Raw genomic sequence first — 121,896 nt, forward strand, 5'->3', positions numbered from 1 at the left:
TTTATTTATTTATCTTATATTTTGGAAATGTACATCCAGTTTTTTTTCCCTTTAAATTTTTTTGGGGGGCCCCAAGAGAGTGCGCTGAATGCTGCTGCTGTTGCAATCAGTTTAGATAATACTGAGCTAGATGGCTCATTGGTCTGACTCAGTATAAGGCAGTCTCTTTTGTTCCTAGATTTCAAGCTGAAGAGACTGGGCACTTGTATCTCTGCAGGCTTTGCTGGCAGGAAGCTCAGCTGCATAGCTTTTATCCGAAAGACTACTCTTTCTAAAGATCTGTGGTTGGTTGCTATGCTGACTTTCAATCTTGGGTGAACTTCTGCTTCATACCACCTCTTTCCCTGTTTCTTTTTTCTTTATTTATATTGCTTTCTACCTAATAACAGAATAATTGAGAAACAATGTGGTTGCCGTGAAATATATATTTACATGTTACATCTACCAGGGTTAGGAGTGCACACAACCCCCTTGAGAAATTTTGATATACTTATCAAAATGCATTCTTTTCTTTCTCCCCCCCCTCTTTTGCTTCAGAATTCCTTGAATCATGTGCTCTGGCAGGAGCTTCTGGTTAGTTTTGAAATTTCACATGGGGTGAAACTTGGTATCCATTTTAGGATACTTATTTATGTTATCCAATTCACCAGGACATCATTCTTTTTGTTGTCAAGTGTGCTGCTACAATTCCTCCAAACTTTTTACCAATCTTCCAATTTTCCAATGGGGCTGCCTCATACACAATGTTGTCCTCACCAAAATGCCACCCCATATCCCCCCTCCCCATTTAATCTGGATTTACCATTTCTGCAGAAAGTCTAATCAGTAAAACACAAAACAAAACAGGAAATCAGGATTAAATTGGGGTGGGGGAGATATGGGATGGCATTTTGATGAGGATGGCATTGTGTAGATGCTGTGAAAAACTTGCATATGTGAACCCACAATCAACTGTGGAAGTACCCTAACTCTGAAAAAAGGTAAGGACAGGGTATGTGTGTATATCAGCATAGTTCTTAAAGGTGAGATTCATGTTCTCAGGATGTACTAAGGACCTATGGAACTAGGCCCGGTCCACATTGCTTTTCTTAAATAAAATAAAATAAAAGGTTCACATGATACTCTGCATTCCATGCCCTTATTTCTGGCACTGTGATTGCTGCCCAATCCTAAGCATGTGTACTTGAAAGTAAGGTGTATGATTTCAATGGGAGTTCCTCCGAGTAAGTATACATTGGGTTATAGCAATGAAAATGTCATCCCCTCCAAATGAAATCATGAGGCTTTGCAATCAGAAATGCAGTAATCAAAGAAATAAACAAGTGATTCGAATAATGCTGCCAGATGCAAGCACATCACATACTGTAGGAAACATGCTATGATATGCTAATATGCAAGCAGACCTAAGTGACTTACTGCAGATATACAACAGCTAGGAAAGGGTAATACCTAATGTGTATTTAAAAATATTTATCACGTAATGAGAAGGCATAGACAGTGGCACAAAGAAAAGGAGGTCTTGTCCAGGGCTATCAAGCTGCTCAGTACCAGGGGCAAACCTAGCACTGATCTTCTGAATGCCAACTAGATGGTGCTCTAGCTGATGTGCACCATGCTATCTGTAACCTATATTTCATTGCCAGAGAATCTGGTTTGGTCACCGTCATTGGATGTTTTAGCTCAGTAAGAAGCCCAGTGGGGGCTGAGCAATCCCTAAGCAGCAGCAGCAACCGCTGGCGCTTTCTCTCTCTCCCTCCCTCCCTCCCTCCCTGTTTCCCTGTGCTTTGCTGTTGGTTAAGCACACTCCCCCTCTCTTTCAGCATCACAGAGCATCCAGCTTTGAGGGGTAGGGATTGTCAGTCATGTTCAGAAGTCAAAGCCTCCCTCATCACCTTTCTCTTTGTCAAGAATGAAGCAGGTTCTTGGGAAAAGGGCACCTTTGTAAATGGGTAGGGGTGGAGGGCTGCTCTCTGAAAGTACAGGTAATTACTTTGAGAAAGTGCTTTTGTCTTGGCCACCACGAGATTTCACAAAGTGGAAGAAGAGTGCAAAGACAGAAACAAGGAGCTTGGTTTGTCGCAGCAATGAAACAGTAATTTCAGGTAAGTGGCTTTCCTTTTATTCATTATCCAGGAAGGACAATTAGAACTGGGGTGGGGGGTGGGGGCATGCTTTTTCATTTTCTGTGAGTCTTATTTTGTTGGTGGGAGAGAAGAGTTTGTATCTTACTGTGCAGCTGAGAATTAGCATGTTTTATCATCCCCTGCCATCACTTATAAAACAGCATTCCTGTATAGCTAATTTTAGTCTGAAGACAGACAATAGTTTTAAAAAGAGTTGAAGCTGGGAACATGGAAGCATAGCTTCACTGTGGAGCCATATACCCTTATTTCTTTAGTCTCTGGTTAAACATGTTTTGCAGGTTTTTAAAAGCACTGCTACACAAATTTGCAAAACCCATGAACTGAGACAATAGGGATCATTCATGTAGTGTCACTTTTTCACCTTTTTTTTCTCTGAAAGAAATATTGTCTGTTGCTAAGCCTCAGGTGGTGGTACAGAGGCATGTGCTACAAGCAATAGTGCTAGGAGTTTCAAAATGTTTGTGAGATGAGATGGAGAAAGATGTGCAAAAGGTGGGTCACTCACTGGTCAGCATATCTGGGTTCTTTCTGTCTCCAGAGCACAGCACAGCAATGTTGGAGGGTTCTGGTCTCATTCACCTTCCCAGGCAGCTTTTGTAAAACAGTGCAAAGTCTGATTCTTCTGGTTACCGACTAGTTATAAGTACTCTCCTTTATCTGCAGATGCTGGATTTACAGAATGAGGGGAAAGGTTCTTGCTGGTGCACCTTGGCATGCTCTTTTGCCAGCTACATTCAGCCTGCTTCTGGGCTGCATCCTACACATAGCATTAAAAGAATGGGCCAGTTCTTGAGCATTCTGCAGCCTGTAACAGCTTATGTGTAGCAGTTAAATGCAACAGAGATGGAGTGACTTTTCAAGAGACTCCAGGTGCTTCCAGATATTGCAAATAGGCCGTTGAGATATCACAAGCAAGTCATTGGCAACAGGTAGTTTAAAAAAAACCAACTTACTGGATTTCCCTCAGAAAGGGAAAACTCAGGTTCAATGGTAGAAAAACTTGGTTTGGCATTTTGATGCCAACGATGTCATGTGAGCACAGCAAAAAAACCAAACTTGCATGCACGAGGAGCATTGATTCCACAACACCACCCACCTCTCTGTTGGGATATACAGCACAGACTTCCTGCTGTGCTTTCTGCTCTCTATTTCCTTCCTCCATCACCATGCTTGTCCTCCCTTTGCAAAGTGCATGGCAGATCACTTCCACAGGCATAACTCTTGACTTATTCCTGGCAAAGAAAGTATTTAACTAGTCCAACTGCATGGGAAACTCATGCTTGAGGAGCAGTGTGGGCATAGGTTTTAAAAGTGAACCCCTACAAGTGTTCCTTATAATGGAAATACCAGATGCATAACCTACCCTACGCACAATTCATTTGCTGCCCACCCTGTCCCGTCCCCCCCCCGCTAGACAGCTTTGCACTTTAAGTGCCACCAGAAAACAGCTGTTTTTCTTGCACTTGTCCTAAGGAGTGAATCCTATTGAGCTGAATTTCCATGAAATGGCATGCTTAAGAATATCTGGTGTTATCTTCAAATGCATTTCACAAGCATTTGATGCCCATGAGAAAGAAAGAAAAAGCTTGCTCAGATGGAAATATCTGGGTTGAGTTGGTTCAACAGAATAAGGCTATGACAGATGCCATGAATATAGTGTCGGACACACAGCTCTTTGTTTTGCTGGATTTATAGTCCAGAAGTGTGAAGATTTGTTTCGGTTTTAAGCACAGGGCCTTTGGCTTACTGAAGATTGTGTTCTGTGGTGTTCCATTTTAACTTGCAGTTTATGAATCCTCCATACTTTCCCTTTGCCCCTCACTTTCCGCTGTCTCAAAGAAGCATCACACACCTAGCAAGGAACAGCTGTTTCTGTTGATCCCTTGAGCCAAATGCTTGACATGACGAAACAGCACCGATTTGAAAAAAGCAGAGTGCTGTCTCACACTAAATGTAAAACATTGTTGTTGCAATCATCAACAAAACAACATAGCTGAACAGAGAGTGTCGGTGGCTGCCCCCTCCTGGCTGTGTTGTCTGGATCTTTTCACAGAGTATCCTGTCTTCAGAGCACAGCCCTATCTCCCACCTTTCCTTTGGGTGGAGCTTTTGCCGCCTGCCCGAATTAAAAAAAAAATGACAAAGAACTATCTAAAAGGTGTCAGGCAGCGATCAGATGATACCTTTGCGGTGAGTGATTTAGTACAAAGCAATGTACACAAAGCCATACCAGGCAGACATGAGGTTCAAAGTTGTGCAAGTTGTTATAGGACTGCTATCTAAAGCCCTCATTTGATCTCACAAATCCCTTGATCTGCTATTTGGACAAGTAGGGATCATTCAGTGCTGGTACTAGCGTAGTTCCAGATTCCCATGTGGCTCGCAGGTGTCAGATACATCAAAACAATACAAAACAATACAAAACAAAACAAGGAAGCTCCCTTAAAAGCTGTATTCTGCCACTGGATTTCTGAGCCATCTGGGACAAATCACTTAATTAGGCTTCATCATTTTACCTCCCTGGCTGTTTTCTCTTGAGGTCCTGGCAGACACAGACATTCCGCTAAGTTCCTAAGTGCTTTTGAGGAATTGCAGACACCGTAAGACTGTACAGAGAGAGCAGCTGTGCTTTGAATATCGCTGAAGAGCGACCCAGTGATACTATGTGAGAGGCACTTTCACAATGCACCCTCAGCTTTTTTGGTCAGAAGTAAATCTCAATCAGTTTGATGGAACTTGCTCCCTGGTAATTTTTCAGAAAGGTGAATGATGATGATGATGATCAACAACAACAACAACAACAACAACAACAACAACACACACACACACACACACACTAACATACATACATACATACATACATACATACATACATACATACATACAGGTAAAGGGACCCCTGACAATTAAGTCCAGTTGTGAAACGACTCTGGGGTTGCGGCGCTCATCTCGCTTTAAAGGCTGAGGGAGCCGGCGTTTGTCCGCTTCCACAGACAGTTTCTCCAGGTCATGTGGCCAGCATGACTAAGCCACTTCTGGTGAAACCAGAGCATCACATGGAAACATACATACATAGAAATGAATAAAAATGCAGTATCGCAGCCTTACAGTGCAATGCTACCCAGAAGCAAATGCTCTTGAATCCAATGAGACTTTCTGGCAAGTAAGTGTACATGGGAGTGCAGCCATGTGTTATCAGAGTACATGCTAAGCAGCCCCTCCAACCACCTGGAAAGTCTGAGGGACAAAGGAAATGAAGACTAGGAACTAACTGAATCCTAAGTCCTTGCTCAGCACTTCTGGAGAGAGTGAGGTGGCTGCATCTCTCCTCCAGTGGGTGGGGGTCAACTGTAGTGGAGAGCCTCCCTACCGAAAGCAAGGGCAGCTGGGAAGATACCACCAGCAGAGTTCTTGACTGTATTAGCTGGGGGTGAGACAGAGCAAAACAGGGCTGGTGATGGATCTGCAGGATCCAAAGCCAGTTCATTTCTGTTTTACCAGCATGTCAAGCTTCCACCCTGGTGAGCAGGAGCTGGAGGGCTAGAATTGGTCTGCTTGGAAACAATCTTATGAAATGTTACCTGTGAGTAAGCTTGATGGGGCTTACTGCTGATCTGAGTAGACTTGCAATGCTAATCACATTTTCTTCTTCTTGCTGGGACCTAACGGTCATTGGTATGCTTCCATTTCTGCCTGCCACATCCACCAGTACACAGTATTTCTACAGATTTCTTCCAGGATCTGAGGTAGATAGCATTGCACTCCTCCCTGGTGCAAAAAGTTAGCTAGTTGTCCTTAAGAAATATATATTATTCTCCGCATTCCCTCATCCTCTACAAGGCATGTTTGCTATTTTAAAGGTATCCCTTACCAGCACCCCGAGGGAAGGGTGAAACAACTGGTGTATAATTACTGCAAGAGTAATAATGAAAGTTGTGATAAGAGAAGGAAATTAATTGCCAGAGGAAAAGAAGCCAAAGTGATGACTGGGAGGGCATGATGGAGGTAAAGGGAAGCTGTGAATGTTTAATTTGACACACAAAGATGGGGAGTTAGCAGCAATTTAAGGCTCCTCTTTTATTACTATAAAAAGGCAAAGGTAGATAAACAATATTACATGGAGAGCAGCACAACAGTTGGAGAAATTACCCTGAGTTGGAAGGAAATGTTATGCCTCTTTGTACATTTTCATCCCCAAAGCTGGTGATGGAAATGGCTTCCATCTCTTGATAATCACATATGAAACAGAGAAAGGAGGTTGGAACAATTCAAACACCCTTATTTCTAGCTTTTCACTGTTGATAACTTGTGATTGTAAGGGGTCCTCTCCTCTTGATGTTATTTTATTCCAGTCTATATGCTCCTCCCATTCCATTCGCAGGAGGCAATCAAAACTTACTGCTCTTGGGAGGAATTTTTAAATTAAAGTGCTGTGTTTCTACAGAGTGTGTTTTTTGTTATCTCTGCCCCTTTCCCTTGTTTATACAAGCCTTCTGTCACTAAGCTACTGCTACCTTCCAAGTATCATTCCAAGTAACACATTCGGGTAAAGCCCACAATTTGTAATCTACAGAGTAGGGCAACTATAACAAATTACAGTTCCCTTAGTGGGGAAGATGCTTTAAATAGTGCAGGGATCCAGAAAGCTCTGAGATGTAGAATTAATGTCCAAATTAATAAATTTTTATATTTGGATCAAAAGAAAATAAAAAAATCATTCCAGTAGCACATTAGAGACTAACTAAGTTTGTCATAGGTATGAGCTTTCATGCGTATGCACACTGCTTCAGATACACTGAAACAGAAGTCACCAGACCCTTATGTATAGTCAGAGGGTGGGGAGGGGTATTACTCAGAAGGGTGGTGGGAATGGGTGATTGGCTGATAGGAGTGGTGAACCTGTAGATGACTGTTCTTGCAGTCGTTAACAGTCGACTATAAGGTCCGTATAGTTAAAGCTATGGTTTTCCCAGTAGTGATGTATGGAAGTGAGAGCTGGACCATAAAGAAGGCTGATCGCTGAAGAATTGATGCTTTTGAATTTTGGTGCTGGAGGAGACTCTTGAGAGTCCCATGGACTGCAAGAAGATCAAACCTATCAATTCTGAAGGAAATCAGCCCCGAGTGCTCACTGGAAGGACAGATCCTGAAGCTGAGGCTCCAATACTTTCGCCACCTCATGAGAAGAGAAGACTCCCTGGAAAAGACCGTGATGTTGGGAAAGATGGAGGGCACAAGGAGAAGGGGACGACAGAGGACGAGATGGCTGGACAGTGTTCTTGAAGCTACAAACATGAGTCTGACCAAACTGCGGGAGGCAGTGGAAGACAGGAGTGCCTGGCGTGCTATGGTCCATGGGGTCACGAAGAGTCGGACACGACTAAACAACAACAAGGTGCTACTGGAAGGATTTTTTATTTTGTTTGGACTGCTTCAGACCAACACGGCTACCTACCTGTAACTGGATCAAAGGAGAATGACAAAAGCCTGAAGAGGTTGACAAATATGGCCCCCCTTTAATAGTAGTTACCAAACATTGACCACACAGAAATAACTTTATTTACATTCTTGTGGTGGGCTTGCCAATCAGAAAGTTGGTGCTTCAAATGCCCACCATGACAGGGTGAGCTCCTGTTGTTTGGTCCCAGCTCCTGCCCACCTAGCAGTTCTAAAGCATGTCAAAGTGCAAGTACTGTAGTTAAAAGGTACTGGCGGGAAGGAAAACGGTGTTTCCATGCGCTGCTCTGGTTCGCCAGAAGCGGCTTAGTCATGCTGGCCATATGACCCGGAAAAACTGTCTGCGGACAAACGCCAGCTTCCTCGGCCTATAGAGGGAGATGAGCTCTGCAACCCCAGAGTTGTCCATGACTGGACCTAATGGTCAGGGGACCCTTTACCTTTTAATTAATATTCAGCTGTATCACTTGTTATGCCCATTTAACGATATCAAAGGTGGAGAGTATACCAACCATGTTTTCATACATATATGAATCTGTTGTCTGTTGACAAAACACTAACTTCTTAATTGCTTACACACACACACACACACACACACACACTACAGTTCTGGTTAAAGGATGGTTCCAGTGCTACTGTAGAAATAAATCCAGAGTCAAAGCAAGCAGAAATGGAGAAATTCAAGCACAACCCAGAAACCCCGTGGTAAGCAATTAAAGCTACAGTGTGTTGTGGCAAAAAAAAAAAAAAAAAAACCCAACCCAGCAGAGCCCTGTGGCACCACTAACACCGAGAATTGTATTGTGACATAGATTCCACATCTTCAGTAGGGCAGGATAATTGAGGCAGTGACAGATCAAATCTGGAGCATTAGCAGGAGGCTTTCAGTTATTGCACAGCATGCCATGCCATGAGGTTAGAGGCTCAGGAAATTATCAGGAGAAAGCCTTGCTAAGAAGGGACTGCAATCCTCTCCTGAAGTTATCAGTACCCTACCCTGTTGCCTTTAGAACAGCAGCAATCATTAAAAAAAAAACTGCTCTGAAGGCCTGAATCAAGAGTCAACCTATGATCTAGGCAAATATTTACTTATAGTAGTAAATATTTACTTATTTATACTTATTCACATCAAGAGAAAATTACCAGAAAGTCTGCTACCTCTGATGGCAGAGGAAGTGTTGATCCAGCACTAGGGTAATTTCTGATCCCATGCAGATATCAGTAGATCATTATGCCACCAATCACACCCCTAAGGGAGATCGAGAACTTTTAGGATCATATTACTAGGGCAGATCAATTCTACATTAGGGTGCTGTTAGTATTCAATAAACCTTGTAGTTTTGCAACTGTTCAGATAATCCAAGCTCCACCTTCCATAGATGGCATCTACCCTAGAAGTGCATATGCCCACTAATGTTATCACATTTCAGTTGTACAGTAGTCACAATATCAGCAATTCAAGTCCTTTGACTTTGTTGTCTGAACTTAGATTATTAGCATAATGGCTTCTAAGCTGTTTCCCTCTAACCTTACGGAGTACCTTAGCCTGATTCTCCAGCCTATATCAAATATCATCAAAACATATTATGAGATCTTACTCAACTTTAGTTGACCTCTAAAGTACTTTCTTGGCTTTAATTAAACCCATTGCTTCTTTAAAGTCTATCATGTTGGAATCTTATTCCGTCCCATTAAATGCTCCACTTATTTGTGTAACGATCAACTTATTTCTAGTACAGTATAACGTTTCTGAATCATGGGGGCTCACGTTCCTCTATTTCTTTTTAAATCCTTCTAGAGATGGTGGCTAGACATTCTAGTATTCTTTGTAATGGTACTTTGTTGCATGGAGGAACATTATCATGCTTGCCCACAACTTGGGAGTCTGAACTAATCCAGTCCAAATACAGCCTGTGTACACATAACCAGATTAAAACTGGGCTTGGGACTGATACTGCCTAGATGGATGGCCCCTATTGGGGGACTGCAACCCTGTTGCTCTTACTAGATTTTTCATGGGCTTTTGATACTATTGACTATGGTATCCTATATTGGATCCTCTACAGGAGATGGGTTTAAGGGGCACTGTTCTGCAGTGGCTCTGGTCTTATCGCCAGAACAGATTCCAAAAGGTAGCGTTGGGTGAGTGCTCCTTGGCCCCCTGGTTATGTGGTGCCACAGGGCACTATCTTGTTTCTGAAGGTATTTAACATCTACACGAAGCAATTGGGAGCAGCCATTAGGAGTTTTGGAGCAAGGTGTTTACTCACAATTGTTGTTGTTGTTTAGTCATGTCCGACTCTTCGTGACCCCATGGACCATAGCACGCCAGGCACTCCTGTCTTCCACTGCCTCCCGCAGTTTGGTCAGACTCATGTTGGTAGCTTCAAGAACACTGTCCAACCATCTCGTCCTCTGCCGTCCCCTTCTCCTTGTGCCCTCCATCTTTCCCAACATCAGGGTCTTTTCCAGGGAGTCTTCTCTTCTCACGAGGTGGCCAAAGTATTGGAGCCTCAGCTTCAGGATCTGTCCTTCCAGTGAGCACTCAGGGCTGATTTCCTTCAGAATGGATAGGTTTGATCTTCTTGCAGTCCATGGGACTCTCAGGAGTCTCCTCCAGCACCATAATTCAAAAGCATCATTACTCACGATACCCAACTTTAATTCTCTGTAATTTCTAAATCAGGAATGGCTGAAAAGGCCCTGGACTGGTGTCTGCATACAGCATTGGGCTGGATGAGGGATAATAAACTGTGCTGGGTGTTGAACCAAGGGACAGAGCTGCAGGGCATCGCAACTGTGACACAGTGTGCACACACAGAACAGAAGGCAAGAAGTGCTGGGGCAACAGATTTTTGCCTCACACAGGGCACCACTACAATTTGAAAGACCAAAGTGGGTGGGTGAGGGGTTTCTGGGTCCAGGAAATCAGTAAATTGCCTGCCATGGTAAATGTATAGTTTGAGAGTTCTCCTGGATCCAGCTCTGTCACAAAATGATGGCAGAAGAGTGTGGAGTTTGGCATAATCTGCTGGCAATTGCTGACATAGCTTTTAATTGATATCTAATTCCCAGTGCTTTTTTCTGGGGGGATGCATACCCCTAAACATTTTGTGTGTGAAGCTAAGTTTGGCCTCATTGAGAGACAGTATTTCAATATGAGTAGGAAAATGAGAGTACCCCTAAACATTTTTAAAATAAAAAAAGCACTGCTAATTCCTCTTCAAAATGTGCCACAGTGATTTCCTTGTGACAGGGAGTTCCATAGTTTACCTTTCCTCCAGTTGGTTCTGGAGGTATCATGACTCAGCAGAATTTGCTGACCCAGAGGCTCCCATGTGGAGAAAGCTTGTTATTTTATATTTTAACCCCCATACTCATGCCTTTCAAAGTATTTTATTCATCTCTGTCATTTACCCTTCTCTTCCCCTTCAGTTTGTGGGGAGAAGGAATAAGGTCTACATTCCCTGATCTCTCTTCTCTGCTCCTGTTATGCACACTTATTCCTCCCATAACAGCTTCTCTCTTGGTATGAGCTTTCATGTGCATGCACACTTCTTCAGATACACTAGAAACAGAAGTGTCAGACCATATATATATATATATATATATATATATATATATATATATATATATATATATATATATAGGGTATATATATAGGGTATATATATAGGGTGTATATATATAGGGTATATATATAGGGTATATATATAGGGTATATATATAAGGTCTGACACTTCTGTTTCTAGTGTATCTGAAGAAGTGTGCATGCACACGAAAGCTCATACCAAAATATAAACTTATTTGGTCTTTAAGGTGCTACTGAAGGAATTTTTTTATTTTGCTTCGACTCAGACCAACACGGCTACCTACCTGTAACTAAAGCTTCTCTCTGTTATCTCTTCCTGAGGACCCTTTCACCTCAGAGAAGGAAGACTATCTCTTCCCACCAAACTCAAACCCCTCCCTCTCCTGGTCATATTCATTCAGTCTCACCTTCTTTTCCTCTGTCCTAGCACATGACACATGCAAGCACATGTGCACACACCAGTTGCCTATTTCCTAGCACCACTGCCTAGTGGCTGTTTGTTTTTCTGAGGCGGCTGCCATTTTGAAGGCAGTGAGGGGAGGCATCCTAGCTGAGAAGGAAGACTGGGCTGTGGGAAAGCGAGTAAGCGAACAAGTGTACATGTGTGTGTGAGAGAGACGGAAGGGGGCAGAAGATGCAGCAGCAGCAGCAGCAGCAGCAGCAGCAGCAGCACACCACTAAACACTTGCTGCTTCTTTTCCTCTTCCTCTGCCTCACCATCCCTTCTGCCTCCTTCCTGTTTTTCTCCTCCTTCCCTCACACTTGACCAGCAACTCTGCCCATTCCTAATCTCTTTTCTTTTCTTCTCTTTCTTTCCTCCCTCCAACTTCATGCGCTTCAGTCTCACTCTCTAGTCAGCTCCCACTCATGAGTGCCTCCATACTCCACATGTGGGAAGCTGCTGATCCCACCCCATGGGTGGGATGAAGAAGCAAGGAAGCACTGGGCAGGCTGAAGGCTGCAGCACTGAGGCCAGCTTGAAAGTGGGTTGAGGCTCACTGTTGATCCCTAGCTCACAGTTTGCGAAACCCTGCTTTGTATATCCACTGCATTAGCTTAACTGTCCTAGTATCACCTTAACTGTTTGGCCATGACCCCCGCTAGTTATTGCTTCCATGGGAAAGAAGACACATGAAAGTACCCAAAATGTTTACCACCAAAAGTTTAATAGTCTCTTAGAGCTTTTACAACTATATCATGTCACAAATGAATTCTTCCTCCTGTGCCGGTCAGCAAGACTGCTTAGCTGTTGCTTGATTCTTACAAAACACCAGCAATTTCTCCATCTACTCGAGGAGCCTGTCTGGCTACAGCTTAAAATTTCAGCATGTTTTCAGAAAACGTGGTTTCTGTTTGGGTGAAATCCGCCGCATGATATTAACTAGTCTAGAAGCACTGCAAATTATTTTTGATCACACTTATTACTTTGCCTCATTTCTGAAATGCATTAATTAATTCTGAAATGTTAGCCTATTTTTTAAAAAATCCATTAAGACACTTAAAACAATTAATCCGAAATGGTCCGAACAATAATTGTACCTCTGACTGTTCTCTAATTGTTAACTTTTAGAAATTGCAGGAATTGTTACTTTGCAGCTAATTGTTTGAAGTGGGGGGAAATATGAAGAAGACAGCGGAGCAAGCATAGTTTGCTGTGCAGCCTTTGTCCATTTCAGCCTACTTGCAAAGGAGATGAGGAAATCAAGCACAATATCAGATTCATAGTATCATAGAATTGTAGAGTTGGAAAGGATCTTGCAGATCATCTAACACAACCCCCTGCAATGCAGGAATATGCAGCTGTCCCATATGGGGATCGAACCTGCAACCTTGGCATTATCAGCACCATGCTCTAGCCAAGTGAGCTATCCATGGCTATCAGCATGTGGAAGTCAATGGGACAGTCAAGCCAAATACAGCGGTAAAGGGAATGGTATCATGGAAACACATGGAGAAAACCCGCAGTTTACTGATTTATTTTTGCATGGTCTCAATATATTTTACTGGATAAAAGGGTCTTATAGACAAACTATCAAATGCTCACACATGTTAAGACATCCTGTGTTGCATCAGCTTGTCTGTATACCTCAGTGTTTATCCTTGGAACCATCAAGAGCGATCTGTGAGCCAATAATATGGTGAGGAAGAAGCTCAGACCAATCTAAATCAGGGTGGCGGATGTGGATGAATATCTGCAGCTACATTGCTCATCTGAATCCAACTGAACTAGCCAGAAAGAGAAGGATAATTTTAGTCATTTAATTTGTCGTTGTTGCATTTTTATTGCCAGGGTGGGGGAAATGTGCTTGTTGGGTTTGTTGTTGTTGTTGTTTTTTGCCTCAGGTGTCGAAATGACTTGGCTGGCTTTGGACATTATGCACATTGACCTTGGGGGTGGGGAAAATGGGGTTCCATTTGCCACTTCATATCAGGCAACAGAATGTCTTGGGTCAGCCCTTGGTCAGATGCTCCTTTTGATGTGGAGCAGTGATGTGCTACCCAGCCCACGCCACTAATGAATGCATGACTAGAGCTGGATTGGGGCTGGATTACTAAATTTATATACCACCCTTCATCCCAAGATCACTTTATCAATAAAATATAAATGTGCTTAACTTGGGCTAGACCTGCAACCATGGTACTGAACATAGCTTGGTGTCTGTAGGCAATACTTTTAATGGTCAGTGTGGTGGTGAGTCTATTTCACGATAACTTTTAGATGTACCAGTAATCCTAGACAACTGGGCACCACAGTTCAAGAAGGATACTGACAAGCTGGAACGTGTCCAGAGGAGGGCAACCAAAATGGTCAAAGGCCTGGAAACAATGCCTTATGAGGAACGGCTTAGGGAACTGGGTATGTTTAGCCTGGAGGTTAAGGGGTGATATGATAGCCATGTTCCAATATATAAAAGGATGTCATATAGAGGAGGGTGAAAGGTTGTTTTCTGCTGCTCCAGAGAAGCGGACACGGAGCAATGGATTCAAACTACTGTACAAGAAAGAAGATTCCACCTAAACATTAGGAAGAACTTCCTTATAGTAAGAGCTGTTCGACAGTGGAATTTGCTGCCAAGAAGTGTGGTGGAGTCTCCTTCTTTGGAGGTCTTTAAGCAGAGGCTTGACAGACATATGTCAAGAATGCCATGATGGTGTTTCCTGCTTGGCAGGGGGTTGGACTGGATGGCCCTTGTGGTCTCTTCCAACTCTATGATTCTATGATTCTATGAACTCTGGCTAAATATGGCCACCACGCTATTCTGCAATGCCTAAAGGGAGTTGCTACAAAAGTAATTTGGTAAAATCAGAAGTGAACTCAGCTATCATATTATATATCTCACCATGCAATTACCGTAATACCCATTTCCCTCAAGCTTGCAAATGTCCAGTATGGCAAGTAGTGGGGGTGGAGGGTGGGAAATGACAAGAAAAACAAGCCATACCAACAGTGAAACTTAGCACATGTTAACACGCAAATTTGTGGCCATGAGGGTTAAATACACAGGACAGTGTGGGAGCCTTTGAAACACAATACCCAACCTTAATCCCATATGTCACCAACTTTTGAGTTCTGTCGTGAGTTATTGTTCATTCTTTCTGAAAAGTTTGGGTCAATATGACCCCTACAGCACAAGGGAGGCTTGAGCCAGAAGAGTGTTTCTGGGCAGCAATGAAGTTGAACTGACAGTCTTTATCCCCACAACTGTACAGAAGGATATTAATTTGTGTTTCATAGAGAATCTACTACAAAAGTCACCATCCCAGATCAACCCATTGGTGTTCGTCTCTGTGAGCCAGTAATATTTAAGTGAGGAAGGAGCTCAGACCAATCTAAACCAGGCCCCTTCCTCCCTTTCTCTCTTCGCATACAGCAGAGTTTAGCAGCCAAGCAACATGAATTTCTGCAGCTGCTCTCAAGAGGGATTATGAACTTTGTTCTACCAAGTGATGAATGGACAAAGGGACATTTATTATGAATTGTGACATAACTTCAGCCTTTGTCACCATCTGGTCAGCCATTTTCTCCCCCCACCCCTGTTTGTTTAAGGAACCACTGCATGCATTTCACGGAAAAACACAAGAGAACTGCCACATGGTGAAAATAGATGATCCAGCAACAACCAGGTCAATGATATTTGTGGACCAAATTACTCAGTTCCACTATCTTTAAACTAGTTGTTTGCAAGTTGCCCAGTGATTTCACTAAGTCTTCATGATCCAACTGTTGAGGAGTGTAGCATGTGAAATGCATAAACGTTTCTATTGAGAGAATGAATGCAGGTTGCTTAGGAACAAATGCAAAAACACAATAATCACATTTTCAGGTTCACATAACCTTTCTTCAGGCTAAAATGGAATGGTCAGAGCAAATGTTTGGAACGTTCCAAAGGGGAGTGATAAGCAGCTGGGTGTGCTGGATGATGAGATAATTATCATCTGGAAACTCAAGGCGCATTGGGGATATATTCATTTGAGATGAAGCTTAATGGAAGTTGTAAATCAGAAGCTGTGTCTAGCTCTAGGAAAGAAACATTATCTTGTTTAAATCTGCATCTTGGAGCTTGCTCACTCGTGCATGTAACTCACTTGATTTCTTATCACAACCTACCGTCAAGTTATGCTAGCTTCATGAGTCCAATTGTTTCCCAGAGTATAGCAGTCTTTCTTCCTATCCATGGCTACTTTAGCAGCATCATAGGATGATTTAAATCAGGGAAATTGGGTACATTGTCCCTCTTCATTTTATCTTAAAAAAAAACCAAACCAAATGCTGTGAGATCCACTCATATCTTGTTTGGCAATGACTGATAAAGTTACTAACCCTAGCATACCAATAATTCACTGATTCAGATTAGGGGGGGGGGGAATTGAATTCTGTATACTACAATGGGAAAAGTTTACGGTTCCAGAAAGTCCTCTAGGCCTTCCATTTGACAGCCCAATCCTAAGTATGTGTATTCAAAACACAGCCAGCTCCACCTTTGAGGGGGCCCTCAGCTACATGACCTGGTGGCTGCAGCACTCTGATGAAACAACTTTTAAATCTCCCCAGCCCAGTTCCCCCAACAAAGCATCTCTACAAGGTGTTGTGGTAAATTTAAATGGCAGCTCCCAGATCCCTACTGGGAGCAGCCATTTAAATTTCCCACAGTGCCCCAAAGAAATGCTACTTCAAGGGCACTGTGGAAAATTGAACACACAGCTCCAGGATGTAGCTGATGAGCAACCAGTGGATCGGACTGTCAGCCAAAGGGCCAGGCTAAGTGGTGGTGCTCAGCCCTGCCAGGGTTCTGGGCCCAGTGGGTACCTAAGGATGCTATGTGACTCAACTTTGCTTCCCACTGTGTTATTTCACCCAGGTAAGTGTGTGTGGTGGAACTGCAACTTTATGTCACCCCCATGGGCAAACTGCCACAGATTCTATTACCTTCCCAGCCCTTTATTGATTTATATATTTATTTGTATTCCTTCCCCATCCTTCTCTCAGATTGAATTATTCTGACAAGCAGAGCCCATGTCACCAGAGACCACGGAGGCAGATTGCAGGCCAAGGGCTGCCTGTTGTTAGCAGCTAAATAGAAGATTTGGTTTATCTGATTTGATCAGCATGACATTTGAAAGGGTCTTTCCAACCCATTCAATTTCAGACAAATAAAGTTTGTGAAGTAAATACATTTTTAATGCAAATAATTCAATTGAGACGAGCCTCTTAGATCTTTGGTCAGTATTAATTTTATCATGTGGATAAAAATGGGGGGGGGCATCTAACTGAGTCAAAGAACAGCCATGGAAACTTTGTATGGAAACTATGGACAATGAATTTTAATTGAAAGAGTGTTGGTAGGACTTTAGGGATGGAGCCTAATTTGAAATGCTCTCTTGGATATGCCGTTGAAACCTGAAATATCTAGGGTTTCCCCTCCCTCCTATCTAAAATATCCTTTTTGTGTGTTCTTGTTTCCATGTTCACAGGTGGAGTTGCAAAATCATTAGCCCAGAAGTGAAAATAAGCCAATAAATAGGAATGGGGCTGCTTGATCAAGCCAACAGCACTATCATCCTGGAAGAGCATAACTTGGATAAACAACTGCCGTTCAGCTGGCATGCAAAGGGCTTTGCCACCCCTAGCCAGGGGCTTGAAGGATCCAGTAATGTTATGATGGACAGTACCAAGATCCCGGGAGTCCAGATCATATTGATAGCTGCCTACTCCCTAATCATTCTTCTGGGATTCTTTGGCAACTCCTTAGTAGTCTACATGATTGTGAGATACAGAACAATGAGGACTGTAACCAACTTCTTCATAGCTAACCTGGCTCTGGCAGACTTGATGGTGGACACGCTCTGCTTGCCCTTCACTTTGGCTTACACTCTGTTGGATGAGTGGAAGTTCGGGGCTGTGCTTTGTCACCTGGTCTCCTACGCTCAAGCTTTAAGTGTCCATGTGTCTACTCTCACCTTAACTGTGATTGCTCTGGACAGGTACAGATGCATTGTTTTCCATTTGGATAGCAGGATATCCAAGAAGGTCAGCTTCACCATCATCGCTTTCACGTGGCTGGTTGCCGCCGTCCTAGCCAGTCCACTGGCCATCTTCCGAGAGTACAGGTACGAAGAAATCCCATCCATCAATCTCAGAATCGCCGTCTGCTCTGAGAAATGGCCTTCTGAAAGCAGGGACGCCACCATATACAGCTTATCCATGCTCCTCTTGCAATATGTCCTCCCTCTTTCCATCATCTGCTATGCCTACATCAGAATATGGTTCAAGCTGAAAAGCCACATCAGTCCCACTGCTAGGAGTGACAGTCACTGCCGGAGGAGAAAGACCACAAAGATGCTGGTCATGGTGGTGGTGGTGTTTGCAGTCTGTTGGCTCCCCTTCCATGTTTTCCAACTTGCCGTTGACCTTGACCTGGTGCTCATCTTCCATGACTATAAACTTCTTTACACCGTTTTCCACGTGGTGGCCATGTGCTCCACTTTTGCTAATCCTCTGCTCTATGGCTGGATGAATAAGAACTACCGCAATGGATTCCTCATGTTCTTCCGTTGCCAGAACAAGCCGGAGAGGCTCTATACAGAGGGCTCGGTCAGAGGGCGGTCTTACACTTTCCGAGCCACCACCTTGAATGAGAGCATCAAGCACTCGATAGTCAACGGGCAGCTGCCCACGCCAGTTTAGGACCACAAGTAGCTGCACCTCCACAAAGGGGCAGGAACCTAGGACTAAAACTCATAATGTGTCATATTGCCAAAATAGTGTTACTTGTCATAGCCCACATGGGAGCACATTGTCTATCTGTCCAAACAAAGAACCTCATGCACTGTCTATTTTGTCTCATGAAGCAAGTTAACTAAACCTTGCTTTGAGTTCTGTGTTGCTTGTTGCATAAGCAGCACAAACATGTTGTTCACAGAATGCTTTCCATTCAGTTCTACCATAATCTGAGAGAGGAGAGAAATGGTGAATAGGACTGGTTGTTTTTGGCAGCCTTCCCCAACCTAATGCCCTCCTGGCATTTTGTACTACAACTCCCATAACCTCCAGCATGGCCAATTGACATGCTGTCTGGGTCAGATGGGAGCTGTGGTCCTAAACATCTGGAGGGCACCAGGTTGGGAAAGGCTGGTTTTAGGCATCCAGCGGGAACGAAAGTATTTGCCTCCAGTACTGCTAGCTACAGGACAGTATGCTATATATATTAAATGCACTGTATATTCTTTTAAATGACATGTCCTCCTGTTCTTTTGAATTTCTCATGCCAAAGGCATATTATTATTTCCAGTTTTAAAGACTAAACAATTCATGACTCATTGTGTGCAATTTTAAAAATACGGTAGGTATTATAAAACAACTGAGAAGCAAAGGCTGAGTGTTCAACACATGGATTCAGCTGACATACTAACTAGGTTCTTCTAGGTTTCCAGACTACAGTGGTAGCTTGGGTTAAGAACTTAATTTGTTCCGGAGGTCCGTTCTTAACCTGAAACAGTTCTTAACCTGAGACACCACTTTAGCTAATGGGGGCTCCTGCTGCCACCGCACGATTTCTGTTCTCATCCTGAGGTAAAGTTCTTAACCCGAGGTACTATTTCTGGGTTAGCGGAGTCTGTAACCTGAAGCGTTTGTAACCTGAAGCGTTTGTAACCCGAGGTACCACTGTATCACAAATGATACAAACTGGAATGGTTGCTGTCCAGAATGGCAGCTTTTCATCTAACCGGAAGTACCGATAATGGTGTCTTGAGGAAGTGATGTTCATACTGCATCCTACGATCAGCCTCTGCTTGCACTCCACTTCCAGCTCAAAGGGCAGTACAGTATTTAAAAGCTCATTTCTTTTTAATAAGGCACATGCTAATTTTCTTTCTGGGCAGAAATTACAGGCTGTCCTCCCTGGCTCCTCCTTCTTCTATGGAGTCTTCCTTTCTTTCTAGATCTGGTGAATATGTGTTTGTGTGTGTTTGCACTGTGTTTGTGCATGGATTCCAGGGCCGTCTTTACCCAGGGGCAGAAGGGGTGCAGTGCTCCCAGGCGCTGAATTCTGGGGGGGGGGGCAAATGTATACCTACTGTATACCAGTCCCTCTTGATCAGCGGCAGTGAAAAGCAATGGAGTGAAAGTCCCCGCCCTCATCCTCTGTCACTCTGTTACTCCGTGGTGTCAAATATTCCCGCCGAGTCAGAAAACAAAAGCAGTAATTTCCGCTGCATCGTTGTTACAGGTGAGCAAATTTCCTCCCCCCAAAAAGCTCAACAACTTTGAGTTTGCTCCCGTCTCTAAAAATCTGGGGATGGCTAAACTAAATTTGGGGGTGCTGGGCAGATGGCTCTGATGGAGTCACCTAAACGCATTCATAATTTTGCCTTTTAACATAACTTCCCTTTTCGCCAAATGTTTTTGAGTGGTCCAAAACATTTTTTTAAACTGTGCTCTCTGGGTGGAGAAGGTATGTATGCACAGGAAATAGGCAAAACATTGTTCCAAGACAGTGAAGGCCAAACTGAAGTGCCATGTGCCAGGTAGGCATGTTTGGAATTGAAATATGGGGCACAATCTACTGGAATTTCTGCTTTCAAGTGAATGGAACTTTCCTGTCCTTAAAAGGTCACTAATAGGACCAAACTGCACTTTACATTAAACACATAGTTTGGTGATGTGTGCTTATTTTTAAATCTTTAAATAGCACAGCCACAGAATGTGTGTGAGATAAGCATTGGAAATACAAGTGTGTATGGTTGAGCCAATCCCCCTGCACTCCTGAACATTCCCCAGCCCTATTAAAATTGGGGGGGGGGGAACAAGCACCCTTTGCTATAGTACAGACCATTTTATTCTATTTTTGATGTCATTTGCTCACTCATTCATTCCTGAGAATCTAGATGATGGGCACTTCTAGACTGTTGCTATTTTGATAGTTGATTTGGTGCTTTTGCATGACAAATCCATTCCCCCTTCCAAACTGGAACTTTCTGCTATAAGGAACATTATGAGAAAAATGCTCTGGAAAGTGTAGGATAAGACTTAATGCAATAGCATATAACAAATCAGAATGAATGTTCAGGAAATAACTGACATCGTCCAACCTTCCTGCAAACTTCCCGTGCTGTGCCCATTATCACCCTAGATTTTTCAGTTCCTGTTCTTGAAGCGATTATTTTATCTCTCAACATGGTTTTAACACAATTCCTTCAGCCTGGTGTCAACTGACTGCTGTGCTACTGTCTCACAATTTAAATAGTTTGTGGGGCTGGGAGGCACAAATCCTCCTTCCCTTGATTTCTCCCTTTTATGTTTTTGTCAGAAAGGTAGCCAAACTAACTTGAAAGGAATAGGTAAGGAAAGAGTTGGTACCCGACTAGTCCATCAGGGGCATACCTCCCATGACTGAGCAAATACACTAGGGGGATCGCCTATGGGTGCATTTTAGCTGCCCTATTATCCACTCTTGAAGAAATGGAGGCTCAGAACAAGAAGCAAAGTGGGAGGACAAACAACAGTGCCAACAGAGACAGCCATCACCTCAGGAGAAAGATCTGGGGAAACTCCAGTTGGCAGGAGAACCGGAGAGGGTAGCTGCAGTAATAAAAGTGTTCCAATGCTGACACACACAAAAATGTTCATTTGAAGGGGAGAAGGGATATCGAAGTTGGGGAATATCTTCTCAGAGTATCTGGAATGGTAGTGGCAGGGAGAAGGGATGGGTAGCAAATTTCCAGAACATAGCTATTTCTTTGCATGAGGACTATGCCACATGCAGCACAATACTGCTATTCCTGCAACACACACACACACACACACACACACACACACACACACACACACAGAATATCCCATGCACCTGCCTGTATTGAATGTCTGTTTAGCAATTCTGTTGCACCATCATGCACCACACACCAGGTTACTGCTGCTGCAAGCTAACATATGGTGTCACACATATTCTGCATGCATATTTCCATGACAGCAAGGACATGCCAAGAGGAAAATCACATGGGTTTGGCGAAGCAGGCAGCACGAGACTACTAGAAGTGACCTGTCACCAGACATTGCTTCTAAGGGTTTCTTCTTTCTTCACAAGGATAGTAGGATTTGTAAAAGTAAGTGGAACGAGGACCTAATGACAAGGTCAGAATTTAACACCTCAATGCTATTTTGTCTTAGTCTTGTATATATTCCACTTGAACATACTAGTTCAAACATGGAGGCTCACTAATTTCTGAGAACTTCCAAGTTCTGAGTTCTACTAAATCCCTCATATGCCATTAGTTCTAATTCCATTAGTTCTGTGTGCTAGATTTCCAGTGTGCTACAGAATCAGTAAGTAGATGAGGGGAGCATCTTCACTTTGGAATTCAGTACACTAATCCATTGAACGGAGGAGAGGAAAGCAATAAAATAAAATAAAAATAGTAATTTATTCAACGTATATCCCACCTTTGCTTCTGAAAGGATCCAGGATAAATCATGAAAAACAAAACAAATAAAAATAAATTAAAACATTTGGGGGGATTAAAAACATTTTCTACCAATGATCTTGGGGTTGCCAGAAATAGTGTTTGGGTAAACAGGAATGTTTTTAAAAGGATTCCCTGAAAGTCACTAAGGAGGGAGTCATTCAACAAATGGGGAACCACCACTGACCAGGCAGGGCATTTGTTGTGACATCTTTAATAGCTCATAAAAAGGAGATATAGGTTCTTCAGGGGTGGAGGTGGGAATGCATGTGGTATCATGAATATGAAACATGGTCTGGACTCATGGGGTGGAGGAAAAATATAGGAATCCACCATATATTGAGCCTATCCATTAGTCCCTCCATCTCAGCATTGCCATGCTGACTGGCAATGACTCTCCAGCGTTTCAAGCAGGGCTGTCTCCCAGGCCCCACCCTGGAGATGTGGGGGAACGGAACCTGGGACCTTCATTATGCAAAGCAGTTGCTCTGCCACTGAGTTACACCCTCCCCTCTCAGGAGAGAGAAATAACCTATATGCCCCGCCTCATCCCATGACACAATATTTCCACTGGATTCATAACATGCATTAAAAAACCCAGCCTATACCACTTCTTTTTTTAAAAAAAAATTTTTTTTTGAGACTATGACAGGCAGAGAAGCATATTTTTAACTTTGCCATCAAGAGAGGCTTGATTGCCACCGCACTCTTTTTTTTTTTAAAAAAATATTTTTATTAATTTTCCAATTAAAACCAATTATATCACATTCAATATTTCAAATTATACACATATATATATCAATCAAACCGAATGTTATGCCAAATCATCTAAATAATTTATTTTTGGGTTCCCATGCTTCAAGAAATTGGGAATTCCTCGCAACTGTCCACTGCCGTCTTATTTCTAAAGTTCAAATCGTCCTCCAAGCTCATAATATTCCAAATCTTCCCCTTACAGTCACCTAGATGTTTTCCACTTTCATCCGATTGTTCCAGCTGCTGAGATAAATGTCAAACGAAGTTTCACAGATGTTCTTTCTCCTGTGTGAGTTAATCAGTCCAGCCTCCCCATAAATCTTCTTAGTGGAGCTCCCTGTTGCGACGGAGTAGCCGCGCCATCTTAAAAGGCTCAAATCACTTTCATTTTCTCTCATAGCCATGAAGATTTACGATTTATTTATCTTTATAGAATTTACAGCTTTTTCAGGCAGGAGACCCAAACATCCAACCATGAACTCTTGGTAAATTAATGGATCTCCTTGCCCTATAGCTGAACTTAGCTTCAGGTCGCTGCTCCAATTTAAAGTGCGTCACAGCTCATAAATCCTCCGAACGCGTCCAGAACTCCTTCCGTCTGACTAGGGGGGGGCTTTTCTCCTCGGCAACTTCACATCTTTAAGAAATATGCTCAGTAACAACAGCTATAAAGTTCAACTCACACAGTCTTTTGCTTCTCTTTCACTCCAAACAAGCCAGGACATCGCGTCCGGGAAGATACGAGGCAACAATATGAAGAAAAAATAAAAACTTGCTTCCCTTATCGCTCCGTCCCCATCAATCCTTCTTCCAGATGCCGTACATTCTTTGACTCCTCTCGCTCAGCAGCATAAAATTCTCAGCAGTAAACAGCGCTTCTTCCCCTCCTTCTGAAGTATGTCCATAGATTTAAGCCTAATTATCTTCTTTAACCATGGAAATCCCCGCCATGCAGATTAGCGTCCGGGAGTCCTGGCCGTCGTAAGTGCTCAGCCCAAGCTCCCCCCACTCCAAAAACAGTCGGAGTGGGTCTGGGGGCATCGCGGGCCAGCGGCCCCTCTCCGTAACCCCCGGAGAGGGTAGGGGGTTGCCATTTACTATTGCCACCGCACTCTTAACGGCCTGTCACTTGCGTCATTTGAAGCCTGTGCTCAACCAGGTAGAAAATGAATTTCTCCCAAATGGAAAAATAAGACTTCTCATACCTTCTTAACATAGAGGAAGAAAGAGAGAGAGGAAAAGAGAACTATATTTGCAACTCCTGACTATATAAAACAATAAGACAGGACTTACTTTGCCCCAGAATCAATTTCTGGTGCCAAGGCTCAATTATTGAACCTATCAAGCAAAATTATATGGAAGTTTCCTTCATGAGGCTCAGAGTGCATTTTCTTTCAGACCTGAGTAATTGCAAGGCAGATTTCATTAATCAGTTATTGGAGGAAGGATTTTCAAATCTGAGGGATTAGGGGAAAGGTGCTATCTTTTCCCCTAAGCACTGAGTATAGAATTTGCCATACTGTGTCAGACTATTAGTTCTGCAAGGGTAAAGTTCTGGAAAGCAAAAGGAAAGAAACTTATTAAGAGAGACTTGCTCCAGTGAGACCTATTGCAAAACTCTGATCCCGAGCCCTCCTGGCTCCTGCTGTGAGCTAGCTCTCCAACTCTGTTGTATGCTGCCAGGCCAAATTAATTTCTCCAGTCTCTTCATTCTTTCTGTTGTTTGCATTCATTTGTTCCCATCTTGTAAAGGCCACAAAACAAAACACAGCTTTCCCATACACAAATCAATGGGAGGCAGGCCATTCTTTAGAAAGGCTATCATATTAATGGTGGCTGCCAATTGCCAGGAATCCTTGGCAGTACTTGGCACAAGCAGATACTGTAAGAGAAACCCATACATACTCTGTGTAAGGCCCTACAGATGTGGAAGAATTCCCTATCAGCCACAGCCAGCATCATCGCCACAGTCAGAGATGGAGGAAAGTGAAATCCAGCCACAAGCTCCTTTTCCCTGGGTTAGGGAATACCCGGTGATACAAATTGCATATTTACATCAACATCTAGGCATTCTCATAGGCGTTTCTAGAATTCTCATTGTTTCACTTCTCACAAAGCTAGATCTTCCAGGGAAGCAAATCTCTGCCTTATACATTTTAATCTCCCCCCTACCCCCTACCCTCTCCCCAACTTCCCTCGTTTTCCTACTAGTTTGGGTGCCTGGTGCATGACCTGTGGATTCAGCTATGTTTCTCAGAGAAGAATCATAAAATCATAGACTTGTAGAGCTGGAAGTGACCTCAAGGACCATCTAGTCCAAACCCCTGCAATGCAGGAATCTCAGCTAAAGAATCCTTGACAGATAGCCATCTAACCTCTGCTTAAAAACCTTCAAGGAAGGAGAGTCCATCATCTTCTGGGGTATTCCATTCCACTCTCAAACAGCTCTTACTGTCAGAAAGTTCTTCCTTACTTTTAGTCGGGATCTCCTTTATTGTAATTTGAATCCATTGATTCAGGTTCTACCCTCTTGAGCAGCAGAAAAGACATTTGCTCCATAAAAATATCAGCCTGTGCAATTTCTTTAAATTTCTATATGCAGTTAGCTGGCTTCCTTCATGTTAAGACCTTGAAGGAAGCAGTATGCTGACAAGTTCCGTGGATGTTAGATGTTTTTTTATCCGTCTTTTGAAAATCAATAAAAACACATTGAAAGAAAAAAAGGGATGTTCTTTTATCAGGCACAAGATGAGGGTCATACTTTCCCCCCACTCATATTATACTCTAGCATTTGGCTCAGCTGCTAGTTGTGGCTGCTGCCGTTGAACCACCATCTCAATAACCTTCATGCACCTGCCTCCTATTAAACCTCCGCTGAATCATTTCCACAATGTGGGGTGTCACAGGAACACCCTGACCCTGTGTATACAGGTTTGTCGTACGTACAGTTTGTACATGCACAGGCTCTATGCAGGTAAATCCCAAGTGATTAATCTGCATTAAGATTGTACATAGTATAATTTCTTGGCTGTAAACACATAAATAACACACACACATATATACATAAAAGCACACACATAAAAAACCACCACCCCCATATAATAATTCCTGTCCCCCTTGGCCAAGGACTATGTTTCACTTCCACCAAAATGACTGGGGATGTTCTATTTGTTTCTGAGGGGGTCAGGTTGATGTCAGAAGCAATGCACGCAAGGGCTCTGTACTCCACATTCCATTTGCATGGCCATGCATCTTCCTCAGACTCACAGAGTACTATTGTGTTTCTTTTTTAAAAGAGGCTTAAAGGAGTGGAAACTATTTTGATTCATGCATAAACATTTCACAGAGCTATTTCATACTCACTAGTGCTTGTCAAAGTAGTGTGTTCAGCCACATCTATAATGGATCAGAGCTTTCTCTCAGCTGTGACGGACAGGGAAGCAAATGAGTTTCCTATGAGCTAGCCAAAGGTTTTGTTATTTGACATTATAGTGGTACCTCGGGTTAAGAACTTAATTCGCTCCGGAGGTCCGTTCTTAACCTGAAACTGTTCTTAAACTGAGGTACCACTTTAGCTAATGGGGCCTCCCGCTGCCGCCGCGCGATTTCTGTTCTCATCCTGAAGTTCTTAACCCGAGGTACTATTTCTGGGTTAGCGGAATCTGTAACCTGTAACCCGAGGTACCACTGTATATACAAAGCAGCTGGATGTACAACAATAAGGAGATGGTGCTATGAATGAATATGTTGCTGGAGTAATTCCTCCCACCTTCCTCTGCTACTGTATCTCCCTTGTGTCTGGGCAGAGAGAGAGAGAGAGAGAGATTTTCATTTTTTAAAAAACAAAACAAAAACAAAGCTTCATTACTGTATCCAAAATTGGAAGGGTGTTTACTTCTATGCCAAAACACTCTTAGAAATGGGAAATTTTCTACTGTTATAGCAATGAATGGGTATTTTTAAATTTATACCTGCACCCTCAACCTCTTTCAAAAAGCTAACAGATAGTAAGTTCCATAGCCAAGCAGGGATTTGAGTCTACACCCAACACCAGCCCCCTTGCCATTACACCAAAATTCATGCCCCCAATGACACCATCTTTGCTCACATCTCACTATAAATAAGCAAAATGTTTGCTCTCTTTGTCTCTACCTTCTAAGTAGGTTGTACTGTCCCTCTATTATTCACTGGCTTCCACATCTTTTACCAGAGACTTTCCATATACCGTATATCATTTTATTAGATTGAAATGAAGAACTATATGTCCATAATCAATGTACAGCTGCTTGAAGATTGCAGGCTTTCCAACTACAGGAATGCTAACAGAAATGTGTTGTAGAGGATTTGGGAAATTAACTGGAAGTCAGAATATTCCAAGACGAGAAAGAATTCTATATACATTTAATAATGCTAACAATAGACTTTTCTCTTTGTTGAGTACATCTGCCCAAAACAACCTCAAATCTGGAAATGGAATCCTCTTTAAGTTTTTCATTTTGGATTTGTTATTCTCCAAACCTGCTACTAACAAATTGATAGTCTCCCTCAACTCCAGAACTGCAGTAGATATTCTTGATCTGCAATTCGTGAAATGTGCTAGGAAAAGATACATATAAAATATGCAAACAAGAGCTAAAAACTATTTTATTATGATTATAATTATTATTTTGTTAAATGTATGTGGTCCACCATGCTTTAAGTCTTGAACTGAATCAATCGCTAAGTGTTTGCACTGCAAATTGGATATTTCTTCCATTTCCTTCCAAGCAAACAATGTAAGAGAGCATATGTCTCACAGCCCATGAGAGGCTGGATAAAGCTAGAACACAAAGAAATAAATAAGTCTTGTGTTTTTCATAAAGGACCTGCAGTAATACGAATACCATATCAGGAGACAAGATCAGTTCTTTTAATATATGTTAATGAAAGAAATAATTCTGCCAAACAGAGGTCACAGATGGCCAGCAACTTCTACTGAGATTAGGCATGTATCTTTTGATTATTATTACTAATTTAAGCCAAGGCAAATACATTTTTGCCTGGGCATGATTTGTAATTATTTCAGTGCTTTATCTACAAGGGATTATCTTGTCTGTGATTCAGTGATGAACAATGTAGACTTTGGGACTAGCTGATGCCCTGCTTTGTAAAAAAATAAAACCCAAGGAAAAAACCCTCTTGCCAAATTTGGTATCGCATACTAACTTCTGTAATCTGGCTTTCAACGGAGGAAAAGGATCATTAGGTTTGAACCAGCATCGCTTGTATTATCTCCTTCCACTATCTTGCATCTATTTTGAGGTTCTTTAAGTGCCAGAAACAATATTAGATACACTTGTCAGACTATTAATCTTTCCCTTGGGCCTAATATTGATGAAAATAGATTTGGCGGAGGACAGGAGAAAGAGTTCAGCTGTTTCTAGTCCTAATTTTGAGTTTAAGTTATATGATAAATGATAGAGCTTGCTAACTATGAGATGCTTCAGAGTATTACCGAAACAAGCCTACATATCACAATCCAGCACACACAGTTGGGTGAACTGAAGGCCATTGAAATCTACAGGACAGAGGATGCTTACTTTATGCTTGATTGCAGCCACTAACATTCACTGAGTCGTTTCCAAACTACCTGAGAGACACGGAAAATCTGTGATTGAACTTCTGTTCCTGAAATGTTTATTTTTAGAAAGGGATCCCATTTTTGCAAAGCGCTCCCATTTTGATTGGAGCAGTTGTGCTGGGGGAAGTGTTGGTTTTTTTAAAAGCCCTCTCCATTCATATAGCTTTCCTGATCTAAATCATCTTCCCAAAACTGCTCTTTGACCCACTGGGTTAAACATACGTATGAATTTACAACTACAGTACTGTCATTTGCATCAAGAGCCAGTGTGGTGTAGTGGTTAAGAGCGGTAGACTTGTAATCTGGGGAACCGGGTTCGCGTCTCCGCTCCTCCACATGCAGCTGCTGGGTGACCTTGGGCTAGTCACACTTCTTTGAAGTCTCTCAGCCCCACCTACCTCACAGGGTGTCTGTTGTGGGGGAGGAAGGGAAAGGAGAATGTTAGCCGCTTTGAGACTCCTTTGGGTAGTGATAAAGTGGGATATCAAATCCAAACTCTTCTTCTTCTTCTTCTTCTTCTTCTTCTTCTTCTTCTTCTTCTTCTTCTTCTTCTTCTTCTTCTTCTTCTTCTTCTGTCATTTGCGTCATGCATTCAGCAGCACAAAAGGAAGCACCAATTTTACTTCAGACATATACACATTGAAACTCTTGACCTATCGGAATAAAGGTGGCTTTAATTTTGTGGGAGAGTAGCATTTTCCTTTCATAAGCTGTCACACCTTTGTGGTTCTTATCAGCCCAACATGCTTTTCTTCACCTGTTCTCAACAGAACTTCATTCATATGTTATGGGCAGAAAAATAATAGCACAGCTGTCACGTTCTGTTCAGAGGAGCAGGAAGTATTACTGGTGGAATCTACACACATATAAACAATGTTGTTAAAATGCTTTTTTAAAAAACCGTTTTGAAAAATACATTAAATTTAGCATAGCTCACTATTGCCATTTAGTGTCACATTTGTATATTGCACTTTAGGTAAAGGGGCCCCTGACCATCAGGTCCAGTCGTGTCCGACTCTGGGGTTGCGGCGCTCATCTCGCTCTATAGGCCAAGGGAGCCAGCGTTTGTCCACAGACAGCTTCCGGGTCATGTGGCCAGCATGACAAAGCTGCTTCTGGCGAACCAGAGCAGCGCACGGAAACGCCGTTTACCTTCCCGCCGGAGCGGTCCCTATTTATCTACTTGCACTTTGATGTGCTTTCGAACTGCTAGGTTGGCAGGAGCTGGGACCGAACAACGGGTGCTCACCCTGTTGCAGGGATTCGAACCGCCGACCTTCTGATCAGCAAGCCCTAGACTCTGTGCTTTAACCCACAGTGCCACCTGGGTCCCTATATTGCACTTTACAACTCATTTAAAATGTTTTATTTGCAGCTGTATAGCTGAGTCCACTAGCTCCTGTGTTCCCTTGTTTTTATTTTTTCCAGTAATGGTTGAGGACATTGTGTTTGAGGAAAAGGAACTGTGTTCCTAAAGAATTTAATCAAATGAAATGGACCTGAATTCCAAGCAGACTTCCCTCTTCAGAGCACAAGAAGCTCTTCAGCACCACCAGACAACGCAGACTTAAAGCTGCATGCACATCTATAGTAGCTTCAGAAATCTCCTGACTGTTCCCCTACTGCCATGTCTCAGCTGGAAGATTCCTCCTCTGAGGACGACCTGGTAATCACTAGACCTTGGATTAGGCTCAATCTGGGGTTGAAGAGTCAGGATCCTTATATGAGGCCTTGGAGTTAGGCCTCTGACACTGAGGCAGAACAAGCCCCAAACCTGAGGGAGAGATGACACCTCAACTGCCAGAAAGAAACCCACCCCATTCGGAAAAGTGCTCAACTGCAGGCAATGAAACCTCCAGAGTAAAAGTCTTCTAGGGAGTAAAAACATCTGGATGACGACAGCTGAGGTCAGCATATGGTTTCCAGTAGCTCCAGCTAAAAAAAACCAGTGCAAGGCTGGGAGTGCTGTCTTATTACTAGTGCTATGCTTTGCCTGCTGTCCTGATCCCCTCCCAGTTTTGAACCTGACCACAGGTTGCCTTTGACTTGTTGCTTGCCTATACCTTTATTTGCCCATGGACCAATTGTAACATGACCCTGGGCTGCCCTCACCTTGCCTGGCCCATTGTTCCAGGCTCTGCATTGGAGCCCAACCTTGGACCAATCCTTCTGCATTTGTCCCCATTGTCCCCATTGGTATTGCCACTGACCTTGAGAACTTACCCTATTCCATGCAAAAAATGCTCCAATAAAAAGAAAATGCAGGATACGGAAAATCGGGCTTCAGTAATGTTATAGGGATGGCGGTGTTATTCTTTTGCTTAGAGTGGTTAATCAGTATTGATATGCTATAATATTGGCCTCTTTGAGCTGTCTGGTCTTGCTGAAAGGCTCAGAGGCTGAGAGCCTGTTCAGGAGAGGGCTGATCTCCTGAATATCTCATCAGTGAAATTAATGTTTGATTGAGAAGGGCAGAGACGTCCCGCTGGGTTTTCAGTTCAAGGCATCTTTGAGTGCAAATTGAATGCAGTGTCTTCTCACCTTAATGCAGTCACCAGAACAGCTTTGATTTGGCTATGCTTATTTAACAGTTTAAAAACAAGGGCTTGTTCTGCATATGAAATCACATGCAAAGCGTTACCCTTTCCAGAGTAGCTTGGGTGGTAAATGCCAACAGCAGAAAACAGATGGTAGTCTCTGTGGAAGTTCAGAGAGTTGACAGTAGTCTGTTGAGTCATGAAGTCTGGAAGTTCCTGGTAATCTGTCTAGTGTTAGAAGTTGTTCAAAGGGACAGCCACAAGTACTTCAGTAGTACAATATCTGAGCAGCGAGAGGTTTCAAGTGTTCCAGCTCATACCTTGAGTTTGGTTTCCTTGGAAGTTTATGGCAATTCTATGATTTACACATATAGCTAGGCTGAGCATAAAATGGAAGATTCAATGTATAAACACTCCGACATTTCTTGCTCCCCACATTAGGTTTCTAGGGGCACCACCAAAGCCATAAACTTGGATTCCCTCATGGGAAGTGAGCCAGGCCTCTATCTCTTTCCCTTCCAGTTTCCAGACTGTTTCTTTTGTTCTCTTTCATGCAGAGACCTGAATAACATCACTTCCAGCCAGGGGACGTGACGGAGCAGGGAGAAAGACATGTCTCCAGAAGTTTCTACAGCTGCTTAGTTTCTATGGTAAAACTGTGCCCCAAGATTACATAACAAACCAGATACTTACATTAACAAAGAAACGGATTTGTCCATTTATTTATTTATTTATTTGCAATTTATTTATTTATTTTGCAATTCCTGTCTTTGGAAAACTCTGTACAAATAATTTAAGTAGATAAATATTCTGCTTCCTGCCCTAAGGCCTAATCCCTGGCATTTTAAAACAGGCTAGCTGAGTCCTGGCTCACATTATTCCAAACACTAGGGATTTGATACCCAGCATTTGGCACTTACAGTCATTTAGATCTATGGTGGCCCTGTGGCTTCATTTACAGAGGATGGTATTATGAAGGTGTCCTCTACTTGAGGTTTGACCAGTCCAAGTTTGGCTAAAAGATAAGGAAGCATCAAAAGGGAGATGAGAAGCCTTGAAGGTGACCATCAGCATTTAGCAACACATGGTCAGAAGTCTGAGCCTGGCGTCTTCCTTACTATGGTGAGATATATTTTTGTTGTTGTTGTTTAGTCGTTTAGTCATGTCCGACTCTTCGTGACCCCATGGACCATAGCACGCCAGGCACTCCTGTCTTGCACTGCCTCCCGCAGTTTGGTCAAACTCATGTTCGTAGCTTCGAGAACACTGTCCAACCATCTTGTCCTCTGTCGTCCCCTTCTCCTAGTGCCCTCAATCTTTCCCAACATCAGGGTCTTTTCCAAGGATTCTTCTCTTCTCATGAGGTAGCCAAAGTATTGGAGCCTCAGCTTCACGATCTGTCCTTCCAGGGAGCACTCAGGGCTGATTTCCTTAAGAATGGATAGGTTTGATCTTCTAGCAGTCCATGGGACTCTCAAGAGTCTCCTCCAGCACCATAATTCAAAAAAGATATATTTTATTTCCATTTAAATTATAGCAATGATTTTAAATTTGCATCTGCAGATGTAAATCACCACATGCACATTTTATACAAATCGCTGTTCTCTTGTGTGATGCAAACTCTCTTTTTCTTTTTCGGGCAATGCATATCTGACCATGCAATATAGATCTGCTAGACCCCCTTCAGAGAAGAAGTCTTCCTTTCAGTGCTAGTTAGTCGCTGCCTCTTCCAGTGTCTGCAGACTCAGGGCTCATGCACACTTCGTCTCATTATTTCTTCCATTTGGCACCTGACTGACATTTGTTCCGATTCAGCAGTGAACAGAGGGTTTTCCTGGGGGCAGCAGCAGGACAAGAAGTCGTGGACCAAACAGACGTGTGGATGAGCCCTTAAATAGCTAGGATTGTTTCAGATATTGGGGGAGACAGCATATCTCCCATGACTCACATGCTCGGAAATACATGTGGCGGTCTGAATAACTCTCATTTTATCTTTTCTGTCATGGCTGACAGGCTAGGCCTCGACACCACCTGCCTCATAAAATAATCCCTACTGTCTCACCATCATCGTTTCATCCGGCAGAGGCGTTTCATAGCAATGTCTCCCGTTGTGTTCCCCTCCGCTCGTCATCAGCAATCAGCAGTCACTGAAGCAGAAGGGGAGCGTTTCTAAAAGCCAAACTCTGAGCTTCAGAAATAAAATGTGGCATGGATATGAAAGTGTTCACATTTTGACTTCCTCCCAGAGCCAGTGAGTTCTGGTTGGCTGCTGTTGGAGACAGTCTGACTAGTGGCCTACTCAGATGAATGTTGACCTGATAGAACATGGTTTTTATCTTTTTATCTCCTACAATCATAGAGTTGGAAGGGCCCATGAGGATCATCTAGTCCAATCCCTGCAATACAGGAATATGTAGTTGTTCTTTACAGGGATCGAACCTGCAATCTTGGCTTGGCTCCACACTCTAACCAACTAAGCTATCCAGCTATCCATCTAAAGGACAGAACAAAGTGTCGGTGGGGTTGGGGACCCATATGTGAAAGTGTTACATATCACTTGGGAAGACAGGCAAACTAATGCCCGTGTACTGGAAGAAGCAAAGATCACCAGTGTTGAAGCAATGATTCAACTTTGTTGGACTGGTCATGTTGTTCGGATGCCTGATTATCATCTTCCAAAGCAACTACTTTATTCCGAACTTAAAAATGGAAAGCGTAATGCTGGTGGTCAACAAGCTGGTGGTTTAAAGACTCTCTTAAGGCAAATCTTTAAAAATGTAGTATAAACACCGACAACCATAGCTGCCAAGTTTTCCCTTTTCTCGTGAGGAAGCCTATTCAGCATAAGGGAAAATCCCTTAAAAAAAGGGATAACTTGGCAGCTATGCCGACAACCGGGAAATACTAGTCTCAAATTGGAGAATAGCCTTTACCAAAGGTGTCATGGATTTTGAAGATGCTCAAACTCGGGACAAAAGGGAGAAACACGCTAAGAGAACACGTTTGGCAAACCCTCACCATGATAACTCCCTCCCAGAAACCTATGTCCCCACTGTGGAAGGACGTGTGGATCCATAATTGGCCTACATAGTCACTTATGGGCTTACTGTTAAGACTGTGTTCATGGAAGATAATCTTACTTGGCTATGAGTGATCACCAAAGATGTGAAAGAGCTGCATGTCAAATGGCCTGCAAAGGATATGGGTGCTACAGAGAGGAAAATTAAAGTCAGTGAGCAGATGAATGGGGTACTAGGGACATAGCTCACTGGTGGAGAGTCTTCATAGCATGCAGAATGTCCCATGTTCGATTCCTGACATTTCCAGGTAGAGCTTTCTCAAATCCTGTCTGAAATCTTAGAGAGCTGCCTCCAGTCTGTGTAGAGAATACTGAGCGGGATGGACTCAGAATAAGACAGCTTTCTATGTTCACGTAGGTGGAATTTACACACATTCTGAAAATGTTCTAAAAATGGTTTTTTAAAAGCATTTTTAAAAGTCATTGAATTTTCCATAAGGCTCACTATCGCCATCTTGTATATTGAACTTTAAACACACTTAAAACATTTTATCTGCAGATACATAGCTGAGTCCATACATATATCTGACAAAAAGACTCAAAGTAAAATTATTTTGGGTTCATCCCCTTCTTTAAAAGTGTGAGAACTGCTATTTAAAATAAGATTTGCATGTGTGCAGGCAACTTTTGACAGGTAAACCAGCAGAAGTATAGATTCCCATAGCAACGTCCCACGTCTGAACATTTTTCTTTGTTTGGTTTGTTGATTGTTGTGTTTTTGTTTTGCCTTACTTTTTCTTCTTTGGAAATCAAGCAGCTTCCTTTCCTCTCCCCCACACAGAAGTAAAATGTAGACAGATTTCTTTGTTAAAGAAACCAGTGGCCTCCCTTTAAATTCAAAGTGTGTGGGGAGAGTGCTGCAGTTTCTCATCGCCGAAGGGAAGCACTGTATATTCTCACTCATTTATTGCTTTGCTTATTTCTGCTTTGAAATTCTCTGCTATAAATTCACTAGATGGTTATTGCTGTGCCTCATTGTTTCCTCATCTGTAAAATGGGAGCAATGTCCTCTAGATGGTATTGTGTGTGTATTTCACTTGCTGTGCGGTCTGTTACTTCCTATGCTGCTTTTGCCATTTGGTGCTATTTGCTCCCAAATGAGAGCTCCCACTTTCTCAACTATTGGTACCTTTGAATGCAGATTGTGTTGGCTTCTCCATTCTTTATCCAGCCATGCTGTTGGCTTTCCATGCTGTATCTTAACCTCACCCATCCATGTACCAGAATGTGCTTATTCTTATCTGTGAATTGCGGAGAGTGTGGCTGACTACACACATTTTATTATAGAATTAATGAAGACTGAGAGTGGTATTCAACTATATTATTGTGCTAGCAAATAATTAGCCCTAGCAATATGGGATTTCCCAGAGATGCATTTTAATTAAAAGGACACATTCTATTCATGTTCCCCGACCACTGGTCCTGTTAGCTAGGGATCATGGGACTTGTAGGCCAAAAAAATCTGGAGGGCCACAGTTTGGGGATGCCTGGCGTAGACACTAACCCAGGCGGCCTTGTTTAGGGAAGTTTTTAAATGTTTGATGCTGTATTGTTTTTAATATTTGGTTGGAAGCCGCCCAGAGTGGCTGGGGAAACCCAGCCAGATGGGCGGGGTATAAACAATAAATTATTATTATTATATTACAGGTAGGTAGTCGTGTTGGTCTGCTGTAGTCAAAACAAAATAAAAAAATTCCTTCCGGTAGCACCTTAGAGACCAACTAAGTTTTTCATTGGTATGAGCTTACGTGTGCATGCACACTTCTTCAGATACAGTGAAACCGAAGTTTATTATAAATATTATTATTATATATAATAATATAATAAATATTATAAATAATAATATTATTATTTATTGTGCAAAAAAGTAGCTTTTCTCAATACGGCATCATTCATGCTCACCCTCACCCTTATACTTTCAATCTAGATTGATTCTGGATCCTGCCCTCCACAAGGGTGAGTGTGGTTACTTCTTATGCATTTGTAACCCCTTGATTAGGTTAGCCAAACCTTTTCTTTCCTGCACATGCCCCTGAGAAGGAAGTAGTGATTGTGATATTGGTGTACACTCACCCATAACATCATTGGGCAGGTGTGGATACAGCCCCCATAGCTGGGGTGGCCCGCTTCTTGTGCTTACAGCTGACATGAGATGGAATCAAGGAGTTCCTGGGTCAGAGGTCACAGCCCTAGCCAGTGCACCTTACCAGCTTTTAACAGTATGCTATTGGCATTGAAGGGGGATTACAGGAGTATCACAATAGGTATAATCCTATAATGAAGTTGCAGGCCGCTTTGGCTAACTGAACAGCACTGCATGTGTGTGCATTTGTACAGTTGCCAGTTGCTGCATCTACTTATTACAGGATTTATATTCAGAGCATTTAAGGATTAGATCAGGAGAAGGTAGGAGTAGCATCATCCCTCTCTGCTCATGTTCCATTTCTATCTCCTTTGAATTTGAAAGTAAAAAGAATTAGAAATGGGTTCAGTCGTTTTACCTCATAGCTGCCAAGTTTTCCCTTTTCTCGCAAGGAAGCCTATTCAGCATAAGGGAAAATCCCTTTAAAAAAGGGATAACTTGGCAGCTATGTTTTACCTGTTTACTCCTTTCTCTCAGAAAGGAGAGAGAAAAATGCATAGCCAAAAGAGAGGACACAGCTTTGCGTAAAATCTGCATAAAAGGTAAAGGTAAAGGACCCCCGACCATTAGGTCCAGTCGTGACCAACTCTGGGGTTGCAGCGCTCATCTCGCTCTATAGGCTGAGGGAGCCAGCATACAGCTTCCAGGTCATGTGGCCAGCATGACAAAGCCGCTTCTGGCGAACCAGAGCAGCGCACGGAAACGCCGTTTACCTTCCCGCCGGAGCGGTCCCTATTTATCTACTTGCACTTTGATGTGCTTTCGATCTGCTAGGTTGGCAGGAGCTGGGACCAAGCAACAGGAGCTCACCCCATCGCAGGGATTTGAACCGCTGACCTTCTGATGGGCAAACCCTAGGCTCTGTGGTTTAACCCACAGCGCCACCTGCGTCCCTTTTAAAATCTGCATATATCAATGTAAATGTAATATATTGCTATACCGTAATTTTAATAGAAATACAATGCAATCTCTTGTGCGCCTGCTTAGTCTGCTGTACTAATGGGCAACTTCAAGGCCCCTGCTCACTCTCCGTTCTTAGAGTCCTCAGTTCTTAAAAGCAGACCTGGATTGGACAGTCCTTCATACAAAGCACTCTTTCGAATAAAGCACTAGCCTTTGTAAAGTGGGACAATGGCTATCCTGGTTTTGTATGTAATTCATAACTAATCATATGTACCAACAGATATATGATTGTGTAATAATGGATTTTTCTGATATATTATTTTAATTGTAGAGTGATATTTCAAGACCACATAACACCGGTCTTGAAAGATCTACATTGGCTGCCAGTACGTTTCTGAGCACAGTTCAAAGTATTGGTGCTGACCTTTAAAGCTCTAAACGGCCTCGGTCCAGTATACCTAAAGGAGCGTCTCCACCCCCATCGTTCTGTCCGAACACTGAGGTCCAGCTCCGAGGGCCTTCTGGCGGTTCCCTCATTGCGAGAAGCCAAGTTGCAGGGAACCAGGCAGAGGGCCTTCTCGGTGGTGGCGCCTGCCCTGTGGAACGCCCTCCCATCAGATGTCAAAAAGGAAAACAGCTACCAGATTTTTAGAAGACATCTGAAGGCAGCCCTGTTTAGGGAGGCTTTTAATGTTTAAGAAATTAGTATATTTTAATGTTTCTGTTGGAAGCCACCCAGAGTGGCTGGGGAAACCCAGCCAGATGGGCGGGGTATAAATAATAAATTATTGTTATTATTATTATTATTAGCATTATTAGCATTATTAGCTGTTTTTTCTGAAGGGTGACAACTAATCTCTGCAGTGCATTAAGAGAGTAGGGTCTTTGTTAGGCTGTCAGCTAAGCTATTTCTATGCTCTGACTCACAAAAGGGTAAAAGAAGCAGCACTTCACTAACAACCCCTACAAAGTAGGGAGGAAACGTAACCAATCATATTTCCAGAAATGTGGTAAAATTGAGAAACTTTGTTTTTAGGGTTGCTTCCAGCTGATCTGTTCATTGAGCGCTAATCCTGATTTGTTTGCAAACGTGTTTGGAGAGGTTAGACAATGTTGGCGATATATTGAGTTTTTATTCTTATTTGTTTGCTGGGATTTCTGTTCAGTGCTGTGAACCCCTCCGTTGTAGGCTCAGGTTGTATATGTGTGTAAATAAACCATATATCATAAAGACACCACAGTCTCTGCTGTGCCCCATTTCCAAAAGGAAACATGAACCCTGGGTAAGTGCCTGGAACCCCTGAAATATCATACCGCTCAACCTGGAACCCCTGAAATATCATACTGCTCAAAAATTGGGGTGGCGTGCAGCACACTGTTTTACACCTGTATTATGACACATTTACTTGCCTTCTTTCTAAGCTAAAAAGCCCAAAATGTTGTTACTTTTCCCCATGGGAGAATTGCTCCAATTCCTTCATGGTTTTAGTTGCCCTTTTCTGAATGTTTTCCGGCTCTACGATATTCTTTTTTAAGTGAGGTGACCAAATATACTGCTCAAATAGAATACAGAGGTAGATGACTCTGGATAGCACAGATTTATAATTTCAAAGCGTGGACCCAGGTGGCGCTGTGGGTTAAACCCCAGAGTCTAGGGCTTGCCGATCAGAAAGTCGGCGGTTCGAATCCCTGCAACGGGGTGAGCTCCCGTTGCTCGGTCCCAGCTCCTGCCCACCTAGCAGTTCGAAATCACATCAAAGTGCAAGTAGATAAATAGGGACCGCTCCGGCGGGAAGGTAAACGGCGTTTCCGTGCACTGCTCTGGTTCGCCAGAAGCGGCTTTGTCATGCTGGCCACATGACCCGGAAGCTGTCTGCAGACAAACGCCGGCTCCCTCAGCCTATAGAGCGAGATGAGCGCCGCAACCCCAGAGTCGGACACAACTGGACCTGATGGCCAGGGGGCCCTTTACCTTTATAATTTCAAAAGAAACAGTAAAGTAACAGTGTAATTAGACCCCTCTTGAGTTACACTATTGCTGTTGTTTTTCTAAGTGATCAATATGGCTATCTACTATTTTGCCTAGAAAGATTAACATGTCTCATTTTGCTACCAAGTGCCTACTTTAAGCTTTCCATAATGTGGAAAAAAGTAATAGTGGTATTTGTGTTGCTTTCTTAAATAGATTAGATGGCTCTAGTTAAACTCTAAAATACTGTTTCCATTAATTCCTTAATTGTAACGTCCTGCCCTATCAGTATGATAGCCAAATGTCATTCTCTTTTTCATTTCTTTCACTGCCGATTCTACAGAGTAAGTGCCTGAAATCAAAGGCTTTTCACAGAAAAATGATTGTGAGAATGCTAAACAAGTACTAAATCACGGCCTTCTCAAGGGAGGGGTTGGAGAAGAAAAATGGTTCAGGCTTGCTATAAAGGCAGCTTATAATGTCACACACATATCTTGGCAATCAGCAATGACAGAAAATGTAATTTAGAGATAGCAGATAGGTGACCTTATGACAAATAACATTTATCACATCCAGATTAGGTTGCTGGAAGGCAGACATCTGTGCTTCTGCTTTCATGGGGAAGGTGATTGGTTCATGCCCTCTTGATCTGTCTCCATAATCACTGCCTGTTGAAATGGGATGGAGCAGGGAATTCCGACTAGAGCAGTGGTTCCCAACAGGTGGTCCGCGGACCCCCAGGGGTCCGCGAGCTATGCCAGAGGGGTCCGCAAGATGCTAAAAAAATATTAAATATATTTCGTATGATAACAGATTTTTTGTTTTGGCCGCTTCCTGCATGAGCAGAGTCTAGCACAAAACTAGAATTAGATAGAGGCAGTAGTTCTGCTGTATGCCGTTAGGTGGCGCTTTACAAACACTACTGTTTTGCAAAGAGGCAGCGCGCGCATTCTACTAACGCTCACCTCCCCAAGATGCTTTGCGCGCGTCAGCTTCATTTGTGCGCTACTGCACAGGTACCCTGTCTTCTCCATTCCCCTCCCTCCTCCCTGGCGCGTGCTGCCTCTTTACAAAACAGTAGTGTTTGTAAACAAAGCGTTGTTTTTCGCGGAAGCTACAGTTCGCGTAGTTAAAAATGGACTGTTGGTTAAAAAGTGGTCCATCTCATTAAGAACTGAAAATTAAAACTAACTGTATACTGATGGAGTACTCTGTTGTAACTGTAAAAAACGTATAAATATAAAATATAAAAAGACTCTTAATTTGGCTCTCACTTTTTAATTTTAGGATTAGGAATTAATGGGGGTCCTTGTCACAGTAGCGGCTCGATGAGGGGTCCTCGAGAAAATTTTGTTGGGAACCCCTGGACTAGAGTGTAGAAGATGTTGGGGGAAAGGCAGGTGGAACGGGGGTTGATGGTTGGTTAGGGGGCAGAGATGAGTGCACTGGAGGAGACCGTGTGGGAAGAGAAAAGAAGGGTGTTCAGGCTTATTTTAGTTCTCAGACTTGCAGAGAAAGAGATGATGTGGAGCAGTGGTTAGTGTTGTTGGTCGAGGACCCGGGAGACCAGGGTTCAAATCCCTACTCAGCCATGAAGCTCACTGGGTGACTTTGCACCAGTTATCAACTCTCAGCCTAACCTTCCTCACAGGGTTGTTGTGAGGTTACCTTGAGCTCCTTGGATGAAAGGTGTGGTGTAAATGCAGCAATACGTAAGTAAAATAAAATGGAAGCAGTGGATTCCTTTAAAAAAAAAAATCAGAAGGTGAAAGGGAAATTCAAGTGCACATTTTAAAACAATGGCTTTGTCCTTTTGTAGTTTAGAGCTGTTTCTCCAGCATACTGTCTCAGACACTATGCTGCACTGATAGGGTGTTTCATTCCCTGTCAAACAACAGATCCAGAATAAATGACCAGCATGGGCTATTCCTGCCACTTCCACTTGCGCACATTTATTGTCCCAAATATGGGTGAAGAAAGGGAGGGGTTAATGGTGTAGTAGCTGCTAGGCATTCCCAGGCTTAACACATATCTCCCTCATTTTTGTGATTTCTCAAAAATGTTTGGGGGAAATAGCATCATTTATAGGTGGAAAATCGGAATAGAATATTTGCTAATATAACTTCCCTTAAGTTGTCTTACAAAGATGTGCCTTCCAATAAGCTTGGCATTAATGTTTTCCTGTCAGTTAATGTAGAGTAATGGTTAGACAAGGTTAGTGTCGTATAAACAAATGACAACTTGCCTTAAATGGTGTCCTATAAAAAGCTGAGCATGCACATCATCTCAACCGGTTGAGATGGAATGCTTGTAATTAAAGTTTCAGATTTACAATTGGTCCTGAGTGACTCCAGATTGCACGAACCATAAATTCTCTATAAAATAATGCACGGTTGGAGCCTACATTTAAAAAGAAGTTAGCTCTTCACATACATGCTATACAGTGAGAATTCAAAGGAAAGGGGAAAGCATTAAAAGATCCCCCAACATTTTTCACAGAACGGCTTCTTTCTCAGATGTAAAAACAGTTTAGAAATGGTGATGAATGGATGTTCAAGCATACAAATATAAATTTTACATAAGTTTTTTTAAAAAATGGAGTAGGTGAGATGAGATATGGGAGGAAGGGCACAAGATGCATGACACAGCCCACAAACAAAATACTGCTATAAATGCTGTGGCCCTGCCCCCAAACCCACAAGCAGTTCTTGTTACTTGTAAGAAAGAAAAAGAGCTTAATTCAGGCAGGTAACAGAGCAGAGGCTCAGCCTCAGACACAAGGCTCGGGAGTCATTAGGGCAAGAAGCTCAAAACTTGACAGAAGTGACAAAGATGTCCCCAGCAAGTTTTTATGCAGTTGGAAAGTTGAGGTGTGGCGCACTCACTCACAAGAGTTGCTTGTCTTCTAGGAATTGCATACATTTGCTCCATCAAGGGGGATGAGTCCCCACCATCTGTGAAAATGGCACATGGTTCTAGGCAACAAGACTGCCCCTTCCTGTTCATTTGCTGATGCCTCCTAACCTGCCTTCTTCTTGGCTGCTCAAAGCCCACCCCAGCCTGCCTCGAGGCTTTCAGCCAGGTTTCCCTAAACTGCGGCCCTCCAGATGTTTTGGCCTACAACTCCCATGATCCCTAGCTAACAGGACCAGTGGTTGGGGAAGATAGGAATTGTAGTCCAAAACATCTGGAGGGCCGAAGTTTGGGGATGCCTGCTTTCAGCTTTGCAATAACAATGCCGGAGAGTTGGAATCCCTGCTCTGTCTTCCGAAATGGCTGACGTCAGGGTGCAAAGGGCCAGGGGCTCTCCTGCTCTGACACAGATTCCCACTGTTCAGCTCCCCCTCTTTGTTTCTTCTCCTGGAATCCAAACCCAATCTTAACAGTGCTGCTGGGCTCATGACAAGACCAGATGGAAGGGAGATTCACACTATAGCAGAGCCATGCACCCCCACTGTGAATTCGCTTTTTATATGATATTTGTCTCTACCTGTAGGATGATTCTAGAGAATGTGTTTTGGTAATCACAGATACACTTGTTCATTTAAGTTGCATGGCATCTGTGGACAACTACAATAGCTCCGATTCCCTCCCTATTCTATCATGAATTAGAACAGGGGTGGTCAATGTGGTCTCTTTCAGATTTTGTTTGACTCCAACTCCCATCAGCCCCAGCTAGCACAGCCAATGGAGAGGGATGATGGGAGTCATGCAGCACCTGTTGTTGTTGTGGTTGTTTAGTCATTTAGTCGTGTCCGACTCTTCGTCACCCCATGGACCAGAGCACGCCAGGCACTCCTGTCTTCCACTGCCTCCCACAGCTTGGTCAAACTCATGTTCGTAGCTTCACACTGTCCAACCATCTCATCCTCTGTCATCCCCGTCTCCTAGTGCCCTCCATCTTTCCCAACACCAGGGTATTTTCCAGGGAGTCTTCTCTTCTCATGAGGTGGCCAAAGTATTGGAGCCTCAGCTTCAGGATCTGTCCTTCCAGTGAGCACTCAGGGCTGATTTCCTTAAGAACAAAGGCTGTTGTCTTTGTCCATGGAGTTTTCTTGGCAGGGATACTGGAGTGGCTTGCCAGTTCCTTCTCCAGGTGGATCACGTTTAGTCAAAACTCTCCACTATGACCTGTCCATCTTGGGTGGCCCTGCACCTCATAGCTTCTCTGAGTTATTCAAGCCCCTTCGTCATGACAAGGCAGTGATCCATGAAGGAGTGCAGCACCTGTAAGGCACCACATTGACTGACTCTCAGTTAGCAGGATATACAGGCACCCTTAAAAAAAACATGGGATCTTTACAGTTTCACCATCCATTCCTTTAATAAGGTGGCAAGATGCAAAAGTGTTCCTCTGCTCTTGACAGTTGTGTAGAAGAGAGAATTTCATCAGCTGTATCTTGTCACCGTCTCATTCCATCCCATCTAAAGGGATGTTAAATTGCTATTAAGCCTATACACTCTGGTCTTAACAATCGGTTTTCCTCAATGAACTCTGCTACCGGTATGTTTGGGAGCCTTTTGCTGTACAAGCAAAGCAGAGGGGGCCTGAAGGCACTTTAATGATTATTTTAATCAATTCCCAGCTGCAGAAGGTGATAAGGTAACTCAGTTTTGATGTTGGCAGCATGGTAAGGAGTGAATAAAAGAGAGGGCAGGTAGAGGCAAATGATGCAAAATGGCCAGGCCATTTGGGCTTGTCACTTCCTTTTCCAAAATGAAAAAGAGAAGATGAACATTTCAGCATTAGCTGGCTCTGAATAAGACCCCATGAAAGGAATGAACTTTTCAGAATGGAATTGATAAAAAAATGAAAGGCCAATGATTTATTTCTGCCTACTGGATCCTGCCTTCATTTACTGCAGTTGAGAGGTGGTGGCGTGTGACACACTGCATAGGAGAGAGATTTAAGGTCAGACATCACCCTTTCATTTGCCAAGTGAGGCAGCACCAAAAAGAAGATTTTATGTGCAAAGCAAAGCCTCGCCTCCTGGAGACCTGTATAGTGATTTGCTGGAAGTCAGATAAACAACCAAAGGGGGTGGGGGTGGAATTTATTTGCTGTACCTGGAAACTAGTTTTTTGTGTAATAGACTATATTCCAAATTAATTTCATAAGCAGTCAGGAGAAGTAAAAATCATAGAACTGTAGAGTTGGAAGGGACCATGAGGGTCATCTAGCCCAACTCCCTGTAATGCAATAATATTTTGCCCAACATGGGGTTCATGCTCTACTGACTGAGCTAGAATACTCCACAGATGTGCTTAAATGTTGAGCCCATCTTAAACAAAGTAGTATACAGTATAAGGATATCAGCCAGTAAAACCAGACTAAAAGTGCAATCCTATATAATGGATATTATACACGGTTACTCAACTGAGTTCAGTGGGACTTTTATCTAAGGCTTGCATGAGACCCACACAACCCTGCCTTAGGACTGAAGGTCCCTACACCAGTTGCCTGGGTTCCTGGCCAGCACCTCCTCCCCCCTCTCTCTTTCCCCCCTCTCTCTCACCCCCCCTCCCTGGGCCACAGGAGGAGGAGTTAGTGAGCCAGGCAATAACTTCAGAGTCATTGCCAAAGGTGTGCAACTAGCTGCATTTGAGGCTACTCAGGATAGCCTGCATGGTGCAGTGGTTAGATTGTTAGCCTAGGGCAGTGATGGGCAGCCTTTTGAGCTTGGTGTGTCAAAATTCGCCAAAAAACCGAGCATAACTCGGGTGGTGTGTCACTTCGAGGAAAAAACCACAATTTCGCGATATTTATAGTTTAAATAACAAAAATGTATAATTGTAATACTGTATCTAACTGTATTTAATAAACAAAAAACTAATTATTTAACCTAACCTAACCAAAAACCCCTTATTTATCACAAAGGGCTTTTTGGGGGGAGCTGCTGACCAAAGTTTGGGAGGTTTTTTTGGGGGGTGCAAAAGTTGCTTTGCTTTTGGGGGGTGCCCCAAAGCTGCTGCACTTTTGGGGGGGGGGAGAGAACAGAAATAAATGACGAATAATACCTTCACTGGAACTAACACGCAGCACCGACATAGTTTGCCAAAGCGCCAAAAACCCCAGCACAGAACAGGTTAAAAAACGAACGCTGTTACACCCAATCATAGTCTGCCAAAGCGCCAGAAAAAAACAGCACAGGAAGGGTTAAAAAACCAACCTCTGGCTACCAGCAACAACAACAAAAAAGGATCCGGGTTTTAACAGCGGAGACAAGCTCCAGCGGAGACAAGCTGTAGGAGGAGCGGGAGAACAAATTGGGGAAAAACAACAACAGCAGCAGCACGAATGGGCCGATGGGGCACGTGCCAGCAGTGATGGCTGTGCGTGTCATGTCTGTCACGCGTGTCATAGGTTCGCCACCACTGGCCTAGGGCCTGGGAGTTGAAGGTTCAAATCTCCTTTCTGCCATGAAGCTCACTGGGCGACTTTGGGTCAATCAATGCCTTTCAGCCTCACCTACATCACATGGTTGTTGTGGGGGTTAAATGAGGAGGGCATGAGGAGAACCACGTACGCCACCTTGATGGGTGGGGAGGTGGAATATAAAGGCAATTAATAAATAGGGGGGAGGGGAGTACATATCAGAGCACCTGCTTAGATCATGATTTGGCCAAAAACCAGGAAGGGCACCACCATTGCTTAAGCAACAGTTTTCTCCCCAGCTCTAACCTGGGAAAATGTACAATCCCTGACTTATTTTCCAGGACGCTGAAGCGTGGATGCTAAACCATGCTGCACATTTCCTCATTTCCTCACTCTGTTGCTTGATTGCTCTTTGTAAGCGCCATTAAGCCCCTTCATTTCCCCAAAAGCACATAATTGCTTTCGCCTCAGAATGGATTAAACCTCAAGCCTGTTTATTTTCTTTAATCAGGCCATTCAAAATAAGACATACATTTCAGCTCTGCAGCCTTTCATTAAGATTAGTATTTGTACTCTAATAGCCAAGGCTAGGAGAGCCCAAGGCATGTCTTAGTCTTCCCTTCGTGTTCTGGAAAACTCAAAATGTGTTATATGTGACAGGGCAACCAGTGTCATTCCTCAATTCCAGGAGGCCAATATCTAGAGTCAAAGTTGAACACACATACCCAAAGTGGTTGTTAGGTAGCTGCTGGAGAGGGAGGGAGGGAGGGAGGATCTCCCCTCATTTATTTAGCACAAAAGTCTAAAAGTTAATAAAAAAAAACCAAACAGCAGTCAGGAACTGCAGGATCTGTATGCAGCTGCCCCTTGTGGCGAATCACTGAACTTCAAGAGGCACCCATTTCAGTGTGTCTGCACTGTGTTGACTTCACCCATCTGTTTTATCCACTGAGCCTTCCTTGAGCTCTTGTATCCTTGGCTATTTTGGTCCTGCCTCCCTATTTATCATTTCGTTCTGACTTGCTCTTTACTTCTGACTTGCTTCTTGATGCTCTCTTTACAAGAGCTATGAGCTACAATTGGGATTCCTACAATTCCTCACAGATACAGTACCTGCGAGCACTCCAAAAGGGAATAGAGCAGGGGATACCCAGTGTGAAACATCCCCAGATATTGCCCCTCACATGAGGCTTGTTTTAGTTTCAACATTTATGACAACCTGGGTAGGCATGAAGCTATAGCTTCAACTTGACGTGTTTATAATCCCCAAATGTTATAAGGAAAATCAGTGCAAGCTTTAAGGATGGACAAAACTGAGAATTTCAGATTCTCTCTGTATCTCATTTTTCCTCATTTATTTGCATTTTAAAAGCCAGCATTTTAGAGTGAATTTCTCCTAAACATTTTGATCTGGATTTTTCCACACACAAAGCAAAGCAATTTGCACTAATATAATTTTTTGTGTGTATGCTGTTGTCAAAAATAAATGTCTTTTTATGCACACTTAATAGATTCCGGCATTTCTATACAGGGGAAACTAAGCTGATATTTTGATATTTCAAAAGGCATTGCAGTGAATGGGACTAACACACTGATCCAATTCCTGTTTACTTGGAAGTAAGATCATGGAAATGAGTAGGATTTCTACATAAATAACTGGAATGCTACACTGCTGCTCACAGGATGTGAATGTATAAAAATCTGAATGAATAATATAAATAACTAGATGGGATGCTCATACGGTAGTTTCACTGTTCATTTTGAATGGAAGAGACTCCTTAATCCTGCTGATTTAGGACTAAAAACATTTAGTTTTCTTGATCCTTTGTTACTGTTTAAAGGAGACAAGTAGGCTTCTGGAAAAACACAAGGAAAGTAACATGCTTTCCATGTTAATGCTTTTTATGAAACTTTGTACTACAATAACACAAATACTGTACTTGTAGCTACTTTTCTTCCCCCAGATTTATAGTATGCATTTAGCTAAAATATTAGCATTCTTGGGTATTATGTTTATCCTCACTAATGCTTTCTAAAGACAACAGAATGTGACAGGTGAAAAACAAGCACCTCATTTTTACCTGTCAAGCTGATTCCATTTTAGAAATAGCAAAGCCTGTTATCAGTGCTATTCCATTTATCAGACGTTTATCTTCTGCATCATTACCGTGAAACTTTGATTACACTTTCATGGTGCTACAAAGAAAAGACCGAGATATATTCCTTAAAAAACAACCACAACAACCCTTTATTATAAGTAAGAATGAGATAATTTCTGAAGACATTAGAAAAGGAAATTGCTAAAGTTTATTCAAGGAAATTAGGATTTTGGGACTGATTATATTGTTGCATGCCACCCGGATCTCCAAGTGGTGTGAAATCCCAGGGGTTCCAGGTGGTTAACCAGGGTTTGTGTTTCCCTTTGGGAATGAGGCAGGAGAGACTTGTGTTGCCCTTAGGATATACGGTTTATTTACACAAATATACATCTTGAGCCAATGATGGAGGGGTTCACAGCATCAACACTCCAATAGAGCTTTGCTTTTGCCATAGCCACAGCCTTGGATTCAAACAGAAATCAGACATGGCTTTCTCTCTGCCTTTTCAGCCTGCAGCTTTCCCGTCTAGGTCATAAAGCAGCAAACTCTTGCTCTCAAACTCCTGCTTTGTGTATCTAACAGAGGGAGGAGGCCCCCCCCCACCCATTTTCTATCTCGCACAGAGCCCCTTTTCCTCCGTTCTTTTAATAGCCCATCACCTCTTCTTTGTTCTTTTAATGGCTCATTTCCTAGGCGATTACCTCAAGACAGCTAGCCTGTGTCTTGATTAGCTTTTAACACTTGCTGCAGTTATAGGACCTTGCTGACAAAGGTCCATATAGTTAAAGCTATGGTTTTCCCAGTAGTGATGTATGGAAGTGAGAGTTGGACCATAAAGAAGGCTGATCGCCGAAGAATTGATGCTTTTGAATTATGGTGCTGGAGGAGACTCTTGAGAGTCCCATGGACTGCAAGAAGATCAAACTCATAATGATATTACGTAATGGCAGTGAGCTTCGTAATTCCTTGATTTACCACAAATACAAGGTGGGAGTCTTGCAGATGGGAGAGAAGGCACACTGTTTTCTGTGGTTTGGATTAGAATCCAAAGGGATGAAGGACAAAGAAATGGGGGCGGGGGACGGAGAGGCTGGGGAAATGGTTGATCTATGCCACACTTGAAACTGGGATGTGAAATAATCCAATTTCACTTTAACAGCTCAGAATAAGCCAAGTTATTTCCAGGTTTTGTGGAGTGGGTGGGAATACCATTGAGCTGAATTGTTAAATTCTAAAATATCTCAGTCACTTTGATAGATCATTGAATTTAAGACTAGCAAACAATGCTCATATTAACTTTCGGAACTGGGATTATAACATCATTGCTGCTCCACTATATGCCTATATACAGAGAAACCCCACATGAGTTCATCTGGATCAAAGTGCGCAAATATGTGTGGACAGAAGGAATGCAATGTACCCTCCCTCGTTCAAAGGGAACTACGTAATATAGTGCTGTCCCTAGACTGCTCACTGCTCAGTGAAGATATGCATGTGTAGCAACATCTTAATCTGCTGGAACTATATTATTTCACATTGGAAATTTCTCAAAGACAAGTCAACGTACTGGTTCACCATCTGTTCCTTGACATAGATTGCTATTACTTGATTTGATAGTGAACTGAGATAGTGAGAGATTGTGCCAAAAAGGTGTCATTGAGAAATGAGAGGGGGGGTTCAGCTTGGGTAGGGAAAGTTCAAGGTTTGCACCAGCACCAGCACAGTAGCATCATTTTAAAAAAAGGAAAACTAAGAGGGCATCCCACCATATATACCAATTAGGATGGGACATTTCCATAATCACAAAATGTCAAGTACCAGTTAAAAGAGAGAAACAGAAAAGTAAGGAAAGGGAATGAAATGGGGTAATGTGGAGAAGGGGATGGCTGGCAAGTTGGCACTCTGAACAGGTCTAAAGTCTATCCCACCAAACACTGGGAATTCTCATTCAGGTAGAAAATACAACCCCAATAACATTTGTGTGATTTCTCCCTTCCCTCAGAGATTGGATGAAAGTTAAATGATGGTTTAGCAAATATATTATTTCAATAAAGGTGCTGCTATATTTGCTTTTACCTGTGAGGCAGTAAATGAGGATCTTTAAATAATAACACACACTAAAAAAAAAAAAAAACCATTACGGTACTGTAGTACGAAAAGGTATGTACGGCTGTGGTTGTTATTCCATTAATACTGTTGTATGCCTGCAGGAGATACAGAAATGGCACACAATTTAGCCAAAACACCATGTCATGTTCCATCGACACGTTGTGCTTTCAAGCAAATTATCAAAGTGACATTTGTGTCCCTGGTTTCTTTCCACATGCACAGGTCAACTTGATGAATGCAATTACAGTAGTTTGGTCTGTGAGTCAAAGGAACACCGACTACTCTCAATTAGAAAACAGAACGCCCCCAGATGCCATTAGGAATTGCATGGCTGAAAAGTTCACTGTATCATATTTGACACAGAACAGACAGATTGTCACCATTTACTGTACATACAGACCACCTGCTATGGGATTTGGGCAAGCTAAATATCTGACCGTATATCCCACACCGCCTGTTGTTTAATTCTGGCTGTTTTTATTCAAAGACTTCTATTAGAGGAAATTATTTTTCCTATTATAGTTCTTTTAGATTTCAAGGTCAAAATGTGTCATGGGGTAGGGAGTTCAGATAAGCAACACTGCAAGAAAATCCTTCCATCAATTGGGATTTGCTATTGATTTCAATAGGAGGTTGTTACACTCACCCCAACTTCCCTGACTGGTGAAGCAGGGGTATGTGCAACACTCTCCTGGGTACAGGCAGTGGCTTTTGGGAGGAGGCCGCTGGACACATTATATTGTGTGATGTTTCATTTACAAATATACAGGTTAAGCAAAGGTGGAGGCACAGCCCAAGTGACAGCCAAATCCATTACATTTTAGAATCCCAGTGAGAAGCAGACCCACAAAATGTAAGCCCCCCCTGCTTCTCACTGTCTCCTGGTTAACACATAATGCTAAACCATAGTGGGGGTTTTTTTTAATTAAACTATAGTTTAGTGTTATTTGTGAACCCTGTCCAGAAGCCTAACTATATACTGTCCGGTCCCAGTGAGTGGGGTAATCCTGAAGTAGAACTGGGGTCTGTTGAAACTCCTGGGTCAGGCAGGAAACAGCAAGGGAAGCTGAAGAAATACAGTGGAACCTCGGTTTATGAACACCTCGGTTTATGAATTTTCGGTTTATGAACGCCGCGGACCCATCTGGAACGGATTAATTCATTTTCCATTACTTTCAATGGGAAAGTTTGCTTCAGTTTATGAACGCTTCAGTTTATGAACAGACTTCCGGAACCAATTACACCCATGCTTCAGTTTATGAACGCTTCAGTTTAAGTACTCCGCGGACCCGTCTGGAACGGATTAATCCACTTTCCATTACTTTCAATGGGAAAGTTTGCTTCAGTTTATGAACGCTTACTCCGCGGACCGTCTGGAACGGATTAATTCACTTTCCATTACTTTCAATGGGAAAGTTCGCTTCAGTTTATGAACGCTTCAGTTTATGAACAGACTTCCGGAACCAATTGTGTTCATAAACCGAGGTACCACTGTAGAGTAAAAGACCTTCCAAAGGAATGTCTGAAGCAGCTGCAGCAAAGACCTCTGCTTCAGGAAGCAGGGAGCCAGGAGACTGGAGGCAGAAGAGGAAAAGCAAGGAGAGATAACTGAATCAGTCTCTGTCAGGTTATGCTTAAAGAGGGGACAGGGGGAGTTACCAATTTCAGTGAGTGATTTAAGGCAGCAAGTAGAACCATGGCAAATGGGAACAATCTTTGCTTCAAAAACCTGGAGTTTATATATTCTCAAAAACAAAAAGCTATAAATTCCAAAAATAATTAGACATAGTCTTGCTTCCCTGCCGCCTCCCACCCCAAAAAGTAGTATGGTTCTGCACTTCAAGATGGGACACATCCCCACCCTGACAGGATTTTATTTTGTAGAGACCAATGGTGATACTCACTATTTAGCAAGTCTCATTATATGTTGTCTCTTGATTTGCGGTCGCATCTCCTAAGTGGCACCCTATTGCAAGGTGGCTGATTACCCAAGATATATCCCGCACATGGGACTTGCGACATTTTTGTTGAGGTGATTTATGTAAGTATGATGCTACTCGTCTCCCTGCCTTGCAAAGGAAAGCACAGTGAAGCCATGGTTTAAAATCATAAAGGTAATACAGTTGTACCTCGGGTTACAAACACCTCGGGTTATAAACACTTTGGGTTACAGACTCCGCTAACCTGGAAGTAGTAACTCGGGTTAAGAACTTTACCTCAGGATGAGAACAGAAATCGCACGGTGGTGGCGCGGCGGCAGCGGGAGGCCCCATTAGCTAAAGTGGCACCTCAAGTTAAGAATGGTTTCAGGTTAAGAACAGACCTCCGGAACGAATTAAGTTCGTAACCAGATGTACCACTGTATCGGAGTGGCATGTCTCAGGCCTGTCCACATCTCAGAAACCACTTTTATTGTTATCTCCTCACAGCTAGGGGGCTCTTTATCTCTGGCTGAAGGGGGGGGGATGATGAGTCATCTTTTCCAACCACCTCCGAGATTGTGTGGGCCATTTACCTGTATTTTCCCTAGGAACATCCCCAACAGCACTATGAACTGGCTCAAGAAATAGCACAGCTGTCTACAGTTTGTATCCAATTCTCTTCTCAAGCAAAATATTCCCATATGTGTGAAGAGGTGGGCAGCTGGTGTGGAGTGGACTGACTCCCTATTTTAGGAAATGCCTCCCTAACATATTATATCCACATCAATAGCGCAATAACTGAGTGAACTTTGGAACACGCTATCAGTTGTACTCATTGATTGGGTGGGTGGGTGGTGTAGGAACAGCGAGGCAAGGTCTTCATATCACTATAATCCCTTTTAAAAAAAACACCCATTAGAATCTGGAACTTCTTTCCTAACTCACCTAAATATTTTGGTTTAAGTGTCTGGACCAGGTCCATACCACCTGTGGTCAGTGTATATTGTTTAATAAAGGATATGTAACTTAATTAGAAGCACTTAATCAATATCATTTCTTCTTAATGCATTATTTTCTAAGAACCGGTTGTAGAGTTGGCTTTCTTCACAGTTCCCATTTTGTAGATGTTCTGCTTGATTCCACTACAGGTGCAACATAATGATAGCTGGCTGGGGGACACTAAAGGAAACATGAGTAATATAAAAGTCCTTAAAAGGCAAGTAAACTAAGGGAGGAAGCCCCAAGTTTTCAAAAGCCTTCGGGTTAATGATAAATCAGTCGGAAGATGTGGGGAGCCAATTTCCGCAATGCTTTCTGTTCCAAGAACCGGTTGCGAAGCAGGTTTTGTCCACCATTCCTGCTTTTGACAGGCACTACTTGATCTGTGCAGTGTTATGCTACTTGGCGGGAAGACAGCAAAAACAAAAAACAGAGTAGCCCCATGCACTAATGTCATTTGAGGAGAAGTAAAGCATGTGGGAAAATACCCACATTTTGAGATTCATGTTCACGTATAATGCTTTGGACCAATGATGTGGACATTGCTTTGGAACAATTTGAAACTTTAGGAAATGTTCAATAGGGTTGCAAAAGCAAATGAGATGTGATTTGACAATGTGCAGTGGGGATACAACACTTCACCCATGGGCTGTTCTCTCCTTAGCAATACCATCAGGCAATACCATGTAGGTACCATACAGCAGTACCTACATGGGTGGCAACATGAGCTTTCTCTGCAGTGGCTCTCTGTCTATGAAATGCCTTCCCCTGGGATGTTTGCCTGGCACCTTCATTATGCACTTTTAGGTGCCATGCAAAAATGTTCCTTTTTAACCTGGATATAAGACGGTATACTAAATAAATAAATAAATAAATAAATAAATAAGTGTGGTCAGGATTTTTGTTGGAGGGGCAGATCTTTTGTTAGGGGGGCGGAACCTCACTTTGCTATGTATTTTTATTGAATTTTATTGAATAGGAGGGGGACAGCTGCCCCTCCCTGGCATAGGCGTAAAACTTCGGGATAGGAGAAGGAATCAGCAGCGGCGCGGCACTGGAAGTCGCTTCTGCACATGTCCAGTCATGCGCAGAAGTGACTTCCGGTGCCGGCTCTGCCCGATTTCTGGTGGCCAGACATGGGCAGAGAGGCACCGGAAATCGGGCATGCGCAGAGGCGATTTCCGAAGCCAAGTGAGCGAGCAGCCAGCCGGGAGCCAGGACATGGGTGCCGGCGCCGGTAGGAGCTGCAAATCCTGGGGATTTATGGGATATTTTTCAGTTCGGGAGACCAGCGGGAAACGGATTTAAATCTGGGGGTTTCCCGCGACAAACGGGAGGCTTGACAGCTATGCTCCCTGGCCCCCTTGGTTACGCCCATGAGTATCTAGATGACATTTGAGCTCCCTTCTAACTCTATTATTCTAGTGTTTTGAACCACTCAAATAGTGTAAGGATGAAGGGAGGCTGCAAATGAAGTCTAATAACCACATTCTAACCCCTGGCCTTCTAGTGAACATCACTACTGTTGTTCCTAAACTGAAAACCACTCTATTTTTCCACTGGAAACTGATGATGGTTCCAGATGGACCTTTGTGTCATAGCTGCCAAGTTTTCCCTTTTCTCGCGAGGAAGCCTATTCAGCATAAGGGAAAATCCCTGTAAAAAAGGGATAACTTGGCAGCTATGCTTTGTGTAGCATTTCCACACATCTGTTTCTCATGGATACAGTATTTCATGGGGAATCCACACATCATCATCTTTTTTGCAATCACCCCATGCCTTCCTCTGCTTCTATCCATTATTTTCTGCTGAGGACGTGTACAATCAGACTTTTCTAAAAGATTTGGAATAGCAGCATGCCTATTCACGGACAAAACTGAAAGAAGGTGTAACAAGCAAGGAATCTTTTTTTTTAAAAAAAGAGATGTTACCGTTTTCTGTTTTATTTCTGCTGCCTGACTCTAGCTGTGCCACAAGCATAAAACACTAAGAATAGCTAATAGTGGGTTTATTCCTTTTGTGATCTTGTTGCATCACATGTAAGATGGAGCAAGCTTGTTTTCTCCAGCTCCGGAGGCCAGGACCCAAACCAATGGATTCAAGCTACAAGAAAGGAGATTCCGACTAAACACCCGGAAGAACTTTCTGGCTGTACAGAGCTGTTCGACAGTGGAACAGACTCCCACAAGAGATGGTGAACTCCTTGGAGGTTTTTTGAAGTTGGATGTATGATCTATTTGATATTCCTGCACCGCCGGGGGTTGGACTGGATCACCTTCGGGGTCCCTCCCAACTCCACAATTCTAACACCCTGCCCTTGAGTACCACGACTTCTGCCCCTTTACAGCCGCACCAAGATTCTTGTTCTATAGACCCTGAGCATCCCAACAAACCTCCCTCCCGCAAGGGGCGCCGTTCAACTCTATAACCTTCTCCACTCTCCTAGATAGTCCCTCGGCTCCCTCCTCCCTCCCGCTGTTACCTTAACTCTATGGTTTTCACCCGCGGCAATCGGCCTGCCTGCCTATTCGCCCGAACGTTCGCCGGCCCGGTGACCTATAGACACAGGAAGAACTCTCAGGAGAAGAACTTCCGGCACGGCGCTGGTGCTTAAAGCTGTGCTCTGGAGCTGCTCTTAGCAAGGCGTTGAACAGCTACGGAGGCGCCGGACTCCGCTGGCAGGCTTCCTTGCGAGGCGTGAGCGAAGCGGCCTGGCCGTGGCTGCCCGGTATGCGCGGACAGCGGGGCTCTTCTCCGCTGGGGTATGACCGGCTGGTCCCGCCTCACCAAGTGAGTCCCGGCCGGACTTGCCCTGGCCGGCAATAGCAGAAGCGCCGGCAGAGCAGGGCGTGCAGTGTGGAGTCCCCACCCGCAAGGCTGTGGGCGGCAGCGCTGGGGGCTGACAGGAGGATATCGAGTGGGTCTGGGGGGAGTGGGAGGCTGACTTTGGGGGCCCTGCAGCTCGCATTCCCAAATGCCCACCCAGCCCTTCATTCTGTTTTCGCACGGCCAGCCAGATGACTTGGCAGGAAGCCCACAAGCGGCAGCTGAGCGCAGCGGCACCTGTTTGCATCTTCTTACAGTTTGCTGCTGCTTGGGGATATACAACGCAGAACAGGTTCTGTTAAATAAGTGTTGCCCCTGATGCTGGAGAGCGTTGTATACCCCTCGACAGCCTTATCTTCCGTGGATTTTGTCTGATCACATGTTAAGGCGTGCCAAGTTGGTGGCCGGTGCTACATCTTGTGGTAGTGAATTCCATAGTTCATGTTTTGCCCAGTGCTATTTTTCTAGAAAAAGAGGTGCTGGTACTCACCATGAATGCCTCCCCTGTTCTCTTATAATGACAATGACACCCACCTGAGAGATGCCGGAACTGAGTTCCAGTGAGTTCCTGCTGAAAAAGCCCTGGTTTTGCCTGTTTTGAATCTCCCACTGTTTGACTGCATTGGATGGCTCTGGGTTCTAATATTTTGAGACAGGCTCTGGTGTCTGTTTCAACTGGGGGGGGGGGCAATTGAAACATTCCTAAGTAGATAGGCTTCTATACAAACAAAGTGGGGACACAATTCTGATTGAGACAAGTATGGTACTTCCTTTTGCATATGGCTACTACAGAGAAAGGCCCTCTTGACTTTAGTGTAAATAAACTTCCTTTATGTAACTTATCTATAAGTATACTGAGACTATTTTTTTAAAATTTTGAATATAATTACATGTATATAGGATGGCATTGTCCAGTGTTTTTTCTCTGGGTGCACTCAAGGGTACACAGTACTGGAACCTCCCCCCGCCCCCAAATGTTAAAGGTGTACTGTAACAACTTCATGGTGAGTACCAGCACCTTTTTTTTCTTTAAGAAAAAAAGCACTACCATTATCGTTTAGTTAATTTTTTTCAAGGGAGCCACTGTAAACATGCTTTAAACATTTTACTGAGCAGAAAAAACCCCATAAACTATTGGGGCAGATTTCCAAGTTTTAGTGCACTACAAATCACCATGTTTAGTCCTCATGTTAAGTCTCTCTTGTTTTGCTGCTGTATTCATGAATGAACAGCTGCACTTTTTAAAATGAAACATTCAACCATAATAATCCAGTTCAGATACTAAGGGCTGCTTCAAACAGAGCAATTTTATTTTCTACACCAGCATTACTTCTATGTAGGGTAATTGGATGTATGTTGTCATCTAATTTACGCCCATAAGGCAATTGCAACTGTGCACGTGTTGCACATCTGCTGTTTGATGTACCTTTGCTACATGTGCATGCAACAGAATAATGTGTAATAACTAATATCCATGTATGAAGCAATTTTGTGTGAAATGGCTTTAGGCTTATTTTATAAATGCTCTCAATACATTGAGTGGCAGCTGCTTAGGGCTCAATTTGAGTGTCCAGTTTCAAGAGACATTTAGATCCCACAATGCCTGGAGGATGTCAGAAGTACATTCAATTTCTGTACTATGTTTTGAAAGAAATAGTTCAAACTCAGCATGGATCTTTCAGCTTTGATTATTATTGTTATGGCTTTATGACCAGTAATGATTTGAAGAGTGTATAACTTTTTAGAATTTTTCCATAGCAATGGAAGCTCCATATGATGGCAGTGAAGTTACTGTAGTAATGGAAGAAATAGAAAGCACATACACCTTTGCTTCTCCAGTGCCATCTAAAAAGAAGAAGAAATATAGAAGTCCTGGAGATCAAGGGGAAAAGACTAAGAAGCCCAGGTGGGTGATATCTCCCTCCTAAATGGATGTATATCGTGTGAAGAGCTTTCTATCTAAGAGAACTCTTTTTTTAAAGTGTGCATTCCTTTTTCCAAAAATGTCAGCTTTGTAGAAGTCCACAAAAGTAACTAGCTTGCAAAATATTTTGCTAGTCTGCTGGGCGAGAAGGACCAGAAGAGGTGGGCCAGAAAGCTCCATCCCTCCTCTAGCAGCTTTCTGCCTTGGGAAGAGGGAGATTTCCTCCTTTGCAGTGATTTGGTTTCTTTGCTGGGCACAGGCTACTCCACCCCTTTTCTGCTAGACCACTCACTAGTCTGTCCTGAATTCTGTGCATTTGTCTACACTTATCCGCTGTCAGCTAGTTAAATATTTAAGTAAAGTAGGTCTTCTTTGTAAAGAGGTAAGAAAAATCAACAGGGCCTTAGGGCTGAGAATAGAAATCACTCTCCCATGGATCTTAATTGAAAAACATAACATTATCACTGGAGATAAGACAGTGCCAGTGTATCTGAAAATTTGAGTATCTTTTGCTATAAGATCAGTAGGAAAGGTTAAAGTGTTGGATTTGTTCCAGAAGTTAAAGTGACACCCAATAATGTCCACGTGCTTGTGTAAAGCAAATCTACTTGCACAATGAGACACACAAAAATCTACCTCCTCTAGCACCTTGTTCCAACCCTTCAGAGCAGATCTTGTGGGGGCTTGAGACCTACCAGTGGGGTGAAAGGAAGGAGAATCCTCCTTGCATGAGCAAATGCCCTTTTGCTCTATGTTAGATCTCTCCCTGAACGTACAAGGGCAGCAGGAATGTAGTGTGCCTTGTAAATTTGTGGTGGGAAAACTAAGTTTGTTTCAGAAATAATCCAAACTCTTTGAGTGCTTGAGAGGACTCTTGTCTTGTTTACAGTAAAAGAACAGTTTACAGCAGGGTAGAGAGTATATTAGCTGGTCTGTAAATAAATGCTTGGATGCCCCTTGTACTCTTCCAAGGCATGAAAAGAAAAGTGAGTTTAGGTCATACAGTCCCTTGCCAACACTCATTCTCTCCCTCTCACAGTCATTTCCTCTGTTTTTCTCGGGTTCCGTTCCTGCAGTACTCCTCTGAGTGCCAGAACTGATAATATTGTAAATGAAGGGCTTTAGGACTGAAATAGTAGGTTGAATGGGACCGGGTGTGAAGGTTAAGGCTTCATGTTATGTGGAATAAGCCCCTCATTGTGACTGGGTCCATGGCAACTCTAGCTCTGTGAATGATCATGACAGGCATGAAATAAAGGCCTCATGTGCAGAAGCTTCTTGCTTTTCTTCTTTGGTAATCCAGGACTCGGACTGGGAGGGGGGAAAGCATTGCATGATACAGGATTCACCAGTGATGTAAATCCGCAGATACCCAGCAGGAAAAATAATGCATAGGAACATGGAGGTTCCATTTAGCCTGGGATAGAGCTGTTTTCCATGCGTGTGTCCAATCCTTTTAAAAGCCATCTTACTGGCCATCCTCACACACCATAGTGATTAATTCTAAAAATTAATCATCAGTTTTGTGGAAGAAGTACGGTACTTTTTAAAAGCCTGTGTCTTGAACCTATTGTCAGTTTTCTGACTGGGTGACCAAAGTTGAGAGGGAGACAACTCATCTCCAGACATAGCAAGAGAGGAATGGACACATGAAGTAAAGAGGGAAAGAACAATAGTTTTCTTCAAGCAAGCCTGCTTCCTAACCCACAGTTTGAAGTTGGCTTGTTTCAGGAAAAATCATGATTAATATTAAAACACAAGTTTGTTCCTCTAGATCACAAAACAAGCCATGATTAAGCAAAAGCTTCTCCTGGACAGTGAAGAGAGGAGGGCGGAGGATGCAAAATCAAAGCTCACTGTGGTTCATCTTTGTCATGCTAATCTGTGGCTTAGTGTGACATCCGAATTCTCCCGTTGAAGTTGCTTCCAAGTAATCATGTATAGGGTTGGACTGTTGTTTACCAAATACCTCTTTCAATCTTAATGTGTTTCTCTTTACAAAACACCTTTTTATTTTCTGAATGTTCATTTTAAAGCAAACCTGTAATTGCTGGCCTAGTTTAAGTGGATTTGTTTGCTGTCACTGTTATTTGTGACTGGTGTAAAAGTCTGGTATTTGCTTGCTTTCCAGATCTGCATACCTTCTATATTATTATGACATATACCTGAAAGTTCAGCAGGAGCTCCCACATCTTCCCCAGTCTGAAATTAACAAGAAGATCAGTGAGAGTTGGAAGCTGCTCAGTGTGGCTGAGAAGAGTTATTATTTGGAGAAAGCCAAATTAGAAAAAGAAGGGCTAGACCCGGTAATTCATCCTAAGTAGCTTCCTTTCATGGCACATACTGGCATGCAAATATTATGTTTTGCTATATATCGAAACCAGCAAGAAATAAAATACTTAAAGCGTCATGGCCTTTTACTTGCGTTTTCTAAACTCTGCTGCTTACACAGTACTTGTGTGTAGAGGTAGCCAGGAATAACTTTTTTTTTGGTATGGAGGAGCATCTAAGTTTCATTGAGTTTCTGAAATGACTGCACACACATGTTTGAGGTATGTGTGCATAGCTTATCCCTAGGCTTTGCAACAGATAAGGAAGTATTGGTAGAATTTTGCTGTTGCTGCTTATTTGATATGCCAAGAATGCATTAAAATAGCCAAACTGATGTGTCCTCATGCCCTTTGAAAGGAAGGAGAATCCTCCTTGCATGAGCAAATGCCCTTTCGCTCTATGTTAGATCTCTCCCTGAACGTACAAGGGAAGCAGGAATGTAGTGTGCCTCGTAAATTTGTGGTGGGAAAACTAAGTTTGTTTCAGAAATAATCCAAACTCTTTGAGTGCTTGAGAGAACTCTTGTCTTGTTTACAGTAAAAGAACAGTTTACAGCAGGGTAGACAAACAGCAAACAAACTGATGTGTCCTCATGCCCCTTGTTTGCCCTTTTCCACAGAACTCAAAGTTGTCTTCCCTGACTGCTGTGGTTCCAGACATTCCAGGTTTCCGTAAAATCCTCCCGCGTTCAGATTACATAATTATCCCCAAAGGCTCTCTTCAGGAGGAGAGAAGCAAGCACTTGGAACTCTGCGTCACCCAGGGCCAAACAGCATCAGAAGGACTGACAGCTTCTACCAATGTCACAGGTGTTTCCCACAGCACCGTGCAGAACATCCTCTCTGTAGATTCCAGCCACATTGGCATTTCTGAGCAGTGCATTGCCATTGAAGGGGTTTCAGAAGACCCAGCCTCATTTGTTCAGTCGGACACAATTGAAGAAGTCGTTGCATCGGAGATCTTGTCTCATTATGTCAGTCCTGCTACACACAAAGGGGCTGGAGATATTCTCCTGGATGAAGCCTCTTTGGAAGTAAGCGATGGCTATCCCTATCAAGCAGCTAGCGTGGTTATTGAAGAGACCCTGGTAAACAGTTCGGATGCCTCCAATGGAGGCATTGCTGTGGCCCAGCCACAGTCTTCAGAGGGTCTCTCTGTTGTAGCTGTGGTGACCAGAAGAGTAAGTAAAGCTTTTGAAAGTTTTTTCCTCTTGGCTTTCCTTACTGGGTGATCCAGTGCATTTTTACTGGGAAATAAATTCCGCTGGTTCAATGGGACAGATACCTAATGTAATTTGCCTAGATTTCAGCCTTATTCTTGTTGCTGGTCACTCTGTTGAATAATTGCAAAACAAAATTTATCCAGTCCTGTAGCTTATTGAACAGATCAAGATGGCTGCATCTGTAGGTCTTAACTACCACTGCCCTGGTGTTTTGTAAATTTTATATTAATGGGGCTGGGAGGACGTGCAGTAAAATTGCTAGAACATAGAAAACACACACAACCTGCTTCTCTCTTCTCTTGTAGGACAGAGAAGAAAGTAATTCGTCAACGCCTACTGCTCAGTTCATTATGCTACCTCTGCCAGCCCATTCTGCTTTGGAAAATCCAACATCAATCAAACTGGTCAGTAAAGGAAGTGCTGATGCCATCTCTCTTGGAAAGGCTCTTCATTTTTCATGTATTGCTTTTAGTTAGGTCTAGAACATACTAAGCCACTGTCTTATACTGAATCAAATGATCAATCTTTTAGAATATTACTGTTCCTCTGGATTTTCAGTTCTTTGGGTTTTCCAGTCCTTTTGCAGGAGATGCTAGGGCAGGGGTAGGCAACCTAAGGCCCGGGGGCTGGATGCGGCCCAATCAGCTTCTCAATCCAGCCCGCAGATGGTCCGAGAATCAGCGTGTTTTTGCATGAGTAGAATGTGTCCTTTTATTTAAAATGCATCTTGGGGTTATTTGTCCCCACAAATAGGAATTCATTCTTCTTCTTTCCCCAAAAAATCTAGTCCTGCCCTCTACATGGTTTGAGGGATGGTGGACCAGCCCATGGCGGGGGGAAAACCCCTGCACCTAGGGTTTATCCCAAAACCTTTGCATATATGCAACATATAATACATGAGGTAAAGGTAAAGGGACCCCTGACCATTAGGTCCAGTCGTGACCGACTCTGGGGTTGCGCGCTCATCTCGCATTATTGGCCGAGGGAGCTGGCGTATAGCTTCCGGTCATGTGGCCATCATGACAAAGCCGCTTCTGGCAAACCAGAGCAGCACATGGAAACGCCGTTTACCTTCCCGCTGTAGCGGTTCCTATTTATCTACTTGCATTTTGACGTGCTTTCGAACTGCTAGGTTGGCAGGAGCTGGGACCAAGCAACGGGAGCTCACCCTGTCACAGGGATTCGAACCGCCAACCTTCTGATCAGCAAGCCCTAGGCTCAGTGGTTTAACCACAGTGCCACCTGGGTCCCTTAATACATGAGGTGGTGAGGGTTAATCCTGCCCTCCTTACCTGTGACTCCTCCGGAAATGCCACTCATGCCATAATTTGGCTTGAAAAAGGCCTTCTCCAATAGAAGGCTACAATTCTTTTAAAAAACCCAATAAAAAAACACAACCTTCATTGCTGGTGAGGTTAGAACACTTGTGGGTGTATGTCTGTCTGTGAGTATGCCTCTGTGTGTGCTTTTTGTCTGTGACCATGCTCACTTTTGACAACTGTTTTGTGTGAATTACAGAATGTGAGCTGGGGGGTTGTTTGTAAAGTTACTCTTCAGCATTTTAGTATCGTCAAAAGTGAAAATGGCAGTATTGCTGGCTTATCAACCTGATAACTGGGTAAAATGATCTGCTCTAGTTGCCATGCAGAACAAGGATCCGAGCGAAGTAATGAGAGTGATTCTATGCTACTGTCGTGATGCAGTCTTTTAATGATGTTTGAATATACTGTACATAATGACAGGAAGGAAACTTCCAATTGTGATGTCGTTCTGGTAAAATAATCCATACCCTCTCACTTCAGACAACTACCTACACCCGCAGAGGGCATGGGAATTGCACCAACCCTGGCTGTACATTCACATATGTGACCAGACACAAGCCACCCAAATGTCCAATGTGTGGGAACTTTCTGGGAGGCAAATGGATCCCAAAGGTATGTTTCCTGATTGTAGGAAATGTGACCTTGCACCTCACTTTTTGTGTTTATTCTTGGCTTTTAATGCGTAAAGTAAGTGATGCTATGGAATGGTTTCTTTATTGAAATGGTGACTCTTCAGAGCCATTGTTGTTGGCAAGAAGAATGTGGGGAGGGTTGACTCCATACTGTCAAAAATACTCAAAGCAATTTCTTTCATAATTCTACAAGTGGAAAACATATTTGGGGTGTCCTTTTTCTATCTCAGGCTGAGTTGGGTCTAATAAACTCAAATCAGCCATTGCTTTCTGCTCTAACTCCTTTTTAAAAATTAAGTTTGTTTTTGAACTGCTGTGATTAAAAACCTGAGCTGCTCCCCTCCTGCTCCAGCTTGGCACAGTTAAATGAAGGTGAAGAATGATACTAGATCAACCATTCTTATTTAGTTATTTATTCAAATATTTTATATCCCTTCTTTTGACCTATTAAATGCACATAAAAATATCTAATCTACAATCCAAATTAAAGCCCAAGGCATTAGTGCCTGATGAAATCAGGAATCAGTGTGTATTTCCTGTTGTCCCACAGGGTGTTTTTTAAAGTAAATAAGCCTATTAAAAATTAGCTGAATTTCTCAAAGAATTTTATTTTTATTTTTTACATGGTCTCACATCATCTGACGAATTGATATTTATTTCACATTTTCAGCCCTGGAGAATTTCACGTTTTCATTCTCCATGCCTGCCAGTTATTGTTTACTGAATGGATTTTAATGCAATATGAAATATATGTGATGCTGACTTGGAATGTGCTTTGCATTTCAGGAGAAGCAGCCTAAAGGCAAAACTGAGCCAACTTCTGGTGTACCTATAAAGACATTGGGGCCCAAAAAAAGTCAGCAGCCATTAGCCTTGGGACAGGCTGTGGTTCACGACAGTGCCTCCAAATCTATGCTGGAGAGCTCTGAAGCTGTTACTCAGCTTCTGAATGCTGCCCCTTCTGGGCAGCAGGTGCAGGAAACAGAATGGGAAGAAGTGATCATCTCGGAGGCTCACATCCTTGCAAACAACATGCAGCCAAAGGAGCAAGGAAACACAACGGCTGTTATTCAACTTCAAGAGGGCATTGTACAGGCGGAGCCTTTATTAGAACAGAAGGACAGGGAGAACGAAGGGCTGGAGGCACAGACATTGGTGGAGGTAGTGAGTGCTGCCAGCTCCCCTTCAAATCCAGCTTCTGCCACAAAACATCCAACAGGGTAAGTCGATTTTGTGTTAAATATACCGTAGACATTGGCATGTCTTGCACTGCTAATTACACTTTTGGCTCCAAATGATTTTCTTGGTGCGCTCCAAGGACATTTTTGCCTTCTGGGCTTTTCAGAGTAGCTCTTTAAGCACGCTTGTATTGACACCTTTGAGTCAATGCTATCTATATTTTAGTGTCTCTTTTTTGACAGATGGCAAGCCTCATATAAATTACAAGGCAGCCACCTTGCTTCTCAAGCAGGTTGTGACTGCTGCTGGCATAGCTGAACTGTGGAATTCTCAACTGCATTTCTTCTCTTTTCAGAGCTGAAGCTCTTGGCACTGCACCCAAAGGGCAGGAGCAGAAGAGCAAAGCAAAGCCCAAGCCTTCCTTACTGGCCGCAGCAAGACCCACGAGGGCAATTTTGCCTGCCCCTGTCAGTGTGGCGAGAGAAACCAACACAGAGCAGCCCGCTTGCAGGCAGCCATTTACAAACAATGGTAAAACAAGGGTTCCTGTTTGTGTGTGGTGAGGGAAACAGTGCTTTCTGAATGGCAGGACTTGAATTGTTGTACCTAGAATTATGCTGGCGGGGTGTGACTGTGAGTGCCACTGAATGACGAGAAGGCTTGGGTCGTGAGTTCCCATCGAAGCAGTTTTATGTTTCCAGGACTGTCACTTTCGCAAATGCTTGTAAGAAAAGAAAGCCTGCAAATCTGTGCTTTGGTCTCTTTGAGTTTTAGAAGTGATTTTGCTACACCACATCCCACATTGCATTTGCTAGACCAGTCAGTGTAAAATGCAAAATCTTGATGTGTGTTGTTCACATATGTTAAACGTTCCATGCTTGTTTTTTATTTAAGAAAAAAACTCCTGTGTAAGAATCTCAGGACTGAAGCCTAGCACTCTGAAGCAGCTGGGCCAGTCTCCTCTGCAACCACCCATCATTGAAAAGCACAAGGTAATGGTGTTTTTTGCCTAAATTCATGCTCTTCTATTGTCTAGGAATGTAATTGTTAGCATGTTACAGAATTCAGTTTTTTTCATGTAAAGTGGTGGAGGGATTAGTTTACATAACTCTTTAGTGTGGCTTATCCTGCAAACATCAGGCTCTGGCCTACAAATTTCAGTTCATTGGGCCATGAGCATGAACTTCAGGAGCTTGGAAATGCTTCTTGCATTATACTTTGCAAATGCTTCTTAAAATAAAATAAAAATACTCAGTAGCATGTGTGATACTGTGTAATCTTTTTAATTGCTTTATTTATCTATTATGCACTTTAATCCCACCCTTCCTCTAAGAATCACAGACTGTATACATAGTCCCCACCCCTCCATTTTATCCTCACAACAAGGTAGCTTGACTGAGGGGATGTGTTTGGACCAGAGTGCAGAGTGGGGGTTTGATCTGGCCTTTCCCCATCCTGGTCTGACCTTCTACACTATTATGGTCTCTAGGAGAAATTTCAGTATATATATATATATTGAGTATTGTGGCCTGTTCTATTACTAGTGAAGTCGTTTCAAGGTCAGTTCGTGCTGGGAACAAGACTTGGCTTTGCTTGCAACCTTCTCACCATGTGTTGTATGAACTGTAAGATTTGGGTGTAGACTTCATAAACTCTGCTCACATAATCCATCCACCCCAATTCTGTGGCAGACAGTTATATGAGCTGGGCCTACTTGAGCTAAAGCATATGTTTTCAGCCTTTGTTCACAATTTGTGCAGTCAATAACCTCTGGGAATGTTAGGCTTAATTTTGGAGAAATGCTAAGGTCTGCAAGTTTTAGGCTGCTCCTGTGCATTGCATTTACAGGCCATGCATAGTACAAACTGGCCTTCAGACAGCAACTTGCTCTATATATTTACATAAAGGTGAAAATGAATAGTAAAACATATGAATGGTTTGCTTTTATTGGCGTGAGATGTTTCATGTTTTGTTTTGGTATATAAGCTGCCTTGGGAGGGCTCTGCTGTAAAGTAGAGACTGGTATCCTGGTGATATGTGTAGGGAAATATTCAGAAGTATGTCAGGTACAGATGGCAGCCTAGTAGAATTTCCAACAATGCATATGACTTGAGTCTTATTTTTCTCTTGCCTCCTTGATCTCCATTGAAAGCTCCGTGGCAGCACAGACAGCTCAGCATCTCACGTCAAAGTGGTGGAGGTCAAACCAGATGTATTCCCTTCCTATAAGTACAGCTGCACTGTAACCTTGGTGAGAATCCTTTGACTCTGCAACACCTTAGGAGAATGCAATACAGTGGTACTTCAGGTTAAGAACTTAATTCGTTTCAGAGGTCCGTTCTTAACCTGAAACTGTTCTTAAACTGAGGTGCCACTTTAGCTAATGGGGCCTCCCGCTGCCACTGCACCGCCGCCACACGGTTTCTGTTCTCATCCTGAAGCAAAGTTCTTAACCTGAGGTACTATTTCTGGGTTAGCAGAGTCTGTAATCTGAAGCATCTGTAATCTGAAGCGTCTGTAACCCGAGGTACCGCTGTATGTGGCTTTATTTATTTTTGCTTTCTGTTGCCAGGTGCATGATTTTCCTCAAATGAGAACCCCTTGTCTGTTTTAAAAAGTAGGCCACAGTTTTGCTGTGGTTATCATCTTTGATATTGTCTTTCAAAGCACTTCAAAGTTTTGAAGCTTCTTATTTCAGGAACTGGCTAAGAACTGAGGCTGGTTTAGTTGTATAAACTTTCTTAACTGGTACTGATTTTTAGCTGACTTCTACTGAAAGCACAAGGTGGTGTTGCCCATGCTTTGAACTGCACAGCCCCTTATGAACTGGTTTCTAGGTCAGCTTCTACCTCCCTTTCCATTCATAAGCATTTGCAGTTTGATTTGCCCTGAAACATCACAGCTTCTAGTCAGAGAGCATGTGTGGGTTTCACTTCTCACCAGCTGGTGGTTCATAGTGGTGCACTGAAATGGAAAGTGTACAGGTTATCTTACTTGACGTTAATCTCTTTTGAACATGGTTTTCCATGACATCTTAATGGAATTCTGCTTCTGTTTTCCCCTTCATCAAAACTAGCATCCAACCCTAACCCTATTATATGTTTGCTTGAACACCATCTAGCTAAATGCTTGTGATAATTTTTGTTAATACTGAAGCAAACAGTATTCTGTGGTTGTTGGTGTGGTGTTGTTGTTGTTTAGTCGTTTAGTCGTGTCCGACTCTTCGTGACCCCATGGACCAGAGCACGCCAGGCACTCCTGTCTTGCACTGCCTCCCGCAGTTTGGTCAAACTCATGTTCGTAGCTTCGAGAACACTGTCCAACCATCTTGTCCTCTGTCGTCCCCTTCTCCTAGTGCCCTCAATCTTTCCCAACATCAGGGTCTTTTCCAAGGATTCTTCTCTTCTCATGAGGTGGCCAAAGTATTGGAGCCTCAGCTTCACGATCTGTCCTTCCAGGGAGCACTCAGGGCTGATTTCCTTAAGAATGGATAGGTTTGATCTTCTTGCAGTCCATGGGACTCTCAAGAGTCTCCTCCAGCACCATAATTCAAAAGCATCAATTCTTCGGCGATCAGCCTTCTTTATGGTCCAACTCTCACTTCCATACATCACTACTGGGAAAACCATAGCTTTAACTATACGGACCTTTGTCGGCAAGGTGATGTCTCTGCTTTTTAAGATGCTGTCTAGGTTTGTCATTGCTTTTCTCCCAAGAAGCAGGCGTCTTTTAATTTCGTGACTGCTGTCACCATCTGCAGTGATCAAGGAGCCCAAGAAAGTAAAATCTCTCACTGCCTCCATTTCTTCCCCTTCTATTTGCCAGGAGGTGATGGGACCAGTGGCCATGATCTTGGTTTTTTTGATGTTGAGCTTCAGACCATATTTTGCGCTCTCCTCTTTCACCCTCATTAAAAGGTTCTTTAATTCCTCCTCGCTTTCTGCCATCAAGGTTGTGTCATCTGCATATCTGAGGTTGTTGATATTTCTTCCGGCAATCTTAATTCCGGCTTGGGATTCATCTAGTCCAGCCTTTCGCATGATGAATTCTGCATATAAGTTAAATAAGCAGGGAGACAATATACAACCTTGTCGTACTCCTTTCCCAATTTTGAACCAATCAGTTGTTCCATATCCAGTTCTAACTGTAGCTTCTTGTCCCACATAGAGATTTCTCAGGAGACAGATGAGGTGATCAGGCACTCCCATTTCTTTAAGAACTTGCCATAGTTTGCTGTGGTCGACACAGTCAAAGGCTTTTGCATAGTCAATGAAGCAGAAGTAGACGTTTTTCTGGAACTCTCTAGCTTTCTCCATAATCCAGCGCATGTTTGCTATTTGGTCTCTGGTTCCTCTGCCCTTTCGAAATCCAGCTTGCACTTCTGGGAGTTCTCGGTCCACATACTGCCTAAGCCTGCCTTGTAGAATTTTAAGCATAACCTTGCTAGCGTGTGAAATGAGCGCAATTGTGCGGTAGTTGCAGCATTCTTTGGCACTGCCCTTCTTTGGAATTGGGATGTAGACTGATCTTCTCCAATCCTCTGGCCAATCCTCCAATCCTCTGTTGGTGTGGTGACTAATGCCATTGCTGATTTTTATGTGTTCCGGGAAAGTGGGTCGTGTAGCAAGTTCTGTAGGTCTAGTATCCTCCTGGTACGTGTAAAGCAGATTGGATAAATATTTGGTCTGTCTTTCTTTCTAGGACTTGGGGTTGGCCACTTCACGTGGCAGAGGGAAATGTAAGAATCCTTCTTGCAGTTACGTATACACCAATCGGCATAAACCAAGGATCTGTCCCAGTTGTGGCTACAATCTTGCCAAAGACAGGGCTGAGAAAACAGCAAAATCCCTGGTGAGTTGTGGCTGCTTTTTTTAAAAAAAAAAACTCCTAGAAATCTACGCTAGAAATCTCTTTCCTATTGGCCTGTGGTTTTGAATGTGGTGGGACTTGTTTCTTAGTAAAATTATCTGGTTGGGTTGTATGACAAATGTGTTTAGAGGCCACATGTTATAACTATTAGTTCTTGATACCATTCTGGTTTACTTTTCAGTGCTGTATAAAGAGAGAGAAAAGTAGACTTAATTTTGGGAAGATGAATTCCTTGGCTGCTGTGGGTTTTTATTTTTGGTTTTTATGCTATATAAAAAGTAAGACTTGTTTCCTATTAAAAGGCTGTGTGGTAGGGCAGAGGCAAGAATTCTTGGGAGACTTTCAGGGGGTTGGGGAAAAATCTGAAAAATAATTCAAGGGGAAATAATAATAATATATTATTATTTGTACCCCGCCCTTCTGACTGGGTTTCCCCAGCCACTCTTGGCAGCTTCTAGTATCCGTTATGCTATCTGCATTTTCTTTAAAATCTTTGTGCTCTGTGCTGTTGCTTTGCTGCAACTGTAACCTTGGTGAAGGGTTTGTGGGTGGGTGCTGGGATCACATGCTCCGATCCCAGCTCCTCCCCTCTCATTCATGAATTATCTCTTCTGGTTAAGAGTTAACCACGGTTCAGGATTTTATTGGCACTGTTAGCCATAGTTGGCAAACTACTTTGAGGGTGTGCTCTTAATCAGGGTTTGAAGCTGGCTACAAATCTTGGTTAGCAGAGGACTCTACAATCAGCTAACGTGATGAGCTAACTCTTACCATTGATATAATCAGATGGTACAATTTGCATGCAATAATGGAGGGTGTTGGAAAGGACTGTCTTATATTGTGGCACATTCCTGAACCTTTAACCATGGTTAAAATGCTGGGCTGTGTAATTATCTGTGATTCTGCATTGGTCTTTTAAGAGAAAACTCTGAACTGTTCCCCTTTTAATTAAGTTTTCATTGTAGTTGTCTCTTCACCTCTTTCCATCTGCCCTTCAACTTTAATACTGCAGATTGACACACTGTTGTGGTGTAAATTCACTAAAGCAAAATGTGTTTTGTTTTACTATCCTAAAGAGCCCCCTAGTGTTCCTTGATGTACTTAATTTCCAATTCCTTGATGTACTAAATTTGTAGCCGAATTTTTAAGTTCAGTCCCTATAGAAAGATTAAGCTATCATAAAGAGGATTAGGGATCTTAGTTAAATAGTAATGCAGCATTATAAAACTGTTATATCATTTATATCAATTGTTGTTTTAACTAAGGTTTATTAAGAGAAGTTTTAATCTTTTTTATGTATTAGTATTGAATTCTAGAGTTAATGATTTAATTAATATTGGTCTTATTTGTTGAGTCCATATTTTAAATATTTTAATAGAATATGTTCGAAAAACATTGGTCTGTTATCCCTAATAAAGGTTATTGGATTGAATTTAAATTGAAATTTGAAGCTGCACTTCTTAGACCTTCTGTAGTTAGCAGGCGGCAGGTTAATAATGGAAGACTATTTTGCACATTTGCACAAACATCTTGGCAGATAATCAAAATGAATCTTTATTTCTAGGAGGTCACCTCTACCCCTGCAGATGTGCTGAACACCAGTGAGCCTCTAATTCAGTCCCAAAAAGAAGTCCAGCGTCAGTCCACCTTACAGCTTCTTCGCAAAGTAATACAGATACCGGAGAACGAATCGGAGCTGGCTGATGTTTTTGCACTGATTCATGAACTCAATAGTTCGCGGCTCATTCTATCCAATATGAATGAGGAGACGGTCACCATTGAGCAGACCTCTTGGTCAAACTATTACGAGTTTCCATCATCCCAGTGCCTTCTCTGTAGCAGCCCTTTGTTCAAAGGAGGACCAAAGTGAGTGAAGAATTGCATTGATTGCCATTCTTCTCAAGCAGGTGGTGGTGGGGTGTCTCCAAATGTCACTGTACTCCCAGCTCCAGTCAGTCTATGGCTGAGGTTTGTGTGTGTGTGTGTGGGGGGGGGTGTTTCTGACTGAGCAATACCTGGAGGCCACAGGTTCCCTGCTCCTATTCTAGAGGGATTGCTCTTTAAAAGAAAATTCTCCTTGCTGTCAGGACCAGTTCATGCATTTCAAATCTTAAGTAAAGTGTAGCATTTACATTTTAGTCACACGTGCCTCATTGGTAGTGAACAAAACTGACAAATCAAATCACTTGGACAAGCTAGTCTGCCAGGACTGGTAAGGCTATTGGCCGCTATGCTATGTCTGTGTGTCACTTTCTCCAGACATACCGCAGGCCCCGAAACTAGAATTATATTTCCTTCTCTCTCTTTTTCCTTGAGAAAATGAAGTGTGATTTGAACATCCAGATTTTCTGCATCTATGTACCCATAGTAGGGTGGAGGTGCCGTCTAAAGAGGCATTGCTTCTGTGGATTCTAGCTCGTTTGTTCTATTTACAGATTATGTACTAAGAAATATGAGAAAGAAGCAGACAAATCTGCCTGCAGTTTTTCTTCTTTTTTATGCTGAGTTTTATCTGTGACATACATTTGTGTTTTTGTTTTTAGACTGAATCTAAGAAAATATTTACTGTTGTCTTTTTATTGGCAAACTACTTAGAGATTTTATTATATTCAGTGGTATAAAATAATTGCTTGTGAATAAACAAATATTATATAGATTTATTATTATTTACTCATTGAATTTATATTCCGCCCTGTACCTGGAGGTCTCATGGCAGTTCACAGAATAAAATCAAAATATGAAACCACAAAATACACTTCAAACACACCATCAGGGTGCCCCCCCCCAATTGGAGATAACCTGTGTTTTAGGCTGTGTTTAGATTTCCAGGAAGGGGTTAAGCAAGGTAACTACTTTCAGCTAAGCGTTTGATCCTACTTCTGTCTTTCCTGGCATTTCTTAAATTGAAAACAATTTCCTTTCCATCTATTGTCATAGTTCTCTTGCGGGTCCTCAAGAGTGCTGGTTGTTGACAGCTAATCGGCTGCAGGTAGTCACTGCTCAGCTCAAGGTGTGCGTGAATGTGCAGTGCTTGGCCCTCCACAGCTTCAATGATATATACACCGGTAAGAAACTGTATCAATAAACTAGTATATGGGAGCCCTAAGCTTCAAAGGGAGGTGTATAAAAGTGTGACATGTGCATTCTGTTCTTCTGTTGTGGTTTTCATGTGTTTCTTCTTCACGAGGTTGCGCTGTGTGCTTGAATGTGAACAGAGTTTCTGAACTTGGGATCTGAGCTATCTTCTGAATGTCTAAATCCATAGTAAGAGCTGTCTTTGTTTTTGTTTTCAATTGTAGGCTTGTTTAATGTGGGCAACAAGCTTTTGGTGAGCCTGGACCTTCTGTTTACAATAAGAAATCATATTAAACTCGGAGAGGATCCTAAAGTGGCAGTCAGCAGCATCTTGGAATCTGTGCAGGAACAGACCGGTATTGATATTTCTCTTTCTCTTTTCTTTCCCAACAGCTTTGCACCCTTAGTTTGCTTGGAAATAGGATGTTTTTTTCTGTGAGGGGGTTTAAAGTAATTGGCTTTTTCCAACCAGCTCTTTTCAAATTCCGCTCCACTTTATTTGATGAGTTTGTGACAACGCCTGTTAATTCATTCAGAAATCTACTCAGCAGTTGTGACTGTTGAGTCAATCCTTGAGAAAACAGTGGCTAATCCAGGACTATTTTAGCAGATTACCTGGATGCTTTATTTAATCAGCTGACTATTATGGAATGGAGGGCTTTGTAAGAGAGATTAGTATTTTAGCTACACAGGACTATAGGCAAAAGGGCCTGCTGGTATGATGTCGGCTGAAAGACCATGAATGAATGCTTTTCCTGTGTCCCAAAATATGCAGAAGATGAGACTACAGAACCTACCCAGCAGGATTGTCTGACATCTTTGGAAAGGGATTTGCTGCCAGTGTAAAGTTGCCTTCACTTGATCATTGGGTACTTTTTCTTCTGCTTTTCCAAGAATAGAATGTGAAAGATACTGAATGAAGCTGACTTTCTTTTTGCTCGGCCATGGTTTCCCAGCCGTTGTGACTGACTGTTGTGTCAGTGCAAACATTCTTCTTTATGCAATAGAATGTGGAAAAGGGGGAAAGTCCTATTACCATTTATTCTATTGTCCTTCCCACAAAATCCCATTCTTAGGGATGGCGATTGTCTGAGGCTTCCTGACTAGTTAAATGGTTCTCTTTTTATCCCTAGAGAGAAACCTGAGCACCGAGGAACTCACTCAGCTCGAGGAACTGCTATGTAACGGCTATTGGGCCTTTGAGTGCCTCACTGTCCGAGACTACAATGATATGATCTGTGGAGTCTGTGGCATCGCACCCAAAGTTGAAATAGCCCAGAGGAATGTGGAAAATGTTTTGCTGCTGAAAAATATCGAGGTAGATTATCTTAGGCATGCGTCACACGCTCCAGTTATGCCTTGCATTCTGCTCCTCGTAGTATTTGTTTGTAGTGCTACTATGTACAGGGTCAATTTATATCCTTGTTTGTTCCAAAGTACGAAAGTGAGAAAAACTCAGTAAAATTTCTCAGGGCGTTCTCTTCCGCAAACCTCTTCCTGAAGTTCTGAGAAGGGAGTGGGGAGTACTGGGACAACCCAGAGCTAATGATACTGTGAAATTCAAAGCGGAAAGAAGAATTGATTTCTGTGTGTAGAGTTGAATAGGGCATATAATTGTCTTAAAAATAAGTTATTGGTTGATCTTTTTCTTTCCCTCTTCTTCCAATGCTAGTTTACTTGGCCAGAATTCTTGGCGTCTAGTGAAGTAAACGTGGAAGACTTTTGGTCCACCATGGAGACGGAAGTGATAGAGCAGGTGGCATTCCCCTCCAGCATCCCAATCACAAAGTTTGATGCCTCTATCATCTCTCCCTTCTTCCCACCACTGATGAGGGGCACCGTGGTTGTCAACACGGAGAGAGAGAAGAACCTTGAAGCACATATAATGCCAGGTAACTTGTTTCTCTGGAATAGTAGCTTTATACTTAAGAACTGAGCACTAAGGCAGTAAGTTTAGCCTTGAGAATGTGTGCTTTTAGGCTGATGGAATTGGCAAGGGTTGAGTAGAATGTTGCCAGCTCTGTATGAACACTGCTGGAAAAAATAATTTTCCACGGTGAGCTGCCATAAGGAAGCAATACTTTTTTTTTACGCTTTCTATCCTGTTTTGTGCCCATAGAGCCTATGCGCATTGGTACAACATCCTCTGGAATACCCTTAGGTTGGCACGCATGCGGAAGCTTCATGTTGACCACATTAAGGAATGTTTTAAACATTATCATTTTTTTCTATGGAGCACCACACCACTTGGGAAGACCTTTTAGAAAAAAGTCTCTTGCCCTCAGTTTCATCTTGCCAACTTCTGGCGCTCAGCTTAGATGCCTGATGTCTGTCATTCTAGGAATACAGAATTTGTGAAGTGATTTAGCTTACTGCATTCTGGTGCAAGGCAAGGACTGTTTTGTAGTTTGTAGAATTAATTAAAATGTTCTCTTCTAAGTGAGAATTACACCTTGCTCTTTAGGTAATGCAAGTGTTCTAGTGAGGCTGATTCAGGACGAAACCTGTAAAATGGAGCAGATTGGCTCATATAGTGAGGAAGAATTGCAGAATTTCTTGACCCAGTGCAGCGTTCCCTGGGAGGCAGAGGACTCAAAGGTAATGGAGGTTTTCTGTAAGCACATAGCAATTCCTGGCTTTTGAAGTGTGTGCTGTTTCTGTGTCCTCTTGGGATTCAGGTACAGAGGGGGGAAACAGCATATAGTATCACTTCAGTATGTTTGGAAAAGTAAATGGCTTGGTGATAATACTGTGCAATTCATTTTGAAGCTTCATGGTATTATTGTTGTATTATCAAGGGAAGCCTCTCTTTTTGGCATTATACAGACCAGCGTTCACCGGCCTGGTGTCCTCCAGATGTTTTTGACTACAATGGTGCTGGCTAGGGCTGATGGGAGTTGTAGTCCAAAACATCTGGAGGGCACCAGGCTGGTGAAGGCCGATACAGACATAGTTTATAAGCTTATCTCAAAACATTCTTCTGAGGCCCTTCTTCATGTGCCTCCTCCATGAGAAGGCTGGAGGGTGGCAACACAAGAACGGGCCTTTTCTGCAGTGGCTCCCCATTTGTGGAATACTCTCCCCAGGGAGGTTCATCTGGAGTCTTCATTATACTGTAAACCCTTAGGCACCAGGTGACAATGTTCCTCCTAAACCAAGCCTTTGGCTAAGTGACACCCAATGCCCTTTTAATATGGGGTGGTGGTGGTTATTGGGTTGTTTTTGTTTTTATGTTTATAATATATTTTGTGTTTTTGTATTGTGATTTTATGCTGTATCTGCCCTGAGACCTGTGGGTATAGGGTGGCATACAAATTTAATTAGTAGTAGTATTAATAATAATAAATTAATAATTAATAAGGAAAATAATTACATGAAATGATTAAATAAGGAAAATTCTTATATTGGATATTGTTAAAAAGAAAGTACGTAATGTGTGTGCTTAAAAAAACACCCAAATGATGAGTTGACAAAAGAAGTGATGATTAAATGGGCAAAAGATTTGGGGCATAATATTGAATATGATGCGTGGTTGAAACTATGGAATCAAACTTTAAGATTTACAGCATGTACTGCCTTGAAAGAAAATGTATATAAGATGATGTACAGATGGTATTTAACTCCAGTTAAGTTAGCTAAAATGTATAGAATGAGTGATAAAAGTTGCTGGAAATGTAAAGAGAAAGATGGTGAATTTTATCATATGTGGTGGACATGCGAAAAAGTTAAAAGATTTTGGGAAAGTTTATATAATGAATTGAAAAAGATGTTTAGATATACCTTCCCAAAAAAACCAGAAGCATTTTTGTTAGGAATAATAGGAGGAGAGATTAGAAAAGAAGATCAAACACTGTTTATGTATGCAACAACCGCGGCTAGGACTTTGTTAGCCCAAAAATGGAAACTACAGGAATTACCTACAATTGTGGAGTGGCAGATAAAAATGATGGACTATGCTGAACTTGCTAGATTGACATGCAAGATTCGTGACCAGGGGGAGACAAGGTTTCAAAAGGACTGGAGTAAATATGTGGACTATATGGAGAAAAACTGTAGATCATTAAAAACTCTCGCAGGATTAAAATAAACCTTACGAATTGACCAATATGTTAAAAAAGGAACTGCAAAAAAGGGAATTAACAAGAAAACCGCATGAAGGGAGGGGGGGAAGTCATAGCTCGGCGGAGCAAGGTAAAAGATGTGAATATAAGATTTTGTATAAAAGATTGGTTTTGTTAATTTGTTGAATTTGGAAAATCGGAATAAAATGTATTTAAATAAAAAAACACCCAAATGTTTTCCCAAGTTGAAAATACTTCGGGGGGGGGGGGCGGTAATATGGTAACATCTATTTGAGAAAATATCATTAAAAATATGAGGCTGTGGTGGGAATAGGGTATTTTATGAAAAAATAAAACCAGAGAGTCTGGGGTTTACATGAACTTATAACTACACCACATTTTGTCTTTCTGTTTTGTCTCTCTCATGCTGATTTTTCTCTGTGGCATATTTCGTAGGAGCAGCTGTGTCTTTCTCTTCTGGCTCTGTATGATTTTGTACAGAATGGGACACAGGTCAGTCAGCCCCCAGCACACTTTACTGGAGGGAAAGTCTACAAAGTCTGTCCACACCAGGTGAGAAGGATTAAAAATTGCACTAGTTAGTTTAAATAAGCCTGTGTCATAACATGGTTTGAACTCCTCCTTATGGTTCCCCAAGAAGAAGGAGGAGCATGCAGATCCAAGATTGCTTCAGCTACTTCCCTTTGCAACAAACCACAGCTTATCCCTATGTCTCTGGATCAGGGAACGTGCTCTGGAACATGGTGTCAGGACAGTCCATGCTCTTTTCTTGACCGTCACCCTATAGAGAAACTTAAACTGAATCTTCCTCTATACTAGAATTCAATTTGTTTGTTTGAAGAGAGGCTTAAGTTATCAGGGCAGCATAGGGTGGAACCTGAGACATGCTTGCTTATCTTCCAATGGTTGTACCAAATCAGTTACACTTTTTATCTCCCCAGGTTGTGTGTGGCTCTAAATACATTGTGAGGGGGGAAAGCCCCCGGGACCATGTGGACCTCCTGGCCTCTTCACGCCACTGGCCACCAGTCTATGTGGTAGACTTGGCCTCCTCTGTGGCATTGTGTGCAGATATCTGTTATCCTGACTTGACTGCTCAGATGTGGGGGAGGAACCAGGGCTGCTTCTCTGACCCCATGGAGCCATTAAAGGTTAGTTGCCTTGCATGGTGCACTGTTTTCAAAGCTAGTGAGATCATCAAGGGCAAGTTTGTCTTCTTAAGAGGCTACTTTAAGAGAAGGTGCTAAGGTGATGGGGACTCTGAATTGTCAGGGGTTGTTTTTCAGATAACATGAGCTACAACTTCCTAAGGCATATGCTATCTTTCTGATATTATTTTGCCTACTGCAACTTCATTAACGTCTAATTTAGAGCAATATAATTGCTCTGATCAGACAGTATGGATGTTAAACTTCTACGATTGAGTTACCTCTGCAGTCTTCTGCCTTCCTTTTTAGCTCCTACTCCCCTTTGTCCAGCTCAGTATGTGTTGACTTAAGCAACACATTTCAATGGGAAATGGTTCTCTGTGTTACATGTTTTTAGAATTCATTTGTTTTTAGTTAGGCAACGAATAGGCCATGTAAATGGGTAAGAATGAGAAAGCCCAATATGTGTTAAACTTATTTTAACATTGCTATAACCTGGGAACCTTGCGGTGAGGGACGGCTAAGGAATTCAATAATAATAGCAGTAATATTTTTATCCTAATTGTTCATTGTAGGAAAATAGGCCCCAAACTGGTATTACTTCTCTAAGCAATAATTTTGGGCTTTTCTCTCCCTCCCCTCTTCCTCACTGATGGGGTTATGTACATAAATATGAATACATATGTATGTCCAATTTCAAATGCTTGGCATGGGTTTTTATTTATAACTTTGTCCATAGTTTGGTCCATACCACATTTGTCTTACTATGGAAATAGTCAACTATTATTCCTGCTTTACAGATGCAGAACTGAGCATGAAATAGTGTATGATTTACTCAAAGAATCTTGGACTAATTAGAGGTTCAGATCTAGTTGCCCCTATCATACCATGCTGACTCTGCTTAAGAGATTTCTCTTGTTGCTTAGGCACTTCTGAAGGAGGAAATTGCAAACATTATACTAATACATGAAAGGTAACTTCCCCCCTTTCTCTTTCATCAGTTTGTGTCTTGCCCAGAACTTCTTGACAGACACTACAATGTAGATATGACCAGTGCTGAACATTCCGTTCAGCATCCCGTCACCAAATCAGCATCTCGACGAGTAGTTCACACCGGAACAGAGCAGAGCACTCAGGGGGACGCAACAGCTCAGTACCGTTCCCTCTCCGTTTGCCGGGAACTGGAACCCTACGGTGCTATCATTGCAGCCATCAATGACAGCAAAACGAATAACGTCTGTCAGAGGCCTATAACCTTTGACAACGCAACGCACTATTATCTTTATAATCGCCTGATGGATTTCCTCTCCAGCCGTGAAATTGTGAACAAGCAGATTCATGAGATTGTACAAAGCTGCCAGCCAGGTGAGGTGGTGATCCGGGATACTTTGTACCGCCTAGGTGTGGCCCAGATCAAGACAGAAATGGATGAAGATGAGGAGATCCATGGGGAGGATGGTGTTGCATAATAACATGGTCTGCGGTGGTCATCTTAGCCATAGGAAAGACAGCTAGGCTGCAGATACTCTGGGCAGCTGTCACTCAGATACGCCCCAGGCCTGAGCAGCTTTGACCGCTTATGCTGACCAAAGAGTTGTGTGCTTCCATTAAAATCTGGATTGGGTTTTTGATCTGCAGACCAGCTAGCTGAAAAGGGGCAGGTTTCTCCTCCCCAGGAGCTACTTGAATCCCTAAGCCCACTGGGATAGCGTGCTGTACGGGAGAAGACTAAGGGTTTCCAGTGGCCTGAAATTTGCAGAAATGGATTTGCAGAGCATCATCAAACCTGTTTTTTGAAGTGTGTATGTTGTTGGGTGTCGGGATCATAACAGGAGACAACAGGGAGCCACAAGCTTGTGTGACTCTCCCAATATTATACCCTGAAGTAGGTGACCATAATAGATCAATGAGCATTTGGAGCCCCAGCTGCTACTTCGTTCCGTTCTGAAAAGACTTGAACTTAGGCCGACTTTCAGCACCCATCGGTGTTTGAAGGGGTGAGAGCATATCTGCTCCTCTAACTCATTCTGGCTCTACCTGAGAAGCTTCTATGTTTATTTAGTGGTTGAAATCCAGCGTGATCTGAAGTTTTTTTAATGGCTCTGTGCATTAAGGTAAGAGCTGGTCTGCTGTAGGTTATAATTATCCTGGCTAGCATAGTTATTATAAAGGTTCTTCAGGGATTTCTGTGTTTTGGATGAAGCATCTGGACTATTGATCAGGAGAGGATTTTCAGGCACTTTACATCCTATCCATGGACTTGATAGAAGATTGTCTGTTGCTATGTCTAGTAACATTATAAAGAGTATTTGTGAATTGGTAGTGGGATTCAGTGAACACAACCCAACAAGAGATGCTTTTATTATTTCCCCAGCTGATACCTGTTAGGGAAAGTGTGCAACACTTACTGCCTGGGCTCTTTGCAAACCACTATGTATGTTCCATTTCCAACATTTACAAAACTGACTTGGGCGAATTTAATCTGGTTATATTCACTCCAACACTTTGTCTTGAGGAGACCAGCATTCTTCCTCCTGTGTAATACGTTAAACTGTGGTGTGTAAACTCTTTGCATTATTACCCACTGATTCCCATTCACTTTTGCCCATCCATAAATCTGGAAAGTGAAAATGGATTTCCACTATAGCTGAGCAGGAAATTCTGGAACGTGGGGGAAGAGTTTCCACTGTTTTATTCAGATTTGTGGTGTGGTTTTAAAAACTTCCTTCTGTGAAGGATTCTAGTGTGTACTGTGCTGTAAAACAAACCACCACCATAATGAATTTTCAAGCAAAGCTTGTGATTTGCTGTTAAAAATGCTAATTTATGAATGACACTTTTACAGTCAGTGAAAACTTTAATAAATTATCTCTTCCAGTGTTTGGAGGGTGAAACTATTTGGCCTACTGTGGAATTTGTTGTATGGCACCCTAAGGCTGTGAAAGTGACTTGAACTACTGCTCCAAAGTTCAAGATCATAGTTACCCAAGATGTGGAAGGGAAAGGTTTTGTGAGGTCTGTATCATGTTAAGATTAATTTCAAACATATGTTGAAACAAGAGTATTGAGATGTGTAGAACACTGCAGAAGCTACATAATGATGCTTTATCAACTTAGTTATGGGTGGCTAAAGCCTTGGGGTGGGGCATAGATTATCAGGGGGGAAACACATGTGTTACTACTATTACATTTATGCCCCACCTTGTCTACATGGTGGCATGAATGGGTGGTTCTTTTGCCGTGCCCATTTAATTTTCACAACAACTCTTAAGGGATAGGCTAGGATGAAAGAGTGGCTGGCTCAAGGTCACCCATGTGAGCTTCATGGCTGAGAAAGAGCTGAGAGAGAAAGAAAGAGAGGTCTTCTTTGTAGTTGATGTCCAGTTAGAAGAGAGAACAGTTTAATCGAACACCAGAGAGGAGAGAATATACAGTAGTTCTAACTGGATGGTATCAGCAAGGGGACATGTTACCTAAAGCTTTAGGTAATGCTCAGTCAGTGCAGAAGCTTGTAGAATTGGGCATTTGTGTGCCTGCTTTGTCTTTAAACAAACCTGTACTTTACATACGTACAGTACATTAGCTGAGGCATGGTTTTTTGGGGAGTCTATCAGAACTATTCTCAAACTCAATGTGTAATAATAATTATTATTATTTAAAAATGCCCTTATAGAAGAAATCGTATTGTCACCTAGGAAAAAAGTAAACAACTAAAGAGTTCTAATTACCTTGCTTAATCATTTTTTTTTATTTTGAATGGCAGTTAAATGTGAACATACTGATTTATGTAATTTGAAGAATGGTTTCATTTGGAAAGTCAACACATAGCAGTTAACTATTTAAAAGCAATCTAGCAGCAACTGAATGGTGGTAGTTTGTGCTGGAAAACTAGCTGGCTAGTTCTTATCCAGTAAGAGATGCTCCTTTTTCATTTACACAAGGCTTCAAAGATAACTGCTTATAAAGCTAGTAACCTTTACATAAAACTCAAATCAGTGGCTTGCAAAATATTATGAAAATCATTATGAAGCTGCTCCTTTCTAGTTTTAGTTTTTAAAACTGCAGTGTATGTAAAAAGAACAAAGTACCGTAATACATAAAACAGTTGTGACAGTTACAAAACTAGTGAAAGTACTTGACTTATTGGAGAATGCGAGTTAGATGAGACTGCCCATCTATTCTGCAGCAGGTTAACAATATTTTTTTCATATTTCAGGGGGAAAAAATCTAACGTCAGTAGTCTTAATAGAAAATTGCCTGAGATTTGCTTACCCGTTTGTAACCCAAAAACTAATACATTGCAACAATTAATTTTAGTACATTAATGCCACCCTGCAATGTAAAATGCCCAGGGCAGCTTACATATTAACACAAATGCAATAAAATCTCAGTGTTATAAACTACAGAGCAACAATGCCAAAGAGTGATAAAATTCAGAAAAATAAAACAATTGATTACAGCCAGTTGAGTTGAGTGTTTGCCTCGACAAACGTTACTTTTTATTGCTGCAATGCCAATGCCCTTTATATATATGATGTTTTAGATGCAAAGATTGGAGAGCTCTAATTTTGCTTTGTTTTCTAATTTCTCTAATTTTACTAATATTGTTGGTCCCTAAGGACAAAGCCTCCAGCAATGGTGATCTGTGTTTGCTGTAGTAAATGTAGGGACTTCATTAGCTACAGGTATGTTCCAGTCACTAATAAAACCCAGGAGAACATTTCACAATTTCTTAACACTTGCATTAAAATCAGTGGGACTTTAGGTACTATTCTAGGTCATTTTCTGTCTTGTTGATCTGTTCCATTCTAAGCCATTCACATTCAGTTTCTATTATTTCAAAGCTTGCTGTCACAGATTTATTAACTTGCTTTCTAGTACTGTTGCAAATTATTCCTAATGTGGCACAGTCCCTAGCTTATTGCTCCTTTTGGCTTCTTGTTTCATTTGAATTACCAAGTAAGAATGAATTAAGCCTTGTGTGTTTTCTCTGCATTAACCAAAATTGTCAAGTATTCTTAAAAATTACCAGTTTCTAAAAACTATAAAAACTGGTTAAGTGATTAAAGATATGGCTACAATGATGGCTGCAATTATCTCTAGGTCCAATCAAACAATATTGACTAAGGCTTGGCCAAAATACCCTCCCTTCCTTTTTTGTGACACCACCTGTCCTCTGAAGGTGGTAGTGGGAATGTTAATGACCTTGGGGGGTGGGGTGGACAAGTTCTCAGAACTTTCCAGTGAGGCAGTTGCTTATGTTTCAGGTTGGTTGGTTTATAAATGGAGAGGGAGATCCTCAACAGCTCGGTCACAGTCCCTTCATATTTGGGAATGACATAACATTTACCACCTCATCTTTGTAGGTAAGGTCACCCATGCTGAACACTCTGATCCCTACCGAAATCCTAATCAAGTTTAGGGTCACAGCACTGAATTTTCACATATTCATGTCTCCAAAGCAAAAAGCAGTCATTTAAATCAGTTGAGCAAGAGAGGTTAGAATCCTGTATCGACTTACCCGGGAGTAAGCCCCCATTGAACTTGATTACAGCAGCGTAGACATGTATAGAACTGCACTGTAAGTCACTCATTAGTAATGTGTTTTAAATCTAAAGCTTTGCTAATAGATTGGCTATAACTACTAAAAAAATCGCAGTTTAATGCTTTAATTTTTGTTTGCTCGATTAGCACATGGTACAATGGTAATCCTAAGTGAGAGAAAGCGTTGCTGTTATTGTACTTTCTTGTTTGAAGCTCTTATCTCTGGAGAAATAGAGAGAACCTTTCTTCCAGATGAGGTAATTTCCCCTCTTGAGATGTGACTTCACAGATGGTGAATGGTTGTGATTTTTTTCCCACCCTGACCATTGCAAAATCCCTGAGCCAGAGTCAAATTGGATAGGATCTGTCCATTTCCTTTTGACTAATCTTATCAAGGTGGTATCCTTTCCCAGGAAGAAGTCAAGATGGGGAAAGGAGTCCATTTTAAACTCATATACTGATGGATGAGCAGTGAAAGGTACACGAGATATAGAAAACTTGGTTTTAAAGTTCACATTCCCCATTCTCGCACACTTATATGAAGACTGGTGCTTGGCTATGGCAATCTGCTGACTTTATATGATGATTCTGCCCAATATTCCTGCATGCTCTAAGCTAAGCTCGATAAAAATTGGAAACCAGTTACAAGTAGTGTGTGTGTGTGTGTGTAATGCTTCATGTCTTGAAGTCTGCTGCCAATGCAGTGCAAGGCTACAGCCCACCAGTTACATCTGGCATTCTGGTATGCAATGCTCCCAGAGGGATAGCTGCATGAGAACTACATTTCAGTTGAAATCGAACCAACAAGTAGGGTGCAGTTGTTTACCCTTTAACAGAACTGGTAATTGTTGCTGTTCAGAAGTAGTTGGATGCTCTCTCCAGTGTCACAAGATTCATCTTCACAATAGCTGGAAGGCTCACATCCACTGTCTTCTTCTGTGCTGGTTGGCAAGTTTGTGTAACCCTTCACAGCAAGGGGGAAAAAAACCCAAAAACTTTACTGCCTGGAGTATATAATCTGAAGAGAAAACCTTCTTAACAATTGCATTCAGGAAAATACAGCATTAAAAATAAATAAAACAGAAGCTCCTAAACAATTTGATGCCTCTTGGTCCCTCTTCAGCCATTTGGAAAAGCATGTTACCAATTGAGGTGGAAAGTGTGCTAGGCTCTACCTCCCTGTCACTATTCCAGTCACCTTAGGACTCATGGAGGGAGTGGAGCAGGGAGCCTCCTGGGCCCCATGCATTTTACAACTCTGGGAAATCGGGCTTTAAAAATGTGTGGGAAGCCCTCCATGAAGGAAGGAACACACACACACCCTTCACAAATTTGCCGTCCATGACCTGGAAGGTGACTGCAATGGTCACTGGGAGACAGCTGCTTTTTACAGCTTCTCATGTATTATCATGGTTTCTGAACACGGCATTAATCCCCTTTCGATTTTGCCAGCGACAGGTGCCATTTTAGTGTATGTTCAACAATGTGGGAACTGCTACGGAGCTGGGGAACCTCTCTCACAGATCTGATTAGACCTGGCAGACTTCTGAGGTTGGCATGCCCACTTTTCCTGGACTTGCAGGAAACCTCCCAACCCCCAGCAAGCCACAACTGAAAGGGAGAAACTTCCTTTGCAGCAGTGGCCTGAAGTTTCAGTCCCCTGACATAAGATGTAAAGGGACTCAAAAATGGGTAGCCCTGCTGGCTGCATCCTATTCCTCACCCCTGTTCTGTCTGCTATTTGATGCCAGTCTAGACATCCTGCTGGAATAGCTCAGCAGAGCATGAGACTTTTAATCTCAGGGTTGTGGGTTTAAGCCCCGTGTTGGGCAAAAGTTTCTTACATTGCAGAGGATTGGATTGGATTACCCATGTGGTCCCAACTCTATGATTCTATGACTGTGTAGGATGGCTAGATCAGAGATGGGTAGCTTGCAGCTCTCCAGATGTTGGTGGACTCTTAAGTGGCCAATGCTCAGGAATACTGGGAGTGATAGTCCAGCAATTTATGGAGGACCACAAGATCCTTATCCCTGACCAATCAGGTCAATGGGTTAAATCTAATCTGGGTGTGAATTGGATTATATACTGTGGCCAGTGTAATGTATATAGTGCAATCTATATTGCACTATATAGTAACGGGTGGCGCTGTGGTTAAACCACTGAGCCTAGGGCTTGCCGATCAGAAGGTCGGCGGTTCAAATCCCTGTGACGGGGTGAGCTCCCATTGCTCGGTCCCAGCTCCTGCCAAACTAGCAGTTCGAAAGCACGTCAAAGTGCAAGTAGATAAATAGGTACTGCTCCAAGCGGGAACGTAAACTGTGTTTCTGTGCGCTTGCTCTAGTTCGCTAGAAGCAGCTTAGTCATGCTGGCCACATGACCTGGAAGCTGTACGCCAGCTCCATCGGCCAGTAATGCGGCATGAGTGCCACAACCCCAGAGTCGTCTACGACTGGACCTAATGGTCGGGGTCCCTTTACCTTTACCTTTATGCCTTGAGGGGAGGGGGGAGGGGTAACAAATGTTCTGCAAATAATGAAGTAGTATGAGAAATCTCAGAATATTTTTAGGGGGGTGCAGTTTCTACCAGACATAATACAAATGCATTTATGTGAAAATATAAGGAAAGACACAATTACTGAAGAAACAGATCATTCAGGTATGAAGTACCGTACCTTCACCTTGCTTTTTTACTAGTAATTTTAGCATCTCACCTGTTCCTTACTGGTATCCAGTTGCTTCTGAAGGAAATTGGAAATCTGACTGAAGGTCGGCCGTTGAGTGGGCTCCATGTTCCAGCATGCAGTCATGATGTTGTACCTGGATTGGAGGGGGGGGGAATCTACATATTACCCATTCAGCAGCAACTTGTCGTATTCTTTGTAAAAGCAACTGAAATAATTACAAGTCTGTGATAATTCCCAACGGCTAAATGCAGATCCTATAATGATGCCCGACCTGGTGACAGCAGAATAAATGTTGTAAGGAGGGAGCTGCTGCCCAAGATAGGAAAATAGGTATTAAGGAAACACCTACCGGTAACTACTTTAAATGACTTCAAATCTCCAGGGCCTGATGAACTGCATTCCAAGGGTACTAAAGGAGCTTGTGGATGTAATTTCAGAGCCTTTATCTATTACCTTTGAAATTTCTTGGAGAACAGGTGAGGTCCCTACAGACTGGAGGTGGGCAAATGTCTCCATCTTCAAAAGGGGGGGGGAGGAAGGCCCAGGTAACTACCAACAGGTGAGCTGGACATCGACACCAGAGAACAATTCAACTTTTGGTCTGTGAGCTTTTAGAAAAGGATGCTGTGATTACTAAGAGCTAGCATGGATTTCTCAAAAGTAAGTCATGCCAGACCAATCTGATTTTTTTTAATGGAATTGCAAACTTAGTGGGTCAGGGAAATGCTGTGGACATAGTGTATCTTGATTTCAGTAAGGCTTTTGACAAAGTCCCCCGTGATATTCTTGCAAGGAAGCTAGTAAAGTGTTGGTTGAATGAGGTAACTGTTAGGTGGATTTGTAGCTGGTTGTACTCATTAATGGTTCCTCGTCATTAGGCGACAAGTGGGGTGCCACAAGGTTCTGTCCTGAGCCCATTGTTGTATAAAGTCTTTATAAATGACTTGGGTCAAGGAACTGAGGGGATGCTCATCAAATTTGCAGATGACACCAAACTGGGAGGGGTAGCTAATGCCGCAGAAGACAGAATCAGAATTCAAAATGACAACAGATTGGAGAACGGGGCGGAAGCTAACAAAATAAATTTCAATAGGGACAAATGTAAGGTTCTGCACTTAGGCAGGAAGAACCAGATGCACAAATATAGGATGGGGAACACTCTGCTTACTAGCAGTACATGTGAAAAGGATCTAGGGGTCTTGGTTGACCACAAGCTAAACATGAGTCAACGGTGTGATGTAGCAGCAAAAAAAGCTAATGCTATTCTAGGATACAACAACAGAAGTATATTGTTCAGATCAAGGGAAGTAATAATACCACTCTATTCTGCCTTGAATACTGTGCCACAATTTAAGAAGGAGGTTGACAAGCTGGAATGTGTGCAGAGAAGAGCAACCAACGTAATCATGGCTCTGGAAACTAAGCCTTGTGAGGAGTGCTTGAAGGACCCCTGCCCACATGGTTGGGTAACTTCTGACATTCTCCCAGTGCATGCAGTCCAGTCACAGGTAAGCAGTTCTCATGTGGCTAGAGGAATGTTTGCTACTAAAGTGCCTAAATCTTGGCCTGTCACCGAACACAGCTTTGTGAGCTGTGAAATGCATCTGAAACACCTTGGTGGAATTACAGCAGTGACATGCAGTATGCTCATCAAAGGAAATGCCAGTGACACTCTGGAACGAACTTCCGTCGTTTCCTTGTAATACTTGTTTGTGTCACCCAGTTATAGTGGAGATTTCTGAAATCCATTTACTTACATATCCTCTGGTGCAAACTCAGGTCTGCCCATATGGTATCCTTGTTTTACCAGGCTGTAAAACTTGCTGTTCACTTTCATGCCAGGATAAGGGCTCCTGCCTATAGTGATAAGAAGAAGCACAACACTCTACGGTCACCATGCTGTTCTCATGTTGCTTTCCTACGGGACTGACTCCTGATTATTAGGTCAAGACCTAAGAGCCTGAAGGCACTCCTACGTGAACTCTCTAACTCTGTGGGAGCACTGAAGCAATGGCTGGTGAGTAGGGAGGAAAAGTCGGGGGAGTAGGTGTGTAACTCTAGAGGCCTTTGAGTTATTGAAGAAATTTTGGTACTCTGCTGCAAAAGTCAGAAGTACTATAGCATGTAGTGCCTCTGAGTAGGGCAGACCCTACATCAAGTGAAAGCCAAGATAATGGCATAGACTCTCTATAGCAGGGGTGGCCAACTTCCAAGAGACAACGATCTACTCACAGAGTTAAAAACTGGCAGTGATCTACCCCCCCTTTGGGGTTCAGGTCAAAGTTGTTGAGCTTTTTTTTTAAGAAGGAAAGCCCTGTTTTTTTGGGGGGGTTCACATAAAAGTTGTTGAGCTTCTTTAGGGAAGAAAGCGACATTGAGCTTTTTGTTTTAGGAAGGAAAGCCCTGTTTTTTGTGGTGCAGGTCATTTTAGGGGTGCAGGGCAAAGATGTTGAGCTTTTTTTAGGGCAGCCAAAGTTTTTTTAGCTTCTTTGGGGGGAGCCACTGATCTACCGGTGATCTACCACAGATGTCCAGTGATCTACCGGTAGATCACAATCTACCTGTTGGACATGCCTGCTCTATAGATCTGGGCCCTGTTAAGTACCTGAGGTCATCCCCCAATTTCTGGTGCCAGCCAAACTTTTAAGTAGTCTAGTCAAGTATGACTTTTCTCCAAAGGCCTGAGGTTTCTTATGGCAATGTATGGCATTGAAGAATCAGCGCTACAGTCAGTAGTGACCTAATTTTCAAATTATGCTTTCTCCCAAGCCCCATTTCTGATCTAAACCCTTTCCATACAGAAAGTTGGGGATGGACAAATGCATCATTGCCCACCTAGGGAGAATATCTCCCAGAGAAGGATGCCGTAAGACCACACATCGCTCTGTACTGTGTAGACGCATTCAAAGATGCTCTCGGGTGCCATCCACTTCACTGGCAGGCGAGCCTGGAATTACAAAATATTTTATTTACAAAGGAAACAGCCTGTGATATATACATTCCACCAGATTTTGCTCAGTAGCCTCTGCCAGAATTTACATGCAGCAGCACTTGTCCTGTGACAAAGAACACAAACACTCAAAAATTTCCCATGTTTGTGACCCCAACATTTCCAGGTGAGGGTGGAAGAGATCAGTGTCTACTGTCAGCAATAGAGGAATCAATGCTCTGACTGTAAATCAGTTTCCTGTGTACCCAGTGCACATTTGCCATCCCCGTTACTTACATTGCCTTTAACAACATAGTTAGCATCATTCATGATGTCTCTGGCCAGGCCAAAGTCGCAGATCTTGGCCACTCGTCCATCAGCCACTAGCACATTTCTTGCTGCCAAATCTCTGTGGATGCACTAGATTAAACAGATAGCAAGGGGCGAGAAATGGCATATCAGTTTTTCTTGATCGTCCTGACTTATTTCAATACACAGCCACAGAGAAATACAGGTTGAGCATGATGGACCCAACCCAATTTGTGCTTGTGCCTGTTCCTCCTGGTGACCTTCAGCATGGTCTCAGCAGCACAATGCAGACATCTGGGCTGGATCTGTGAGACTACAGGCTATAGTTGCTTTCACGTCCTCCAGATGTTTTGATCTACAACTTTCATAAGCTCCAGCCAGCATACTCAACAGCCAAGGCTGATGGGAGCTGTTGTCAAAAATATCTTAAGGCTTGGAGGTGGGTGGGCTAGAGTATTTGTTTTGGCTTTCTTATTCTCACTCCACTGGTCCCCTATGGAACTCAAATAGTATGAGCTTCCAGCCATTGGTAATACAACGCAGTACTTTAGACACAGCATGTAAAAGACTGGTCGTGAGACTGTGCTGACACCTCCACGAAGAATAGAGCACATGACAAAACTTACCATTTCATTAAGCCACACAGAAGTAGTCATGCCTGAATCAGCCTTGATAATCATTTGCATTGATTTAGGTTAAAACACTTTTAGTGCTCAGGGCATCTAGGTAATTGGATAATTATAGCCCATGTTTCCCTTTCCTGTAATGTCAAGGTTAAACACTCCAACAGCATTAATTCTCTAATGCTTGTAAAACCTTTTCAAGCTACAGAATGCCACATATGGAGTCTATAGCTCTTACACAATCTCCTTGCTGTACAAGCTTAAAAGGTAGGGAGGTGCCCTTTTGTGGAAGCCTGTGTCTGCGGCACGGTACAATCTGCTGTGATGAGCAGCCAGTGAGATTGCGCTCACTGATTATATTTATAACATGGTGGGTCAGAAGCCCCAACCGTCACTTTCAGTTCCTTATTCCTGGAATGAGAGGCATAAAGAACACCCTAAATCTTCTAAACCTTTGGGCTCAAACCACTAAACAAATGTGAACATTCAGATAGAAAAATATGTAAAAAAAAACATGGCAATACTTCTGCTGGTTGGAGAAGAGGGGACTGCACGAGCTGAAAAATATAGGTCATGTTATTGTACAGCATCCATATGTATACAGTGGAACCTCGGTTTATGAACACCTCGGTTTACGTATTTTCGGTTTACGAACGCCGCGGACCCATCTGGAACGGATCAATTCACTTTCCATTACTTTCAATGGGAAACTTCGCTTCAGTTTATGAACGCTTCAATTTATGAACAGACTTCCGGAACCAATTACACCCATGCTTCAGGTTAAGTACGCTTCAGGTTGAGTACTCCACGGACCCGTCTGGAACGGATTAATCCACTTTCCATTACTTTCAATGGGAAACTTCAGTTTATGAACGCTTCAGTTTAAGTACTTAAGTTTATGAACAGACTTCTGGAACCAATTGTGTTCATAAACCGAGGTACCACTGTGCGCAGGTACAGATTGGGGTAGGCAGCACAGATTCCCTCCCATAATTTCATGCAAGGGGCAAGGAGGGGAAATTGGAGGGTTAGGGTTAGGAGTGCCCCACTTGACAGCATTTTCCCCTCCTGACAGATGATCTCCATGAGAAATCAGCCCTGGGCAGAATACTGCATAATAATAATAATAATAATAATAATAATAATAATAATAAATTTAAGATGCTGTAGTAATAAATTTCACTTGTACAAAAGCAGGTTCTTAATCTAAGAAATACTTCAGACTACCTCACACAACTGAGTGTTCCTCCATGTTAACAACAACCTTCCACACATAAAACTAGCTGCTGGGGGAAAGGGAACTTAGCCTTCTCCCTGCCATACTAGTAAGTTTTTTTGTGAGTCAGTGGGTGGGTGTTATATGGGATTTATTTTAATAAAGAAACATTCAATCACGTGAACCCCTACCAACGGTATGAAATGGTACAGCCTTGACACAGGCTTATTATCACCTCACTGAGAACTAAGCCTTAGTCTTTGGGATGTTCTTTTGTTTCTTTCAGACTTCAGCCCTATGCGTTCATTATTCAAGGGTAGCATGCAGGGTATACTTATGTACATAGCAGGGGGGGGGGGTTTCGAACTGCTGCACATATGCAGAGTAAAAATTGGGCCAAGGCCTTTTGTTTAGGATGCAAGTCAGTTTCCTGCATAGTAATGGAAAATGACGCCTTGGTTTCTGCATAACTGACCCTGGAAACATTTTCTAAAGAGAACTATGTTCAGGGGAGCATGCACTCACGTTTTTTGAAGCAAGAAAAGCCATTCCCTGGGCCACCTGGTTGGAGAAATGCAGCAAGTCATACAGGTCAATAGGATGGCCGTCCATGTCCTCTCCTGACACTGAGCTCCTCCCTGGAATGGGGAAAACTCATGGTGATCAATCAAAGGGCAACTCTACCACAGGATGAAGTCAATGTTCAAGCTAACTGAACCATATCTCCAATATGAATGAAGTCTAGAAATGGGAACAACAACATGGAACCATGGTTAACAGGTAAGCATCTTGAGAAAGAAAAGAGCGATCACTTGAATTGGAAACTTCCAGTGTACAATGAAGGTTTCAATCCTATATACACTTTTCTAAGATTAAGTCCCACTGAACTCAGATGAGCTTGCTTTTGACTATATGAATGAACTGGACGTCTGCTAGTAGGAACAGAATTAGTGGCCCAGTTCTGTTTGTTCAATACAATTGGCTTATATGTGCAAGCTGTTCCCAGTCCCTAGAACTAATAGGATTGCTTTGTTCGGTACAAAATATATACACATGACATTTATGATGCTAACCTGTGTAATGATGTGTGTAGCTGTGGTTGCACAATATACGGAAGTGGGAAATATGAATGGACTGAGTATTTGTTTGCATTTATTTTCCATGCAAGAGCTGCAATTCCTATTTTACACACATAGATGTGCTTAGCAATGCTGCTCATGTGATCTTTGTACATGGGAGCTGAGTTCCAGTTACAAAAAGCAATGTATCATTCTGTTAATTGGTGTTCAAATTCTGCATTTAGAATTGCAAATTTAATAAATTTATTTCATGGTGAATAATTAAAAGCTGCATATCTAAAAACATTATGGCTAATTTATTTGGATTTTGGCACAAAATGTTGCTGTAAGGGTCGTGATCCTGAAAACTATGCACATTCAGGCAGCTGTAATAGTGGACAATCAAAGTCTAGTGTAAAAGTTTAGGATGCAATGAACAAAGGGATAATACACAAATTGTGTCAATGTATCAGCAGACATTTTTGTACATCTCTCAGTCCAACCTGTAAGGGCTATTGTGAAAAGAAAGGAGATGCATTGGGCTCCCTTCTGTTATTATTTATTTTTAAATGTAATAAACAAACCATCATACCAAAATACTGGCAAAAACTGAAAACCTCAGCAGCAGGAACTACCTTCTCTGGAAATAATAATTGAAAGCATCATTCCTTGCTTATTTACCGTTTGGTGCCATAGAGCCTGATGCTGTTACTGGTCTCATTTCCAAATAACTTTCCAAACACTGGTTACCGATTCCACTGTCACTGCATCAATGGAAACAGAGAAAGAAAAAATTATTAACAATCTAATCTCTGCATCAAATCTAGCATCCTGAATAAGAGGTCATGGAGATAATGGAGGAGCGCTAAAGGTGTAAAGCTGTAATTTTAATTAAGTTCCAGTCCAATTGATGCTGGCTATCATCCTGCCAACCTAGCAGTTCAAAAGCACGTCAAAGTGCAAGTAGATAAATAGGTACCGCTACAGCGGGAAGGTAAACAGCATTTCCATGCGCTGCTCTGGTTCACCAGAAGCGGCGTTGTCATGCTGGCCACATGACCCGGAAGCTGTACGCCGGCTCCCTCGGCCAATAACGCGAGATGAGCGCCGCAACCCCAGAGTCGGCCATGACTGGACCTAATGGTCAGGGGTCCCTTCATCTTTTATCATCATAAACTTAGCTTTAGATGCATCATTAAAACTTTAAAGTCGTATAACAAACTGCCCCCCATTAATAACTTCAAATGGGGCCTCTCAACTCTATCAAATGCTTTCTCAGTGTCCTTTAAAAAAAACGCTGTAGGGACTTCCTTGCATATTAATACATTGCTAATAATATTAAGTATGTCATTATTTGAAATGGTGTAAGTGTATGAAGAATTCATTTAGGGTGGGACAAACCCCATGAATGTAAGCAAAAAATAATGATTGGCACCAGGCATCAATCCCTTTCCAACAAGCACTATATTTCTTGAGCTAATCTCCTGTGTGTTGTGGCATTTCAAGAAGGGAGAGCAGTCATATGTGGGATGGAAGGTGCTGAAGAATGTGGGTACCAGCCCTTCTCATCTGTAAATAAAGCTTCTGGACAACTTCCTTCATGCCACAAAGCCCTTTTAAAGATAGAGTAGGCCATTCCATTAGACAGAAACATGAGGCCCTTGGCCATGTTGTCTGGTTCCTAGAATGAAGTGTTCAGATCATGTAGCCACTATCTCATACTATATGAAACATGAGCTAATTACCTTGTGCACAAATCCCAGTCATGAAAGCTTAGCAAGATTACTCTTGCTCTCATTGACTTCTCAAATGAGGACTGTATTGTAAAGGTATGCTAGGTTGGAAATTTGCCCTGCTGGGTTTTAGCCCTCTGTTGAATCTGTACTGGTTTGGATTCTTACCTCCGGATGTATTTCTTCCCAAGGTACATATTTTTATAGTCTGCTGCCATGCTATCAAGAGAAGACTCAAATGTTAAATCCTGGATTATGAGACACTCTGCTTTCTTTCGGAGGAAATTCAGCAAGTCCCCATAAGGACAATACTCAGTGATGACAAATACAGGGCCTGAAAAAGAAAAAAATAAACCTGATCAGAAAGTGGCATCATTGTACTCTGTTTCTGCTAGGTAGCAGCTTAGTCTGACTGATCAACACTAACTATTTCAGTTTAAAGGATTTTTGTTTTTGTAGCAGAGTGCCACACTGGGCTTCCACATTGTTTTTAACTCAAAGCAGGATGTGCACCACCCCATTCCCTCCAGATTTCTTTACCACTCAAAATTACCTATTCAAGCTGCATTTTCTTTCTGCAGGTAGACAAGCTGCATGGATAGAGGAATTATGAGCAGAAAGGTGTCCCAAGAGAAAGGGCTAAGCAACACTGTCTCTTGCCTTTCCTGTAGTCAGATTGTGACTGGATTGTGGTTTATCAAGACTGACCTGGGCTTTAAAAAACAATACAAAAAAAACCAAGCAGGGGAAAGTAATTCCTAACTGGAATGTAAAGTGTAGTTTTGCTCTCAAAGGCAAGTTATGTAATCAGTAGAATCACGTGACATGGTTCCCTATAGATAGAAAGCCACTTGGAGTAGCTTCATGTAAAACCCTGACCTGCAAGGTTTTTTTGCTTTAAAAATCTCTTTGAAATTCTTTTATACCAGGAAAATTCAAGCATGTTTTCCTCTACCTGCAAGCCAAAGTGGTACAATATAGCAAAAACTGCATATCATGATTTTACTGACTGGAATGACAGGTATGAAACCAGAAACAGATGAAATAGGACGAAGAGAAAGTAGTCTGAAGCAGCACTATGATGGCATATTAAAAAGTGAGAATGGCACACCTATTGTGAAATGAGGTCTACTTCCTGCCACTCCATCCCAACTAAATATAGTTCCTGTAAATTTAGGCCACTTCTAATTTCCTACAGACTGTGTATTGTAACCTTTAAGGTCTTAATAGCCAGCATTCTCAAAGCAGAAATGTTTATTCTTGTCATGATTATGATACTGACTTGCAAATCTATGACTCTTCCATCATGGGGAAATGTTGCTGAAAAGAATGAAACCAAAGGAATGAGAATGGTGGGGGCTGTAGTGGCGGCAGGGACCGCTTCTTACCTCCATGTGTACATGCTCCCAGCAGGTTGACAATGTTGTCATGGTGACCTAAATGGCTCATGATCTTCAGTTCCGACATGAGGGCTTCTTGCTCATCAGTATGTGCTGTTGCTGAAACCAGAAATGAAGCTAGTTGTATTCAAACTCTTATGCAGGTTCTTGTGAAAATGCACAGCATTTTTGTGCAAATTATTCTTCTTGTACACACATTTTTCAAAAGCAACTTTGCCTAATGTATACTCTTCTTTTCTTTTGGAAGGCAGGTTTCCATAATATAATGCATTTTTGTATGTTGTATTCATTAATATATGCATTTATATGCATATACATAAAATATAGGCACTTTTGTGTACATTACTTGGCTGGAGAACTGCATTGCGAAATTAAGATAAGTGCACACTTCAAAAAACTGCCTGTGTTTCAAATTGCTTCATAAAGTATGTATTAGGTCAGGGGTGTCAAACTCAAATTCATCGGGGGCCGCATCAGCAGTTTGGTCACCCTCAAAGGGCCAGTTGTATCTGTAGGACTATGTGTCCACTCTTTATTATCATAAATTATTGTCACTGCATTCAATTATTACTGTTTTTTGTAATAATGTAAGTAATAACTAGCTCTGAAAGCAGAAACATAGTCAGAATAATGGCAAGTAGATATTCAAATGTACAATTATTGTACAATTTATTGAAAAATGATTTTTGGTAACTGCACTGGGTGGTGGAGGCTCGCTAGGGTTTCATGCAGGACCTTTGCAGAGCTACTAGTACCTGGAGATGCTGGGGTCCTTCTGCATGCAGGACAGATGTTCTGCCAGTGAGCCACCACCCTTCACCAAAGGGACTGGCTGAGGTTGACTCACTGGAGCTGCTCTCCTGGTTCCAGGGTTTAAGGGCCAGAAGTATAAAGCAGCATCCTATGTTTCTGAGGAGAGGGAGAGGGAGAGGGAGAGGGAGAGAAGGCTGCTCTGGCCGCCTTTCTACCCCCCCCCCCAGCTGTTTGTCGGCGCTTTGTCCCATGGCGCTTCAGCAGCAAGGTCCCGCTGCTGGGTCCCGCTGGCTGGGGCGCTCGGCGGGCCACATGACGAGGTCTGGCGGGCCGGATTTGGCCCCCGGGCCTTGTGTCTGACACCCGTGTATTAGGTGAAGTTCACCTATAAATGCACATTGAATTGATACCCCCCATCCCAACTAGTCACCTAGGATCAATATGTCCAGTTCTTAAATGGAAATATACAGATAGTATCATGAGAAGGACTTGCTTCTTGCTCCTTACTTACATCACTCCCAATTTATTGCAATGTTGGAGCTGGTTTTCAATTTGCAGGCCTTTAGAATGATTATTACCTAGTGAGCACTGGTGAAGGACTACTTTAACCAGCACTTACATTTAAGCATTTTCACAGCCACCTTCAGGACAGAATCTTCCTTTCCAAGTCCAAAAGCAGTGGCCTCAACCACCTTTCCAAAAGCTCCAGCTCCAAGGGTCTTTCCTATGAAAGCAAATATGGTGTTTAGAAGCATAACAGAATCAGGAGGAGGATTTTTGATACTGATTCAGTGATCATTGTGTGTGTGTGTGTGTGTCCCTGTCTGTCCCACATGCACATATCATTGAGAGCAGACAAGTAATATCTCCTAAAGTTCAATAAGCCACAACAGGCTATGAGAAGGTTTGCAGTCAACAACAGGAGCAGTTTCTGTGTCTTGCACAGTTCAATGTCATTTCTTTGTTATTTGTAGCCCAGATTTCTCCACTTCTGATTTTTCTGATCTTTTCATTGAGACCTATCAGTCAGTAGCTGCCATGGGATGCCATTTTGTTCATTCTGCAAAATCCCAAGAATTATGATGGGGAAAATTGTGCAGTCCTTCATATAGGCAGGATAGTATTGTGCAACTGCTGTGTATCAATTCAATAATTTGGACCGTCCACAAATGTAGATAAACAGGATGACTTACTGCTAAAAGAGCAAGTGTACAAGGATTGTTCCTCACCAAATTGCAGGTTGTTCCTGGGAAATTCCCATTTCTCATTGTAAGGAAGCTGGGTGGGATCAATAAAAGTGTAATTGTTTCCCTCACAGGCCTCAATGATCTTCCAACGGACTTGGTACTTTGGTTTCTGCAAGGAAAAATGATCCATGCATCAGAAAAGCATTGTTCAATAGCATCTTAGCATTTCAGCATATTATCTGGAAAATAAGTCTCACTGAATTTAATGGGTCTTAAATGTCAACTAGACATACATAGGATTGGCCTGCTAAACTCCCAGCAGCCTCCTCCATAGATGTTGCGACTGTTATAATATAAGTTTGAAGAGGCCCATGAATTTTACTAAATGAGGCCTCCATACTAAAATCAAACACATGGCATACAGTCCCAGTTTGATTAAGGATGTGGTTTTGTCAAATTTGGGTGGGTTGGAAGGCTGTAGTTTGGTTTAATTGGGTCAATATGCCCCTTCACAATTTAGCTTGGATTATTTTTATTCCACTATGACACTAAGGTTTAAAAATCTTTCCATCAGCAGGGTCTTCATCCTGTACTGCATTTTGAGAGAGAGACGCTTTAGACATCATGAGTGACAGTAGTAGAACTGCTTTCAACTTCTGGACCTCTTCCCTGGCTACTTTTCTTTCCACACAGACCACGAACACCCATCTGACCTGTTTATACTTGTAGAGTAGGAAGATGATACACAGAAGCAGCAAAAACATCGTCCCAGCACATGCAATAAGAATTGGTTTGGGGAATTCGCTCAGGGGTTCAGATGCTGCAGGAGGGAGGGAAAGAAAATAAAAGTTTGCAGTGCACCAGTCATTCCTGAACATTCATGAGAACCATGCTATCAGATCAAACACAACATTAGAGCAAGAGAGATACCTGGCTTCCTCCCTGCTTTGCTATATAAAACAAAGACACAGATACCCAGTGATAGCAAAGCTGGTTTACAGAGCAATCCCACCCCCTGACTAGGAGCAGCAGAGTGAAAAGGCACAGCAGAACCACTGCCACATCCAAAGGCTTGCTCCAGCTCGGGCACAATGAGTGCATATGGGTGTATAGGTGCACACACTTGCACATTTCTTGCTTGCTTGTTTATGTAACTTCTTTCCCATGCTTCAATATAGATGATCTCAGGACAGATAACAACAAAAATACAATTAAAAACTGACAAAGCACGTTAAATTAAAACAGTGGAATTATCAAGCAGCAAATTCCCCCATCTGTTCCAGAGGTACTTGAAATGCCTGTCAGAGGGGAAAGGCCTGGTGCCAAACGATGTACAATGCTGGTGCCAGACCAACCTCAAGGGGCAGAATCACATAGGAGCCCCCTTTATATTAGCACAAATGCAGCCACAACCAGGATTCAGTGAGATGAAAGGTAAAACGCTAGTTCTTAGTAAACAAGATGCTCAGATTTGTCTCACCTATGTACCGAACCGATGGACCGAAACTGGATCCATTCCCCATGTTATTAACTGCTAGGCAGCAGTATGTCACATTGTCCAGCATCTCATCAATTTTGAGGATGCTCTTCGATGTCACCCTTCCGAAGGGAATTTCATGTGTTATCTCTGGGCTGGTGTCTTTCATAAGCAGCATTCCACCTTGGTCACATCTGCCGGACAGCCAAAGATGATGGAGATATTAATATGCTCATAGAATTTTGTCTGCTTTATCTGTTACTTTATTTATCGGCTTCTAAATTCTGCTCTATGAAGGATTGAGCTGTGTTCAGGTAGATTCACTGGACTACCAGGCCTTTGACCTTAGGACCAGTGCAGCATTTACTTGGGACAGACCCAATAAATAATAATAATAATAATTTATTACTTATACCATGCCCATCTGGCCGAGCCTCCCCAGCCACTCTGGGCAGTTTCCAACAGGATTTTTTAAAAACACAATAAAAGATCAAACTACTTCCCTAGTGAACTCAGTGGTTTTACTTCTGGAAACTGTAGGGCTATGCTATAACTTATCTCACCTGTCTGGATGAAGATTGCGAGGCAATTTATACCACTCAATGTGTGGAGCAGGATAACCACTGGCTTCACACCAAAGGCTGTCAGAGCTGTTGTCCATCAGTTTAGCTGTAGGGGGAGCTGAATAGCAAAGGCAAAAGAGCTATTAGGTATAGCATACCAGCTGTTAGGTATAGCAGCCATTTGTATAACCTGGAAAAACTGTCTGCGGACAAACGCCAGCTCCCTCGGCCTGAAAGCGGAGATGAGCGCCACACCCCATAGTCAAATTCAACTGGACTTAACAGTCCAGGGGTCCTTTATCTTTTTACCTAAACTACCATTCCCAGGATTCTTGGAGGGGTGCGCTTTAAATGTATGATGCATATGCAGTCTTCATTTTCTTCCCCATGCTTAACACAGGCAACATGAGAAATTGCATCATGAAATAATACCTAGTGAAACTTGGCGTATGGGAAAGTAGGTAACATGTAAGGGTAATGTGTGAGGTTTTACAATTAGGCAAGAATAACCAGCTGCACAAATATAAGGTGGGGGACACACCTGGCTTGCCAGTAGTACATGGGGAAAGGATCTAGAGGTCTTAGTAGACCACAAGCTTAACATGAGTTAACAGTGTGATGCAGCAGCAGCACCAAAATGCTATTCTAGGCTGTGTTAGCAGAAGTATAGCATCCAGAGCAAGAGAAGTAATAGAATCTTCTAAAATTTACAATCCCACCCCAGCCCTGCTTATGCAGTGCTTAGAATACACTCCAGGTTTTATTTTGGCCAGACCAAACCTGGCACCACAATCTGAGAAGGATATTAACAAGCAGGAACATGTGCAGATGAAGGTGACCAAGATGATAAAGGGTCTGGAAAACAAGCCTTAAGAGGAACAGCTGAGGAAGTTGGTATGTTGAGGAGACTGAGAGGAGACTGAGATAGCCATCTTCAAATATCTAAAGGGCCATCACAAGGAAGATAGAGCAAGCTTGTTTTCTTCTGCTCCGGAAGGACAGGAACCAATGGATTCAAGTTAAAAGATTCCGACTAAATGTCACGAAGAACTTTCTGACAGGTAGGTAGCCGTGTTGGTCTGCCGTAGTCGAAACAAAATTTTAAAAATCCTTCCAGTAGCACCTTAGAGACCACTAAGTTTGTTGCCTGAAGAATCTGAAGAAGTGTGCATGCACACGAAAGCTCATACCAAGAACAAACTTAATTGGTCTCTAAGGTGCTACTGGAAGGAATTTTTTTATTTTGTTTCAACTTTCTGACAGTAAGAGCTGTTCAACAGCAGAACAAACTCAGAAGGTTGTAGACTCCTCCACAAGAGGTTTTTAGGCAGAGGCTGGATGATCATCTGTCATGGATGCTTCAGTTGAGATTCCTGCATTGCAGGGGGTTCGACTATTTCAGGGTCCCTTCCAACTCTGCAATTCCATGATTCTATATCAGTGTCTCAGATGTGGCCTTTGGAGCCAATCTATTCTGCAGCTGGTCACCACTTTATCCAAGCAAAAGCACAGCCAGTATTTTCCTTTTGGTGTGGATTATTCCAGTCCCCATTAGGGAAAGGCTACTTCTGGCAATTATACTTCACTCTCGATCACTTGATCAATTCTTGAGGGCTGCCTTGAGTGTATGTGGTTGTATCACTGCAATCACAATTCCTTTCAGTATATTTTATTGTTATAGCTATTTTGGAACATCACACTTGCCTACAAGAAGAGCAGAAAGGTAACTTGCACCCTTCACTTTAGCTTGTTGGTTGAGACTGGATGTTCTGCTGCTCCTTCTGAACATAGACATAACGTTGGAAGAACCAAGGTGGATGGAACACTTACTTTTCACTGAGATGTTGAAGGTGATGGATGCATTGGCTTCACCATTATCTGCAAAAAATGTGTATATTCCACCATTCTTTTCCTCCAGCCAGTTCAGTTTGAGCGTATTGTTGTACCTTTCACACACACAAAAAGAACAAATGCACAGGGTAGGGTCCTTTCAGAAGCAATCAGAATGGAAGCCTCTCAAATAGGGGCCAGAGATAATTTTGCATTATCTATGGACAGGTGTTGTTAGATTTCATAAATATTCTATGTAGAAGCAAGAAAGAGGGCATTGCTCATATCATACCTTAGATCAAGTGTGGGAAACTTTTGGTCCTCAAGATGATAGAACTACAACTCTCATCAGCCCCAGCAAGCTTGGCCAATGGAGGAGTTCTGTGCATCCCTCGTGCGATTAATTTATAGTTTGGAAAATCATTTAGGAAAGAGCAGGCACATTCTTTCTTACCTGTTGTTGCCAGAAGTCATTTCCATATTGAGTGGGAAATTCTCGGAGCTTCTTGATGGGTTCATGTATGTCCATCTCTGTGTGTGAGGTCTAGGATAAGCCTCAATGAGCACATGCAGGTTCAGGCTGCTGTGCAAATTTGTCTCTTGGCTTCTGTCCTGTATGGTGGACAAATGCACATAGCCACTCTCTGAAAAGAAAATGAATGAATGAAGATGTTGCACAGAGGAATTCTCTTCTTATTTTTTTAACCTTTCTCCTAGGAGAAAAGGTTGGGACACAACTAGTATCAGTGTGGTTTTCCCCTTGTGATAAAAAGGTAAAGGTACCCCTGACCATTAGGTCCAGTCGTGACCGACTCTGGGGTTGCGGAGCTCATCTCGCGTCATTGGCCGAGGGAGCCGGCGTACAGCTTCCAGGTCATGTGGCCAGCATGACAAAGCCGCTTCTGGCGAACCAGAGCAGCACATGGAAACACCGTTTACCTTCCCACTGTAGCGGAACCTATTTATCTACTTGCACTTTGATGTGCTTTTGAACTGCTAGGTTGGCAGGACTGAGCAACGGGAGCTCACCCCGTTGCAGGGATTCGAACCGCTGACCTTCTGATCAACAAGCCCTAGGCTCTGTGGTTTAACCCACAGCGTCACATGCGTCACACATAGAATTTGGCAACTTGAGTAATCACAGTAATTGGACCTCCACATAGCAAAGCAGCAGCCTTCCATTGCCATAAGCAAATTGCTTAATGCAGGGATGGAGAAGCATAGGCCCATGGCCAAATGTGGTCTTACAGGCTTCCTTGTCTGGGACTCTCCCTAAGCCATGCCTCTCCCCAGGCCACATATAACCTGTAATATTCAGGTATGGGTCTCAGTGGAAGTGAAGATGGTCCAGGAAGGCATAAATGATGGACCAGAAAGGCAAGAATATGATTCATCATTTTGTCTTCTGCCTGGATGAGAGCTCAAGATGGGTGAATTAAGCCTGCAATATTGAAGTCCAAAGGACATGGAGGCCTGAGTTATTCTCTGTAGGAAATTGTGTTGGTGTTTCACCTAGAAATCTGGTGGGGAGCAGTGAACCTGGGGACATAGGTTGGATTATGTATTGAATCCGTTGTATTGAATCCATCGGTCTCATGTTAACCCAAAAGTTCCTTTCTTAAACACTTCCCGAAACAAAGCCCAGCTTAGGCACTCATTTGAATGTGTGCATTATCACCAGACAGCACCTTTCATTTGAACAGCAGAAATCAGTCTGAAAGTGTGCAATAATTATAAAATCATAGAATTGTAGAGTTGGAAGGAAACAGAGGGTCATCTAGTCCAACCACCTGCAATGCAGGAGTCAGAAACATTTGCCCAGATTGAACCTGTAGGGCAGGATAAACACACACCTCCCTTATTTGACTTATGTTTGTTTTCGTATTAAAACTGGATGAGCTGTATTGTTGGGCTGCTGGATTGTGGATGATGTTGAGAACTGGGCCCATTAGATATGAACAAGCTTTGCAGCATTTGATTTATTGTGGGGCATATAAATAACTTTAAAAGTTGGTGGCAAATGAGTGAATAAGTGTGATCCATCACGGATGTCTTGAATGCTGCTGGGAACAAATTGGTAGGATCAGAAAATATAGAATCCAGGGAGTAAAAATACAGATAATTAGGTTGCAACTGAAGTACCATAGAAGCGGAAGCTGTGATTAACAGTGAATGGAAATATGAGACTTGGAAAAGCTGGCTGTTTTGCAGTCTAATTTTTTTTAAAATCTGCTTACAAAAACTTGGGTAACTTAGAATGATCACAATGAGTTTTTAGGGGGTGCAGAGAATATGCTATATTTGGTCTGGAAAAATGCTACAAGTAGTTATATTGATTAATTAACCAGGATTTTAAAAGGAAAAGAGAAATTGTAAATAAAAAAGGGGAGGAGGTTGTGATTCTACCATTGTGTCTCTCTCTGAATTCATTAACAAACGTCTTTCTGCTCCTTATAACATTGCGCATACTGAAAAACGTAATAATTTCTGCCCTTGTACTTCATCTCCTTCCAAGGCTCTGAGAAACATTCTATGAAATTCTTTTAATGCATTGCTGCTTTCATTGTGTTAAGTAAAGGATGATAGCTCCATTACTAAATTGGGATCCCAGTTTGATTCCCAGTGAAACCTCAGTGGGGAAAAGCAAAACCCCAAGGCTCATTGTCCCAGGCTGTGTACATCAAGACTTGCTCACCTATCACCTGGAGGCTGGCTGAAGAATTACTAGTTCCTGCGGAATTGGTTCCCAAGCAAGTATATTCCCCAGTGTCTTCTAACCGTACTGCTGGAATGGACAGGGTGTGGTCTGTGAAGTACTTTCTTGAGGTCACATTATAACCTTCCATTGGAAACAAGCTGACCTGTAAGCCAGGAAAGTTAGAAATGATGGCACATTTTGCAGACAAGTCATTGTTTTAGTTGTCACCATCCTCACTTTAATCCATCCCATTTCATTAGTGCCCACCCTAGACCCAGTGTTGCTCCATCATCACCCAAAGGATTAGACCTAAATCATAAAGTAAATATAGGCAGTAGGGTATTTATTTGTGCTTATGCCTGTTCCTAGAGAATGGCAATGGCATATGAAACTATGAATTCACCTAAATCAGTGCACAAGCAAATTCTACTTCCCCAAATGGCTGACACCAACAGTTTCATACAGTTGTTAAATATTACGGGGGTGGGGGAATGGATCCCTGCAGGACCCCAAAGCACAACTGCCAAGGGGCTGAGCAGAAATTTCCCATTCCTACTGTCTTGGCCTTGTAGGTAGGAACACAACCACAGCAATACTGTGCCCCAACTTCCAACCCCGAGAGCTGATCTAGCAGAAGGATAGCATGTTTGATGGTATCAACATCTACTGAGAGATCAAAGAGGTGGAGCAGGATTACACACACACACACACACACACACGCGTGTGTCCTTCTCCCAATGCACTTGATCAATCAGGACAGCCAAAGCCACTTTGGTGCAAAGACTAAGTCTGAATCCAACCTGAAAATGACCTAGATCAGAACTTTCCAAACTTTTCATGTTGGTGACACACTTTATAGACATGCATCATTTTGTGACACAGTAATTCAGTCTTACTGGCAAACCGGCGGGCTGCCTGCTCCCTTTTCAGCCCTGGGAGGAGTGTGGGGAGCATTCATGCAACACACTGCAGCCGACACATTAATGCAGGCACCCCCAAACTGCGGCCCTCCAGATGTTTTGGCCTACAACTCCCATGATCCCTAGCTAACAGGACCAGTGGTCAGGGATGATGGGGATTGTAGTCCAAAACATCTGGAGGGCCGAAGTTTGGGGATGCCTGCATTAATGTGTCGCGACACACAGTTTGGAAAGCTCTGGACTAGATAACTAGCTTCTTCCAAGTGCATCTGAACCTAATCGCCACAAAATGGAATATTCATAACTAGGCAATAATGACCATACACTTTTGTGTCTAGGGAGAGGTTTTTGAGTAGCGGGCGTACCACCACCTCATTTAGCTTGGCTGACCCTACTCCATCCTTCAAGAAAGCATTCACCACTCCACAGACTCAACTGTGAGTTCAGTTCCATAAAACTCTAAGGTTCATGCTCAGCAAAGACCAGATCTGCAGGGCTACACATGACATCCAGTTTAAAGTTGTGCATGAATTAGCTCGTGGCACCAAATCTCTCTGTTATCACAGGTCTTTGCTATTTCAGCCATATCAGACAGTTCCCACTAAATACCTTTTAAAAATGACTTACCATTGCAGTGGAAGGATAGGTCCACTTTGCCTCATAAGAATGGGAACGGGAACTTATTCTGCAGGTGATATTGAAAAGTTCTCCTCGTAGTCTCACATGATCTTTCATTTTAATTGTGACAGATAAGGTGCTTGCTATATCAAGCAAAAAAGAAAAGAAGTATGCCGATTAGCTACAGACTAAGTGAAGTAACAAGCAGCATTTCCAGATCTGTCAAGATTTCTTCAGCTTGTGCCATCATTTTTTGACTGTGTGGCCCACTTTTTTTAAACCATGAATTCTAAGTCAGCCCTGTTGCCTAAGAGCTGGCAAAGCAAAAATGCAGTGCCCTTCGACTTCAGCTGGCATAAGCAGAGTGGATGTGGATGTGGCAGCAGCTATGCTGTTCTATGAAGTTCTGCCACTGCTGGCTAGGAGTTGGTTTGCCATTACTGCTGTTTATAATTTGTTGCATTTATTGTGTGTTGCACAAAGTTGCATGCTCAGGCACTAGTCAGCATTTGCAAAAGTGCCAGTTTTGATGGATAGCTAAGTTTTGGTTCATACATTGTTCCAGACAATGCAAATTAGCTAATTTCATATTAAAATGTGAACTGAGCCACATTTTTCTCCCATCTATAGCACGGGTCCAGTACAATGCAGCAAGAAAAGGACATGGCGTCTGGATGCAAGAAGGGATTGATGTTAAAATCCTTGCTCAGACATGAAAGTTGCATCGTGCCCTTGAAGTCTCCATAGTTTAGCCTCACCCAATGCTCAAAGCTGTTGTGAGAGGAAACAAGAGGTGACCTTTAGCACTCTTCTAGCACTGTGCTATCAGAATAAAATAAAATAAAATTCCTTCCAGTAGCACCTTAGAGACCAACTAAGTTTGTCATTGGTATGAGCTTTCGTGTGCATGCACACTTCTTCAGATTCCTCAGGCATCTGAAGAAGTGTGCATGCACACGAAAGCTCATACCAGTAACAAACTTAGTGGTCTCTAAGGTGCTACTGGAAGGAATTTTTTAAATTTTGTTTTGACTATGGCAGACCAACATGGCTACCTACCTGTTACTAGAACTATCAGAATAACTACACCAGCAACCTCACCCCACCCTGGCCTCCACCACTGTTGCTATTGTGGCACCACTGTAGAAAGAGCAATCGCAAACCTACCTTCAACAATAAGGCCTATTTTTGGTGAATCCACCCACCGTCCTTGCACAAGGGCACGGCACTTATACAAGTTTTTATCACTCATGTTTACTCTGTGCATACGTATTCCCTCTTGAGCGCTGAAAGAGAATCCAGAGGAGATGTTGTGCGAGTCCGTCCACAGGGTAACATTGCTTGCCAATTCTGGGTTAGCGATCAAGCACGGCAGAACTGCATCCTCACCTTCTGTCACTCTAACGAAGTATTTAAGGAGACACCAGGCTGAGCTGCGATCTTGGGGGGGGGGGGGGAGAGAAGGGTCAGAAATCAATTGTGAAGCTGAAGCCAGCATTTAGCACAGGCATCCCCAAACTTCGGCCCTCCAGATGTTTTGGACTACAATTCCCATCATCCCTGACCACTGGTCCTGTTAGCTAGGGATCATGGGAGTTGTAGGCCAAAACTTCTGGAGGGCCGCAGTTTGAAGGGTGCCCGATTTAGCAGATGTGCATGTGGCAACTTGGGATACATTAGAAGCAACTGGAAGCAATGGCAACTACCTAGGCTCCCTCACGCCAAATTAGTGATCCTAACTGAGTTTAGGTATCCTCTGCTATATACCCACCTAACAATGTCCATGTATATTTATAGCTGAGCCAATTGGTTGAAAATTTGAAGTAAGAATGGCACCGTTTCACACACATTCATTGTACAACCTCTCTCTCTGGGGCACAAGCCTGGGCAGTGTGTCTGGAGGTCCTTGGCTGCTCAGACAATAAGATCCTTCCTCTTAGCCTTATGGATGTGGTCCAAAGGAAAGGAGAGCAATACATTTGGCACCACTTGGCTGCAGGAGTTGCCAGAAGGAGGCATACAAGATGCCACCCAACCACCTTAAGGACTCCACTCCAGATTTGTGTAGGGTTTACTCCTTAGTCTTTTCATCTCCCCATGATGTCCCCACAAAGCAGCAGGTACAGATTTTTCCTCAGGGTTTGCTCCCAAAGCCTTTCTCACTCCAAAGTGAGTGTAGTCACAAGGTAGGGGAGGGTTTAGGATCAGAGTTTTCATTATTTCCAGGTTGACGAGCTCCGTCTGCCCCTCACTTCCCTCTACAGCACATGCAGAAACTGCCTTCTTGACCGTTGGGCTCACTATTGGTCTGTCTTCATGTGCAAGGGAACTCCCTAACTCACCGAGACCCATCAGCTACCCTCACCTGGTTTAGCCAGCCAGATGAAGCCATTCCTGACACATGGTGACAGCTTCTAGGAGCCACAGGTGAGGCTGAGTGCAGGGGGACCAAAGATGATGAACTACCCAGAAGGAGCATGTCATGTCCCCAACCAGACATACTGCCCCTCCCCAACACATGCAGTCAATCCACAATATTAACAAACATACAGATGGAGAGAGTTGGATCCCACTCATGAGTCCAGGCCTTCTGTGCTTCTCTACCATCCATTCATTATGGTAACCAGCAGACATCCATGCATTGAGGGAAACATCTGTAGAGGGGAGCCTGCTGTATAGATACAGTTTCAAATCATGAGGAGAGACTATGCCTGTACACCAAGCTGGCTGCAGAGGGGTGGGGACGGAGGTTTCTAGGAGAAACTGCCCCACTCTTCCTTTTCAAACCGTTGTTAGCTGCATGGAGTCAGTTCCCCCAAAGGGTTTCCCTAAGTGCATAGCCCTTGTTTGATATTTTGGAAGCACAGAGTGGGAACAGAGAGTGAAACTGAATGAAGTAAAATAGAAAAGTCTGATTACCTTTCACACAGAGAGATACAGATGCTGTTTCCTCACTGGTACGGTTAACATAAGCACACTGGTACCTTTTCTTTTCCTTGTAACTGGCCTTGGGTATATAGAGGGTGCCATTGGTGTACACCATGATGTTAGACTCATTCTTTATGCCGACCCACTCCACGCTAGAATTCCCGGAGCAAAGCAAGCTTACCGGGTCTCCCTTGTCCACAATCACAGTGGGGAGATTAGGGCTGATGGTAGGAGAGGCTGAACCTAGAAAGAAGGAAGAGAGTGGGCAGCCTGTATATCTTCAGGTACCATTGGCAAATATTTTTATTATTTATTAATTAAATTTGTTAGTCGCTTTGTTAGGCAACCCAAAGCGACTTACAACCAAACAACTTGCATCCATTCGTTCTGAAATGAGTAAAATAAATGAAGCCGATGGTTAGCACTGTGACTTCTTTGCCTTGCCAGACTGCAGCCCAGAAAAGGCTCTGGTACTCTGAAAAACATCCATATGGTATGCAAACACAATCCTCTGTACAGTATTCTCCTAGCGGCTCTTCTTGAATGCCACAGTTGCCTTGTGAATCACAGGTTTTAATTCCAAATGACTGAAAGTCAGGGGTTTTGTCTACCGGGGCTTCTGTGTGCTAAGGTTTTTCACAATGGATCTGACATTTGGGTCTACACTGGGGTGGGCAGAGCTCCTGCACCTTTAATAGTTGTGCCGAAGGGAGAGTGAAAGGTGCAGGAGGCCTCTTTTCCACCTGGCCACCCGAGCCCCAGATATGTACCAGCTTTCTTATTAAGGATCCAAACTGGCTTCTTCCTCAGGCTGAATCAAATGGGAGGGGAAAGAAAGAACGGAGCATCTTCAGGCTTTTACTGTGGCTAAAGCCAATTGCTTTTTTTGCAGCGTCAGCAAGTTCTTTTGACCGCTTGTTCATATTTATAATACAAGGATGAGGAAGCGAGAAGTGAATCAGCGTCTCAAATGTGCTGAGGAAGGCATTGTGAATAATAGTTGCGGGGAGACGGACTCTGAAGTGCCCTTCAATAACAGAGGAAACACATTGAAGGTGGTTGTCTCTGCTCTGGGCTCTGTGGCTCCTCTCTCTTCTTCCCACTCCTCATCGCTGCCGTTTAACCCCTTGGTATTGTTCTTCCACTTCTGCTTTTACTCCAGATTGAAAACAAGCCCAAGATTACTATGTCGAATGTTCCTGTCACATTCGTGGCAGTTTACTGAAAATGAATTCTGGCTCTCTTTCAATGTTAGGTTTAAAAAGTAAAGTAAGAAAACACTTGGGTCATGGAAGTGTGTTAGCTCTGATTCAAATGATGTCAACATGGCAGCATAGTGCTGTGTTTAGCTTCTGCAAAATAAAGTTTTGTGCCAGGGTTGCAGGGCATTCTCCTAGGAGCTAAGTTGCAGCTGAATCGCAGGTAGGTAGCTGTGTTGGTCTGACGTAGTCAAAACAAAATAAAAAAATTCCTTCCAGCAGCACCTTAGAGACCAACTAAGTCTGTCATTGGTATGAGCTTTCGTGTGCATGCACACTTCTTCAGATGCCTGTCTTACTGAATCGCAGTAAGTCCCACTGATCTGAATGGGACTTGCTTCTGATTAGAGATGTATAGGGTTGTGCTGTTAGTCAAGTAATTGATTAAAAATTGCACTCTCATACAGATGAACCAACATAACTGTAATTATTAGAGCAACAAATCTTATTCAAAAATATGTGGGAGGTGCAATAAGCAGAATGGGACATACAGGGTGAGTCCTTTAAAAGAGGCCCTGTGGATACAGGGTACACATGTTCCATGGGGCCTCTTTTAAAAGACTCACTCTGTATTACCTGATTTGGTGGACATATCGTTATGCATAAAAAAGACTAGATGGTTATTAGAATAATAACAGATATACTGAAGCATGAAGTTCCCTTAGATCAATTTTTGTTATTCCTTAACTATATGTCACCTATCAAAAAGAAAGAACATAACAGCTGTTAACAGCTGCAATAATGTTATTGGCTCAAAATCGGAAACTTACATTACTCCCTTCTTGGAAAGAATGGCTTAATAAAGTTTGGGATTTGGCTATGAGAGCAAAAATAGTATCTAAGAGTGAGAACTCCAAGTGAATATTGAAATAAATTATGAGAAAACTAGTTGCCCTATTTACAATGTCGTCAAGAATATAATGACTTTTCGCAAAAGCAACTTCAAATAGGTTTTTGTTTTTATTTTAGAAGATATACTGCAACTTTTTGACAAGTCCTATATTCTTGCAGAATATTCTGATCTGAAGTCTTTTTTTCTGAAGTAGTTTTGTTGATTAATTGTCAAATGACTAAATACATTTAATAATAAAGCTTGAAAAAAGTGAGAAGTTTAATTTTTAATGACTTGTAGAAGACCTCCGAAGGCAGCCCTGTTTAGGGACGTTTTTATTGTTTGATGTTTTATCATGTTTTTAATATTCTTTTGGGAGTCACCTAGAGTGGATGGGGAGGTCTGGCCAGATAGGCGGGGTATAAGTAATAAATTATTGTTATTGTTATTGAGGCAGTGGCTTCTCAATAATACTTTGGTCCTGTTAGTTATACTTTTTCTTGTTATATAAAATGAAAAATTCTAGACTAAAAAGTTTTCAGAAAAAGTGTTGCTCAATTAATTGGGACACCTTTTTGCTTTATGAAAAGATTTAAAAATAAATCTGTCTAATTAATTGATTAAACATTATAGTGCTAATTGGTACCATTAAAGTGTGTTAATACATTTCCTTTCCAATTAGTTTATAATAGTTTATTCCTTTAGATGTTGCTGGACTACATCTCCAATCATCTCTGACCATTGGTCATGCTGGCTGGCACTGATGGGATTTGGATTCCAACATCATCTGGGGGGCCACCAGTTCCCCATCCCTGCTCTAGGAAACTAGTTTAGCTGCTGAAAGTAAAGTTTCTTCACTTGAAAGTGTTAAGCCCCAAGAAACTGCACATCTTTGACATCTCTTTGTTTCCAATATCTGTTACTTTATTCCCCCTTCTTTAATCTGCATGTTCAGTCCAGGAAGCTTTGCACTCACTCAGCTTTGCTTTCCCGTAGGAATGCCATCACATAGCAAAATTTGACTGGCTATGCAGATCTGTGACACCCTCATGAAGTTGTGAACTCTCCTTGGAGGTTTTAAGCAGAGTTGGATGGCCATGTGTTACGGATGCTTTAGCAGAGATTCCTGCATGGGAGGGGGTTAGACTTGATGACCCTTGGGGGTCCCTCCCAACTCCAGAATTCTGTGGTTCTATGGTTATTGTGCTCACAGTGGAATCTCTGATTTGTTGAGATCATGAGGAGAAAGAAGCTCCGAACAAAATAGCAATATACCAAACAACAAAAGGGAAATAAAGAACAGTAAACAGATTTCATGGGGGGGGGTAGCTATATTTTTGCCCTCAAATTAAACCTAATAAAATCATACAAAATATATCAATGTAGAAATTCAAATCCAGATCAAACCCAATCACTATAATCCCTAAGAATGCAAACGGGGTGTTTCTATTTGATATCTGAAGGCAGTCCTGTTTAGGGAAGCTTTTAATGTTTAACAGACCAATGAATTTTAATATTTTGTTGGAAGCTGCCCAGAGTGGCTGGGGAAACCCAGCCAGATGGGCGAGGTATAAATAATAAATTATTTATTTATTATATTATTATTATATGTTTATTGCATGTTCAGCTTTATGCTGCAATATTTATTGTCTTGCATGGACTATTTTAAAGATTTTTAAATATATTTTAGAATCTTTTAAAATTCTAGTATTGTATTTTTGCATTGTTTCAGTTGTTGCTTACACTGCCTTCCAAGCCCCAGCCTGGAGCTGGTGCAGTGATTGAGCCCAAATCGGGCCTGATGCCCCCATTTGGGGGGTTTCTATGAGCTTCTGCTGGTGTGTGTGTGTGTATGGGGGAAATCCCAGCAATAGTACTTCCGCCTGCTTGTTTGATGGGTGAAGCAAGGAGCTCTGTTCCAGTGGAGTGGCACTGCCATCAATAGGTGGGCAGTGGTTGGCAGAGGCTAGGGCACCTTTGTCCAATCAAACACACACACATACCTAGCCCTATGCAGAGGGGGTTGGGACTACAGCTTCAATCTTGTGTTTTCTATATTGCTTTGTGAGGAATCTTCTCCTAAAAAGTGGGTTTTTTATTCAATTTACTAGATGAATGAATAATTAAGAAGGTCAAAGTAATTTCAAGATTTTTTTAAAAAGGATGTCCTTAATGGGACAACAAGAGATCTTAAACTTGGTACCTTTCACAAAACTCAGTGTAATAGTAAAACAGATGTGAAATCACCATCCTGTTTTATGACTGTTAGAAGTAGCAAAGAAATAATAATTGAATAGGAATTGAAGTATAATAGTACGGTATCAAAAACAGCATAGATCTACTCTTGATGGTGATGGTGGTGATGGTGACGAAGATGAAGCTCAAAACACAAAACTAATTACGTGAGTCACTTTAGACTCAGTTGCATTCTTGTGTGAATATCACAATGAACAAGTTGAAACCACCACCACCCCAGCCACACAATTTGTCACATAAATAATAATCCAGTATTTTAACATGGGGTCACGAAGAGTCGGACACGACTAAACGACTAAACAACAACATTTTAACAGCATCTCTCTTCTAGTTATTCTAAGTATGTAATGTTTTAATTGTACAACTCCTTCCACATCAATTTTCCTTAAAAGCCTTGTCTGTAGCTTCTTCGTAGCCTTGTCTGAGCTGAGAATGTGCTCTAGAAAGAACACCCCAACTTTCTGGGACTGTCAGGATTTCAATGGCAGAATTGACATCCAGGGGAAATTTCCAAAAGGCGGCACTTTGTCCTGGATCTTAAGCAAGTAAAAAACAACCACTTTTTGTTGTAAAAACTGTCCCAATGGTTGCACATTTCAGAGGAAACTATGTAACATTTCTTTTCAGGAAATTTTCTGCCATTGAAACCCTGATACATTTCTAAAGAAGCCCAGAGTTCTCCAGAACCAAGTTTGAAAACTGCTTATATTGTGCAAATTAAACTTGGACTAAGGCTGCTTGCACGCCATACATGTCAGGCACAATTAAAGCACATCCTCTCTCCTAAGAATCCTAGGAACGGTAACTTGCTAGGGCTGCTGGAAATTGTAGCTTTGTGGGAACTACAATCCCATGATTCTTTGAGTGGTGGTGTGCTTTAAATGTCTGGTGTGTGCAGCCTAAGTAAGGAACTTACAAATTCTGGATAAAGAGCCAGAATTTCTGGTCTGCTGGTGTTATCAAGTCAGGGAAAGGTAAAGGTAAAGGGACCCCTGACCATTAGGTCCAGTCGTGGACGACTCTGGGGTTGTGGCGCTCATCTCGCTTTACTGGCCGAGGGAGCCGGCGTAATGCTTCCAGGTCATGTGGCCAGCCATGACCAAACTGCTTCTGGTGAAACAGAGCAGCGCATGGAAATGCCGTTTACCTTCCTGCCGGAGCAGTACCTATTTATCTACTTGCATTTTGTTGTGCTTTTGAACTGCTAGGTTGGCAGGGGATCAAAAAAATGCGAACGAAAACACAGCAGGGCTGGTTTATCTAATTCTGAAGTAAATGAAGTAATATGCAATTGCCATCTAAACAGGCAAGGCTATAAGTCCAGAATCTAAAATAATCTAACTGCACCACTTTCCTGATCAAAGTTAACTTCAGAATCCATCTTTTGATAGGAGGTGAACATTCATGAAACAGTGGGATGGTTCTATACAGAGAGAGTGGAATTGCTAGTGATTGGTTGCTACATTTGGGAAAGAGTTATCTTAAGGGCTCAATTAGTGCTTTTCCACAGCGGAGGCACAGTGAGCCTAAGCCTTAAGAGCAAAATAAAAAAGTAATGAAAACAAAACAGGACTTTGAAAAAGTGCATGAAATTGCAGTGGCTTTGGTGGGGACGACTTGTGCTGCTGTTCACGAGCACCAGCTGTGACACTTTTGCAACCACATTTCATACGGGGCTTGTGCATGCAACATGTGTGGGAAGGAAGGTCTTTTCCCAGCAACTTGCTTTAGTGCCAGGTCTGCCAGGAAACGAACGTTCCTCTGAAATGGAAGCACTTGACAAAATGTCACCCCAATTAGAGTGACCTGGGATAGAGCAGATTCCTTAATGCCTCCCGCCAAAAAGACTCTGGAACTCCTTCCCCGGGGAAATATGCCCAGCCCTCAGAGTGTATAGTTTTAAGAAACAAAGCCTTTTTAAAAGTCAAAGTAAACCAGATTGGCAGCTGAGTTTCTATGGAAGGTTTTCGGCGAGCCAACATGAAAGTGATGTGGGATTGAAGATTGGAGTGATCATTCTGTGATATTATAGCAGCGGACAAAGCTGTATTATAACTTTTAAATAAATGTGTTATTTTTTAAAAAAATTCACCAGGAGTTTAGGTGAAGAGGTTTTTTAATTCTTCTGTTTTACTAATCATAAACTCTGTTTACTCTGGGAATTTCATAGTGCTTTTATCTGTATTTCTTTTTTGTATTTCACACACACACACACACCTGTTTTCATTTTTTGTGCAGTGCTTTTTTTCTAAAAAATGTTTAGGGGTACTCTCATTTCGACTCAAGAAAATCACCATTTTATAGTTCAAATCAGGAATAATAAATACAGTAAATGGACAAAAGTACAAAGATTCACAAAATGTTTAAGGGTATGCGTACCCCTGTGTCCCCCCAGAAAAAAAGCACTGGCCTTAGGTCAATGTTGGCAGAAAGGTGGGGCAAAAGCATAAGCCATAACAAAATCTACTAGGCACCGCACATTTCTCATCCAGAAGAATGGATCCATTTTGCATTTCCTTTTAACAGTACCAAAACCTTTCTAGCTGCTGACTCTTGAGAAATCAGGTGCATAGACTTGTACTGGTTTTGAAGGCTCTGTGGTGGCAGGAATGTTCCCAGGACAATGCTATCTCACCTCTCCCTGTCCTTCCGTTCCATGCCCCAAATGTCTCTCAATTTTGTGTGCACAGTGCAATCCTAAGCATATGTAAAGGTAAAGGGACCCCTGACCATTAGGTCCAGTTGTGACTGACTCTGGGGTTGTGGCACTCATCTCGCTTTATTAGCCAAGGGAGCCGGCGTACAGCTTCCAGGTCATGTGGCCAGCATGACTAAGCCGCTTCTGGTGAACCAGAGCAGTGCACGGAAATGCCGTTTACCTTCCCGCCGGAGTGGTACCTATTTATCGACTTGCACTTCGACATGCTTTCGAACTGCTAGGTTGGCAGGAGCTGGGACCAAGCAACGGGAGCTCACCCCGTCACAGAGATTTGAACCGCCGACCTTCTGATTGGCAAGCCCTAGGCTCTGTGGTTTAACCCACAGCGCCACCCTAGTAAACATATGTATTCAGAAGTACATCCTATTAATTTCCTCCACTTCATGTTACATTAAAACCTTGATGACTGATTGAGAATGCAATCATTAAGCTTCCTATCTATGCAGCAAATCAGGACTGCACAAAGAGGGATTCTTGGTGCTCACCCTCAACCAGGGATGGTAGCAGTGCCTGCCATCATGTGCAGACATCTGCCCAATGCTCAGCACCCTGGAAGTGACCCACCGGCATTGGGGATTGAGTTGGAGGCTCCCGCACACCTGGCACCAGCACACCTGCCAGTTTTACATTTCCACTGTGGAGTGTTGGGCAGCTTGAAGGTACTGCCTATTGGATGTGTGAATGCTTTGCTGGGGGCAGGAGTAGAAGGTGGCCAGTCTCTTCCCCTCCCTAACTGGGAATTGCCTCTACTCCTCAACTGTGGAACATCTGTTCTTATTACCATAGCCAGAAACAGCATAATTTTTAAATTTATGATTGACTGTATGGGATAGAGAGTGACTATGTGAGATACTGGTGACTCAGTCATTGTTAAGTGGAGTAGCACTATGATTTATTGTCCTATGGTCCAGACTCTTCAGATATCCCTCCATCCGTCGGATGGTTTATATAGGAACTGGCCTTAGGTTCCAGATGGAAATAAAACATCCTTGGTCCAGCTATGAGTTAACTATATATTAGCTCTCAGCAGTGCTTTTTTCCCTAGAAAAATAGGTGCTGGTACTCACCACAAAGTTGTTACAGTAAGTGCCACACTTTTTAACAACAAAAAAGGTGCCAATACTGTGTGTGCTTGAGTACCCCCTGAAAAAAGCACTGGCTCTCAGAATTCAGAGGCATGGGTGACATCAGTCTTCTTGGGCTGAGTGCACATATGTTCCCAAGGAGGGGACAGCATTAGAGAAGATGGAAACATCTTTGCCCATGCTCCCTCAGAAAAGGAGAGCACACAGAGATCCATTGCTATCCTTGCCTGTCTCTGATGCCAAAGGATATTATAGTGGGGCTTGGAAACACCAGGTGTGAAGGTTCCTGAAAGGGAGCAACGTTGCTAACCTCAAAACTGGCCAGCTGGGGCAGAAAGGGGCGGGTTGGGGAGGAAGCCAGTGTCTTCATAGTCCCATTGATCTCCTGCTTAGAAGCGGGACACATCAAAAGCATACAGAGGATATTACATTCCTTGCCTACTCAGAATTGGGGTGGGGACAGAAGCTGACTTTGCGGTATTTATGTAGTTAACTCTTCTTACAAGCTTAAGGTTATACTTTGTAGACCAACTGTATTACCTGTAGACCTGCAGGTATTATGAGTGCATATGCACACAACTAGTGATATTCAACTATACTGGTGTCATCTGATCATGGATTTAGAGTTATCATCATTATTATAAATAGTAGTAGTAGGACACTAATGAGAATGTATAGTCAGCTTCTGCAGTTTATTCAAAATTCGGATAAATATATTTTCTGCCATTTCTTAAGCTGATGAGAATTACCGCTCTGCACATCAATGGGGGGTGACTTTTGCGTGGACGCGCGCAGCCCCCTGGTCCCAGTGGTGACTCACTGGCAGTTCGGAGCTGGCATCGCCTTCCCAGGTAGGATGCCAGGGGTCTCCGCCTACCCCAGCCCAGCGTCCAATCCTGCCTGGGGAGGTGTCTGATGAGAGTGAATTTTCTCATGAACCTTCAGAAAACGTCACTGACCCTGTTCCTCCCCTACTTCCTTTATACTTTCAGTAACTTCTGGCTATCACTTTACCACATTACCACATTGCATAAGTGACCTTCAGTTACTGTCCTGCTGGCCCATTTCCTCCCCCCTCTCTCTTCCAGTGAAGTCATTGCAACCAGGCACATAACTCTTTCACCCTGCTGTTTGCATATTTGGATGCTAAAACCAGAACAATCACATGTGTTTTCCACCTTAACCAAAAGTTTTCCAACTTAAACAGTAATGATTTGGTTATATTGCCGCCTGCATTGTTCTTAGGATTTTTGTTGCTGCTGCTATTAGATATGATATTGTGAGCCAGCTTGGATGCCCTAAAGGTGGCATATGAATGCTACATATACTCTCTTTCACAGCAAACCTTTGATTACGCCTGCCTTTTGAGGCCATCTACAATAGTGTGCATTATTGATGTGCACTATGTATTCAGGAATGTGTGCACTATTTATTCTGAAGAAGTGTGCATGAACACGAAAGCTCATATGAATGACAAACTTAGTTGGTCTCTAAGGTGCTACTGGAAGGATTTTTTAAATTTTGTTTCGTCTACATCAGACCAACATGACTACCTACCTGTAAATAAATATACAGAATTCTGTGACCCGAGGAAGCTTTCTTTCTTTGGTGGAAGCAAAAATTTCAAAACTATGGGGTTGTTGTTGTTGTTGTTTTAAAGTGTGAAATATTCTTCTAATTTTTTTTGCATTGTCTAGTATATTTTGATCATCCAATAAATCATCATTAAGTCTCCATCTAAAAGTTGACTGTACTTCCTTTTGCATTTCCATAACCATTTTGTTATGGTCCAATAAAATCCTCGGATTTATCTTAATTTTCCTCACTTTTATTTCCAACTCTTTAGTGATCCAAACGGCATGTATTCTCGCACTGCTGTCATGGACATGAGAATAATACATGAACTGCTTATCCATTAAATGCCTTAATCTCCAGATGTCTACCAGATTCAAAGTTTGGGCCATATCAAAGAAAGTTTTTGCAAAAGAAGTTTCCCTTCTTTTGTCTCTTTCTTTCTAATGGTCCTATCCATTTCCAATGAGGGCACTCCATTCAGGTCTCCCATTATTACAAATTCCAACAGGTCAGTTGCTTTTTTTTTTTGTAAAATTCTGATTCATTGTCAGTGGCACATAGATTCCTACCAAATATATATTCTCCCCCCGAAGTTTAACTCGGAGTATTAACATTCTCCCTTTTTCGTCTTTTGTAATCAATTTGGGCTCTAGTGCTGGTTTAATATAGTATGTGGAAGGGATGGGAATAGGAACAAGATGGAAGACTGATATTCATAGAAAGTTGAAGGGAAATAAGTCATAAATGGACATAAATCTGACATCAGGAACCATAAGACTGAAAAACCAGTAGGAGAACACTTCAATCTCCCAGGACATTCTATACAAGATCTCAAAGCAGCTGTTTTATTACAGAGAAATTTCAGGAACAGACTGGAAAGAGAAGTTGCTGAATTGGAAATCATTACCAAGCTTAAAACCATGGAAGCACCTGGGATGAATAGAGACATCGGATTCTTATCTCATTATGCATGATCAAGCTTTCTTTAGCACCTCAGCCCAGGACTAATTGCAGCCATCAGCAGCCATTAACAGCCATGTACAGGTTTACCACTCCCATCAGCCCATCACCCATTCCCACCCACCCCCACCACCCTCTGTATATATATAGGGTCTGACACTTCTGTTTCTAGTGTATCTGAAGAAGTGTGCATGCACACGAAAGCTCATACCAAAATATAAACTTAGTTGGTCTTTAAGGTGCTACTGAAGGAATTTTTTTATTTTGGAAATAAGTCAGTTAAGCAGGAAAAAAAATCTGTTGTGGTTATTCACTATTATTAAATGTAATAGTTGCTTTTTACACCAAAGTGTCTGCAAGTGACTTAAATGATAAAACATTAAACCAACAAAATTAAAACCAAAAATAAAAGAAGCAATAACAGAGGACTTCAAGTGCTTATCATAGAGAGAGAGAGAGAGCAAATCCTACCCACGCCCCTCTTAAAAGGATGAGCACAAGAATGAGGCCACAGGCATACATTAACTAGCTACCTCCACCTCCACCCCACCCCAATTTAGGAACCTCAGGACTGGATAAAATGCTTAAATGGTGCCAGGCATGCTTCCCTGGGGAGAGAATCCCAGAAGGCCTGTTCTCATGTTGTCACCCTATACACCTCCCTCAGAGAAGACGCCTGGTAAAGGACCTCAGACAATGAATGCAGGGTCCAGGTTGGTGCACTCTCCCAGAGGCTAAATAAATAAATAAAATTAAAAAATGGACCAGTAGCACCTTAGAGACCAACTATAAGTTTGTTCTGGGTATAAGCTTTCGCGTGCATGCACACTTCTTCAGCAACCCAGAACAAACTTAGCTGGTCTCTAAGGTGCTACTGGGCAATTTTTAAATTTATTTCGACTGCGTCAGACCAACACGGCTACCTACCTGAATCTCTCCCTGAGGCTGTCCTTGAAGTACTGAGGTCCTGAGCTGCAAAGAGCTGCAGCACTTTGAATTGTAGGGTTTGGGGAAACTTGGGATTGAGTAGGTATCCCATGCCTTAACCACTGGGCACCTTCCAAGATCCTCTCTAACTTATTAATTTTAAAACATATAAAGATATAATGAATCGACTCTGGCCCTAGTCCAGTGGTTAGCTTTTTTTTTAAAACAACTAAGAACAAACATGACATCTGAAAAAGAAAACCTCTGGTCACTAGCAGATGGGAAGTATCACATTCAGTTCTCTCTCTTGAGCGTAAACCTAGCCTCTCATCTTAGAGACCATCTTAAACTGCTTAGAGACTGTCTTAAGTATGAAACAGTACATGAATATATTAAATAAAATCAGAAATAATGCAACATTGATGGACTTCATCCTCTCCGAGAACGCACACCGAGTCAATTTATGTAATCTCCACAGTATGCCTACCATTCAAACTGAGAAATTCTAGAGCCACTTTTTAGAACTACTGTATCGTACAGAAAAAAATAATAAACTTCACACCTGATTATTCAATTTGTGGACAAAAGGCTGATATGACCTAACTATGGAAAAGTGAAGCCAATCTTAAAAACAACTTCTGAAATATGACACAAATGTGAACTGGCGACCAAACCCCAAGTAACAGTGGAAAAAGAACAAACTTTGACAGAATCATGCAGTTTCAACAGATAACATTACTGTTATTGCAATAATTCAGAGATGTTTCTAATGCTTACTGATATAAGAAGCTCCCTTATACTGTGCGACATGTTTGGTTTTCTAGACCATTCGTGAGCCGCCCAAAGCTACCCTGATGTCCATGCAATAGACAAAAAGCAAACCTACCATGCCAGATATCAGCTGCTACCAAGAGCATCAGGATGGCTGGGCCCACTGGCCCTGGAATAAACCTGCCCATCCAGCACAGGACAGGTGTGCTGTGGTATTAGAATCGTGCCAGGGCTTTGGTCCAGTGGATCTTCCTTGGGTGAAAAGGAGATAGATGAGGCAGAAAATGCTGCTAAGCTTTTTTCAGTTGTGCGTTCTCTCTGTCTGTTTCTCTCTTTGGAGTGGGAACTTCTCCTTTTTCTGAAATGACCACAAGTTAGGAAATTCCTAGTTTTTTTAGTTAAAAAAAAGAAGCAAATGAGCAAAGGCGTGTGTGTCACGAAAACTCACCAGTCGTAGATGGGGAGGGGAGGTGCAGCTGCATTGTGACGCCCCATTTAAAGGGTTAACCCTTCGTATAGGTGAGCTTTGCTTAGGTTGTCATGGACAACAATCAGAAAGGATCTCTTGTGAATAGAGATGGATGAATTTATCACTTTCGGTTTCACTTGGTTTCTCAATTTCTAGCATTAACTTCAGTTCACCGAATTACCACATCAATTTACAATTTTTTAAATTAAAAAAATCCATTTTAGCGCTCCTCACTCCTAATAAACATATATATTTTTTGCCTAATGCACACATTTCCTCCTAAGATGATGCATTTCTGTATGCCGTTTACACCAATATATTCATTTTTATGCACACTTTCCTCCAATATGCATTTTTTAAAAGTTAGAGAACTGCATCACAAAATCTGAAGGACTGCTGTGTTTCCCTTTGAATATTGTTTAGGGCAGCGTTTCTCAACCGCTGTTCCGCGGCACACTAGTGTGCCGCGAGATGCTGGCTGGTGTGCCGGGACGTGCGGAGACGAGAAGGGCGATTTGCATTGTCACGTGCCTGGCAGCCGCCAATAAAAATCACTGACCCGCCGGAAAGCAATATTTCTCCTCCTCTTTCCCAAAGCTCAGTGCAAACGACTGGAGGGTGGTTTTAGACAAACTTAAAGAAGCTGGCTGGATGAGCTCAACCTGAAACTTGCTGAGCAAAGGATTGCGCTGGGCTGGCAGAGAAATCAGCGGCTTGTGAAGCCTTATTACAGGAGATTGCAACCAACACAGCAATTGGCAAGTGTTTCTTACAGTCATAATTATATAGTCAATATAGGGCGGCACAGAGTTAACTTTTTTAACTTTTTTAATGGTGGTGTGCCTCGTGATTTTTTTCATGGAACAAGTGTGCCGTGGCCCAAAAAAGGTTGAGAAACACTGGTTTAGGGAAGTGTAAATCAGGTAGGTTTGCATTAACACATGAACCAAACCAAAGTTCTCTCCCATTCCTACTTGCAAACTACCGGTAGTAAACTTCTCTGGCCTCTCACCGCGGAACAAATATAAAAATGTTGCAGAGGGAGCTTTTAAACCGACCCCTGGGGAAAAGCTGGTGTGAGCTGGAAGATGAGGGTAGAAATCCAAATCATCCAGATGGGGGACAGGGCAGAACTAGGCAATGAGTGCCTAGTAGGGCTTAATAGCCGGCCAAGGACCTGTATGGGGAAATGCTCATGGCAAACATATCTGCAGAAGTAACCGCTTTTATATAGTAATGATAGAAGCCTCCAATACAAGATGAGGGAGCTGGGGTGTCTGGTGTTAAAGGGGAACA

At 42.5% G+C, this 121,896-nt stretch overlaps 3 protein-coding genes across 7 annotated transcripts; 2 read left to right on the forward strand and 1 right to left on the reverse strand.

The window, feature by feature from the left end:
- Positions 1-1,734: 1,734 nt before the first annotated feature.
- Positions 1,735-19,007, forward strand: LOC118081541 (neuropeptide Y receptor type 2-like). Its single transcript, XM_035108035.3, has 2 exons — positions 1,735-2,102; positions 17,167-19,007. Exon 2 carries the CDS (start codon positions 17,219-17,221, stop codon positions 18,377-18,379), a length of 1,161 nt encoding a protein of 386 aa, XP_034963926.1. The 5' UTR covers positions 1,735-2,102; positions 17,167-17,218; the 3' UTR covers positions 18,380-19,007.
- A 36,217-nt stretch (positions 19,008-55,224) lies between these two features.
- HMGXB3 (HMG-box containing 3) lies at positions 55,225-81,491 on the forward strand. Of its 5 annotated transcripts, XM_088662007.1 has the most exons (21): positions 55,225-55,454; positions 57,249-57,396; positions 59,546-59,720; positions 60,365-60,925; positions 61,273-61,371; positions 62,770-62,901; positions 63,708-64,141; positions 64,456-64,631; positions 64,995-65,092; positions 66,253-66,351; positions 68,802-68,951; positions 70,534-70,835; positions 71,907-72,034; positions 72,269-72,400; positions 73,178-73,362; positions 73,717-73,936; positions 74,509-74,642; positions 76,562-76,678; positions 77,068-77,277; positions 78,276-78,639; positions 80,153-81,491. In XM_088662007.1, the coding sequence occupies exons 2-21, from the start codon at positions 57,251-57,253 to the stop codon at positions 80,164-80,166; spliced, it is 3,876 nt and encodes a 1,291-aa protein (XP_088518133.1). In that variant the 5' UTR covers positions 55,225-55,454; positions 57,249-57,250; the 3' UTR covers positions 80,167-81,491. The 5 variants fall into 5 exon arrangements, with proteins under 5 accessions (XP_088518133.1, XP_034961540.1, XP_088518134.1 ...); XM_035105649.3 differs by lacking the exon at positions 80,153-81,491 and having other exon boundaries at positions 78,276-78,888; XM_088662008.1 differs by lacking the exon at positions 80,153-81,491 and having other exon boundaries at positions 55,244-55,454; positions 60,365-60,778; positions 78,276-78,888.
- On the reverse strand, positions 80,999-120,472 carry CSF1R (colony stimulating factor 1 receptor). The gene is made up of 21 exons (XM_035105654.3): positions 120,247-120,472; positions 107,739-107,990; positions 105,987-106,259; positions 104,829-104,962; positions 103,279-103,444; positions 101,038-101,227; positions 100,584-100,699; positions 98,754-98,871; positions 98,194-98,384; positions 97,427-97,533; positions 96,756-96,882; positions 96,146-96,250; positions 94,762-94,872; positions 93,542-93,707; positions 92,322-92,404; positions 91,108-91,220; positions 88,732-88,854; positions 88,341-88,452; positions 87,263-87,362; positions 85,533-85,638; positions 80,999-83,782 (listed from the first exon to the last, which is right to left on the reverse strand). Exons 1-21 carry the CDS (start codon positions 120,317-120,319, stop codon positions 83,648-83,650), a joined length of 2,901 nt encoding a protein of 966 aa, XP_034961545.2. The 5' UTR covers positions 120,320-120,472; the 3' UTR covers positions 80,999-83,647.
- Positions 120,473-121,896: the final 1,424 nt, after the last annotated feature.

This window comes from Zootoca vivipara, chromosome 2 (genome assembly GCF_965207765.1).
Source record: "Zootoca vivipara chromosome 2, rZooViv2.hap1.1, whole genome shotgun sequence".
Classification (NCBI taxonomy): Eukaryota; Metazoa; Chordata; class Lepidosauria; order Squamata; family Lacertidae; genus Zootoca; species Zootoca vivipara.

What these genes read in the sequence shown, in the direction of transcription:
- LOC118081541 (XM_035108035.3), top strand. Translation starts at nt 17,219, where the DNA reads ATGGGGCTGCTTGATCAAGCCAACAGCACTATCATCCTGGAAGAGCAT.
- HMGXB3 (XM_035105649.3), top strand. Translation starts at nt 57,251, where the DNA reads ATGGAAGCTCCATATGATGGCAGTGAAGTTACTGTAGTAATGGAAGAA. An exon ending in CCATCATTGAAAAGCACAAG is followed by an intron (nt 65,093 to 66,252) that starts GTAATGGTGTTT and finishes CTCCATTGAAAG; the next exon opens with CTCCGTGGCAGCACAGACAG. An exon ending in ACAGCTGCACTGTAACCTTG is followed by an intron (nt 66,352 to 68,801) that starts GTGAGAATCCTT and finishes CTTTCTTTCTAG; the next exon opens with GACTTGGGGTTGGCCACTTC.
- CSF1R (XM_035105654.3), bottom strand. Translation starts at nt 120,319, where the DNA reads ATGGGCAGGTTTATTCCAGGGCCAGTGGGCCCAGCCATCCTGATGCTC. An exon ending in AGCAGCTGATATCTGGCATG is followed by an intron (nt 107,991 to 120,246) that starts GTAGGTTTGCTT and finishes CCTTCTTTCTAG; the next exon opens with GTTCAGCCTCTCCTACCATC. An exon ending in GGGAAGAAATACATCCGGAG is followed by an intron (nt 92,405 to 93,541) that starts GTAAGAATCCAA and finishes CCATTGATGCAG; the next exon opens with TGACAGTGGAATCGGTAACC.